Source organism: Periplaneta americana, chromosome 16 (assembly GCF_040183065.1).
Source record: "Periplaneta americana isolate PAMFEO1 chromosome 16, P.americana_PAMFEO1_priV1, whole genome shotgun sequence".
NCBI lineage: Eukaryota > Metazoa > Arthropoda > Insecta > Blattodea > Blattidae > Periplaneta > Periplaneta americana.
The window spans coordinates 154,793,179-154,937,357 of NC_091132.1; the positions used below are offsets into that span (position 1 = coordinate 154,793,179).

Consider the following 144,179-nt stretch of genomic DNA (forward strand, 5'->3'; position numbering starts at 1 on the left):
GTAGATATCACGATGTTAATTTTTCAAGAATTCATGGAATATTATAATCCCTTTGCAAAATATTCACTTCTAGAATAAATCCAGATTGTGTCGATAAATTTCTGATGTGTTTGTGTAGATTCATGTGGCAGACGTATTAAGTTCTCAAGAAATAAAAGAGCCTTTTTAAATTTAATATAAAAATCAATCTTTTCTGTAATAATTTGCATGACTTATTGGTGTTGATTTTACATTCCCAGTGATTATTTGAGCCGTTCGGAGCAGAAGTGGTGTAAGTCAAAATTATGTAATCAGGTTTAAAGTAAAAATTCTGTAAAATACAGCGCAAAGTAGCAATTAATATATCCTTCATGCTATTCACTGACTACTAATAGTTTAAATAAATTCAATATTAACTGCTACTTTACGCTGTATTTTACAGAATGGTTACTTCAACCTTTAATACCCATGTTTGACTTACACTACTTCTGCTCTGAAAATAAAATTAGGCCTACATTTTCTGAGTTAATTGAAGTTACAATTTTTTCAACAAAATTATGTGTTCATTTATGTGTTCTCACCTACGTCATATTAACAGTAAGTGCATATAAATTACGTATTATATAGGTAGGATAAGTTAAAATTAAGTGTATGTGTGAAAACTGGAAATGTAATGTGAAATGCGGTAAACTTGCCATAAAAATTTAAACCATAATATCAGCACTATTTGTGACTCAAAATAATAAAGGAAATACCGGTTCTTAAGAAATGGAAAAATAATTAACTTCATAAATCAATGTATTTCATATTAATGTTTAAATACTCCCATTTTTTTTTTATTTTCAAGTTTACCCGAATTTGCGGTATGGAAAATAGTCATTTTCTCAGGAAATAGGGAAAGGAGTTCACCACGCGATGTACCCTACGAGATATGCCCTATAATTTTGAAGCTACTAATTTTTACTCTTCTCACAGGAAATATAGAGTTCCAATGATTCACAAATATATTTAGGAATGAATTGAATTCACCGTCCACGTACGAACAATTATATTATTCAAATCAAGATTTTCAGGCATAACTCCCTGTAAAGTTGATTTGAATAATTTCGAGGGAAAAATTGTTCCGGAGCCGGGTATCGAACCCGGGACCTTTGGTTTAACGTACCAACGCTCTACCACTGAGCTACTCGGGAACTCTAACCGACACCGATCCAATTTTTCCCTCTACATCCACAGACCTCAATTATTCATTTATATTATTTCAAACTATGATACGTGATCAGGGCCATGATTCAGTTGTAAGGAGCAGAGAGCATTACGTTTATTTCCAGCTTCTGAAACTTGTAGATTAACTGCGTGTGAAATTCTTCCAGGATTCTAGAGTAGAATTAATAAGAACCATATACACCTACTGCATAGCATAAAAATATAAAATAAATTACGCAAAACCCGTTTTCTGATGTGTTATCGTATTTCGTGCACACTTTTAACTTGCCTGCCGCTAGAGGGCTACTGTCGCGCCAGCTGTCAAATGTTGGCATATTTTATACGTATGAGTTGCGTGACTGTATGTATTAGACTGTGGTTATATATTACAAATTCTTTGGTTGTAACCAACGAGTTTGTAATACTTACTAGAGACACATACCCGTGAGTGGCTGGCAAGAAAAATGTCACAAATTGAATCGGCTAGCATCCGCCAATAAAGGGAGTGTTTGCGGCGCGAAATTCGAAATAAAGTACCACAATACATTGGTGGAAGTAGGCCTAGTTTTGTGGTAATAGTAGGCCTAGTAGTAGTGGTAATAATAGACCTAGTAGTAGTGGTAATAATAGGCCTAGTAGTAGTCGTAATAGTAGGCCTAGTATTAGTGGTAGCAATACGCTTGGTTTTTGTGGTAATAGTAGGCTTAGTAGTAGTGGTAATAGTAGGCCTAGTTTTGGTGGTATTAGTAGGCCTAGTAGTAGTGAGACCTAGTCAAAGGTAGTGGTAATAATAGACCTACGGTAGTAGTAGTAGTAGTGGTAATAGTAGGCCTAGTAGTAGTGGTCATAGTAGACCTAGTAGCAGTGGTAATAATAGGCTTATCTAGGCCATCAGCTATATTTTCACTCATTTCTTTGCCAAAAACTAGAAGTACATGCTGTACAAAACGGAAATTACATGATTAATTCATTTATTGTGAAACAAAACAGTTTTAGACAGATATATTCTGCGGATTTTCTTACGCACTCTGCTATCATAATCCATTGTAAAGTGATGGCACCTAACCCTTACATACATTGTTGAAATCAACCTTATAAACCTGATTAATGTGTTTCTGGAAAAACTTTATCCGAGAAATATTCCGACATTCTGTAATTAGATTCAAAGGAGGAACTGCATTTGGAACATTCTTCCAAATATTAAGATATGCATGCTTTCCTAGGGATCCTACAATAGTAGCTATGTTCGAACAAATATTTGCGGCGCAGTATTTCACCATTTTCTTATTATTTCCCTTCAAGTTTACTTATATTTATTCGTACTCCTCAATAAGCATGAATTGCTTGCACTCCCGGAGAAGTATCAACTCCCTTTAATGGCGGCCGAACAGCGGTTCAATTTTGTACGCGAAACTTGGTGTCTCTAGTTATATCAGGGGGGTTTAACTCTAATGATAGATGTTGAATGCTCATAGATGTTCCATAGTTTGCCGCATGTGGTCAGGACAGCGCTGGCTGTATTTCGATCACAGAGTGTGTAAAATTAGCAGTACAAAACTCTTTGGTTTCGAGAGTTCTTTGGTTATAAGTTTTGCCAATATGACAGTTTTAAACAGATTTTATTAATATCCATTATTTACAGAATGTGTCAGTTTTATAATATTCGGATTATTATTACTATTACTATATAGCTAATTTGCATTTTCATTCGAGGACAAAGTAGCCATATTAGTGTACTGTGTATGACTTATTAACCTCATTTGTTCAGTTGATCAATTGTTGGATGTTGGCATTCCTATTCTGTTTAAATCTTGTATCAATTATGGGTAATTTCATAGACGACAGGCACTTGGTTGAATATAGTAAGTATTACCAACTTTTTAATTTCAGAGTTAAATATTAGTGATCTTTTAGCGACTTTTACATGTTAGTTCTAGGTTTTTTGTACTAGGTGTCGCCGTGATTTTCTTTTAATTTGATTGGTTATAGTTGTCATTTGTTCTAGAATTTTCGTTAATTTTGAATGGATAATGACGTTGTCAGTTGTTCTTGGTTGTTTGACGTGAGTGGTGTTATGTTGTGTCTGATGGCTAAAGCTATTGAAAGTTTCTCACTTTATGATTTTTGTGATTTTCTTTCGATTTGATTGGTTATAGTTGTAACTTATTCTAGAATTTTCATTAATTTTGAATGGATAATGACGTCAGTTGTTCTTGGTTGTTTGACGTGAGTGATGTTACATTGTAGATTTGTCTGCATTTGTGGAATGCGCATCATCATGCTTACGAAAAGGCACTTTTCAGTGCCAATAATTTATTTTGTGTGCACAAGGTTGGAATTTTGAAGTAAGAGGGAAAGGAAGGAAACCGTGTTCTGAAATTATTTATTAAATTTTGTGTCGATTTTGGTTTAGTTCTTTCGCTGGTGAATAAGGATTGTGTTGAATGTTGAGAAGAAAACTGTTTTTCTGTGGTTTAAAGGAATTATTTACTGAATTTTCTGTAGATGTAAGGTGTAATAAGTGTTCGAAGAGAATTTCATTTAGTGTCAAGACGTGGTTTATTTATGCAAAGTTGACTGTACGACAAAGTGTTGGTTTAGTTCTTTGTTGCTTGTATGTTTTAAGTTTAGATTGCCTTAAAGCCTGTGTCATTTATACTGGAAGTGAAGTCGTTGTCGATGAAGACGTCAATGAGAATTGAATTTTATTTGATAAGGTGATAAATTATTATGTTTTGTTTTGTGTTTTAGTGATTTTTGGGGGTAAAGTGCGGACGAAAACTGCCAGAAAAGTACTACCAACTATGAAGTTCGAATGCCACGAAACGCCAAAAAAATCTAATACGAAAAATTATATATATATATATATATATATATATATATATATATATATATATATATATATTTTTGAGGGCTTGTTCTTCTTCAAAAATATGAATATATATTTGATTTTTCATCTTTGATTTTGCGATGTGGGTTTACTTGATTATACGATATCGTTATTGTTTTTATGAGAATTTATGTTGGCTAGATTGGAGAATGGAGTGATGTTATGACGTCACTTGACGTAGGTTTTTGGATGGTAGTGGTAAGGTTGGTAGATGTGTGGATTTTTTTTCGTGGTTGGTATTCATGAGGTTTGAATGGCGTACCGGTTAAGGATGTGTTTGGATGGTGAGTAGATCATTTTATTTATTGTTCAATTCCTGAAATGGTGTTTCTAAATATTTGTATTATTTGATTTATTTGTGAGAGTTTTTGAGTTTTGTTAATTGTTGTGGAATGGAGTCTGATGCTGGTCCCAGTGGTTTGCAGCGAAAGGTGGATCATTTTATTTCTGAATCTTCTGATACCTCAGAATCTTCTAATGATGAGCAAACTGCCGTAGTGCCTCGTGTTGGGGATTTGGGGGGTGTTTTGAGATATTCTTTTTTGGTGCTCTTATTTAAGGATTTGGGGAAGGGTATTGCTTTTTTGAGGGAGAGGGGTTTGATTTCTAATGAGTACATCTGTCCCAAATGTCATAGGGGAATGGTTGAGCGTTGTGTTTCTGAGCGCCGAACCAAGGACCGTTTTATGTGGTACTGTCGAAAGGATAATGTTTGGCGGTCCATAAGAGAGGGTTCTTGGTTCAGCAAGAGTAAGCTGTCTCTTTTGAAGATAATGTGTTTAACTTTTATGTGGGCATGGAAACAACGGATAGATTTTGTAGTGACTGAATTGTGTGTGAATGCGAAAACTGTGATTAGTTTTGTATGTCCCTGATAATGAGGATGTGTGAGTTTTGTTTTATTTAGGAGTCATTTTTATTTTGTTTTTGTTCTAATTATTTTTTGTTTTCAACCATATTCTTTTGAAGAGATTATTTTTTATTTCGCTAGGGAGAGCGTTTTTTTTTATTATAATGATGAGTTTTTGTAGAAATATGTTTTTATAATTTTGTTGGTTTTGTATGTGTGTGTGTGTGTATCTGTTCGTTGTTTTTTTTATGTTTTTCTTTGGGGTTGAAATTTGTGAGCACTGCGGTAGGAAGTTTTTTTGGAAATGGTTTCAAGGTTAGTTTATTTAAATTCGAATATTTTATTATGTTGTTTTGTTGTATTTGAATTCTTTTTCTTAAAGCTGTGGTGTGTGAGAAGGTTAGTGGGCTCTTTGAGGTTATATTTTATTGTTATGAGATGTTCCATTATGTGATATCGTGTATTGTTTTGGTGATATCGTATTTTGGATATGAGCGGTTGGATTATATTCCAGAATGGGATATCGTGTATTGTTTTGGTGATATCGTATTTTGGATAAGAGTGATTGGGTTATATTCTATAATGGGATATCGTGAATTGTTTTGTCGATATCGTATTTTGGATAATAGCGGATGGGTTATATTGTAGAATGGGATATCGTTAATTTTTTTTTATTTTTTAGATAGTTTTATTGGTTTGCTGATATCGTATTTTGGATAAGAGCGGATGGGCTCTGTTCCAGTATGGGATATCGTGAATTGTTTTGGTGATATCGTATTTTGGATAAGAGCGGTTGGGTTATATTGTAGAATGCGATATCGTCAATTTGTTTTTTAAATTCTTTTAGATAATTTTATTTATTTATTGTTTTGGTTTACGTCGGCCATGTTGTGACGTTACTGCATTGTGACGTCACTGCCGCTATATTGTGACGTCATAGTTTGTGCAACTTGAAAATTAAGCGATATCGTATACTACATGAATCCCAGGTTTGTTTGGTGACATTTGGACTTCATAGTTGGCAGAACGTTTTTTGTAGTTCTCGTCAGCCATGTTGGATTTTGCCCGTCTTCTAGGAAATTACCCTTTCCTGCAACAAGAAATAATTCGCAACGTTAAAGGTAAGAAAGAAATATGTTTGAGATTACATCTACACGGTTCAACTTTTCTTTCAACTTCACACATTCAAGCAATGCCTGCAAGATTGGTATTTAATAATAACGGAAGTGCACACAATGTGCAGGATAATATAGTATTTTAGCTTTCGCTGCTGCAGAACTTGGTCAGTGAAACTATAATCTCTTTTTACACTCCATCACATGGTATTTTGGTATTTTAATATTAATATGGCGTACCTTGTAGATAGAAAATCTTAATGTATCTTAATTCAACCTGCGCTTTAAACTTGATTCTTTCAATATTCTTCCCAGACTGCTTGCGTACGAGCATGAAAAACTGAACCGTGTAGATGCAGCTTAACTGCACCTTCATGTTTTCTAATTTAAACTGAATTCTTCCATCATATCTTAAACGTTTATTAAACTGAGATCTGTAATTGTTTTCAGGGATAAACTTCAGAACGCGATTACCTTCCCTCTACCACTACCACATGATGAACTGACTTCTGTGTTGAATTACAACAGTGTATTAGGCCTAACTGCAATTACGCCAAGAGCTTTAAAGGTAAGCTAACAGAGTTAATATACACTTTGGGTATGAACGAACATCTTATTTTTGTATATAGCTAAGTTAAGTTGGTCAGATATCTTAAAATTCGTGGGACAGAATCTGATATGACTAAATATGTTGTTCCCGGTGTAATTCTTTACAGTTGCGTTACCAAAGGATGGCGGGGTACCTTAGCTTGGTAACGCAATAGTAAAGAAGTGTTCTTCCCGAAAAGATATATTTTAGATATTTGACTTTACAGTTAACAGTAGTTCCTTTACTGGAATAATTTTCATAAAATAAAAAGAGTTAAATTGCCGGAGATATTTATTATTTTTATAGACTCGTGGATAGAATTCTTCCAGGAATATTTCACAAACGTTGATTATACTGCAATCCTTCAATTGTGCTATGAAATGTAGTGTTATTAATGAATTATATGATGCTAGGCTACTGCTGGTTTGTTTCAGTTAATAGAAAGACAAATGGCGGAGTTTTACATTGTGAATGTGCTGCAGTGTACTGTCAGAAATCGGATAGTAATGAGAAGACCTGGTTATTCCTGTTTCCTGCGCCAAGTAATGCAGCACAGCTTAAAAGGTAAGCAGTGGCATTGGCATAAGCTCAATGCAAAGATATCCTTATATATCATCAGTAAATAGTCAGGGTTGGTAAACTGTAGTAATTTTTAAATTTAAGTGAGAATTATTTGTCAAATTCATATTTGTTTATTAAAATGAGTTTTTGCCTTCTTTTGTAATTCATTTAAACTTAATTTGTGCATTAGTTCCTACATAATTGTATATTTTGTTAATGTGTTATTTTAAGTAATTAACAACATGGCTTCAAAAATAATTTACTATGTTTACACATAGGCCTCATTATTAATACATGAAGAGTTACAGCACTAATAACCTGCACTTAATGATGATAATAATTAGCTTAGACTTAGGCAAGATATTATGCTCAGTTTGTTATTCATTAGAAAAGATTTCAACTATTTAGGGAGATTAATATTTACAAATAAATTTATCACAAGAGCTTAGCATTGTGTGTTTTCAGAATAAATACGTAGTCCATTTGGCATTGTGCAACTTTTACTTTGAATATTGTTATGAGCTACAACTATTCATTTCAATCCTCAGCATCATACTGTGCTTTAATTAGGTGGTGATTCCGAAAGTAGGCTCTGCTTGACTACCTGTACCATGTGTTCTGTTGCTCCTTAATTAGGAGTTGGGAAAAGACATATGAGAAGCAAACTTTCAAAACCTGTCCATTTCTTCAGAAAATGCTAGAATTATATGTCTGTAATAAACAAAGATTTTTCTGTGGTGAAATTTTATATGAATTCATAGGAAGAAAAATATATTTCACCATAGAAAATATTTTGTTCATTGCAGAGATGCAAGTTTGCTACTCATATATATTGCTAATAGTTTTAAGAAGCAGCAGAACAGTCATATGTAAAAACGTTTATATATATATATATATATATATATATATATATATATATATATATATATATATATATATTTTTTTTTTTTTTTTCAGGAAGGTGATTTCTCATCTTAATCATGTTAGGTGCATATAATTTTAATCTGTGATATAAGTAGTACCAATTATTTGATGTAAATAAAATGAAAATTATTTTATTTACATCATGATTAAATCATAAATTTAAATTAATACCAACCCTGTTTGGTGTATTTTTTTAAAGATGATAATAGAATTTTGATTGTAACAGGTACCACATGTGGGCAGCTGTGGCAGAAAATCCTCATCCTTACAGAAGGGCCTATATATGTGCAAGCCATTTTCGCAGTAATCAGTATAACGGTGACTTCAGATATAACTTACTAAGAGGGGCCATTCCATCAAGCGATGCTTGGTATCCCACTCAAGAACTACGACCCACTTCATCACCAGCCTACTTACATTAACCTTTTTCACCACCTAACATAATTACTTCATTCATTGCACTTCACTGTGGCATCAATTTGAACCTGTATTCTCTTTCCTTGAGAGATTCATTCATTGTCTTTATCTTTTAACAAAATTGTGTTTAATTTTGTTGACAAGTGTATGGTAATATACTGCATTCATTATTATTATTATTATTATTATTATTATTATTATTATTATTACTATTATTATTAAAGGTAAAAGGTAAAGGTATCCCCGTAACATGCCTAGAAGGCATTTGGGGGTCATGGAGGTAGAGCCCCATGCTTTCCATGACCTCGGTACTAGAATGAATTATTATTATTATTATTATTATTATTATTATTATTATTATCATTATCATTGTTATCTCATTTCGTTTAATGTGTTGATTTCTTCAGTTAATTGAAGGAAAATAAGGGGAAATCTTTCATTAATCTGAAAAAAAAAAGTTGAGTACTTGACTTCTACATTATGAGCAATATAATTTTTGTAATATATAGGGCAATGATAAATCTAACGATCTTTGAGACCCTAGGTTAACATTACATAGTAATATAAATACAAATAATAATTACTAGTACAATGAGCATTTCAGTTGTGTCATCTATAGGGCATAGGAGGGAGTCCAGTGGCAGCGATACGAATCTGCAGCTTCTGCAACTGGTGAGATTTGGGTGCATTATTTAGAATTTTTAGAGAGTAAATATGTTGTTGTTTTCTAATGTCAGGCGTTTGACAATAAAGTCATTTGACCTCTCGCACTCCAATATTTTTCAAAGATATTATCATGACCAGAGTAAATATGTTGATGTTTTCTAATGCCAGGCATTTGATAATAAAGTCATTTGACCTCTTGCACTCCAGTATTTTTCAAAATTATTGTCATGGTCAGCCACTGAAGCACAGATTTTGAGGTGTTCCGAATCCATTTCTTGGTTTGAGTAGCACAATGGACAGTTAGGAGACTGATATATTCCAATTCTATGCAGCAAAATAGTCCCCCAATCGGATTTCTGGGCGGGACTACTTTAATGGTACAGAAGCAACTAAATTTTTTATAATGGAATACTTGTATAACATCAGCTAAGAAGAGAGTAAATATGGTACAATATTTTCTCTCTTCTCACTTTATAAATCTCTTGGATATGGAACAACAAGTTTTGACGGAGAAATCATTGTAATAATGAAAGTCTCAGGAATCTTCTATTCCACATCAATAAATTTAAGAATGCAGTTATATTGTCAGACTCCAAAGCAGCTATTCTATCAATAGTCTCTAAATACATACTTTCATCTCAAACAGCAGAACTAACTAAAATGCTCTCTCAATTAATATCACTCAATAAAAGAATTGTATTCCAGTGGATACCATCCCATTGTGGAATCCTGGGAAACGAGAATGCTGATTCTTTAGCAAAGAAGGGCAGCACTGCTACTTACAGACCTGTTACTAAATCTACGTATTACTCTGTGAAAAGATTTATTAAATCTACATACTTAGACTTCAACAAACAAAATTTGATAACACAAATCTCAAGGGAAAAAATGGAACTCTCTGCATCATAATCCACAGTTAATTCCCGATTTACCACGAAAAATAGTCTGTAGCTGCATTTAGATTGGCAACAGGCCATGACTGTCTGGCCAAACAAACACCTGCATAGAATTGGAATATATCAGTCCCCTAACTACCCACTGTGCAACTCAAACCAAGAAATGGATTCGGAACACCTCAAAATCTGTGCTTCAGTGGCTGGCCATGATAATATCTTTGAAAAATATTGGAGTGCAAGAGGTCAAATGACTTTGTCAAACCCCTGCCATTAGAATACAACAACAACATATTTTGAGCAATGGGGCCACAACCAAATCAAACACTCAGTATCAAAGCTCAAAATTAGGAAATGTTGCGAAGTATTGACTTATCTCTAATAAATTGTATTGCACTTTTTCTAATATGTTCAGTGTTTTGAATCAACTATACATCAGAGAATGAAAAATAATTTTTTTACTTGTATTTCTTAATGGCGTTTTTATTAAAAATCTAAGTTAATTTTATGTCTGTTGTAGACAAATAGTTTTCTTTGTATTCTTTATCAGTGATGATTATTGATTACTTAGATTTTTAATATCCATATATTAAACTAATGGCAATTACTTTTAAAAATAGATGTTCAGCTCTGACGGTGTAAAACAAATAAAGTGGTGTTTTATAAATGTTTATGAACGTGCATTGTACTATGTCACAGCAAAACATCTTATGACTATTTTCAAGCTAATGTTTGACATAAAAAAATTAAGAGCGAATTTTAATTATATAACTGACCAATAATAACTTCGAAGTCAATATTCTAAAGTCAATCTTTGTTTTTATCTTCCAATACATGATACATAACATTATTTAAAAATAGTGCTTAAGGTGTTTTGGAGAGAAGTATCCTATCCTATTCGCATCCTGTATCTCAATTACATATTTGATCTAGAAGATGCAAAAACTTTTATTAGTCAAATTTGATAAATTAATTTAAGAAAAGGGTTAAATGACGGTGTTAAAAGAGGGAGTGTGTTAATGGTTTTCAGTTTCATGTTCAACCATTATATTTATATTCACATGTTAAAACAAAAATGTGATATAAATATTGTGGTTAAACATGTTATTTAAACTGATAAACCATTACACACTCCTTTGGCGATATCAAAAATACCAGTATGTGTTGGTATAATAGGTATCTGCAGGACCGATCGTGCTCTAATTTGGCATAACGGATACCTGTAATACCGATCGGGCCGTCTAACAAGGGATGTAGTTCCGCATTCTGCCGCTATGTGTAACGAGATGTAGATCCGATGTTTTGCCGCCAAGTGTCTCGACGTCGCGTCAATAGCGTGTCGAAGGTAATGCATTGAGTTGGGGGGTCTTTCTATTTATTTGTGTATGGTTATCGTTGCTTACGAGATTACACAAGCTGGCGCATAGCACGATCGAGAGTAGGTCTCCGTGAGTCATGACAATTTCTGCCGCTAGGTTCGCCTCCCTGCCCTATGAAATGATGAATAGTACCATTACAAAGCATTGTGCATCGTGAAAATAGTTCGATTAATTGTGCATTACTCATTGAGTACGAATATTACAAATATGCCAAGCATATTACAGTGTTATTTGAAGTTTGTTCGGCTAAGTTATATTCGAAAATTGTCCGTGTTTTGCTATGTGAAGAACTCTGTACCAACAGGTCGTATGTTTATAGGTTAAGGTAAATGTCAAAGTTCTCTCACACAACAAGCAATGCTATGTTAAAAGTGGCGAATTGCATTTTCCGACTCTCGAATGATGTGACCCGAAATGTAAAATAATTTCATACATTGTTTCACTTCCCAAGCATTAATGATATAGGCCTAATGAAAATGTGAACGACGTGATGTAGACATTGAAGATAATGTTGTTACTGTTTTCCCTTTCTCTTTTAGAAAATACCGACAAAAGTAATGAATTATCTTCATGCTGTACTTATTAGGTAATTAATGTGTATTTGTCTGTATTTTAGACCTGTGTATTACGTAATTATCAGTGAATTAGGTTAGAGAACTTAACAAGGTTAGTATGAGATTAGGTAATGCACCTCAAACTGGTAACTAATAATGGCTGCTGCGAAATAGGTTGAGGTGGTTATCGAGTGAATCAAATTATATCTAGAGTATCTAGTTTTATTATATACGGATACGTAAAGTTTTTTTTTTTTTTTAGCATGTGTTTGTAATTTTGCGAGGTTATGTCTAGCCTAATTTCTTTTTATTCTTGTATCATTACCAGTACATTAATTTATGTTATATTCATTTCAGGTGTTACGGAGGTGTTACATCAATGGTGGCAACTCTACTTATGTTAGAATATGAAGTAACAGTATATATTCAACTTCATCATTTGCTAAAAATTAAAGAAAACTGTATGTGTTCGACTCATTCCATCGTCATTTCTTCTTATGTATGTGAACCACGTTCATTCTAAAAGTGCTACATTAAATGAACACTATAGACAACGTGATGGAACAATTTACAAGTTACTGTTAAAGTGCTCAACATTTTCAAGTGGTGCTATACCCATTGTTTCAAAATGTACATACTTATTTTTACATTTCTATAAGAGGTGTCATAAATTATTTCAGCATATTTGTAAATTCTTCAAAATTAATTCTTCTAATTAAGACCATAAAGTAATACAATTTATAGCCTAGGCCTATATGTGATTTTATACTACCGGTATTGATGTTGATCTTGGTAAATTAATCCAATTTCACAGTGTTGTCTTTTGTATTGTGGTTCATAACAATTTTAACAGTATGTACGTGGAAATGTTTTTAAAATAATAAATTCTAGCTCATGATTTTAAGTGGTCGTTTCAATGGGAGGTTATATTGGAAAGATGATCACAAATGGATAATTTACTGCAAGATACAAGAACTGAATATAAGTGAGTGTTCCGTTGAAAGTGAAAGTGAAAATTTCGTTTTACAAGAGCTAAGTAGGCGTAATATTTATTTTAGAAATTATTTGAAAGCTACAGAATATGAAGAATAGACCTGTAACCATAGAAATCAACTGCGAATGGTGAGTGGCCAGGTTTCATTAATAATTGAAAGGAAGTAAAAATTACTTTCTTCTTATCATCCTGTTTTCAATATTTAAATTTAAGCACCTTTCTCTTCCTTGTTATTTCGTGAGAGATTACTTCATACTATCACATAAGCTATTTTTTTTCTGTACAGATAATAAAAATTACATACATAAGTAGGCTACTTGAATACTGACGATACAAACTTCATATACATACCTCATCAGGTATATTCAAGAAGACATCTAATGTACTGTAACCAGCACATGATTAAAATCTGATCAGATGTCCAACAGTTTCTTACTGCACTCTTCACTTCAAAAGTTTGGCACATAGTTAATGAAAATCTTGATCAGGAAATCATTCATAAAAAAGTTAAATGTACACGTTTAAAACTTTCCTATAACATAGGGCATCCTCATTGTTACTTTTAAGTTTTAGGAATGTACGCTTATAACTGTATCACAATCTGAAATAATCATAATATTTATAACACGAGGATCCTTGTAGATAGTCAGTTCCAGTGTTCTATATGTAATTAAGAAATGGCCCAGTTTATTGCACTTTCAGCACTTTTCTATTTAGGGGCTTCTGATTAAGTTTCCTAATCACTTCGTATTTACTGGAAATATCTTTGGCAATATTGTCCAGTAGTGGCTTCACAAGTTTACATGTGTCGCACTTCAGTTCTTGCGAAAATCTTGGCTTCAGAAAAGAATACTACAGCGTTTACTATTACTATGCTCAATAGATTAATCAGTAGGCCTATAGAAATGTTTTCACCACTGCAAGAAAAAATCGCGTAATAATTATACTTCTCAATTATTGTGACGTTCGTATTTTTTTTAAAAGAGAGGGAAAAGTTACGCCTTCTTGCAAATGCTTAATTATGAATTCAAGGAAATTAAAGATAATGCAGTACCTTAATTAGTTGCAATATCTTATTTAATAACAATATTAATAATATTAGGAGAAAAGGGTAGTCTATAGTGCGTATATGTAAGATGTCAAGTTAATTTATTTCCGGAAATGTTTGGTGTATGAACTGAAGTACAGAGCAGACAGTCCCTCAGTTTATATGTAATATGTTTTAATATCAAGAATGACAGCCTTTTATTGTAATATAATTGAGGAGTAGAAGTTTGCAAATTACGTCTATTGTCCATAAAATATTGTACGAAGCATTTAATAAGCAATGGTGAGTCCTTTAAATGTCCCAAATGTCAATGTCTTTTAAGTGTTCTGCTATGAATATATAGGGCAGAACAGCGCTCCGAGCGGCGGAATTGGCACTACGAGGGAACCCCTTCAGACTCGTTTTTCAAGCTCTATGCGCCAGCTTGTGTAATCTAGTAAGCAACGATGGTTATATATTACAAACTCTTTTGTTGTAACATTCTTCACAGTTTCATTTCGTTCCCCGATATTGGCATCCCTGCTTCAGCTGCACCTTGTAGTCTGCTTGGATATCGAGAGTCATCTAGTGGCAGTGAAGGGGAAGTGTGTGCATCGTCATGGCGGAAGAGACATTACAGCGACTATATTAATTATATTTGCTACGATTTATTGTGTAATTGTAGTGATAATTCCATTTATATTCTACAATAAATATTGAAATGTGTCGTGGCTGAGATAAAAGTGTTCTAAATTGATTTCCAGCGCCACAATCCCAGTGATAAACGTGTGAATATTCGTTAGGAGTCCGTTCGAAGTGGCTGTAGAGTAATAAAGATTGACCATAAGAATCAATTATTTTAGTTTTTTTACTGTGTAACACGGAGAATAAAAATTACATACTACACGCTTGAAAGGATATGGTGAATTTTTTTAGTTGGTTACCGTATTTTCATGACTGTACCAATTAGTGTTGCATTCTGACCTTATATTCAACAGCTGTTCATATAATAACCATGCAGCTTGAAGCTTCTGTCCGCATTCACAGCAAGTTTCCAAACCGATTCGAATGTGCATTAGAATATCAACTATTATCTATTGAGAAACATGATTGTGTGCTATGATGTCAAGCCAAAAACGTATTTAAGAGGAGTACGAGCGATGAGTGATCTAACGTATGTGCGAGCATCTTGTGGAAGAGGGAGAGTAATGTACCGCTCTTTTGAACGATCCCTGAAATGGAGCGAGAGTCAAAGAGATAGCTCGCATCAGTGAACGATTCCGACTCATCTAACGTTGTAACTGTTATTTGGAACCAACGAGCTAGAAGTAGAATATAGAGTGGCGATCGCGGCGCCATCTTTGAAACTTTTGAACCTATTACCGCCATGTTTTAACTGGTCAAGAAGTGGGCGTGGTTCCTATATCATAATACAGAAAGTGACTGTATAGAACATGTTGCAACACACGAATCTTATTTTATATCGCATTAACCTATCTATATTCAATTTTACTAATACTTCTTTATTTTAACAGCTGTCAGAAAACTCATGCAGCAACAATTTATTCCATTCACCTTACGTTAACATCGAAGCTTAAAGATGTGGATACAAGTGGGCGTGGTTCCTACAGGATGAGGCTGAAAGAGAATGTTTATAATATTGTATCTTGTTAATATTATTTTATATTGCAATAACTCACATATCCCATTTTTACCAGTGGGAAGGAAAAGCCACACAATATATTCTTCTACACATCTCACATTGACATTGAAGTTTTAAGATGTGGAACATGTACAGAAGTGGGCGTGGTTTCTATAGGATGTAACGGAAAGGGTAGTCCAGGATAGTTGCATCTTATGAATCTTATTTTATATCGCAATAACTCGTACATCTCATTTTTACTGACACTTTATTTTTAATAGTCATCAGTAAACCCATGCAGAAACATTTTATTCCATACATCTTAGCTTAACTAGATTAATATTAAAGCTTTTAGATGTGGAACTAGAGTTACACAATTTTTTGGCGAGATGAGATGAGGCCGAGGATTCGCCATAGATTACCTGGCATTTGCCATACGGTTATGGAAAACCTCTGAAATAACCCAACCAGATAAGCAGCCCAAGCACAGCTCCAGATCGCCAGACAAGTGAGTCTTCCGACTGAGCTATGTTGATGGCTCTACAAAAATATACAATACATAGTAAGCAGTTGAACTATACAAAAACATACAATGTACAGCAAGCAGATTAATTCAGTTTGAAAGCATAAACAATTCAATCAGTTGAGCTATACAAAAATATAGAATACACAGCAATCCGATTAATTAAATTTAAATCCTTAACAATTCAATCAACTAAGATATACAAAAATAGATAATATATATGAAGGAGATTATTATTCAGTTTACAAGCATAAAAAATCCATGAGGTAAACTAAAAAATAAATGCAATACACAGCAAGCTACAATTGAGGGGCCCAGTGGAAAACGAGTCCATGGCATATTCCTGTTGATTTTTACACGCTGTCAGTGGAAGACACGTAAGCTCCAGTTTCGTCGGACAGACATGGACTGCTTGAAGTCGTATTCATGTCGGTATGTTATACAAACCTGGATTCTCGTGGTGTTCTATTGAATTTTCCTCTGCCACAGAAGAGAAAGCTTCTTCGAAACTTCGCTTCTTTGGTGGAGGCCTGGAAGTCTCTTCTCTTTTCACATGAGCTGGATACTTGAAAATAGTTGGTATTGCATTGGGCAACAAACGCTTCCTCTCGTTCACAAAATACATGTATTTTGTATCGAAATGTGCAGAACACAAAACACTGTGTACGTTTGGAAACCATTTGTCTCTCTTCATTTGTGAAACCCACTGCTTAGTCAACAAATAATTTTTCAGTGGGAATCTGCAAAAACAATGAACATGTTACAGAATCTTTCTATCAATTTATGATAACAGTTATAACTGTTATTACATGAGTAGTAATACCAAATTATGGCAGACTACTTACCTGAAATATGAAATATTCTTTGTTTTGTCGCTTTGGTTGCTACAGTTGTAGGACGAGCACACAAGAGGCATCTTAATAGAGAATTTTAAAATCTCCACATGCTTATACGCCTACTTCTACTAAGGCGACATACTAGTTAAAATATGGCGGCCGGTAGTTCAAGCTAGTACCACAAAGAGCGCTGATACAGACATGAACGCCACTCTAATTTCTACTTCTAGCTCGTTGTTTGGAACATAGTTTTTGTCCGGAACCGGAACTGTTCCGGGAAAAGAATAACTTCGCCGATCACTAGTACGAAGTATATGTGCTGCGTATTTAACGCTGCTTTTTTTTTTTTTTTTTTTTTTTTTTTTTAAGGACTGAGCTCTAGAATATTGCCGCCACATTCACAGCAGCATAGATCTGGTGTTTTGTTCCTGAATCCAGGCCTGTGAGCTCCATATTGTTGTAGATTAGGGGTCAGTGGTCCATCTGAACTATATGAGTTTCAGCAAAATGCTCAATGCAGATATAAGCACATTTACCAGTACAAAATACATTTTTCCCGTTTTTCTTTATTAGAAGGTAAAGCAAATGTTGCCATGGGTTCTTCCTTCCTTGAGCGGTAATTAGACATATAACCTGGCACACTACACATTAGTTCCATTTTATAAATGATGGCCTATGCCACTTACAAAAATAAATACCGGTAACTGAATCGGGATATCTTATGCCAAGTTTTACCGTCAGATGGCAGGAGCGTTCCATGCGGCGCAACATGTTGTAGGGGTATGTTTTGTCATATGCTACAGTTGATTACGTTTCCCCGCTTGTTGGTTTTATGTGGGTGTCAAAATTATATTTACAGTTATTTTGTATAACCTAGTATAATTTAATATTATTCGATATTTTCTTACCTCATAATTTAAATTAATTTACAATAAATAATAACGTAAACCTGTATAATATTGAGCGATTTCCCGAGATGGGTGGGGAAATCTGCAGTATGCAGAACATAAGTGCGAGTAAATTGAATGTTCATGAACTTAAACGAGAACTTTGAGAACAATATGCACGAATAAAAAAATAGAAAATATGTCGAAAGTGAATATTGCCCTCCTTAGTAATTAATATTTAAGAACCGTACGCTAAAAATAGGATATGCAGCCACCAATGTGTTTTTTTGCTAGGGAAGAGACTATCGAGATTGAATTCCTTATATTTTTTCTGTAGTTGCAGAAAGATCAAATGCAATTTTTAATGGGATGATATAATATGATCGCAGTAGTATCACAATTGTTCGTGTGTTTTGTAGGTTAAGGACATGCAGTTTTGAATACTGTGTGGTATGATTTGGAAAATTTGAACTTAAAAGAAATGATTTATTAATTAGGGTACAGGACATTAAAATCTTATTCACGAAATGGATTTCACTAGGGATCGTCCTGGATAATAAACATTCCAGTTTATCGAGAGTTTACTGCAGGCGTAAAATTCGGAGACTCCTACAACTACTTCCTATAATATAAGCTCGCTGTCGAGGTTGCATATGTTTTTATTAATTTTTCTTTTTCCTCTTCCAAAATGGAACTATAGTCAACAATTCCTTACTTGAAGTAGTTACTTTTATTTAATAGCTAGCACTTTCGAGGCCTAATTTTATTACTTATATTTTTTGAGGTTTAAAACATATATTCAGAATATTTGGGGACCTGATTGAAGACAAAAACCTTTCCCTGGTTTTTACATATAGGAACATTACAAAAATTTGCCATTTTTAGTTGTTTTTAAGAGTATTTAATATACTAATACACTAGGTATATCCTCAATGTTTATATACCGAAAAACAAATGCACGCGCAAAGAGCATCCCTCATAGTACACGTGCGCTATCTGTTGTGCTAGTTCAGGATATCTCTATTGTATAATGGTTCAATCTTTTTTAATCTACAGCCACATCCAACGGACTATTAACGAATAATCACACGTTTATCACTGTGATTGTGGCGCTAGAAATCAATTTAGAACACTTTTATCACAGCCACGACACATTTCAATATTTATTGTAGAATATAAATGGAATTATCACAACAATGACACAATAATTCTTGCAGTTAACAGAGAAAGAACTCTGAAATGTAATTAACAGAATAGCAGTTGCACTTCACTTCCACTAGATGGCACTTGAGTTCCAGCAGACGCCAGGCTATAGCGTAGCTATAGGATGCCAATAACGGAAAACAATATAAAAATAACTACTTACTGGTGTTGAACGGCAAACTCGTACCGGTATGTCAAAAAAGTCTGTTTTACAGGAGAGTCAAAAAACATGTGAATATCTTGAAAAGTAATACAATATCCCACTTAAAAGGATATTAAAATTGAATCGGTCATTGCAGAAAGGGGATAAGTCATGAAAAATGCGAAAATGAGTTAAGAGTGCCATTGCTTTCTCCAGACCTAGACACACATTTCTATACAGAAATGGGACAAATTTACACATTCTCAACGCAGAGCAGAGTACCATACGCAGCGCAGTCATTGCAGAAAGGGGACAAGTCAGCGACTTATCTTCTTTCTGCACTGACTGACTGGACGTGACGCAACTGAGTGCCGCGCGCCTAGTAAGTTACGCGCCCATCAGCTGATAAGGAAAATGGCAGATAAGCTGGAAGTAGTGAGTGACCCAGGGGAAGAAAACTGTGTTATTAGTGGTAAACGTAAACGCAATGAAATCAACTACCGCAGAAATGTAATTAAGAAAAATAAACTGAAGGGAGTGGAACATGTCAATTGGATTGGGAAGACTGTAGCAGCTCGTACGACAGGAGAACAGTGTGGGTAAGAAGCAACTCATTGTTTATTAGACACTATGTATTAGCTAACTCTGAACACATTTGATTGAGTAGATGGTATTACCGTTTCTATCGTATTGTTAGTCAGATGTTCAGATAAAATGTGGAAAGAAGGCTACGATTTCGATTATTTCACTTTCAGTCAAAGATTTTTTTAGCTATTAGATATGATGTAATACTTCTCCTGTGTTATGCGATTTTTATTGTCCAAGAAGGATAAATTAAAATATTTATTTAGCCTATACATGGATTGAAATTACTTTATGACTCTGATGTGAAACGGCATACTGAAATAATCACATTAATCACAGTAATACATTACGTAGTTACGCACTATCATGTTTCTTTTTATGTAAATTACAGATGCAAGAAAAAATGTTTTGAGAATCTTAGCAAGGAAGATTTTAATCATGCGATTACAACAATGAACTCCTTCGATACCAAAGATGAACAAGATCTTCATTTACAAAGATTGATAGAACTTCAAAAAATAAAATCAAGGCGTCTTAGGTCTGAGAATGGAATTCTAAGGAAAGGTTCATACAAATACTATTTTATTAAGAGTGATAGTAGTAAGACGGAAGTGTGTAAGAAAGCCTTTGTTAGTTTGTAAGGCATTGGAAAGAAGCAGGTGGAGCGACTATGTAATTTGCTTTATGAAGGGAAGTCTCCAAAAGACAGAAGGGGTTCAAACGAAAAAGCAAACACCATACCAGGAGAAATATTACATCTAATTCAGGAACACATTGAGTCATTTCCAACTAAAGAAACACATTATTGTGGCAAAGGGGAGAAATATTTGGATGCTCGTCTCAATGACAAACTAATGTATGACCTGTTTATTACCAAACACCCTGACAGTGGGGTAAAATATAAATTTTACCTTCAATATTTTCATGAAAACTTTTCATTGCGCTTTGGGCGACCACAAGTAGACGTATGCAGTAAGTGTGAGGAGCTTGGAGTTAAGATAAAATCCTCAAACTTATGTGATTCTCTCAAGAGAGTAGCTGTTGTGGAAATGATGGTCCATAAACGACGTAGTAAGAAATTCTACAATAAAATCAAAGAAGTGAAGGAAATATGTAAAGAAAGAAATGATGTTCTTGGAATCTGCTTTGACTATATGCAGAACCTTCCTTTGCCCAACGTTCCGGTACAAGAAATGTTCTATTACAGACAACTTTGGGTCATCAATTTCAATATTCACAACTTGAAAGACCATACGGCGCACTTCTATTCCTATCATGAAGGTATAGGCCACAAATCTCCAAATGAAGTGTGTTCTCTTTTTCTGAACTACATTGAAAATTATGTCCCTTCTTCAGTCAAGGAATTTTATCTTTTCTCTGATAACTGTGGAGGGCAAAATAAAAACCATACCGTAATTCGATTGCTGCTTGCACTGACTCAAATGGGGAGATTCAACAAAATCATTCATTATTTTCCACAACGAGGCCATTCATTTCTTCCCTGTGACCGCGACTTTGGTGTAGTGAAGCGCAAACTAAGGAAGACAGACAGGGTATATGTGCCAGAACAGTACAATACCTTGATCCACCAGGAAAACACAAACAACAGATTTTCTGTAGAATCAGTTACTACTGATGATATTTTGAATTTTAAATGCTGGTGGCCAGAGCATTACAAGAAAACCACCTGCTCATTAGACACACTGGGGAAGAAAGGGAAAAATAAGAAAATGTTTTCTCCAACACAATTTAGTGAATTTGTTTACTCTAAAGATGATCCTGGATGTGTAACTGCCAGTGTGGTCATTGGTAGTGAAATGAGCAAACACAGATTCTGTATGACAAAAACAGGTACTGGACGCATGGTAATGCCTACACAAAAGGCATACAATGGGAAAATTCCCATTAATACGAAAAAACTTGGAGACATATCGAAAGTGAGGCAATACATTCCATTGGAACACTCTTTCTTTTACGAAGAGATCCTGAACTGGCCATCTTGTGACAAAGAATCTACAGAAGACGTGGCTTCCAACATCCAACAATACACTCTGTAAAAATTTAAACAAATGATTTTGTGTAGTAATTTGTTGTATTTTTAATTTGTGTATATATTATTGTGCTCTCCTATATGCAGTTTTTGAGTATTAGTTTAAAAGTACAGTTTTAATTTAAAAGTGTAATATAAAATCACGTATTGGTACATTTCTATAGTAGGATTAATGATTAAAATGCAAAAATAATTATTTAAATGGTGACAGTAATGTAGTAATTACACAAAAAAGCATTGTTATCATTGTAATTATTACCATTTAGTTTGTTTTCAAATATTACATTAGCCCAAATTTGCAAATTATTATTTTTTCCTTTATGTTGAACAATTCCTTGCAGAAAGGGGATAAGTCATGGTTCGATAAAACAATTTTAAACAAAAGTGTTTGAGATGTCAGATGTCTAACATGATGTATTATACTTCACTACTCATAAACAAGGTAAGAAAAAATATTTATGAGGATTGCTCCGGTATTGGAAGAGGAAAACAGTTTTTATTGATTATCTCAAAAGTAAGATTTTATGACTTATCCCCTTTCTGCAATGACCGATTCAATTGTTCTTAAAATGTGTTTGCAGAACGTTCAAGAAAATATCTGCGATACCAATCCATTGAAGTCTTATTTTGTTCACATTAATTATTGACGTACGAGGTTGCTGTTCAATGCCATCTATATGCTAAAAGACTTCAGTTAATTTCGTGAGCACTTAGGTTTAGACGTGAACGAATATCTTACGCAACTCTTTTTTCTCCTTTTTTTTTCTTTCTGCCTGTTTATGCAACAAGTGTTATAAATTCCATCTATAACATATATATATATATATATATATATATATATATATATATATATTCGACATATTAAATTAGTGCAAAATAAATATCTTTTCCCTAGTCATTTTAACCAGGTGCTACCCAAAGGTGTATTTAGACAAAATTCACATTACAGCAGATTGTTCAATTTTGTGTCTGAGACGGTACATGTAATGAATGCATCTCTGTACACAGTGTTGGTCATTATAACACTGTCACATATTCTGTGGCACAGTAGAAGCGGGTAGGTCACGAAAGAGGGAACGGAGAAGTAGAACTTAAACTGATAAGTATTTAATACTGCAGTGGAACTAGAATCCGGTGTGGCTTAGTGGATAAAACGTCAGCACGTAGAGCTGAAAATCCGGGTTCGAGTCCTGGTTCCGGAAAGAATCTTTCTCCGTTCTACCCTTTCTTCACCGTTTGTTACCGGGAATGCAGAATTTCTGCACGGGAATATCATATGTACTTCGGTAGATCACAATTGTAATCAGGCATTATTCACCGGATGGGATTTGTACTATGCCTATATGGATGATGGGATGGAACCAACAGCAAAAGAAACAATAATAAAGATCTTAACACCAGAGGCGATGTATTTAAATGCGATTATGTACAGATGCGGTCAATGAAAGAAATGGCTTCCGTGTCTTTCTTTTTATTTTACTGGATTAATGTTAATATAGGCATTAACTTAAAAATGTTAATACTGTTATGTTTAACATGGTGAATATGAATTGGTAACAATCAGTAGCTCGTATCTATCCTGTGTAAAATTGTAAATGACGGCGTGAATTATAATGTGGAAATTATATTACTCAACTTCTGAAAGTCTGAAAAATCTAGTTGGGAGGTCCATCCCCGGTCCACTCACTGGATAGGCCTACGAATCAAGTGAAATCTTATTTCATTCGCTTTAATATTTTACATACGAGGTTGCTGTTTTTATTTTCGAGCGTACATCAACAACGAAAACCACAGCTTCCTTAGTTCCTGCGCACGGCCAACTGGCTGTCTCATGATATGTGTCTAAGACGGATTTGTTAAATGAAGGTGGTTTGCTACAAGTATTATATCAGAAAACATACCTGAGGAATCTCCAGTTGTGTTCACTTTTCCTTTAGTAAGGTGCGAAGCTGAGGTGAGGTGCTCCTTCCACACGAGAGAGTGTGATAACACAAGTGTTTACTTTTATATCTATTTCTTTAGTATGCTGTGTCTTTTGGCAACTCTTACCGAAGAGCACCTATCCTTGTGGGATTTATATATAATATTTTAGTTTTCTGATGATGATGATAATAATAATAATAACAATAATAATAATAATAATAATAATAATAATAATAATAATAATAATAGTGTATTTTGTGTGGGTGAAACCTAGGATCTTCCCAGGCTTAAAAATTCCTCGCCCTCATTTGACTTTAATAAATCCCTGAACTAACCCACTAACTTTTTCACCTGCTTCCAGGTTATAAGGTTCATAACAAAATGTCCACAAGTACAAAAGGTCCACCTAAAAATGTCCACAAATTAAATAGTCCAACATTTATAGTCCTACATATAATTTGTCCAACAAGTGAAAATGCCCAACAACTACGTTGTCCACCATATCATAAAGCCCATCTTACGAAAGGTCCATACATAAAGGTCCAACATACAAAGTTGTTCAACAGAGATGAGTTACTAGCAGTAATAATCTGTTGGGAATAACAATAACTTAGTGTTTCGTTGCTGTAGCACCGATTACCCAGAAAAAAAAATTACAAATGAAGTTAATGCAATGCCGAAAATAATTCATAGCCAGAAAAGGAAACCCTCCCGGCTCTGTTGTCAGACAGAAGTTCATAACGAAGAAATTATTGTAAGTCTTCCACAAAGAAATGCAATAATCAGAATGGTTTCTTATCAGCAGAAGCTAAATCGTCCTCCACTTCCTCAATCAATAAGAGAAATTGACTTCGTTGAACCCTACGACAAACCATTGAGGGGTGAAAATTTTCTCTTCTTTTATTCAGGTGATAATGATGTAGGACGAGTTTTAATGTTTGCCACCGATAGAAATTTAGAACTTTTGGCTGCCAGTGACACGATTGTTAGTGACGGTACGTTCAAGACTGTACCAAATCACTTCTTTCAGCACTTTACAATGCATGGGATTGTTGGAGGTTTTGTATTTCCTTTATATATTGCCTAACTGCATATAAGACTGAAAATACTTACCGCACTATATATAATGAGATAAAACATTATTCAGCACATTTAAATTTCACTTGCAATCCTACCTACACAGTGTCTGATTTTGAAATCGCCAATATGAATGCTTGTCGACTGGCATTCCCTCAGCCAGTAGTGAATGGGTGTCTTTTCCACTTCAGTCAAGCAATATGGAGAAATGTAGTCAACGGGGGCCCGAGGGCATAATATTTGGATATTGAGAACCATGAAGTAAGAAACCAAATACAGAAAGTTATGGGACTGCCGTTTATTCCGCTAAATGACTTGCTATTTGTTTGGGATTTATTAAATGAAAAATTTGTGGACGATATCTTGGAATTAGCATCTTACATTGAAATTACTGGTCATCTGGCAAGAGAGCAAAGGTGAGCAGTTCCTCCTAGATTTTCTCCTGAGTAATGGAACGTCTATGAATTAGTAATTAATGGCAGACAGCGTACGAATAATGTGGTTGAAGGATTCCACTCTCAATTCCAATGACTTGTGGTGGCACATCACGTGAACATTTGGAGATTCATCAGCCATTTGGAACGACGGCAAGCGGAAACAGAACATTTAGTAACCCAGGTCCTTCCTTGGTGGGCACACAAATATTAAGCGGCCACTAAATAAATGGTATACCAATAATCAAACGAGAATTTTCAACATTGTCGGTAATTACCAAGATTATAAAGATAGGAATGAAATTTTTCGATATCTTACAGCGATATCATACCATATTAATTTACATAGTGATCTTCAAGAAGATCAATAGATGTATCTTTTGTAATTATATAATATATATAACATAATTGAAATGACAAATTTCTCGGCACTTTCCTTGCAGTTTTCCTTGTCGGACATTTTATGGAAATGGACGAATTTATTTGTGGACATTTTTAAGTGTAGGACATTTTCAAGAAGAGGACTTTCTGACAGTGAACCTTTTCAGGTAAGGACATTTTTATGGCATGGTCGAATTTTCTGTGTGGACATTTTCCTAGCGAGGACCTATTGCAATGTGGACTATATCTCACTTAACCTGTCACATACCTCGGATTAATTTAGTTAGCTATCCCCTCATTTAACCCATAAAGTAACTTAATCAGACCTCAGTCACTTGTGTGATGTGGTGCGATATCGAAGATTGGCATTTGTTTGCTGTACAACTAGATGTTAACTGTAATTTGTTTATTTTGTTTTGAAATGAGTTACCTATCAGTACGGTACTTCGTTCATATATATGTTGTGACGTCATCGTTTTCAAACTTGACGAAAATTAAGCGATGTCCTATAATAAAAGAATCCCACTTTGTTATGCCTTGCATTTTATATACAGAAAATTGTCTAAATATGTGCTCTTTTTGTTTTTCCTTTCTTTTTGCTGTCTTGCTTTCTTTGGTAACGCTATTGTAAAGATGAGCAAAAAAATGTCTGTAGCTTATATAATCGAAGTATTTTATGGTATGACAATAGTTGCCTTAGCTTAGAAGGCGTCAAGATGAAGACGACAGCGACTGAGTTCTGGATTTTCAAGCAGTCCGCTGGTGATTTTTATTAGTGACGTCAGTACTAGTGCATGGGATCTTACTGTAATGGGGAATATAGGAACAAAGTTACCTACTTTACAAAATGTGTGTATTTTTTTAAAATTAATTTAACTGTTTTGAGTGCTTATTCCATTGATACATGTTATGTGTTCTTCACATTACAGTACATCATGCATTTCTACCTCTAAGTCTTCCTTTTTGATTACAAACCGCAACATATTCATTTCCATTACGACGCACCACTCATTGCAAATGTAATTTACTACATTTTGTAACAGTTTTCTTTCTCCGTAGTATGTCGCTATAAAATCATTTGTTTTTCAACTCAGCTCCACTAAAACTACTTTACAAATTGAACGATTTTCAGTTCCAAAATCACCAAAAGTACTTGTGCGCTAATTTCTTTGTGATTTTTTCTGAAGCCGTTCTCATACCACGCTTTTCGATCATCACGGAAGGCAGAAAATATGCTAAACAGTTTATAATGAATAAATAAATAAATAAAATATGTGGGCCTATATACTTAATACATTAATGAAGTTAGGTTACTTTAGTCTTTAAGTATTCCGTGCATATGCGAATATTTGAGAGGTTCGTTTAGGTTAATTCAGGCTTTTGATATGCCTTGCATGTACTCAAAATATATATATATATATATATATATATATATATATATATATATATATATATATATTTGAACTAGTAATGGAAATTACGGGAAAATGGCTGAACGGATTTTAACAAATGACCCGTCATTTTGAAGCTTGGAACCCAAACGTTTTGAGAAAAATAGTAGTTTTCAGTGAAATATCAATTTTCCTACATTACTTTCCTATTTTAAAAAATCCATCTCTCTTCAGTTTTGAGAACTAATTGCATTTCAGGACGGCCGTGATTTCAGAATAAAACAAAACACACACTACAATAAACAATAGCTGTTACACGAAGGCAGGATTGCTGACATATTTAGAGTTCAAATTCAATTGGTTATTAAAAATTTCAACACTTACTAAAAGTAATTTGCAGGTCTGATTCTGCGGTGTGTAATTTTCTGGGTACAGCTATGTATTGGATATTGAAATCTACAAAACTTGAGGTGGTTTGATGATATTATTACCATTAGAATTAATATTTCATTACAGTTAATGCCATGATGTGACAATTTTTTTTTCTTTAATAATACATAACATATTAATGCAATACTGATGATATGAAAGTGAGACTTTTGGGGTTATATAAGCACATATAGAGAACAAGGTTTATATTCTAATATAACATAATGTAATAATTTTGTATTATTAGTTTTACCATAGTAATTAAAATTAAAGTAATTGTTAGATATATTTTGTGTAATAATAGGGTCAGCGGTAGCCCAAACCCTTTAACCAGTATACGCCCCTGATAGAGAATGTGTTAAATTAGGTCTTCATTTCTATAATTTACTGAGAAACGGCTATTATATATACATTTCTATAATTTACTGAGAAACGGCTATTATATATACCGGTATATAAACTATAAAACTTATGTAAGATAATATTGTTATTAGAAATCATATGTTTTTATAGTTGTTAATCAAGTGGAGTTGGGTCTTTTTCACATATTTAATGGCGGTGTGGTGTAGATATGTATATGCGTCATTCTCTTTAGTATTGGCTAGAAAGAGCGCAAAAATTTCAATTCCTGAGGAAAAACCAAAATGTGTTACTTACTGATAAAATAAGAGGCCTACAAAATTTTGTACTCTCCCGATCATTTCAGCAAGTTCTCCTAGCAGGATAAAATGATTTTACCCTCTACATTTCAAGCTTTACATGTAGCAGCTATACTAAGATGCTATGTCTACTGTTCGAAAGCATAGCAAACCTGACTTTTTTTAACTTTCACCTACAATCCACAATAACCTGAAATAGCTACTGCTTTACTCCCACATGAAAAACCCACTGATCGTCCTGACATTGATACTTGCGTTTACGTGTTGAAACTCAAAAACTAATGTGGATAGGTTCAAGATAAAGTATTTGGCATAAAAAAAAAACATTCAGAAGGAGTATGTTTCATTATTATGAAAGCAGATAACTTTCAAAATGCTGGTATTCTTCAATGAAAATAAATCTGGAAAATTTTTATTTGAACGTCTAACGAACATAGTTTGCAGCACAAGCCACTAGTTATTTAATAATTACACCATTTTTGCTGTCTGCCTTTGTTTGGTTACACTGATGTAAAGATAGAGTACAATCAAGATCTTCAAGGTAAGACCTTCATTATTATTAAGTTAGGTTAGGTTAGCTTAGCTTACAAGCAAACATTCTAATGGGAGCAGATAAAAACGTTATTATCTTTCATTCACCATGTTACTAATGTGAAAAGAAGTGCTTATACAAAGTTTGGTCACTTGACCACAATTACGAGGGCCATAATAAAATAAGTTCACCGGGGGCCGTTAACAGAAAGAAAACTCAGTTTCATTAAAAAATGATTGACACAGACACAGCAATTGTTGAGCTATCTTTCAACATATTCCCCACCGGAATTAAGACATTTATCATATCATATGATAGACAGAGATATGCAGACGGCTGTAAAATGCTGTTTCTGATCCCAGGCGGCTGACTTCTACACAGAAGGACACAAATTGATCCCATATTATGACAGATGTCTCAGTTACAGTGGAGAATATAGGTAAAAGTATCCCCGTAACATGTCATGAAGGCACTTGGGGGGCATGAAGGTAGAGCCCCATGCTTTCCATGACCATGGCACTAGAATGAGGTGGTGTGGTCGGCACCACGCCTTTTACCCCCGGGAAAGGCACGGTACTCAATTTTATAGGGGGCTGAGTGAACCTCAGGGCCATTTGAAAAGTTTGGCAAAGAGAAAAAAATCCTGTCACCGCCTGGGATCGAACCCCGGACCTACCAGTCCGTAGCCAGCTGCTCTACCAACTGAGCTACCCGGCCGCCACAGTGGGGAATATGTTGACAAATAGCGCAAAAATTGCTGTATCTGTTTCAATAAATCTTTCCATTAAATTGTTATTTTTTTTTCCTGTAAACGAAAATCACTTTCTAGACAGCCTCGTAATTGCGGTCGAGTGGCCGACATTTGGATAAACACTTCTTTTGACATTATTAAAGATGGAAGAAAAAGAAAAACTTTATCTCTCCCCATAAGAATGTTTGCTTGTTAGCTTAGAAGGTGTCAAGGGCCTTTATCATGGCGGTCTACCTGAAGATGAATATGACAGCGATTGAGTGCAAGATTTTCAAGGAGTGTGCTTGTAATTTTTTTTGTTAGCGACATTGTCAGTACTTGTGCATGGGAAGTTACTGTCACGGGCGAAGTATAAACGAAGTTACATTACGAAATGTGTACATTTTAAAATTATTGTTCTTTTTTTTTTTACTGTTTTTGAGTGCTTATACCATTAGCACAAGTTATGCGTTCTTCATATTATAGAGCATCATGTCTTTCATATCCATCGTTTCTTTTTCTGACTAGTCACCGCAACATATTCATCTCTATTACGACGCACCTCTCATTGCAATCGTAATTTGTTATATATGTTCTAGCAATTTTTCTACCTCCAAAATATATCGCTATAAAATCCTTTCAATTTCAACTCGAGTTCCACAAAAAGTCCGTTACAAATTCAATGTTTTTCACTTTGAAAATCACCAGAAGTATGTGTGCGCTAGTTTCTCCATTTTTTTTCTGAATCTATTTGCATAACATCCTGATGAAAGAAAAGAAACATTTGTTGACCATGCTTGAGGCCAGAAAATTTGGATGACAATTTATAATAAGTAAATAAATATTAATGTGTTCATGCACTTCATATACCAGTATTTATTCGATGGTGGAATGATATGCAGCCTACAATAAGAAATTTGATGTATCCAAGATGTTATACGAATAATTAATAATGTATTAGTTTTTAAAATGTCTTTCGCATTTTTACATGTTCTTTTCAATTGATACCTGTGAATATGATTCACAAGTCTACTGGGAATGAATTCTGACTAGTTTAATAAAACACTGTTCTTAAACTGAAGACGACATTTACAGTTACTGTACATCATATAGGTACATTGTGTTCTGCCCTTCTGTAGTAATTTTGGTCTTCCTGATACATTGTCAAAAAGTGCGTACCGTATCTGTTCTTTTTAAAAGGGGATAATATGTATTGTTTTCACGATAATTTTGTTTACGTAATTGTTATGTCGTGTTTACATAGGCCGTGTTTTAAAGTCATTGCGGCAATGTGACGTCATCGTTTTTTAACTTAAGGAAAATAAAAAGATATCCTAATGTAAATGTATCCCAGAGTGTTCAATTTTGATACCTTGTTTTACTGCAGGAACAGAATCTTTTGGACGAGCATATGACTGTTGTAGAGATGGAATATGTTGACCAGAGCCATGATCTCGCTTCTGAAGTGAAATGTGAGGATAATCCGGAGCCATTTTCTTTCCCTGTGGTGAAAGATGAACCTGAGGTGAGTGGAGCTCAAGGAATGCACTGTGTTCTTCTTCGAATGTTTATGGTATATTTTGATTGGCTTATACATTACTCTTTGGTCTAGAGACAGGAAAAGTATCATCACATTTTGTTATTAATGGTTATGTCTTGTTGCAGAGAAGTCTAATGTTGAACTGTTATCTCACTTTTTGTTTTAAATTTGAAAGCAAAATTGCTTGTTACACTTCCTCTTAATGGTTGCCAAGCTACACGTTCCATAGTGTGTTTGGTATTATGTGTACTTAAGGACACGACTTCTGTTTGCTGTGTCTGTGCCTTTGTCTAAAATTCTCAATACATTTACTGCTTCAAATAGGTAATTATGTTTTATTTGGAGGTCTACGTAGAGGTATTGGCGCCATTACTTCAAGAATTGGCCTATCTTTTAACATTTTCATAAATTACAGTACCTAATACAGCGACCATAATAGAATGTTCGGAATATTTCATAACATGTACATGTTCTAATTTGTGTGTGTGCTTCCGTATCTTTTTTTACTGGAATGTTGTATATGTGTTTGTGTGTATTGTCTGTGCATGTCTATCCACGCTAGCTATGTTCAGCTGCTGTTATGATAATTGTCGAATAATCAGAATGCATTATTATAAATTTAGCATCACCCACTTGACCATATAGCCTCTGTCCATATGACCGGATTCCCTTCAGAATTCTGACCATAAAATTCTAAATGAATTTCTGTATGGTCCGAGATCAAATTAGAGAATATCATGGCCATTTCATGGCAAAAATATCGACTGCAAGACCTTCAATCCCACTAACATCGATATTATAATGAAATGGATGACGCGAAGCTTATCTTATTAAGTCCTACTGTATGAAGAGCTTTTTAATTTACGAAATTAGAATTATAGCAACGTAATATGGAGAAAGAAATATGAGATGAAATTGGGAAAATGTTAAACTAATCAGGTATGTCCTTCATTATTTATTTAATTTACAGAGATATTCATTTTAATTTCAGGTTCAGTTCAGAACACTGCAATGAAATAATGCGCTTTAGCGGTAAATTACAATACAATTTGATGATTCATTCGGAAATTCGAAATTTTTATACTATAATAAAAATCCGAACACAGCGACCAAATTATTTCCTGTAAGTGAGCGCCTATCTTTATTGTCTGCTTCCCGTTAATTAAACATTGAATTTTTCTTACATAAGATATAAATGCTACAAGTAATAAACTGGATACTGACTGTATGGAAGCTGAGAGCAACCAGTGAAACTTCAAATCACATTCAAAACTGCAAATGGGTAAAAATATATTATTACGTGTTTGCGATTTCTACAAAGTTACTTTATTGGAACTACTCTTGAATGAGGTAAGGATGGAATACATTTTTTTTTCTAATCCTGCAATGCTCTCTATGATTTCCCTCTAAAATTTAGTTTTTTTTTTTTTTTTTTTTGGGAACTTCATTGAAGATTCTTCTCTTGTCTCCTGATACCATTATTTATGATACAACGTGGCCTTACATTTGAAAGTAAGTTCCATTGGAAGAGGAAATCGATCTCGGTTCATTTCACCCACTATTAACATTTTCTATGAACTAATTATATAAGAGAAGTGTGATGTGCGAGGAATTAAATATGCGAAACTGTTAATGTACACTCAAGGAAAACAAATATGACTGGCTTAGCAATGCAGTACAGCTTATACCAAAATTTTGGATTATACCATCTTCATGATTGTGCATACTATCTCTCTCACGCCTCTAAATGCAACATAACCCTTTAGTGACGTAATCTCTTTCTAATTTAGATAGTAGTACAATTCACGAATTCGACAGTGAATAATTTCCATGTCCCACATGCCTCCCACTCATAGTTGTCGAAAGGACATTGCCAAAAACTTCTTGTCGAACTATGTGGTAACTCAATGGTATAATGTTTGAATACTTGTCGATACGAATCAAAATACACCTAGTGCAACAACTCAGAATAAGTTAAACATAGAAAAGGAGGGTAGGGATATTTGGGAATGTTTCCATTTGTGCAGCAGTTCAATGGAACAAAAGTAGGCAGTGGTGGTTTTTCCACAGTTTCCCTTCATACACAACGAATTTCTACCCATTGAGTACAGCCATCCAAATAGTATTAAGTGCTGGCAATAGAGCAATCAAGTGTTTTGTTTTGTTTTGTTTTTTTTTTCTTTTTATACAAAACTATGCAAATATTGTTGTTAATCTAATTCCGTGTTGAAGATATGCTACAATATAATGCACAGCAGTATATTATGTATAGGGTAATGCACTGAATATTTAAAAACTGTGAACAGTTAGCTTTGCGTATTCATCATCACAGACTTGAATAACATGTATACCAAAGGTTTTTGCATGAAAATATGCATTTGCATATGAATCCTGTCCTTATTCATCATAATGTAATACACAAGTGTGGGTTATGATCAAGTTGTGACATATGGACACATAGAGAACATCTAGTAAAGTTAGAAGTCGTCTGTAACACCCTGTAATAAATTGCTCATTTTAGACGTCTCTTTGTACTGCAGGAACGGAATTTTTGGGATCAGCGTGTGACTAGTATAAAAGAGGAATATGAGGACCACAGCCAAGGTCTCACAACTGAGATAAAATTTGAGGAAGTTCCGGTGCCAATTTATTTTCCTGTGGTGAAACGTGAACCTGAGGTGAGTACAAAACAAAGAAATCATGTCCTGATTCATCTGGATAGATACAGAATACATCAAAGTATTATACAGTTTACTTCCATTTTTCTGTCAGTGAAGTGCATTCAGTTTTAATATAGGTAGGAAATGAATAGTGGGAAAGCAACAGGAGTTGATGGAGTCCCCATTGAATTAGTAAAATGCTTGGGTGAACACAAGAAGCAAATTCTATCATTATGCAAAGAAATATATGAGAAATGCGAGGGGCCTGAAGATTTTATGGAGACAGTGTTGATTCCAATACCAAAGAAAACAATGCCAACAAATGTAAGGAGTTAAAGACTACGAGTCTAATATCGCACTCGGCGAAAATTCTCTTGCAAATACTGAATAGACGTTTATATTATATTCTAACGTGGAAGAATAGTTAGAAAGAGAGCAGTTTGTCTTCGGGAAAGGATAAGGTAAGAGAGATACAATTGCACTGCTACGAACAATCAGTCAAAGATACCTGGAGAAGAATAAAGAAGTGTATATAGTATTTGTGGATCTAAAAAAGGCTTTTAACAGAATAAACTGATGGGGATCGTAAAGAAAATTGGTGTGGATTAGGAAGAGATCTCTAAGATATTGATAAATCGTTGAAAAATAACCTACTAAAAAAAAAAAAGCGAGAGAAGACTGTTCAATAATGTTTATATGAAACGAGTGAAAGTCAGGATAGGAGAAGAAATGTCAGAAGGAAGTGAAATAGGGATAGGAGTACATCAAAGATGACCTTTATCACCTGTCCTGTTCAACATCTACTTGGAGGTTTTAGTGAAGAACTGTTTTCAGATCATGAGAGGAGAGATAGTAGAGGGAAGAAGAATAAAGTGCGTAAAATTTGATGATGATATTGCGTTGCTAGATGAAGAGGAAATGATACTAAAGAATATGCTACTGAAGCTAAATGACAACTGTGAGCGATATGGGATGAAGTTAAATGCAAATAAGACGAAGAGCATGGTCATAGAAAGAAAAATAGAGACGATAAACTTGCGAATTCTAAATGTGGCAGTAGAGCAAGTGGACATCTTCAAATACTTGTTGTGTACTGTAAGCAGTAACATCAGCTGTTACCAGGAATTCAAAAGGAGCATAGCAATGACGAAGGAAACTTTATGGAAGAGACTAGTGAAGTGCTTTGTTTGGAGCGTGGCATTGTATGGGGCACAAACATTGACATTACAACGAAGTGAAAAGAAGCTACTAGAAGCATTTGAAATGAGGATACAGAGAAGAATGGAACATGTGAATTGGACAGACATAATAAGAAATGAAGCTGTGTTGGAAAGAGTGGGTGAAGAAAGAAAGATTCTTAAACTGATCAAGGAGAGGAAAAGAAATTGTTTGGGACACTGGCTGAGAAGAAACTGCCTACTGAAGGATGCACTGCAATGAATGGTGAACAGGAGAAGAGGTAGAAGAAGATACCAGATGATAGACGATATTAAGATATATGTATCATATGAGATAACAAAGAGGAAGCAGAAAATAGCAAAGACTGAAGAAAGCTGGGTTTGTAGTGAAAGACCTGCCCTTGGGCAGAACACTAAATGACGGAATAAATGATTGAATGAATGATCATAGCAAAGGAATCGTGTTGAAGCTTTAGTATTGTATACTTCATAATTTTGCCTGGCAGTAATTATGGAGTTACACTGGAATAAATTAGTGTGAGCACACAAGTACTCTCAAAAACAAACCGAAGGAGTTCATTTCATACATGGTAATGTAAAAATTTGAGTCCATTCAATGACATAGTATTAGAAATTTTCAAAACGTCTATGGTTCGTTGTTTGTTTTAATATATTTTTCATTTTAGATGTCCGCATAAAAATAAATTAGGTGATGTCAGGATGGGTGAGCGTGGTGCCCATAGACCTTTTCAAATGACGCGGTCGCCGAAAAAGGACCATTTTGGCCATGCTGGCGATTGATGTGTGGCATGTCGCACATTCTTCTTGGAAATTCCCATGCTGAGTTCCTAGTCGTCCAACTGATTTACAAATATATTGAATGTTTCAAGGTATTCATTTGTTGCAAAGGTTACATTGAAGGATATGAGACCAATTATTCGCCGCAGAGATATTGCACACCAAACACCAATCGTTTCTGACTGAAGAGGCTCCTCGTGTATCTTAGGGGGATTTTCAGTTGCCCAAATACGGAAATTTTGATTATGTATGAAACCACGTCTCGTCCGTGAACCAAGTGTAGTCCAGAATGGTCGGATTATTTTGAAGAAATGTTTGAAACATTTGACACTAACGTACTCGTTTCACTTGTCAATTTCTTTTAAATTCGTGCACCACAGTGAAACAGTAAGCGTGAAACTCTGCTCTTTTTTTTTTTGCAGCATGCTGACTAGTACTTCTGGACATTCCTGTTTCTTGCGAAAGTCGGTGGAGTGATTTAGAGGGAGATGCCAGTAGCCTATCCTTCACATTTCACATTCTCGATCGGTTCCTGTTTCATTTGTTCTCTACCTCCTTCATGTCTGTTCAGTAAAGTTCCTTGTGTTTCAAGTTTGTTCAATAAGGCCCAAATGGTGGACTAACTTAGTGAATGTCGGTTGTCTCCTAATCTCTTTACAAACCACTCTAGACATGCCTCTATTGAGTCTGTTTTCCAATACACTCTAATTACGAATAAACACAATCACCACTCAATGATTACACACGCAATGCAACAATCACAAATAAGCCAGTTTACAAGGGCATTGCTGCTACTCCAAGTTGCACCACACAACAGTGATCAATATCCACATTGGTATTGGAATTATTAAAAAGAAGAATCCCGGGTTCGATAGTGAATGCGACACACTGTACCATAATTGAATGCTAATATTTTTTACGAAATTGAGTTACATGCCATTTTGTATTCTACAAACCAAGACTCATCATTCAGAAGAGAGACCCTACATCTTCCATCATACCCTATGCCAGAATTCATTTTAACTTATTTCCAGTATGAAGAGAAACCACATCTATTCAGGACTTGTGAGGTTCCTCAATATTTTAGATTCTTAGATTGGTAGTACATACATAAGAGTTACTATCGATTAATTAAAATTAATTATTATTTATAGTTTTGTTACTTTGTATATTACATACAATTTTCCCTAGCACACGGGAGGTTTGAAACAATCACACAATACTTCCCCATAAGGGGCCATTCCTTCCTCCTCTGCGACCGTGATTTTGGCGTTATAAAAAGGAAATTGAAAAGGATATCTAGTTCAAAATATAACTGTGCCTCTACAGTTGCAGAAAGAACTGAAATATTGATTTTAAAGAATTGTGGTCTCACCATTATCCAAAGAATACATAGTCTCTGGAAACTCAAGTGAGAGGAACAGCCCACATTCTCAGTATGAACCATTTTCAGTATATGAATTTCACCTGTTTCATTACTGCAGTGAAAATCCCGGAGTTGTAAATGCAAAAGTACACATAGATAGAAAAATAATTAAACATACTTTTGTATTATCAGAACGTTCATTGATTCCTCAGAGCTTTATAACCATATCATATGAAGGAAGTTTGCCAATCAACAAGAAAAAGACGGATGATCTGAAAAAGTCCCACAGATTCCTGCCAGAAAACGAAGAGGTGCAGCAAGTTTACAGTCCTGATTACACATGAAAATGATTGAATATCATAATATGATATTGATGATCTATTAAGGATTTGCAGTATATACCCTTTGTTCTGAGGAATGCATGCTGGTTCGAGTCCTCACGTGGGAAGTAATTTTCTCTTGAAATTTCGGCTAGTGTATGGCACAGGTGTCCACCCAGCATTGTGATGCGCTTGAGGAGCTGAGATATCTAGCAAAAATCCTGTTTCGCAAACCAGCTATAAGGGCTGGGCACATCATCATGCTAACCACACGATACCTCCATTCTGGTTGGATGAACGTCTACCTCTCCTTCAACTTGTCAGTCTTGGCCCTTAATGGGGTGTAGCGCCACGGATTTACTTTTTACTTTTACCTTTTGTTCTGAATAAGAATGTAATCATATTGTTCTATTCTGATGTTTACTGTTTCCGTACTTATAAAAATTAATTAATATTGTATTATATTGATGATCTGTGAAGGTTTCGATATAAGTAGCAATTTTTCCCTGAATAAGGATATCATTTTAAGATTCTATTCTGAAGTTTAAAGTTTGACTAGAAATAAAAATGGATGAATATTTTATCGTTTCATAATCTGTGAAGGATTTGCAATCCTAAGTAACAATTTCTTCCCAATATAAATTTAATTTTATTGTTCTGTTTTGAAGTTTACAGTAATACTACACATGAAAATGATATACAGGGTGTGTTCGTAATTTCTATTACATAATTCTAGGGGTTGTACAGGGGTCTAAGTAGGTAAAGTTTCATTGGGAACTCATGTCCGAAAATGTATCGTTTCGATGCAAAATAAGTTTGAAGATTGATTTGAATCAATTTAAAATCTCCCACTTCACGGTAGGCAAACAAAAATGGGCTGAGGGCGACTTCTGCTGTCCCCTGATATCGTGTGTCTTCTGTTTACAAGCAGTTCTACGGAGTCAACTTTCACATCAGTTGTGATTCAGTCATTGAGCAGTACAGAACGAGAGAGACGATATCAGAGGACCGCAGAAATTATCCTCAGTCCATTTTGTTTGTGTACCTTGAAGCAGGAGATTTTAAAACGTATCGATCTTCAAACTTATTTTGCATCGAAATGATACATTTAAAAAAAAAACGGGGTTCCTAATCAAAACTTTATCTACTTAGTCCCGTCTACAACGCCTAGAAGTTTGTAATAGGAATTCTGAAACACTCTGTATTGATGATCTGTGACAGTTTTCCGAAGTAACCATTTGTTGTGAGTAAAGATGTAATATTTTATTGTATTCTGCTAATTAATATAGCCTATGTTCAGAATATTGAGAAACAATACATATCCAACGGCTGTTATATATTTTTTCTCATAGGGATGATATCTACTGAAAATCTGAGACTTGTTGTACTTAACCGCATATATTTTTTTTTTTTTTTACTGGTTCAAAGTATTAAGTAAGAGTAGCTGTGATTTTTTGTTGTTGCTGAAAATTTTACTTTTATGGACGTGTGGGTTTTCTCAATATTCCCATTCAGTTACACATTTACATTGCTGAGTAATTATTTCGTATCAATAAATTTTACATTTCTATCATAAAATTTAAATACAATTCTGTTACTTCAAATAGTCATTTGTTTCTGTTCTCAATCTTCTTGCAACATGCGCCATTTCACCATTCATCAAGTTGTCATTGCCCCATATTTTGACTAAAAATAATGCATATTTAATTGTAAATATTTTACTTGATATGTTAATGCATACACATTAATCTCACTTCTTTGTATTTTATAGTACTCATTCCGTCCTAAAAGTTCCCGTGCTGTTTGGGAACTACTCCATTAGATTATATGAGTGCAAGGCTGCCGACAAAATTTATGGGCCGCTATGCAATACTGTACTCAGACCCCCTTGAAAAAGTAACAATTACAAGTTACCAGTTATTCAAACCATAGTAATTATTTTCAAACTAAATAAAAGTAGTCTCATACACAGATACAAACCTAAAAATATCCACTTTTATTATATGAAATCTTTTAGCAGAACTTCACATTAGTACAATATAATATTAAATTCATGACATTATACCTAAACACTTGTAATTTCTAACTTGCAGTCCATCATCAACAAACAACTCTCTTGACTTCATTGATGCAAAATCACCAATTATATCATCAAAGTTTAAAGACCTAGCAAGATCGCTTCCCAGACTAAGGAAGCCAAGGTTACTCAGTCGTTCTTGATACATTGTTTATCTGAATACATTTTTTATTTTCTTCATTTTGCTGAAGGGTCTTTCAGCATCAGCAATTGTCACAGGAATTGTATAGAATATTCTAATGGCTAATCAAATATTTGGAAATAAACTGACCAGTTCTAATTCCCTCAGACTATTTAGGAGTTTCATATGTTTCAGTGGGGTTGGTCCTAAATAAAATGTATTAATTTTAAATATTTCGACTCATCACTGATCTCTTTTTTAATGTCTTTATAATATTTTTCAAGATTAAATGTTAAGCACAGAAACGCCATTTCGTAATTTCAATTAAGAAACACGCCAAACAAAGCCAGAAGTCTTGCCAAAGCACTATGAAATGGCGTTCCTGTGCTTATCGAATACATTTTCAAGCAGTCTACCACCCATATTAATATCTTATAATTTTTTCTGTCTCTCCTTGTGCTTCTCCTCTCCCTACTTAGGTCTGTACTTGTCCATTGTGCAGTTAAACTGTAATTGGTAACACTAATGAACAGAATTTACTACACAAACTACAACGAAAAAACCAAAGTTTCGACACGAAACATACAATGTACTGAAAAAGAAACGTGATCCTGTGACTTCGGTTTGGAAGAGTCGACTAGCATATTGTGGTGGCTAGCCAATAAATAATAATTATTGAACGTGTTCGGTATTAGTGACGGGAACATAGTTCAGGCAAAAGCCTTCAAGTGTTGTATAGTTGAACGTTAATGCGGGAAACCGATATTCTATTATATAAAAGTCAAATATTTACATATGAATTGGTAATTTGTATTAATTCTACTGTTGTTGAGTCAATATGTCAAATTTATGTAACAAATATTATTACAAAATTTTATAGTACCTGTATGTATCTACAAATAATTATTTATGATAATAAAAAGTAATCAGACTCACTTAATCTGACGGGCCCTTATTGCTCACGGGCCCATATGCACTCGCCCCATTTGCCCCCTCCCTTCTCTGCGGCACTGTATGAGTGTGTCGCAGTATTTTAAATTACACCTTTATTTTGCCACATGTTGAAAAAAGTTGAAAAATGCTGTTCTACAAGGAAAGAATTACCCCATGAAATATCTGCCCCAAGAATAGTCATGTGTTAACTAAACTAATACTGGCCTAATACGACTTATATGCACTTTCGGTGGCATATGGAATCGTTGCACTCTTGTTAATGTACATTGTGCTATCTTTCTGTTTTAGGAAGACCAGAGTGACTTGGCCACAGTGAATGAGGAGCCAAGGGTGAAAGGAACAGCAGAGGACAACGAGATTTTCACGGAATGGTGAGTGTGATATGCGAGTTTATGTAAACATTTAATTGCGTTTTAAAATTTCTTTTCGTTAACTGACTAGAAGCACCTTCAGAAAGGCTGTATCTCTGAACTAGACCTACAGATTGCGTGCGTGTATGTATAGGAAAGCGCTTTGCGTGTGCATTTGTTTTCCAGTATATCATCATTGAGGATTTACGTAGTGTATTGATATTTTAAATGCTCTTAAAAATAGCTTTATATGACAAATTATTGTTGTATTCCACTGTGTAGGCTTATTAAACAGGGAATGCTTTTTACCTTGAATGAGTTTCCGAAAGATACTTACAGCTAGGTCAAACCTGGTGAAGTGTCTGTGCATTGTTGTGTAGAGCAAGGTCTTTAGTTGTCACTGTCGAACAGCTGTTTTTGACGGACCTTGGTGTAGTGTTCTGACAAAGTGATTGGTATTAATAATTAGGACATTCGTGTCACATGTTCTTTAGTTTATTATTCTCTGCTATTTAAAAAAGTTAATCAAAATATTTAAACCATATTAATTAGAGCAGTATGGAAATGTATCAATTAAAGTGTATATGTATTCGAATTACTTTAGGCCCGTAACACGCTTGAAGAGGTTTCGCTAGCGAGAAATGTGTTGCGATAAAGAGGCGAAGAGCCTTCTTCCACACACTTGACGAGTTCTCGCTATCACAGATCACACCTCGCTATGATAATCTATGCACTGCCTTCATGCAGAAAGCATTTTTCTAATAATAGTAAACACTCGTTGGGGTAAATATTATAGGTTATGTATTTACATATATTGTCGTACTTAAATATATAACCAGTAAGTATATTGCCGTACTTTACAAATTACGTAGAAACGCTATGTTGAATCTGAGTATTCAGGTGATGACGAAAAGGAGTTATATTAACATATTTTGTTAATTAAAAGAAAAAGTAGGCCTAAAATTAAAGCCAGATATATCGGAAAATCACATTATATCTTACGGAAATAAGGGCGAGTTTTGAACACTGGTTTCGACTTAAATGATACGTTTAGGTGTTATTTCAGGTTGAATGGACCTCAGTTTTTTTGCCATTCATGATATGATGGAGGATTCTTTGCTATGCTGTGATTGAAATAAAAATATGTAAACTGTTAAGACATATAGATACATTTTTTTCAAAATTTTAATTAATACCATTAAACCTCATCAAAATAAAATATAGCCCTATTCATTTTCAGATAATCTGATATTTGTCTCCAGATTTCTACTTTAAGTTTCGTGTTTTTATAATTTTCATCCAGCGCATCATATAAATAGGCCTACGGTGACATCGTACAAGTTCGATAAGTTTCTGACTGCAATTATCAGCCATCTTTCCTCATTTTCAAATATAAACAATAAAATTCATAGCCACATGTGATATCTTTTTCTACATTCAATCGTCATAAAGAGGATAAATGTCAAACATCATGGATAAATGTGTCAAGAAAATTCGCTGAGCTACCGATTCCAGCTAAAAACTCGCGCGAGGTATTTGCCTCGAGTCATATTCACTTCCAGTGTGTGGACGTCCATTTGAATTCATTTCATCAATTTTTTTAATTTTCTCGCAGCACATTTCTCGCTTGCGAAAACTCTGCAAATGTGTTACGGGCCTTATGCTCGTATTTCGTGTGTTATTGTGGACTAAAAACTGCCGACGTTTCCAACTTCCAATCTATTTGTAGCAGTCTGTAATTTAATTCTTAAGTAATGATGAATTTCTTTGTGCAATGCAGCGATGTACATTCACAGTTCATGAGTGTTGTACAGTTTTTATTTGCTTCACGGCATAGTCGTGTATCAGGTTGTGTTGGTATCAGTGGATTGTATTTTCTTTGTTTCGGGACATTTCCATATTTACAATGAATGAAAAAAGAGAATTAAGTGAGGCAAGGTTCTTAAAAAAGAAAATCAGCCTGTTGAAAGAAAAAAAGAGAAATTTGCAAAAGTACCAAACATTAGGACATATTTTCATTGTCACTCTCAAAAACAGCAAAATATTTTCAAGAACCGTCGTCCATAACATCCCAAACTATTCGAAAGTATTGTTTCGTCAAAGCAATCTAGTAAAGGAATTATCGAAGAGCAGGATAATATAAAATCTAAATGTCAAAACGAAGAGACAAAGATATATAAAGGCACATTCACAGACGATGAGTGTCGCGAGGATGGCTTGTGTATTCCGAAATCAGGGGTGGGGTGACTGAGTGCTTGTGGTCTACTTGGTGAAAACAAGCCTCACTTTGAAATTCCGGGTACATTGAATGGAAGTCTGCAAATGTGCGTGTTAATCAGCACGAAAACTCATCTCAACATAGAACTGACCTAATTCCCCTTATATCTAAAGCTAGTCCACACCTATCGAGTAATGGTTAGCACATCTAGCCGCGAAACTAGGTTGCCCGGGTTCCATTCCTGTTCGGAGCAAGTTACCTGGTTGAGTTTTATTTTGAGATTTCCACTTAACCTAATATGAGGAAATGCTCGTTAAGGCTGGTTCACAAAGGGAGAACGGAAACGACAACGAGAACGGGAATGGAAATATTGTTAATGCTTACATTTAAATACATTTATTTTAATATCATTCTTTTCTCGTTCTCGTTTCCGTTTCCGGTTTATTGTGAACCAGCCTTAACTTTCGGTGCTGGACCTCATACTCATTTCACCGGCATTATCACTTTCATCTCATTCAGACGCTAAATAACCTATGATGTTGATAAAGCGTCGTAAAATAATTTACAAAAAGAATTAGAGTGCCAACTGTAGAAAAGGAGGAGAGAAAACTGCTTAAATATTTTCAGTCACGTAAAAATATTGGCGGAATATTCTTGAAAGAAAGTCGCCATAATGCAATGTCGCGCAGTTCAGATACACATGTACTGCTTGGCAACAATGGAAAAATTTACCTAATTTGAAAGTGAGAAAATAAACTATATATTAACGTTTTATATAGCATAAGAATGAACTACAACAGAAGTTATACATCATTGAAATCCGAATTGGGAAGCATTTGTAGGATACTTTCGATTAATGGCAATACTCATAATATACATACAAGTCACTGGCGTAGCTCAGTCGTTTAAGGCACTTGCCTGGTGGTCTGTAGTTGCGATCGGGCGCGGATTGGATCCCCGCTTGGGCTGATTAACTGGTTGGTTTTTTGCGAGGTAATCAATCACCGTAAGGTGATTGCCAGAAAATCTATGGCGAATCTTTGGCCTCATCTCGCCAAATACCAACTCGCTATCATCAGTTTCATCGCTGCTAAATAACCTTGTAGCTGATACAGCGTCGTTGAATAAACAACTAATATATACATACAATTGTTTCAGTTTAGAAGGTAACTGTAACATGAAAACATAATTCCACTTTCTTTTAAGGACATGGAAACATGAATTTTTTACGTTTAATTATATACATAAAAATAGTGTTTTTACTCGTAAAACAATAATTGTGTCCAAAGTAACTGCAACCGGCAGGCGACTCTAGACAGTGGGACTGCTCAACAGAAAGTCCAACCAACTAAGAGTCGGCAAACATGGTATTTTCCACATAAAATTTGTTGTATATGTTAAGATAGGAATGTTGAGACAATTTTGATATTTCCAACAAAACGCACAATTCATATATGGCATTGTATCTGTAATGGTAACGTTCCTTCTGGTGAAATAGGTTCCTTTAAGTTTGAAGTTCATTGCTTTAATGTATATTTGTTGCGACTATTCTGTTGACTGATAGTATATTTTCGACAGGATTGCAGCTACCGTAGAGAGGTCTGTATCATCGGAATTCGACGGTATTACGCAGGAAGAGAACGAGAATGGATGTGAGATTCCCAGGAATTCACATTCCTCAGAAAAACGAACCCGAACTCGTGAAGACAAGAAGCAACTGCAATTGGAAATGTCTAAAGAATGGTTCTCCAATCCGGGAAAATCGACGACGCATTTACGTGAGCGAGTAGTCAAGAATGCTTACAAATGCGATATTTGTGGTAGAAGTTTTTCAACGTCGTGTAATGTAAAAAAGCATGAACTCTTGCACGCAGGAGAGAAACTTTTCAGGTGTGATGTTTGTGGTAAGCGTTACGCGAATTCGCGTTGTCTAAAGAAACATGAAGACAGACACAAAGGCGAGAAAGCTTTTAAGTGTGATATTTGTGGGAAGTGCTTCAGGGAGTTGTCTGCTCTAGGTCGCCATGAACGCGTCCACACGCGTGACAAACCTTTCAAATGCGATGTTTGTGGCAAGTGTTTTTCGCAGTGTTGTAATCTAAGAACGCATGAACGTCTTCACACAGGCGAGAAACCTTTCAAATGTGATGTTTGTGGTAAGTGTTTTTCCCAGTTGAGTAGTCTAAAAGCTCATGAACGCCAGCACACAGGCGAGAAACCTTTCAAATGCCATATTTGTGGAAAGAATTTTTCACAGTTGTCTATTATAAAATGTCATGAACGCGTGCACACTGGCGAGAAACCTTTCAAATGCGATGTTTGTGGTAAGTGTTTTTCCAGGTCCCATAGTCTAAAAATACATGAACGCCTGCACACAGGCGAGAAACCTTTCAAATGTGAGTTTTGTAATAAATGTTTCTCTTCAACGTCTGATCTTAGAAGGCATGAACGCGTGCACATCGGTGAGAAACCTTTATAATGTGATGTTTGTGGCAAGTGTTTTTCGCAGTCTATTGGATTAAGAAGCCATGATTTATTTCACACAGGCGAGAAAACTTTCATATGTAATGTCTGTGCTATGAGTTTCTCGGTTTCGAATAGTCTTACAAGGTATGGACGCGTGCACATTGGTGAGGAACCTTTCAGATGTGATGTCTGTGGTAAATGTTTCTCGGTGACGAGTAGTCTTAGAATGCATAAACTCGTGCTCATTATTGGAAACTTTCCAAAGCGAAAAACGTTTGAATTGCGGTGTTTGTTGTGTTTCACTCAATCGAGTGTCCTAAAACGGCATGAATACCCGGACACTGGCAAGAAACCTTTCAAATGGTGTGTATGTGGCAAACTATCTCATGTTCCAGATCCCTAAAATGTCTGGAATTCTTCACACATGCGAAAATGCGATGTTTGTTCGATTTGTTTTTGGCATTCGAATGATGTATGAGGACAAGAACTCGTTTACAGAGAAGAGAAACTTTTCAAATCCGATGTTTCTTGGAGTCTACTCTAAAAGGCGATGCACGCATGCACAGAGATGAGAAAGCTGTCAAACTGTGGCTCAGCAGAAGAGGGTAAGTCAGCAAAGGGGGAACAGAGAAGTAGAACTTAAACTGATATGTATTCAATACTGCAGTGGAACTAGAATCCGGTGTGGCTTAGTGTCCACACCTGTGGAGTAATGGTCAGCGCGTCTGGCCGCGAAACTAGGTGGCCCGGGTTCGATTCCCGGTCGGGAAAATTTACCTGGTTGAGGTTTTTTCCGGGGTTTTCCCTCAACCCAATTGAGCAAATGCTGTTTAACTTTCGGTGCTGGACCCCGGATTCATTTCACCAGCATTATCACCATCTCATTCAGACGCTAAATATCCAAAGATGTTGATAAAGCGTCGTAAAATAACCTACTAAAAAAAAAGGTTTGGCTTAGTGGATAATACGTAGAGCTGCAAACCCTGGTTGGAATCCTGGTGTCGGAAAGAATTTTTCTCTGTTCTACCCATTCTTCACAGTTTGTCACCGGTAATGCAGAATTTATGCACTGGAACATCACATGTACTTCGGTAGATCACAGTAATACTGTGAAATAGACTAAGCTTACTATTGTATAAGTGTGGGCGCTATTGAAATCAGGCATTATTCTCCGGATGAGATTTGTGCTATGGCTATATGGATGATGGGATGGAACCAACAGCAAAAGAAACAATAATAAAGATCTTAACACCAGAGGCGGTGTATTTAAATAGGAATATGTACAGATTCGGTGAATTAAAAAAATAGCTACCGTTTTTCTTTTTTCTTTTTGTTGTGTTTTAAATATTACTGGATTAATGTTAATATAGGCATTAACTTAAAAATGTTAATACTGTTATGTTTAACATACTGAATATGAGTTGGTAACTATCAATGCCACGTAACTATACTTGTGTGTAAAATTGTCAAAGCCGGCGTCAATTATAATCTGTAAATTATATTACTCAACATCTGAAAGTCTGAAAAATCTGGTTGGAAGATCCATCCCCGGTCTACTCACTGGATAGGCCTACTAAACAGTTGAAGTCTTATTTCGTTCATTTTACTTTTTTACATGCTAGGTTAAAAGTTTTATATTCGAGCGTACCTTTAGCAGTAAAAATACCACGGCTTCCTTAGTTCCTGCGCACGCAGGGTAGCCATACGTCCGACTATTGGCTCCCTAAGTCTGACGTCAGAGGCTGCCGTTGCCATGGTGATCGCCATCTTGCTTTCTAAACAACTCACAAGTCGTGTATTATGTTATACACTTATAATTTGATAGCGAGTTTATGGTGTTAAAGTAAAGTAGAAAAATATTTTAAGTAGCTTATATGCATTTTTTATAAGTTTTGTTAATTTTTGTGTGCGTGTCTGTGTATATTCAATATACTTGTGGTCTAGTTATTTCATTATATTGGTACAAAGTGATGGTTATGTGTTTCTACTGTCTACAAGCACTACAATAGTGACAAAAATTCTTAGAGGCTTTTCTCATTTCCTAAAGAAAAGAATAAAGCTATGAAATGGATAACTGCTTCATGTTATTATAATGGACGTAACTTACTACACAAATATCAAAGTTATAATTAAGAAAATGTATGGCAATGCTTCCATTGTACACCATTTGCAGAAGAGTTGACATAGAACCTTCAAAATACTGCCTAGTTTGCAGTTGTACGGTAAATTTAAAAATGTTATTAAGGAAAACTGTCCCTCACTGTGCCTCAGGAATTTAAAAAAAATGTATGGACTGGCTCCCTCCAGAATTTAACACGAAGAAACAAAAAAAGATTAGTAAGTCTATAGCCTAGCTCTGTATTTCTAATAGAAGAGAACATTCCCTAACCAAAAGCCTTGTACATTGATTAATGGTTCAATACATAGTTATCTTCTTAAATTAAATTATCGTATTTTTATTACAGTTTAGTCTTTTGTGAGAACGCAGCAGAGGGGGAAAATTATTATGTTGCTGAGTAATTGGAAGTATTCATAGACAGAGAAATGTCGAATGTACTGCTTGTAACATCAACAGCATTGGAAGATGAAAATTATTTTTAAAAACATAAAATAGAAAAATTGAAGACTGAAGTGACTATAATGAAAGAAAAGTTGTTTTTGAGATCAATAGGAGGCGATGATAAATTAATACTTTTATATAATGGATTAACAAATAAGGAAGTTTTTAAACTTGTGTACAGTTTTGTGAAACATTTGAAATACTGGTAGGCCTATCTTACTACAGTGGGTGGAATGTTGATTGTGTTTCGAAAGAAGATCAACTCTTCATTACATTAAGATAGAATGGTTTTCATGAAAACCTTGCAGTTATGTTCGATGTGAGGACTACCACTGTCTCTAACATAATAATTATAATAATAATAATAATAATAATAATAATAATAATAATAATAATAACGATATGGTTTACATGAATTTATGTATGAGGGTCTTATGGCAAGTGTTTCTTAAAATTCAGTCTTGTCTTCCAAATTTTACGTCCCATAGAGTAATAATTTATATCGTAAGTTCTGGACACTTTGAAAAATGTTATTCAACTAACAGAAGTCTGTAAGTAGAGTTTATAAATATTTCATATTAATGTGGACATGAAAATTAATTTCAATCTAGAAACTTCACTAGGCCTATATAAAAAGAGTGTAGGCCTAATTGGATCTGTAGCAGCTAAAAGGCATTATGTCCGTTTTTTTTTTTTTTAACTTTTCAGGAGAGAGAATAACATTTATAGCCATCTCCAATAGATCTTTATATATAATATACAAATTATATAGGCCTACGCATTCAGTGTCATAGAGAATTAACAGATAATGCATTTGCAATAGTGGCGAAAACATAGAATTATCTACATATTTATAAATAAGTTTATAAATATTTTATAAAAATGTGATTATTACTTTTAGCTCCGAAATTAATATTTAGTGGTTAAAGAATTTGAAATTCATCATGATATTGTCTTTATTAACTGCAACATGTTCTGCAAAAATGAATTAGTTTCAGAAGAAAGTCATTTTTATTATTTAGTAATATAGTAAAATTTAATATTCAAGCACAAAATAATTTTTAATTATTAACATTAATAGTTGACAATAATGGCTTTGCATTTATAAAATATCTTTGGTGCGAGATAGAAGGGTGTAAGTCAGAAATTGATGGTTTTGAGTTATGACCTTCACGCGAATACAGCAAATGTAACTTCTTCAGATGGTATGATGGGCATATGTCTATCTTCTACCCTAATGATGTAGACTTGTAGAGCGTAGTATTTCCAGCTCATCATAATTACATTGGTGCTCATTTCACACTTTGCTTTTGCTCTACTGAACACTTGAAATTTATGAATTACCCCCATTTTTACCGCGCACCGTAGATATCCTTAAAAAATATTACGAAAATAATATTAAAATCTGTCTGCAGCATGTATTTTCATATGTGTATAGTGAATGTGGGCCTAGTGACAGGGTTGTATTTGTATTCGAGGCAGAACGTGTTGATATTGCGTATGTTTTCTTCTTACACTCTGTAATTAATTACTAGTTTATAATAATGATTTTAATCATATTTTGTCATACGCATTATCAGTTTCTTATCTTATAACATATAGACCTATTGAGATATGTTACAAGTAGGCCTAGGCCTATGTTTTATAACATGAAAATCATATTATATTTATGTTTCAATTATAAAGTAACACTACTTCAGCGTAAGATTAGGCCTATATTTGTTTATTTTATGCTATTTTAAATCTTGTGGGGATTTTTTGGTAGGTCTACCGCCTACCATTTTTAAACGTTCAATGATTGAATTCAAATAAATGTATGAAGTATGGCCTACGTATTTATGAATAAATTGCAAGTCTTTAAACGCAGTTCGCGCGCGTGTCGCGGAGAGTTAATTATTAATCTACGCTTTAAAAAGCAAAAATAACGTACAAAATAACGTAATAATATAACACACTAATGATACAACATATAAATACACCCGACAAACTCCTTAGCAAGGAGTTGTTTAGAAAGGAAGATGGCTTCCTAGCAACGAGTGACGTCACGACTTATGGAGTCAATTGAACGCATGGCTACCCTGTTCTCGTTAGGTTCGTTCCAACAAGCGGTTCATGGATCAGTTCATGTACGGTTCCTGTACCATCTTATGCGCATGCGCTAGTTGAGCATCTGCTATGGCAGGACCTCCTCTATTACCGGACCTGACACTGGCATCCAAGATGGCGGCCGGAAGAGGGCGTTCGTAGATTGCAATGAGTTAAAAAATACGGCATCGATAAGATTATTTTAACAAAATTCTCGATGAAACAATAAATAATAACGTTCCTTACCTACATAAATGAACATAGTACATTCAGTAACATAAAAATATGCCAATAATAAAAGAAAACAAGTGATTAAAAGCTTCAATATGTTATTATATTAGCCCTAGGCCTATATGTTTTTATATATGAATATTGGCAATTGCCCAATTAACTCTTGTAAAATTCAGATTTGTGAGGAAATAGAAGGCAGTAATACAATACTGAATAGCTGCTACTTCAGGATTTAGGAAATCTTACCTGGATTATACAAATAGATTTCATCAGCAACTGGAAATTATATAAGTAAATATGGAGTCCTGTCTTCCTAGTCACTAAACTTTGTCACTGTATTCACTGAAATTGGTTGAAAATAAAACTAGCTATTCACTACGTACAGTTTAACACTGTGCCCACTGATGTTGATTTAGAATGAAATGGCACTAGGTATTCACTGTAGTCTCTCACTGTATCCACTGGTGTTGATTCATAATGAAATGACACTATTCACTGTAGGCCTAGTTTCTCACTGTATCCACTGGTATTGATTCATAATGAAATGACCTATTCACTGATGTTGATTCAGAATGAAATGACACTATTCACTGTAGTTTCTCACTATATCCACTGATGTTGATTCAGAATGAAATGACACTATTCACTGTAGTTTCTCACTATATCCACTGATGTTGACTCAGAATGAAGTGACACTGTTCACTGTAGTTTCTCACTATATCCACTGATGTTGATTCAGAATGAAATGACACTATTCACTGTAGTTTCTCACTGTATCCACTGGTGTTGATTCAGAATGAAATGACGCTATTCACTGTAGTTTCTCACTATCCACTGATGTTGATTCAGAATGAAATGACACTATTCACCGTAGTTTCTCACTATATCCACTGATGTTGATTCAGAATGAAATGACACTATTCACTGTAGTTTCTCACTGTATCCACTGGTGTTGATTCAGAATGAAATGGCACTATTCACTATAGTTTCTCACTATTCACTGATGTTGATTCAGAATGAAATGACACTATTCACTGTAGTTTCTCACTATATCTACTAATGTTGATTCAGAATGAAATGACACTATTCACTGTAGTTTCTCACTATATCCACTGATGTTGATTCACAATGAAATGACACTATTCACTATAGCTTATCGCTGTAATATCCACTTATACATAGGCCTACACAAGGGATTAGATAGGCTGTACAACTAAAAATGATGAAGAATTCACAGCTTGGAGAGCACAGCACTGTAATTTCCCACTGTAATATCCACTTATACATACACAAGGGATTAGATAGGCTGTACAACTAAAAACGATGAAGAATTCACAGTTTGGAGAGCACAGCGGCCTGTTTTTGAACTTGAAACAGTTTCGGTGGGTTTCATTTTTGTCTTTCAATGCCTGCTTTTCATTTTGGACCATGCGGTAATTATTAATAAATATGTTGGCCAATACCTTGCTGCACTTTACTGCTAGTTTTCTTATCACTGAGTTGTTTGTTGGGGTAAAATGTTCACGATGAATGCTTCTTGTCCACTTATCCCTTAAATCTTTATCTTTTAGAAACAAAAATACATGTACAAACGGACTTTCTTTATTGTAATTCGATTTGCAACCTGGGACACTACACGTGCGAGACATTTTAAGATTAACAACACTTTCAAGCTTTATTCTCTACGAAAACAATTTACATTAATTGTCACAATTCTATTAATATATAGTACTAACTTATAAACCCTTCAACGATTACACTAGAGGCAAATGATACAAGAAACACAAACATTCACATGAAGTACGTATACTTTCACAGTTGCGTTAACCACTCTATTGTCCATCATGTTTGTTTACTTCCGCTTACAGTGTCAGGTCCGGTAATATAGGAGGTCCTGGCTATGGGATTGAAACTGTGCTGGACGCTGTTGGAACGCTTTCGCGGATCTTTATGTACGAAATCCAGATATGCTACAACTGTGATCATCTTTGCTAAGAATGGGATGCTTATTATTATCGTTTAGGAGCTAATTCTAATTGCAGAAAATAGAATTTCGATCATTTTCTATAAAAATGATGACAAAAAATATGCAAGGCAAGAATTCCGCTAATTCAGTGTCGTGTACTGGAGGACTCTCATCTAAAAATAGTTTGTTTATTTTTTTGTAATTATTAATGTATGTACGTTATTTATTATGCTTTTAATCAAATCTGCATGTTGAAATTGTAATTAACTACTTCAATACCCAAATAATTTCCATTCTCTTTCTTTTTGGCGAAAATTTAAATTAAATCTCTAGTTTTATTATTCGTCTGCACTATCACTTTTCATCTTAACCTCATTGATGTGAACAGTCGATCATGCAGTGTTGCCAACACATAAATTATATCCCCGTCAGTTTAACACCTGGAGATCCGTCAGAATCCGTCAAAATTTAAAAAAAAGTAAATAATATATATATAATATATAAATACAAAGACAATTTTAACACAACTTGCTTACCGATCTTGATTAAAATAATAATTCTTCAACCTCTGACTTGATTACAAGGATATCTGAAACAAGGTTTCCTTTAACATCGTACGGCACGGGCAGGCATGTTCAAAGAAAAAGTAAAATCCCTAAAAAAAATTAAACAATTTAAAACGACAGCAGTTAAAAAAGTAAAAAGGCGATGTAAATCGTAATTTCCGCCACAAAATCCGTGACCCGTCGAAGCCCTTCTTTTCCCGTCCGCTACGTTGAAATTCCGTCACTTTTGATGGAATTTCCGTCCAGTTGGTAACACTGCGATCATGTCTTTCTTCGGTATCCAGGAGACGTTGGTGAGTTTATGCGCATGCGCGTCTCGCGTACTCTTCCGTACATGCCTCAATCCGCGGACTATTTCTGACCGTTCTGAACCCGTGTCAAAAGCTTGTTGGAACACCCGACTGCAGTACATGTTTCTGGTTCAGGACTGGTTCGGATTGTGTTGGAACGCTTTTTATGTACTGCGCATGCTCACGATGGTTACGGACGGTTCCTGACTGCTGTTGGAACGAACCTGTTATGTATGTTGTGCTTGGAACAATTTGGAACTTGGAACTCTCACGTGGATGGATGAGGACGCATGGAAATTGAAATCCTTGTAGTGTGATCATAAGTATTGACACAGGGTGTGGTGATGCGAAGTTTAAATTACTACAGACTGGTACAGATGTGTTTCTAACATTTTACTAAGCCAGTGTGGGGTTTCAGATTTCAATACTGCGAATATGTAAATATATAGGCCTACAGTAGTTATATATTTTTATAATTTATGAATGGGATGCTTATTATTATCGTTTAGGAGCTAATTCTAATTGCAGAAAATAGAATTTCGATTATTATTATTATTATTATAAGTAATAATGATGAGTCCGATATCGCCGTCTTACAAAACGATCTTAACGTTATTGAAACCTGGACGACAGAAAATAAAATGAAAATCAGTGTCAGTAAAAGTAAGTCAATATCCTTCTGTAGAACGCATAAAGAAATTTGTCTCGGATATCAGCTGAATGGTACATCGGTGCCACAAGTGAACACTTGTAAATACCTAGGTATATATTTAACTAACAAACTGAGTTGGGAGGAACAAGTCACTAATACCACAAGGAAAGCCTGGAAAGCACTACATTTCTCTATGCGTATTCTGAAGAAATCTAACCGAAAGTCAAAAGAATTAGCGTACAAAACCCTTGTTCGCCCAATTATGGAATATGGAGCAGTAGGTTGGGATCCGTACAGAAAAAACCAAATCGATTCAATAGAAAAGGTCCAACGCAATGCAGCAAAATACGTCAAAATGGGGAAGGGACATGGTAATGAGATAATAAAAGATTTAGGGTGAGAACTTCTCAAGTCAAGGCGACGAAAAACCAGACTCACCGCATTGTTCAAGGCGCAAATGGGACACAAAGCATGGACCAATATCAATGCTAGATTAGCAACACCATCATACTTAGGAAGGACTGATCATATTAGGAAGTTTAAATGTAGAAAACAAAGAACGGACGTGGCAAAATTCTCCTTTGTTAACCGCACAATAGTAGACTGGAACAGCTTACCTGCGGCAATCTTTCAGGGTTGTCCTCTTAAAATCAATACATTTAAGGAAAGGTTGAGTAGATTAGACTGAAAATTTAATTGGAGGTGCAGTGTAATTATTTAAGTTGTGTGATGTAATTAATTGAGTTCATATATAATTAAGTTTACATGTAATTAAGTTGATATGTAAATAAATTAAGGTGATATGTAATTAATAAAGATGATATGTAATTAAGTTTGTATGTAATTAATTAAGGTGATATGTTATTACTTAAATTGGGTGAAATAGAAATACTTATAAGTTAGATTTACTTTTGCTTAGGCCTATCGTAGGCATTATTATAGAATAGTTTTTATTTATAGTCCTAGGTTTATTGCATCTACTATTTATAGATTTACGTTTATTTTATTTTATTTCATTTACGTTTATTTTATTTTATGTAATTGTAACTATTGTATATTATATATCACTACCACCGGGTGTATACCCAATTGTAGTGTTAATAAATACATACATACATAAGTATAACTAAACAATAAAGAAAATAAAAATAAAAATCATGAATCTTTACTACTATTCAGGCAGTATAGGAAATTAAAAACAGGCACTGAAAATACCTTAGTTTTGTAGTGTGGAGTAGTAGAAACTCGATGTGATCACTGGGAGAGCTGTGGTGCCACCCAACCCGCCTTAAATAGGTTCCTTACTTATATAGGAAATTCGTCGTACTTTAAGGAAGAAGGCGGCCATATACCAGAGTTGTGACGTTATTTGAGGTGGAGTGGGAGAATGATAGCAGTGTCGCCAACTGTGGTAACCATTCATATTATCTTACACACCAAACAAAACCTAATCTAATCTAACCTAAGGTGCTACACACCTATTGTAACATCCTAACGTTTAGCACACCTGTTGTAACCAAAGATTTTGTAATACTTACTAGAGACACATACCCGTGAGTGGCAGGCAAGAAAAATGTCACAAATTGAATCGGCTAGCATCCGCCATTAAAGGGAGTGTTTGCGGCGCGAAATTCGAAAACAGTACCACAATGCATTGATGTAGCCTGGTGATAGACACTGTTTCAAACATCTTTTACAAAGGATGAGTCGCGATGAAATAAACATGAATGGCAGAGGAGCACTATATTTATTAGAGTATTATAATGATTGATCTTTGGCGATATTCTAAAAAATAAATTAAATCACCCATATACACTCGGGATAAGTATGTGAAATATTGAATAATGGCAATGTCAACATTAATTTTCAGTATTACTAGTATTGTTTTAAGGACATAGTAATGGATATTTACTGTAATATTTAAAATGATCTAAATTTCAGTCCTTTCATGCAAAGGAAGAGGAAGGTATATTAGGCTTAGAAAATATTCAGTGGTGAAATACGAGATCATAAAAATTCTGGAAACTGATTTTAAATATAATGAGAATAAATTTTATCACAAAACAATCTATTGTGTAGTTGATGACCACCAAGTTAGAAGTCAGTACCGACTTTTTAATACAATTATTAGCGGTAATAGCAGGCCTAGTAGTAGTGGTGGTAATAGTAGACCTAGTAGTAGTGGTAATAGTAGGCCTAGTAGTAGTGGTAATAGCAGGTCTAGTAGTAGTGGTAATAGTAGGTCTAGTAGTAGTGGTAGTAGGCTTAGTTTTGTGGTAATAGTAGGCAAAGTAGTAGTGGTAATAGTAGACCTAGTAGTAGTGGTAATAGTAGGTGTAGTAGTACTGGTAGTAGTAGGTCTAGTTTTTGGGCAATATTAGGCCTACTAGTAGTGGCAATAGTATGTCTAGTAGTAGTGGTAATAGTAGACCTAGTAGTAGTGGTAATAGTAGGCCTAGTATTAGTGGTAGTAGGCCTCTTTTGTGGTAGTAGGCCTAGTTTTTGTGGTAATAATAGGTCTAGTAGTGGTGGTAATAATAAGCCTAATAGTAGTGGTAATAGTAGGTCTAGTTTTGGTGGTATTAGTAGGTCTAGTAGTAGTGAGACATAGTTTGTAGTAGTGATAATAATAAACGTAGTAGTAGTGGTAATAGTAGGCCTAGTAGTAGTGGTCATAGACCTAGTAGTAGTGGTAATAATAGGCCTAGCTAGGCCATCAGCTATATTTTCGTTAATTTCTTTGCATTTAATACAACCAAAAACTAGAAGTACATACTGTACAAAACGAAAATTATATGATTAATTCATTTATTGTGAAACAAAATAGTTTTAGACAGATATATTATGAGCATTTTCTTACGTACTCTGCTATTATAATCCACTGTATTGTGATGGCACCTAACCCTTACATACATTGTTGAAATCAACCTTATAAACCTGATTAATGTGTTTCTGGAAAAACTTTATCCAAAAAATATTCCAACATTCTGTAAACACATTCAAAGGAGGATCTGCATTTGGAACATTCTTCCAAATATTAGGATATGCATGCTTTCCTAGGCATCCTACAATAGTAGCTATGTTCGAACAATTATTTGCGGCGCAGTATTTCACTATTTTCTTATTATTTCCCTTCAAGTGTACTTATATTTATTCGTACTCTTCAATAAGCATGAACTGCATGCACTCCTGGCGAAGCATCAACTCCCTTCAATGGCGGCCGAACAGTGGTTCAATCACAGTCTAATAGATACAGTCACGCAACTCATACGTATAAAATATGGCAACATTTGACAGCTGGCGCGACAGTAGCCCTCTAGCGGCAGGCAAGTTAAAAGTGTGCACACGACATATGATAACACATCAGAAAACTGGTTTTGCGTAATTTATTTTATATTTATATGCTATACAATAAGTGTATAGGTTCTTATTAATTCTACTTTAGAATCCTGGAAGAATTTCACACGCAGTTAATCTACAAGTTTCAGAAGCTGGGAATAAACGTAATTCTTTCTGCTCCTTACAACTGAATCATGGCCCTGATCACGTATCATGGTTTGAAATAATATAATTGAGGAGCGTTTTTGCAAAAGTCGATAGATGCAGAAATCTAGATTTTACAGAAATTACACTTTTTAATTTAAACATACGAATATTTATTTTATAACAACAATTTTCACAGGAAGCATTCTTTGTTTTGAGACAATGAATGTAGGTTTGAAAAATATAAGCACTTTTTTTATTACTTGTCAGTTTTAGGTGCAAAAAATAAGAATTTTTGCAAAAGTCGATATATGTAGTCTGTCTTCATATGAATCTCATTACAACACAATAAAATTGAGGAAAACTATTAGTGTCAACACAAAATTACAATTTTATCACAAAAGTCTGATGGGACACATCTGATAGAACTGTTGTATACAAGTTCTTTGCCTCGCCTGTTACTTCGAAATACTGCAGGAGTTTCTTAACGTCATTCTTTTTTTTACTTTTGACACCATGTTGACTTCTGGAAGAACAGGGGAGTTTAACACACTACCGCATGTTTTAATTCTTGGTTTTAGCAACCATACTGCCACTGGACACGCTGTATATGTGTTCTGCACTGTAACAGAAACATTGTGATGTTTTCCCAAAGTTTTACTGTAAGTGATCACTCGCTGCGGAGCCATGTTAAATGTCAGTGTCAATCTTAACACCTTTTGAGCTCTCGATTTTAAGTCCGTGATTTTCCAGTCCTTGTTGAGATTCTGGACTGTGCCATGATTTTCTAGCATCTTGTGGTAGTCAATGGGGTCAATATGTCTTCCATTCTCCAATAGTCTTTTCCTATTCTTTCGAAAACACGATCTGCAGCCATATAGCTATGACGGCGTATCGAAAAGAAAGAAGAATCCGAGTAAAAATATTGCTTTGCTCCAAAAAAGTCATGAGACTTGCCACATAATGCTATTCTTGTTCTGACTGGCACAAGAATAAGAAAACAGATGAATGGTGGAAGGAGCATTAATTGCGGATTTTTTTCTAGATTAAATAAAAAACCTAGCAATGCAGACGCGACTTAGTTACATCCCCTAGATGACTGGTTCTCCAACCAAGTGTAGAATGAATTATCCTTAATTTCTTGTGTTTCTGAATGTATCACAACACAAAAGTTGTAGAGCCGTACTTGTCTTGCGTAGAACACTTCGCCCACCGATAATTTCGGTAGAGGTTGATTTTGTTGTAAGTCGAAACTAGTCTTTATTACTTCTGGATTATCATCTTTTTATAATTTTGTAAAACTTGTCTGCACGGAGTTTTTATAGCCTATATTTGGTCCTGAGTTCATTTTTTTACCAAGTCTGTATCTGCCTTTATTTGGAATAGACCTATCTTACAAGCTGAGCAGGAATCAGTAGGGGGAGTTTTAAATGACAGGTTGAAATAACTGTGAAATATACGTTTATACTTCGAGAGTAAGTCTCAAGCAGTCCCAAGTATTTTTCTTTTTTCACGGAAATTTGTCCACATTTTTTTAATAGAGAGATCTGGAGGCAGATATTTCATACTAGATTTTCCCCCAGTATAGTGGCTCTCTCTGCATTTATACATCTCTATGTCATTTTAACTCTCATTGTAAGATTCTCATGTTTCTTACTTGCAATATTTCCTCCTCTATTTTCCCTTGGTGACTGTCCTGTAGAGTAGAATCTATTTTGCCAGAAGAGACGATCGGTTCTTTAAGAAACTATTTATGCCTTGGAAACTTGACGCACAAATAGGGATTATCTTTCAGTCTGTTTTCCAGATACTGTATTTAATTGACACACTTTGTTTTCTTTTCGAAGACCCCGTATCCACCACCCTACGCTTTGGTCATGTAATGGTCGTGAACTTAATAAGTAATTTGTCTTGATGTATTTTGCATAAAATCTTAAATTTATTGTGAAATACACTGTCATCAAAGGTTAACTCTACCACTTTACACTACTTACTTCCTTTAGCTTTTATATTGGAGGAAGACTTTGCAAGTCCATGAGAGCGTTTTATATTCGATTCATGCTCCTTTGTTTTACGCTTCCCTGTACGAGGACTCTTTAGTTCTGGATTTCCTACCACCCACTACTTTTTGAATTATGATCATTTCATCTCATGGATTCATTATTCACACACTATCTAGAATATCACAACATTGGAAAACGCTCTTAAAACTTGCCTGAAGTCACTCGTGAATGAATATTGTTTTGAAAAGTATTTCACTTCATATTCGCCACTTCACTGTCAAGTTGAGTGGGAGAAATCCTAAACAGTGAAGCTTTAGTATGGGGAGGGAGGGAGGGAGGGATGGAGATCAAATAGCTTCCGTCTCAGCGATTTACCGCTAGGTGACAAAATAATAGCATTTCACTTCTGCCGGCAACCCTAATAAAATTAAATTGTCTGAAATACTATGATGAAAACTATCTTATTTGACCCTGCATATATTTCAAATAAGGACTCGAGCATCTATCGAGTTTTGCTTTAACTAAGTGACAGCATCTATCGAGTTTTGAAAAAACCTGGAAGGTTTGGTAGTCTCTACACGCGGTATAAATCAAGTTTTGCTAAATCTGAGTTCATAGATCGATTCCGGAGCTAGATAACATACGATATCCATATATAACTCATTTTCGAAAATTTATGCATCTATCGACTTTTGCAAAAACGCTCCTCAATTGTTCGTTGCGTGGTCGGTTAATTCAATTCATTCCTAAATATATTTATGAATCATTGGAACTTTGTATTTCCTGTGAGAAGAGTAAAAATTAGTAGCTTCAAAATTGTAGGGAATATCTCGTAGGGTACATCGCGTGGTGAACTCCTCTCCCTATTTCCTGAGAAATTAACGATTTTGCATACCGCAAATTGGGGTAAACTCGGCCGCTGAGGTAAACCTGAAAATGTAGAAAAGGGGAGGATTTAAACATTAATATGAAGTTCATTATTTTTCCATTTCTTAAGAACCGGTATTTCCTTTATTATTTTGAGTCACAAATAGTGCTGATGTTATGGTTTACATTTTTATGGCAAGTTTACCGCATTTTACATTACATTTCCAGTTTTCACATATAATGCCTAATTTTAATATATCCTACCTACAGTAAATAATACGTAATTTACATGCACTTACTGTTAATATGACATAGGTGAGAACAAATAAATGAACACACAGTTTTGTTGAAAAAATTGTAACTTCAATATTAACTCCGAAAATTTAAGCCTAATTTTATTTTCAGAGCAGAAGTGGTGTAAGTCAAAAATGGGTAATGAGGGGTTAAAGTAAACATTCTGTAAAATACAGTGCAAAGCGGCAGTTAATATTGAATGTATTTAAACTATTAATAGTCAGTGAATAGCACGAAGGATATATTAATTGCTACTTTGCGCTGTATTTTACAGAATTTTTACTTTAAACCTCGTTACCTGATTTTGACTTACACACTTCTGCACTGATTGGCTCAAATAATCACTGGGAATGTAAAATCAACACCATTAACAGTCATGCAAATTATTACAGAAAAGATTGCTTTTTATATTACATTTAAAAAGGCTCTTTTATTTCTTGAGAACTTAATACGTCTGCCATATGAATCTACACCAACACATCAGAAATTTATCGACACAGTCTGGATTTATTCCAGAAGTAAATATTTTGCAAAAGGATTTCTATACTCCATGAATTCTTGCAAAATTAACACCATGATACCTACTTGAATGCTATATAACATTCAACTTTTGAAAAATATATAGAAAAAAACACGAATAAAAAAATTATGGAATTACTTGCATTAAAAACTGTAGATATATTATCCAAAATAGGAATGGTTACACATTTACACATATGATCGCTGCAAAAAAAAATAATACACTGTAACGGGTATTTACTTTGTTCTATTTAAACTGTCCTTCCTGACATACAAATAGGTAACAGATATCTAATAAAATAATGTTTTATAGAACACAATACGTAGGCTACCTACAACGTGGATTATTGGTTATGACTGAGTTATGGTTTTCTCTTGGTCTTTAGGGAATCTGAAGAACGACAAATTCGGAGATTTAAACTTGTTGTTACTGCAATTTTCATCATTGCACACATTGCCTTTATTCCGACGCATGATTAAAACATTATTATAACATATCGCATCCCTTTAAAGCACGTTTTGGTGTACCAACCCTATGACCAGTGCCTTGCCTGCCGCTTGGGCGCTAGTGTCGCGAATGTTGGCAAAAAAAAAGTGTTGAAGTTGCGCGACTGTATATATTAGACTGTGGGTTCAATTTTGTACGTGAAACTAGCGCCGTTAGTGTCTCTTAGTTATATCACAGTCTAATAGATACAGTCACGCAACTCATACGTATAAAATATGCCAACATTTGACAGCTGGCGCGACAGTAGCCCTCTAGCGGCAGGCAAGTTAAAAGTGTGCACACGACATATGATAACACATCAGAAAACGGATTTTGCGTAATTTATTTTATATTTTTATGCTATACAATAAGTGTATATGGTTCTTATTAATTCTACTTTAGAATCCTGGAAGAATTTCACACGCAGTTAATCTACAAGTTTCAGAAGCTGGGAATAAACGTAATTCTTTCTGCTCCTTACAACTGAATCATGGCCCTGATCACGTATCATGGTTTGAAATAATATAATTGTTTGTACGTGGTCGGTTAATTCAATTCATTCCTAAATATATTTATGAATCACTGGAACTTTGTATTTCCTGTGAGAAGAGTAAAAATTACGTAGCAGCTTCGAAATTGTAAGGAATATCTCGTAGGGTACATCGCATGGTGAACTCCTCTCCTTATTTCCTGAGAAATTAACGATTTTGCATACCGCAAATTGGGGTAAACTCGGCCGCTGAGGTAAACTTGAAAATAAAGAAAAGGGGAGGATTTAAACATTAATATGAAATTCATTATTTTTCCATTTCTTAACAACCGATATTTCCTTTATTATTTTGAGTCACAAATAGTGCTGATGTTATGGTTTAAATTTTTTATGGCAAGTTTACCGCATTTTACATTACATTTTTTCCAGTTTTCACACATAATGCCTAATTTGAACATATCATACCCATAAATACGTAATTTACATGCACTTACTGTTAATATGACGTAGGTGAGAACAAATAAATGAACACACAATTTTGTTGAAAAAATTGTAACTTCAATTAACTCAGAAAATGTAGGCCTAATTTTATTTTCAGAGCAGAAGTGGTGTAAGTCAAAAATGGGTAATGAGGGGTTAAAGTAAACATTCTGTAAAATACAGCGCAAAGCGGCAGTTAATATTGAATGTATTTAAACTATTAATAGTCAGTGAATAGCACGAAAGATATATTAATTGCTACTTTGCGCTGTATTTTACAGAATTTTTACTTTAAACCTCATTACCTGATTTTGACTTACACCACTTCTGCACTGAATGGCTCAAATAATCACTGGGAATGTAAAATCAACACCAATAACAGTCATGCAAATTATTGCAGAAAATATTGCTTTTTATATTAAATTTAAAAAGGCTCTTTTATTTCTTGAGAACTCAATACGTCTGCCACATGAATCTACACGAAGACATCAGAAATTTATCGACATAGTTTGGATTTATTCAAGAAGTGAATATTTTGCAAAAGGATTACTATACTCCATGAATTCTTGCAAAATTAACACCATGATACCTACTTGAATGCTATATAACATTCAACTTTTGAAAAATATAAAGAAAAAAACACGAATACAAAAATTATGGAATTATTTGCATTAAAAACTGTAGATACATTATCCAAAATCGTAATGGTTACACATTTACACATGATCTCTGCAAAACAATAATATACTGTAACAGGTATTTACTTTGTTTTTATTTAAACTCTCCTTCCTGACATACAAATAGGTAACTGATAAGTAATAAAATAGTGTTTTATAGAACACAATACGTAGGCTACCTACAACGTGGATTATTGGTTTTGACTGAGTTATGGTTTTCTCTTGGTCTTTAGGGAATCTGAAAAACGACAAATTCGGAGATTTAAACTTGTTGTTACTGCAATTTTCATCATTGCACACATTGCCTTTATTCCGACGCACGATTAAAACGTTATTATAACATATCGCATCCCTTTAAAGCATGTGCTGGCTGTATCAACCCTATAACCAGTGCCTTGCCTGCCGCTTGGGCGCTAGTGTCGCGAATGTTGGCAAAAATAGTTGCGCGACTGTATCTATTAGACTGTGGTTATATATTACAAATTCTTTGGTTGTAACATTCATCACTGTTTCATTTCGTTTGCCGATATTGGCATTCCTGCTTCAGCTGTACCTTGTAGTCTGCTTTACAGTGTCTTTATCAACGAGTTAGAAAAAGAAAGATATAGAGTGGTCATTGCGCCGCCATGTTTGAAGAAAATTGAACGACTGTCGGCAATGAACTTATGCGCCCAAAACAAAGTGGGCGTGGTGATAACTGACATTAGAATCGTCAGCTGTCTTAATTTCGTTTGCATAAATCAGTTAAACTGAAGTGGAAAAACCTAATATTTCGTCAAATACGTGCTAGGAACTTAATCTAAACTTATGTACGCTAAATTTAAAACACTTGAGCTATTCCTAGAAGGAATGCTTAAAAGAATAACCTAAGCAAAATTGTCATGTAGTATGACAAGAAGTCCTAGCAAATATACCGAAGAAAATGTTAATATTCCTAGGTCCTTTTAAATGCGACCTGCAAGATTGCCTATAAAATGAACGAGTATGATTCGGATGATTTTATTAAATTGTTTTCCCAATCTCTACACGTTGCAAAACTATTTACTATACCATAAGATATAGAATGAAAGTAGGCCCTGTCTGTAGTAAACAACCTTTACCTCCAAGCTTGTAACGTGGGTGAAACGTGACAAAACACGCTTTCAGTTTTTTTTTGTTACAGTAAAGTATAATTATTATTGAAATGTGAACATGAGGCCAACAGCCGGCTGGTCTGTCTGAGCCTTTCAAGGGCTGTGGCACCACAGATAATTATTAGTGTATAAATGAGCACCCACGTACAATAATGGGGTAAGTAGTTACGAAATATATTCATACTTACCCCATTATTGCACGTGGGTGCTCAATTATGTTCTTTCATGTCCTTCCAGTCAAAATACTAACAACAATATGACCTACCCCAGAGTTTTGCGTTATTTTGGATGCGAGTGTCGAAATACAATTTTAATATTTGATTGCTATTACTAGATTTGAAACGGAATTGTAGCGGTTTTATCCGTATTTAGTTTAACTTTATTACTAGTGAACCATTTATTTGATTAATCGTTTGTCTTCGAAATAGGCCTACTTCTTATAAGCTACAGCTCATCGTCTTCTTGTATAAGCAGTAAGGACAGAAGGAGCAGAAATAAAGGATGCCGGTGTCGAAATACAGTTTTAATATTGTATTGCTATTTGTTTTTCACTGGGTCTGAAACGGAATTGTATTGGTTTTATCCGTATTTAGTTTAAGTACATTACCAGTGAACCATTTATTTTGTTTATGCCGGGCGTTGTTACACATTTATGCATGAAAAAAAAAATGCTGCTAATTAACAAAACTATGGACTTAACTTCAAAAAATGTATATGAAATATGATATCAGTTGTCTTTTTCCTTTTGACATTGCAGTTATATGCAGCACACACAACAGGCATGTTATTTCTTCGTTTTTTTTTGTACTTCTTACCTCCGTTATACAACATTGTAAGCAGACTAATTTTTACAAAGGTGGGCGCTTAGCTTAGATCTGCCGTGTTTCGCGGTGGCACCGCAAAGAGCGCTATACAGGACAACATGGCCACTCTATAGTCTTTCTAACTCGTTGGTCTTTATCAACGAGTTAGATACAAGTATCTAGCTCGTTGATCTTTATACCAACGAGTTTCGTTGCTTAAGTCCCTATTTACACTAGGTTAATGTCGTTCGACTTATAGCGCGGGCGCATGCCCAGTACGGATTTCTTTCCTTCCCTTTCGACATATGCTGGGTAGAAGCTGTTTCTATGTCTGTGCGACATTTCCGTAGGTGGGCCAGCCGAATTCACGCGACAGGACCCGAACATGGTTCGGAAAAGCAGTAGCAGACAACTTTTAATCAGCTGTTTCTCTGTTTCCGCGCGCTTTGTAGCATCATGTCAGAGTGGAACAAAAACCAAGTAATGAAATTAATCGAGCTTTACAAGGAATGTCCATGCTTATATGACATCAGAAATAAGGACTATCACAATAGGATTCGGAGGGAAAATGCACTGGAGTTTATTTGTAAAAATTTGGAGTCTGTTTGTCCCAATACTATTCCCTCCGACATCAAAACAAAAATAAAGAACATCAGGAGTCAATATGCAAGAAAAAAATTAAACTTTCAATTCATTTTAACACAATAAATATCTATTGGACAATTTTGTTCCAGTTTGAAATCTTTACTGAGAACATGGAATAATCAGAGCCTTGAATAACCCTTTCTCCTGCCTTCTGGATATCCATTTCCTTTCCCAGTCTCTCTTTGTTTTTTGTTTCCCCCCCCCCCTCAAATTAGTGCAAGCTAACGAAACACTTGAAGCTGCAGAAGCTAAAACAGCTACATTCTTAAATTGTTAAAATCCATTCTGTTCATTTAAAATGCTCACCACATCACTCACACGTTGCTCGAGCTCAACAACTAGCCTCGAGTAGCAGAAGAGAAATCTGCCAAGAGTGAACGGTGATACTACATTTAGCCGACAGAAGCGCTTGATATAGGGCGTTGCTCGACAACTTGCGTCGACTTGTGGACTAAAAATCTGCCAAGTGTAAACGGTGATGCTACATATAGCCGACAGAAAGCGCTTGATGTTGCGCGACAAATAACAAGTGTAAATAGGGACTTATGCTGACACCAACGAGTTAGATACTATAGAGAGGCTGAAGACCTCTGATAAGCGCTCCCTGCGGAGGCCAACCGTACTATGAATCGTTCCCTAAAAAACATGGCGGTCTATAGTACCGCCAGCCTCCGCAAGGAGTGCTTATCAAAGGTACACTGCAACGAGTTGGTACATGTATTATATTTTTTCAGATACATCAATATTTAATTTAAACATTTCGCTATAGGTTTTGTAAAAAGCTGATTTATAAATGAAAAAGTAATAATTAAGACTTTAAAATTTCCAAAAAAAAGTCTCATTCCCTCGGATTTAAATGATATGTACCGTAAATCATAATATTCGTTGCTGGATAATTAAACTCTCAATACAGGTACCATTGCCGCAGAGAATTATAAGATAAGACGGACTGAGCATAAGCGAAGTATCTGCATTAATAAGTTTGTACCATCAAGAGTTTAGTATTTATTGTGTTTATAGGGTCTACTCCAATTTTCTTTTTATTAATGCGTACGGTTCTTTTTGTTAACAAAGAGGAAAGTTAGCACTTGCATCACACACAATTTGTCATTATTATTCAAAATAATGTAAGAACAGTTTTATTCTGCAAAAAGCCTCTGCTTAATTGCGAGACACGTGTGAGATCAATGTTTGTTTGAAATTATATTAGACTACACGATGTCTCCATCACGCGACAATATTTGTTTCAAACTATATTAGACTACAAATGATGTCTCCATCACGCGAAAAGAAGTGTACCTAGCTGTGGCTCCTGTTGTTTCTGATAACAATGTTAATCGTAAGTATCAATAAATGTGATGAGTTATGATCAGGGAAAGGATTTATATGTAAATACATATTTACTTATAAAGCTAATATAATTTATATTTTGCATTATCTTTATGTTTCACAATGTGTAGGGTTGAAAAATCCTACTTTTATTTTCCATATTTTTCCATATTTTAGAGTTTAGTACATATTTTCGTTAATTTCCATATATTTTCCATATTTCATATAAAACAGTCCATATTATATTAGGTTTAACAATAAAACAAAACAAAATTCCATTAACTTTTAAAAATACATTTCAACAATAGAGATTTAAACACATGTTCAGTAATCCCTTTAACATCAGAGTTATTTGAAAATTAGCAGTCCTATCAACAATGGGAAAGTAAGTTACAAAACTGTATTAATTTAATTTAAAATTTTTAACAGACTTCAGTTGTGCAGCTCAACAGTTAAATGCCAGTCAGAGTACACATAGGTTCAGTTTTGTAAATCATACTATAAAGACGGTAAATATGCCAAAAGTACGTCATTCAGTCAATTTAAAATCAAAACTAACAAGTTACATTTCAGAATTTAAAGAAGATGGTTTATCAACTGACAATAAAATATTATTTTGTAATTTGTGTCAGTGTGCAGTATCATCTACACAAAAGTTCCTGGTGCAACAACACATTACAACTAGTAAACATCAGGCCAACAAACAACTAAATTCCAAGCAGAGACAATTGTTTTTAACACAACCAACAACATCGAATGTAAGATCTGAGTTTAACATCGACCTGTGCCGTTCTCTCATCTCTGCTGATATTCCTCTCTACAAACTAAAGAATAAGGTCTTCAGGGAATTCCTTGAAAAATATACTCAACATACAATCCCGGATGAGTCAACACTTAGGAAGACGTATGCTCCATCCATCTACGATGAGACAATACAGAAGATAAGAGATGAAATTAAAGATAGTTCAATTTGGGTTTCCATTGATGAGACTCCCGACAAAGAAGGTAGACTTGTTGGTAATGTAGTTATCGGTTTGTTAAGTGAACAATATTCTGAACGAATTCTTTTACATTGTGATGTTCTAGAAAAGTGCAATAACAAAACTATAGTTAAACTGTTCAACGAAGCTATGGGTATCCTGTGGCCAAAGGGTATTATGTACGATAATGTGTTATTCTTTATTAGCGATGCTGCCCCTTATATGGTCAAAGCTGGACAAGCATTATCTGTTGTATATCCTAAATTGACTCATTTTACTTGTGTGGCGCATGCATTTCATCGTGTGGCAGAAGTGGTCAGAGACAATTTCCCTAAAGTAGATTTGTTGATTTCATCAGTGAAAAAAGTATTTCTCAAAGCTCCCAGTAGAGTTAACGTGTTGAAAGAAATGTACCCTGAAATTCCATTGCCATCAAAGCCAATTTTAACTAGATGGGGTACATGGCTAGAAGCAGTTGAATATTATGCCGAACATATAGACTCTATTAACAATGTTCTCCTTGCATTGGACTCTGAAGATGCAGTCTCAATTGATACTGCGAAAACAGTTACCTGTGACATAAGTGTGAAGAATGACTTAGCTCACATTCAGCATACATTTTCATGCATCATAAAAACGCTCAAAAGTCTCCAAAATAGGCACCTTTCACTATCTGAAAGTTTTGAAATTATAAATAGTACTGTGGAACAACTGAATCGTGGTAGAGGTAAAGTTGCAGATGCAGTAAGAGCTAAGGTGGACACTGTACTTTCAAAAAACCCTGGATATGAAGAACTACAAAAGGTTGTTGCTGTGATGAGTGGTGAATCAACAGTGAAGATTAACTTGGACTTATCCCCAGCAGACATTGTGAAATTGAATTATGTACCAGTTACTTCTTGTGACGTCGAACGCTCTTTTAGTCAGTATAAATCTATCCTCAGAGACAATAGAAGAAGATTCACTTTTCAGCACTTGAAAGAAATGTTTGTAACCTATTGTTATGGTAACAGACAATAAAAATTGTGTTTTGTTGAAACTACATTGGAAGATAAGGTACGTCCATTATATTTTTTGTTTAGTTTGATTAAAATGTACCAATATTTAACGTACATAGTCATTTTTTTATAATTTTAAGTCCATATTTAATTCCATATTTTGGTAAAAATCCATATTTAATTCCATATTTTGGTAAAAATAACTACATATATATTTACATATTTCACATATTTTTAGTCCATATAAATCCGTTCCCTGGTTATGATCATGAGTAACTTTCTATTAGTGTCATTCTTTAATTATTATGTTGCATGCTAAGAGGTTATTTGTAGTTTTAATAATTTCAGTTTTCAAAAGTTCTCTGTGTTAATTCCAATTTCAAATGAATTTTTCTCAATAACTTAATTACTGGATATTTTTTTTTAATTTTCGCCACTACCTTTCCTATATTTTACTCCTATTAGTTACATACGTCGTCTCTCTTGATATCACCTGGTGAGCACTGAATTACATAATTTCATATTAGGTTAGATTAGCTGTAAGGTAATTAAATTTGTGACGAAGTCAAAAAATTATTTATTTTTCTTCTGCCGATTAAATTCATCCGTCTTTAGGTGCTTTGCTTTGGTTGCATCGAGTATAGCTTGTCATTTAATATCTGGGCTATATTTAGTGAAGCTAATAAAACATAGGCCTACAGCTGTTATAAAACGCAAAGTTTTGTGTGTATTTTACTTTTTACTTATTAACATAGTCTTAATATGTAACTCAATTCACAATAATACTAACTTCATCACAGTCATTTCCTACAACATCCGAGCCACGCCCCTTTGTTTTGACTAACCCAAACATGGCGGACCAATGTTCAATTGTCTTCAACTTTCTGAGGTCTTTGTCCTCTCTATAGTATCTAACTCGTTGTCTGACACTGTAGCCTGCTTGGATATCGAGAGTCATCTAGTGGCAGTTGAAGTGTGCAGTGGGGGATCCAGCAAGGATTTGATGAGTTTTTTTTATATTTTTAATTGGTGGCACTTTATATGCCTGTTTCAATAAGTTCCAGGTCTCTTATGGACCCTTGCCTTTCGCAGTCGTGTAGGGAAATATGATTATGTTACATTGACGTTTTCATCTTCCTTTTATCTTCATCAATGATGGAGATAGGTGAGCTGAGTGTAGCAGGTGGAGGGTGATCACTGAGTTAATTCTTGCATGAGAGGGTTGATGTGACAATGTAGCTTTTCCAGATAATTTTTCCGTAACGTTCGAACGTAGTCACTAAATAAACTGATGTTGAGGTCTCTGTACAATTGGGTATTCCGGATGTGGTAATCTGCTCCAGTGATGGTTCTGCATACTGCACGTTGGATACCGTCGAGTCTTCGAAGATGGCGGGGGTGGGCGTGAGACCATGCTTCACATGCATACATCATGAGTGATCTGATGACGGATATGTACAGTTGTAATTTGGTTTTTGTTGGTATTGAGCTCTTGAAGATGGGATATAGGAACATGAATCGTTGAAAAGCTCTATTTCTCACGGAATGAATATGGTGTTTGAACGTTAGTCTCTTGTCAAGGAGGACTCCAAGATATTTTGCTGTTGAACTAAAGGGGATAGCTTGGTTTTGAATATGAAGTGGCTCATTTATACGGGGGAAACTTCTTGTGAATATGACTACCTCTGATTTGGTGTTATTTATTTTAAGCCGCCATCTCGTTGACCATTGCGTTATTTTATCTAGAGCTTCTTGCATATGTTTGCGGGCATACTGTATATTGAAGTGCTTCGTATATATAACTGTATCATCTGCATAGAGAGCATGTTGACATTTTGAGTGCGAGGGGATATCTTGAACGGAAGCTAAATATAGAATTGGACTTAATATGGAACCTTGAGGTACTCCTGCATGAATTGGTTTGGAAGTGGAAGTTTGTTTGAGATAACGGACTTGAAATGTTCTTCCTTCCAGAAAGTTTGCTATTAGGTGAATGTATACATCAGGGATTGAGAGTTTTTGTAACTTATACAGAAGTCCATCATGCCAGATAGTATCGAATGCCTGCTCTATATCTAAAAATGTAGCAACGGTATGTTGTTGAGATAAGAATCCTGTCTGTATGAAGTGCGTTAGCCTGACCAATGGTTCCCGAGTGCTATGTTCAGATTTGAATCCAAATTGTTCGTTTTGAATAACATCTGGAGCAGTTAATATTGGACGTAGTCGTGATAGCAGAAGTTTTTCCAGTATCTTTCCTAGGAAGTCAAGTAAAGTGATAGGTCCGTAGCTTGTAGGATGTGTGGGGTCCTTTCATAGCTTGTGGATTGCAATAATTATGGCTGCTTTCCATGCTTGTGGGAAGTAAATGAATTTGAAACAGGCATTGTAGATCTTATTTAGGTGTATTATGGAGCGTCGGGGTAATTTCTTCAATGCTTGTGGAGGAATGTTGTCCGGACCGGCTGTTTTCTGAAGTGGGATTTTGCGGATTATGTTATGTACTTCTCGTGGGGTCGTGACTGGTATAGTGTGTCTTGTAGGCTGTTGTAGTATGCTCTTCACAATTTGCGTGACTTGCTCTGTGAATTTAGGTTGGGATGGCTCTTCATGTGGTTCAAAACGATGTTGGAACGAATCTGCAAGAATTTCGGCTTGTTTTCGAGGATCATATATCATTTGGTGATTGGTATTTTGTATAGGTGTGTTATGTGAGGTATTTGTTTTACCTAATAGTCTTTTTGTTAATTTCCAGAAATCTTTTTTAGTTGGTGGAGAATTTTCAATTTTTGTGGCGAAGGCGTTTATTTTGTATGTTTGATGTTTTCTTCGTATGGCCCTTTGGTATCTGTAAAATGCTCTCTTGGCTTGTGGATCCCGGAATTCCTGCCATCTTTTCCTTGCTTTAGCTTTGGCTGTAAGGAGTGGTTTCAGGTCTGGAAATTCGTTGAGGGATGAAGGTATTGGTGATGTAGTAGTGACAGAGTTGTAGGTTTCAATAATAGTCAGTAAATAGTTGTAGTGTTGTATCTATATCCGATGGTTCAGAAATACGGAGATTTACTGGTATTGACTCGTGGAGTTGCTTTGTATATTTGTCCCAATTTGTCGTCTTTGCTATTATATTTTTCATTTCATATTTTGTGATCGGTTTGTTTATTGTAATTAGGATTGGAATATGATCGGAATCCAACGCTGTGAGACATTGCTGATTGGTTGGGATAGTGTTGGTTTTATATAAACAGATGTCTAGAACATCTGGTTTATGTATTTGTGACCAAGGATATCGGGTTGGCATTAATGGGCCTGCAATCGCATAATGATATTTTATAGAATGGTCCAATAGAAATTGACTTTTTGGCGTAGTGATACGGGAATTCCAGGCTGTGTTCTTTGCGTTAAAATCACCACAGGAGACGAAATTGTTATGGACAGAAACTAATGAGGTCATATCAGGTTCGTTCATTTGCAGATACGGTGGATGGTAAACAGATGTCACTAATAATTCAGTATTATCGAAATTGATGTAAACTCCAGTGGCTTCTAATATGTTGAATTGTGGTAATATTGCTCGTCTATGAGGTATATTGGATTTTATAATTATAGCGGTTCCTCCACCATTTCTCTGAAGTCTGTCTGTACGATGGATTTTATAGTTGCAGATTTTAAATTTCGTATTTGGTTGTAAGTGTGTTTCAGTGATGCATGCTATATCTATGTCATATTTGTTTAATAGTTGTTGTAGTTCGTAGATTTGGTTTTTGACTCCATTTGCATTAAAATTTAGTAATAACAGGTTTTTGTGTCCTACCATTGGTTTAAGGTCCATCGACAGTAGAGTTCATATTTGTGAAAAGAGTAAATCCATCTAGTAGAGCCATTATTTTAGACAAAGGGTCTGGTGTCGTTTTAAGGCGTTGTATTATTATATTAATTGTACGAATAATTCCCTTTATGTTTATTCCTCGGAGAAGAGCAATAATTTCTTTTAATGAATCAGCAAGAGATTCAGGAACAGGTTGTGAATGTGCTGAAGATGAACCGAAAGTGTTTTCGAAAGCTGATAAATTTCTCGGTCTTGGTTGTCGCAATGTAGGAAAATCGTCTTGTGTTGGTATTGGTAGATGTTTGTTTGCTGTGGAGTTTATGGTTTGTTTGTTTCTCAGTTTCTGTCGAAGCAAGTCTCGTTGTTCTTGTTGAATTGGGCACTGTCCGTAACTGGCAGTATGTGTTCCTTGGCAGTTGGCGCATTTAGCTGGGTATTGGATTCCTTTCGAGGGGCAGTCTACAAATAAATGATCGTTTCCACATTTTACGCAATGAGTTTGTAAATTGCAACGTTTTGATGTGTGTCCAAACCCCTGACATTTGTGACATTGTGTTACGTGAGGAGTTGGTCGGTAGGCTTCAATAGTTACTAAGTGGTTGTTGATGTCGTGTAATTGATAAATGCTTCTAGAAAATTCAGTGTTTGGGAGTGTTATCACCCAGATTGGAATTGGGCGTCGCTGAGTGGATCCGTCTGGTGTATGATATGGCATCGTCATTTGTCGCACATGTTCTATTGCATAGCCTAGTTTTTCTAATTCTTCCTTTACAACAGCTGATTCAACAGATGCGGGGAGTCGTTTTAGTACTACTTGTAGGAGTTTGTTTTCCCGTGGTTCATGGGAATAGAATTGAAGTTTTTCATTTTGTAAGATATTATAGAGTTTGTCATAGTCAGCTCTGCACGAAGTGTAGTATTTTATGCCGTCAGATGTGTAACTAATTTTTATGGGTTGACTCAGCCTACTTTGTATTGTCCTGTTTTGTTCAAAGAAATTTCCATCTGGTAATTTTTTTACAACTATTGGTGGCATTCTAATTCTTTTAGTCGTATTATCTGGGGTAGTGGATTGCTTATTGTTGTCATCCATAGGTTCATAAGTATGTTCTTGGTCCATTTCTTGTTCGAGAGGAGAAAATGAATTACTTAATGGTATACTTGGGTGTATATTTGACTGCCAGTGTTCGTTTCCCTCTTGGTTTAATTTTTGTTTCTTTGTGGTTTCCGTTTGTTTAGGTTCTCTCTTTGAAGAGGAAGCTGAAGAATTGTTTATTGTCGGTGTCACTGTTGATGTGATATTTGTACTTACAGTTTTGGTGCTGTTTGTTACTGTTGTTGTTGGTGATGTTTTACTCGCAGTCACGATAGTGAATACTCCTGGTTGACTTTCAATGATGCTCAGGTTTTCCTTTGGTCGTCTGTAGACTCGTACGGGTGTAGAGGCTGTGCCGTCGACAGAATCAGATGATTGTGTAGTAGATTCGTGTTCCATGTTGACACGTTGAGTCGAATTGGCCATGTTGTGAGAACCCGCTATCGGGTTTCCACTTGTGGTAATGTTGTGCTGATATTCTGCCAACACAAGTTTTATGTTTTATAATCACTAGTAGTTTAATTCTATATATATATATATATATTACACACAACAGTAGAACTAAATAACACAACACGAAAATAATTCTAATTCACTAAGTTTTCTTCAGTGACTTGCTCGTAAGAATTAGCGTCAAAAAACACGTCCTTTCACCAGCAGTGTCTATCGAAGAGTGATTTGATGAGTTACAACTTGAAAATGAGAGACATCTACCGAGGTTTGTAAGCAATAAGTCCTCGTTCCTTCAATAATTCCTCAATAGATGGCAAACAAATCGACAAATCGAATTCTGCGTCGATGTTTTGTGTATGTGTTTTCATTACTATTGTAAATTTTATTAGTAACAACAATGTAATTTATTCGTCACAACAATAATTCCTTTCTACAATTCACCTTAAACGCTCTCGTCAACAATTGGATCTTCACTCACACAGTATTCGTTATAGCACTCCACCGACGACAATGACAATTGACTTGGACTATTACGCACAACAATGAACTGTTAATCTTAACTAATATTTACAAAGCACTATTTACAAATCAGAACTACCAGTTCCCAGTTCACAGTTCTTCTATCTCAGTCACTCGAGTTCACAGTATCTCGAACCACAGACCTTCAGAGACAGTTCACTGTACTCGAACTCGGGTCCCTCCAACTGCGGTCCACTGCACTCGAACTCAGGCCTTCGGCTGCTGACGCAGTTGCGGACGCACACTCGAGTCGAACTCCGGTACACAAGACTGGCTTGCTTGCTCTGGCTTTCTCACTGACTGGCTGACTAATCAACTGAAAACTCAAAAACTGCTGTCGTTCCTTCGCGACCGTAATTTATAACTACAGCGACGTAGCCTCGAAAGTTCGAATTCGCGAGTCTTCCATTTCGACGGATTTCTCGGCCTCTCTAGGCAAGCAGAAGATGCGCGCGCAAACTCTCTCCACTCTCTCGCCGCGTTTGCCCTCTCCCCTCTCAGCCGCGCGCCATTCCAAAGTGCTCCGCGCGATCTTCTCTCTTGCGGGACGCTGGTCGTGAGTTCGAATCTCACGTCGCTGTCACATTGCTCCCTCCTTCGGACTGCTCGTCTCGGGCAGTCCCTTGGTAGGCTGCTAGTCGGTCCAACGTTTGGGGTCCTCCGGCTGCTCCCTCCTTATGGTGGCGCCACCCTATCCTTGGCTTGGCTGGGCAGCGATACTCGTACTGCGTGGGCGTCATCTTGCTTTTCCCCTTGGCCCTCCAAGGAGAGCTCGCTGGCCACGGGTTGGTCTTCGGCGTCCATCAGGAACACTTCATCCCGACCAAGACGGAGTATACGGCACCGGACGTCCACCGTCGCATCGAGTAACCGCATGGCGTCGAGTCCCAGGACGACGTCCTCGGTGATGTTGGCGACGAACACCCACATCTCCAGTTTCCTCTTCCCCAAGGTCAGGTCCAGGAAGACCTCTCTCTGGATGGGCAAGCTCTCGCCTGAAGCAGTCCGTAGCTCGTATTGGCGCAGCGGCGTCCTCCCAGGTAGGTCCCGCACGACGTCTGGTCTGGCGATAGTGAGCATCGCCCCGGTGTCCACCAGTACTCTGCATGGACGGCCTCTTATCCGTCCTTCAGCAATCAGCCCATCGTCGCATCTTCTGTCGACCGGTTTCAGGACGAGCCGAGGGGACGGTGATGATGGCGCCGACGTGCTCCTCCTAGCATCGGCCCCCTCTCTCTCCTGACTGTTGCCAGGTCGGTCGCAACTCCTCCGCAGGTGCCCAGGTTCACCGCAGGACCAGCAGGTGGGCACCCGTCATCTCCGTTGCTCAGGCGACTGTTGGTTTCTCTCGGTGTCAGCCACCTCTCTCTCCTGCCGGTGGCCGGAGCGGTTGCAGTCCCTCCTTAGGTGTCCCGGTCTCCCGCAGGACCAGCAGTTGGGCGTCCGTCGTCTCCGCCGCTCCGTTGACTGTTGGCGCTCCTCGACGTCGGCCACCTCTCTCTCCTGCCTGTGACCGGATCGGTCACAGTCCCTTCTCAGGTGTCCCGGTCTGCCGGAGGACCAGTAGGTGGGCGCCCGTCGTCTCCGCCGCCCCGTTGACTGCTGGCGCTCCTCGACGTCGGCCACCTCTCCTGCCTGTGGCCGGATTGGTCACAGTCCCTTCTCAAGTGTCCCGGTTTGCCACAGGACCAGCAGGTGGGCGCCCGTCGTCTCCGCCGCTCCGTTGACTGCCGCTCGGGTGGCTTCGGTTGGCGCCCCCCAGCATCCGTCGCCGTGACGCTCATGATCCAGTGCGGTGTTGAGACTCCAGCCGCCGACTTGGCCGCCTCCATCCTGAGGGCCGCCGCCAGAGCTGCGTTGATGGTGCGATGCTCTGCCAAGAGTAGCTGTTGCTTTATTTCCGGGTCTCGAACTCCGCTGGCGAAGGTGTAGGCCGCCTCTCCAGCGATGAAGTCATTAGGTAGGCCCCTGAGGGCCTTATGGGCCAGTTGTTCCACCGCCATCGCGAATTCTTGTAGGGACTCGCCTGACTGTTGGACCCTCGTTTTTAGTTGGGTCCTAAATGCTGCAGCAAGTTGATGGTCACCGTAACGTCCCTCCAGGGCCGCCATTATCTCAGCGGCTGTCCCATCTTCTGGAACGCTGTGAAGAATCTCCGACGCCTGTCCCTGAAGCGCGGCCAGCAGCTGAGTGGTTTTGTCTGCTGGCGTCCACCCATTGTGCTCTGCGATGGCCTCGAACTGGAGACGGAATATCGCCCAAGACGTCGTACCGTCGAATTTTGGCGTCTTGACGTTGTGATGTCTGGCTGAAGCCGATGGTTCCGCAGGGGCACTATGTGAGGTCCTCAATGCTGACGTCGATCTTTCCATGGCCCGTTGAACTTCCTCGGCAATTATCTGTTTCTGTTCTCTAGCCTGGCGATCCACCAACGCGAGGATGTGTTTGTTTTCTACAGCGTGTTGGTCCATTAACGCGAGTATGTGCTTGTTTTCCTCAGCGTGTTTGTCCATCACCTCACTCGTCTGCTCTTGACGACGCTCGAGATCGCGGATTTTGCCGTCGAAATGGTCTACATCCTGTCTCAACTCGGCTACTGTCTCGTTTATAATTGTAAAATTCTGGTTTAGTTTATCCAAATCGGCCTTAAGTTCGTCTTTTACGATGGCGACAATTCCATCTACGTGGGCCGAAACGCTTTCAATTTGCGTAGTGACGTCATTTTTCACTCCGCTTATGTCGCCTTTCACTTCACTTATGTCACTTTTCATCTCTGTTTTCACATCACTTATGTCGTTCTTAACCTCACTGATGTGCCTGTTCATGTCGTCTTTCATTTCTGCTTTTACGTCACTTATGTCTTTTTTTCATTTCAGCTTTCATTTCCGCGATGGCTTGCAGGATCTGCTGTAGGTTCTCCATTGTCGATAATGTCCCGATTCTGACACCAGTGTGAATTTTATTAGTAACAACAATGTAATTTATTCGTCACAACAATAATTCCTTTCTACAATTCACCTTAAACGCTCTCGTCAACAATTGGATCTTCACTCACACAGTATTCGTTATAGCACTCCACCGACGACAATGACAATTGACTTGGACTATTACGCACAACAATGAACTGTTAATCTTAACTAATATTTACAAAGCACTATTTACAAATCAGAACTACCAGTTCTCAGTTCACAGTTCTTCTATCTCAGTCACTCGAGTTCACAGTATCTCGAACCACAGACCTTCAGAGACAGTTCACTGTACTCGAACTCGGGTCCCTCCAACTGCGGTCCACTGCACTCGAACTCAGGCCTTCGGCTGCTGACGCAGTTGCGGACGCACACTCGAGTCGAACTCCGGTACACAAGACTGGCTTGCTTGCTCTGGCTTTCTCACTGACTGGCTGACTAATCAACTGAAAACTCAAAAACTGCTGTCGTTCCTTCGCGACCGTAATTTATAACTACAGCGACGTAGCCTCGAAAGTTCGAATTCGCGAGTCTTCCATTTCGACGGATTTCTCGGCCTCTCTAGGCAAGCAGAAGATGCGCGCGCAAACTCTCTCCACTCTCTCGCCGCGTTGGCCCTCTCCCCTCTCAGCCGCGCGCCATTCCAAAGTGCTCCGCGCGATCTTCTCTCTTGCGGGACGCTGGTCGTGAGTTCGAATCTCACGTCGTTGTCACACTATTTCAACGTGGTTTGGGTAATATTACTCAGAAGTTTTGTGCTACACGTGTTTTCTTCTATTGAGGTAAGATGATATTTACGCACTTATTTTGCAAATGGAAATGTATTATCTGAGATTATAAATGAAACATAATGAGCACTTATTGTGTTTTTTGTTTTTTTTATGTATTTATGTATTCGTGTCTTTTGTTAACGTGTATTACATGTGTTCACCTATGCTATTCTGGGAAGGAGGTGATATTTATTTACTTATTATTTTACAAATGATGATTTATTTGGTGAAATTATAAATATAAGTGAATAATAATTATTATTATTGTGATGTAGTTTTAACACATTGTGATTGAAGTTAGTGTGAAGTGACAAGATTGATACCTTTCAAGCAAACAATGCAAGAATTAAATACATAATATGTTTAATTAATTGATTAACATACTATGCATTTAATATTTAATTACTTATTAGGGATGTAAGTAAAATCACTGTAGTGTTGTTTATGATTCCAGCATGTCCCAGAAAACCAGGGTAAAAACTTGCTGTGTGCCTGGTTGTCTGGGGTCAAGTAGAAGGGATCCGGACTTATCATTTTTCCACTTCCCGAAAAATGTTGAGAGGTAAGTAATATTGTTTACTTAATCTATATATGTACCTACAGAGAGTAATACAACAATGTTTTTTTTTTTAGGCGAGTCCTTTTTTATATGCTAAAACCTAACCTAACATTTAAGCACGTGATTAGCTGTGCAATATTGCAATAGCCAAACATATTTTATGATAATAATAATAATATTAATAGTAGTTGCCCAGATCAGCTACACCAAATAAAGTGCAATCTTCTATTACTTCACAGGTTTCTGTGAGATTTATACAGTATAATGTAAAACACGTGGTTTTAGTTTGCAGCCACAAATACTTTCAGCATAAAAATTGTTTAATGCTTACCTGTACGGTATATTCTAATGCATTGTTATAGCCCGTCTCTCCACTTCTTACAAGTATAACACTAGAGAGTTTAAGGACGCAATACTAGAGAAATAGAGAATGTCCCTAGTAACATAATTAAGTCTGGGCTCTCACATGTTATGTTGGTAATACATTAGTAACATTGTAACAAATACGGGAGGAGTTACAACAATACATAAGTATAAAGAGATGTCATAGGATTTTTATTTTGAAATTATTTGTGAGTGGAAAGTAAAATCACATGTTTATGACTATATAAATCATACAGAATCCAGTGAAACAAGAGGAAACTGTGTCTCTTTTGGTGTAGCTTTTTAGGAAAAATACCATATTTAATATAGGCCTAAAAAAGAATCAAAAGAAAAGGTTCTTATTTAGTACTGTCACTAGACAACCCTACTTGAAATGAAAGTATCTGAGAATGCGCAACAGTCATTTTGCATTTGCATGTACAAACTTGGACTACTCCCGTTTCACAAATTGTTGTTGAAAACAAAACCAGTATTGTCAAAAATGCCTAGAAATTCTACAAAGTAACTTCCTAATTGCATATTTTGCTAGTAACACAATCATAGACCTAGAAAGAGAGTCGATCTGTATGATATACGAACTTAGAGTTTCGAACAGTATCATAAAATTCGTAGTTCTTAAATGCCCCAGAATATATATATATATATATAGAGAGAGAGAGAGAGAGAGAGAGAGAGAGAGACCCAAGATTGTATGATACTAGAGTAGGCCTATTCTATTTACTGGTAATTCTAATTAATAGTTCTACATTTTACAGGGCTGTACATTGGGCAGAAAGTATAGGTGTACCCTATACCGAACATACTGCTAGGACACTGTTCAACAGAGTAGTATGCAGTCGTCACTTTTTTAGAGACTGATTTTAAAACAAAAGAGAGAAAAGGTCTCAACTGGTCGGCAGTTCCATCTTTGGATGAATCAATCACAAGCACACATTCAGACTCACAACCGAATTACCCTTCATCCGCACAACTTTCTTATCCTTCATCCATTCTGTCAACTATACGACTTTTATCAGAAAATGAACCTACCCAATTGTCTCCTCAAAAAGACTTCAAATTCCTACAACCCTCAAAAACCTATCAAAGAAAATCCACAGGCCTGTGGCCCTCCTCCTTTGCCAAGGAACACATTCCAGTCCCACCAACAGCAGACAACACATTTTCAATGACAGAACACTCTTCTCCCATTGGCTCTGTTAATGAAAATGCTTGTGGTGGAGAACATGAGAGCTTCAGCGTTCCATGCTCTACCCCAAAACGCAGAGTGAGACGCTCTGTTATAAAAGGTATTAATTTGGCAAAGGTTAAAGATTTGACACCGAGGAAAAGTAATTATATACTAAAATTCGGAACAGTGAGAGCTAGCTTTGCAGGTTGCGAAGGAAGTTGAAACAAACAAAGGTGAAAGAGGCTTCTGATCACTCCGATCTCTCTGATCTGAGTCGATTGGTGAAGTCTCTTTCATCTTTAACTCAGGATGCTAGGAGATTATTAGCCGGCATCATTCGCAACTCAAAATACAAAGCCGTGGGCAGAAGATGGACTCGAGATGAGAAGGTGGTATCTCTGTCCCTTTATGAAAGGAGTCCAAAGTCCTATGCCTTCCTTCGCTCCCTCTACCCTCTCCCATCCAAACGATCCTTGCAGTATGTCCTCAATGCTATTCACTTTGGGACTGGTATTAATGCGTATGTGTTTAAAGCCCTCAAAGACACTGTGCAGAAAATGTCTGATGAAGATCGCGTATGTTCTCTCTTGTTTGACGAAATGTCAATCAGGGAGAACTTGCATTATAATCAGAAATTGGACCGCATCGATGGCTTTGAGGATCATGGATCCGGGGTAAGGACTGACTTGCGTGCTAACCATGCTCTTGTTTTCATGGTCCGGGGTCTACGAGAAAAGTGGAAGCAACCAGTAGCTTACTACTTGAATCGTGGAAGCACTAGCTCAGAGTTCCTTAGGAAATTCTTGTTCGAAGTTCTTGGTGCCTGTCAGGATGCTGGCCTGAAGGTTGTTGCTACTGTGTGTGGCATGGGATCCAACAATACCAAGACAATGAGAATGCTGGGTTTTCTGAAGAGAAACCATTCTTCATTTTCAACGAACAAGAAATTGCAGTATTGTACGATCCTCCCCACCTCCTGAAATGCACCCGAAACCTCTTCAGAAAGTACCATGTGAAGAATGTGTGCTGTGTTATTGATGACAATGGTGAAATGGGTGTTGGTACAGCTAAGTGGGATGATGTAGTGAAGCTGTATGAACATGACAGAAGATGTGTATACCGCCTGCTTCCCCGAGTAACAGACAGCCATATGAACACTGCGGGGCAGAGTTCTATGAAGGTCAACTTGGCTGCTCAACTCATGAGCAGCTCTGTAGCAGCAGGCATTAATATGCTTATGGTTGCTGGTAAGTAAAAGTATATATGTGTGGTTTGCATACTCTTATTCTGTACTACTATAATAATTGTTTACGGCTATATTAGTATTAGGGGTGGATTATTATGCTGCTCCTTTAACAAAAAGGCGAATACCATATTACTGTTTTCATTTAGCATGTCATTGTTTCAGTTTGTTTTCTAGTGAAATTACAGAAGTAGCACATAAATAAACATTCTTCGACATAAATAACTCATTACCTCACAATAAACATTGTACTTTGCTGAGAAAAATGTGTTTAAAAATAGTTTATAATCTTGAACACTTGCATAGTATACGAATTTAAACTATTTTTACTTACAAATTGCTTTTAAGGAACCTGCTGGTTCATTGCCGCTCTCACATAAGCCCAAGATTAATCCAGTCTCTATCATCATATCCCACCTCCCTCAAATCCATTTTAATATTATCCTCCCATCCACATCTTGGCCTCCGCAGAGGTCTTTTTCCCTTCGGCCTCCCAACTAACACTATATGCATTTCTGGATTTGCTCATACATGCTACATGCCCTGCCCATCTCAAACGTCTGGATTTAATGTTCCTAATTATGTCAGGTGAAGAATACAATGCGTGCAGGTCTACGTTGTGTAACTTTCTCCATTTTCCTGTAACTTCATCCCTCTTAGCCCCATATATTTTCCTAAGTACACAATTATTACATTGCTAAATATTCACCAAAATGATTCTAGAATTTCATATAGGTTTGAACCTATTTCATGAGTGATAAAATTTGGAAACATTGGTACCAGTAGTGTTTCAGCAAGGCCTTGGAAAATTGATCAGTTTAAAAGAATTTCTAACACCAAACTAGTAATGTAAATGTAATGAAGTGCCATTAATTAGAATCCATAAGATTTTGACTTCACTTCAATATTATGGTAGTTAGTGATAAAAAATGTTAGTTGTAGATTCCACATCATTTTGCTGCATGCTCATGACTGCCCTTAAACAGTGTGGAGAAATGTTGCAACTTGCTTTGTCTTTGATTTTGAACTATGGCTACCATATTAATAGTTTTCGTTGTTCTCTGTTATGACCAGTTGCATAAAGTGTGGTTATATGAGAGTAAATTAATTTGAATAGAAAGAGAAGAAATTTGCTGCTTTAGGTTATGGCCCTTGTTGGCTATTTTTAAATCCACCCTTGATTGGCATATACTTACAGTATAACCCAACTTTACAATTTATGCTCTTGATGTTTAATGTTTCAGGACTCCTGGAAGATAGGTCGATATAGGCTACACATCTGCTTTTGTCACTGAGGTTGATACCCTGTTCGACAGTTTCAATGGTGTCAACATGGTAAGGATCTGCGCTGTAGACTTAGCAGTACCAGCAAACATTTAGAATATTGGAAAAAGGCTGCTCCTATGGTCAGAAACTGGGAATTTTTCAACGAGGAAACCAAACGCCGCATCTCTCCACCACCTTCTCAAGATGGCTGGATCACTAGCATAAATGGTATCCAGCATGTTTGGAAGAGGGTGAGTGAGAATGAGAAGTTTGAGTATCTCGAGACTCTAAGTCTGAATCAGGATCCTCTAGAAAACACATTTGGGGCTATTCGCTTGCACTGCAGTGCCAATGATAACCCAACTGTGGGGCAGTTTGTAAATGCCCTAAAGACTGTTATCATCAATGGACTTGCATTTAGAGGCCTTCATGGCAGTAATTGTGAGCAGGATGATGATCGCACTCTTTTGGACAATTTAAAGTCCTTTCTGAGTGAACCTGATGCTTCAGTCCCTGATCCATCTAGAAGTCAGGACATTGAGACAGCCACCTTCGAAATTCCAGATTATGTCATTCACAATATACAGCAGGAGGTAGATGCTGTTGTAGAGAATAATAATGTGGGAATTTTTCCGGTGTCGTATGTCAGTGGCTTCATTGCCAAGAAGCTCCTTGGTTGGGAATGTGATGCATGCAAGCATTGTCTTGTATCTGAGGAGTTGTTACCATGTCATACATCCATATTTTTTAAAGAACACAGAGCTGGACAACAGTCTTTCGTCTACCCTTCTGTTAAGTTGGTAAAGACTGTTGGATTTTGTGCAGTTCTTTTAAAGAATTGGATGAAAGATCATGCTTACTCAGATAGGATTGAAAGATGTATCACATCTGTTATCAGGGAGGCTACTGATTTTGAATGGATCAGGACCACTGGTTGTTCTCTTCACTACGAACAAATAGTCAATGACATTGTGACAGGAGTCACAAAAATATCTATTCGTTGGTTGTGCAAGAAAACAAACCAGTCTATGGCTAAAGTAGGGCAGATGTCGAAGAAAAAAGTCCAGAATCTGCAGCATAGGTAGATATGAAAGTAATACCACTTCATTTGTCATGTCAGGAGTTGCCTAGACTTTAAACGAACAGCATGCCCATTAACCGTGTAATCAGCTGCAGGTCCTTAGTGCCAAAGTGGCTGGTGGCTAGGTTTCTTCAGGGTTGTTCGATTTCCTTGTCATCATTCCACTATTGCTTATCATCGTTAGTTAATTGGATGTAAGTGAATGTGAAGATTAGTTTGTGGATAAGTTCTGATTAACCTGTGCAGTTGAGTCTGTGAGAAACTAAAGTCAACAATGAATTGAGTCATAAGAGATGGCCATAAGTAATAGTTGTGAGTATAAATGCAAATGCTTGATGGCACCAGTGTTACAACAGTCAACATGGGGCCTAGGAATCCATTGTGGTGTGAATGAAGGTTTACACTTACTTCGGCCCTAAGAGGCATGGTCACTGGTCCTGCACGAGTGAAGGTTCGTACTAACTTCGGGCGCCAGGTGGCCTTTGGCCCAACGTGAGAACCTTGCTGCCAATCTTTCTCTACCACTCCACCACCAATATCTTTCGACTATGCTATATGGCCATCCATATGACATCTTATACAATTGGGCAAAAAGAGCAGTGTTGCTTCTCTGAGAGAAGTCTTCAAAGATTGAATTTACAACTTTTGCTTTATAGTATCACGTCCACACCGAACTCCTTACTTTTGCAAAACTTGAAAGTTTAGATAAGTGGTATTATTTTCGTACAGGCCTTCATTCCAGTTGAGATCAGTTCGCACAGCTCTGAATTGTGTTAGAATTGAATAGTCGCCCAAAATTAGGTTGTAATCAGGACATATGAAATTCTTAAAATTATGAAGAAAACCCCATTGTACTGTACATACTTTTAATTTTTGAAAGCAAGGTTGACATTCAGACTTGTGTGCTGATTTTAATACAAGTACAAGCATTACACATAGCACATCATTAACAACCATTATTCGCGAAAAAGTCAACTTATGAGAAATGAGGGTTACAACGTTATTCTGGGTGACTATTTAATTTACTGACATACTGTTAGCAGTATTTTTTGTATGAATCTTGGTATGGGACATTTACTTTCTGCCTGTAAGTTAAATAACTTACCTCAAAACTTATTTGTATGTTGAAAATCACATATATTTAACTTTATTAAAAACCCATTGAGTGATTAAATATGTAAATAGATTTGATACCTTTCTTTATATGTTAAAAAAAAATAGCGCACTAGATTTTACAATTTCATTAAACAGCACTTCTATGCTATTACTGCTGTATATATAGTATCTGTGTTACTTCACTGCTTTTACTGTAGAACTTCTGTTATGTATAATTTTCATCATATTTCTAGTTTTCTTCATTTAATCTACATATATTTTGTGAAGTAATAAGTATAACAGTATGTGTATGTATTTTGTCTTAATTGTACAACATGCCATATCATTTTCCTTAATATAAGGGTGGATTGGAAAGTAACTCACAATAATTAAAGAAAAAAGTTTAATAGGTAAACGAAAATAAAAAATGCACAAATGAACTACATCTTTTAGCTACTTTTCTACATAAGCGCCAATTTTCTCAACATATTTCTCCCATCGTGGTACCAGTTTCAGTATACTCTGTTCATATAAGTCCATTCTATTGGAGTATAGCCATCTGCGGACAGTTAATTGCACTTCTGCATCGGTTGCAAAGCGATGTCCAGCCAGGAATTTCTTCATGGGACGAAACAGATGAAAGTCCGGTGGTACAAAGCCTGAACTGTATGGTGGATGCTGGAGCATCTCCCAACCAAATATGTTGATTTTCTCAAGAACAGAAGCCACAACATGGGGGCAAGCATTGTCATGAAGTTTTACATCGTCAGCATTAATATTACAGCGTTTTCCATGAAGGGAATGACGCTACTTTACAGCATTTGTATGTAGCCAGCATTCACAGTGGTCCTGTGTTTAGCAACACCATGCATATCCCAGAACATTGTCACAAGCACTTTCTTAGCAGATTGCGTACTTTGAATTTTTTCATTACTGGGGAAGCAGCATGTTTCCACTCCATAGAGGCCTGCTTTGTTTCAGGCGTATAATGGTATGCCCACCAGTGACAGTTCCTTTCAGAAAGTCATGCCCTTCTGAAGCGTAACACGTTACGTAGTCCAAGCATGTCATCATTCGCTGGCCCTTGTTCTTTGGCACCCAGCGGGCACTAACTTTATGAAATTTCAATGTGTCATGCACAACATCATACACAGCACCACATGAAATGTTGAACTGCTGAGAAAAGGTTGCAGTTGGATCTGCTGGTCGTTCAAAATTGACGCCTCAATGCCTGTGACATTTCACTGGGTTGCAGCTGTTCCCGGCCACCCAGAATGTGGCGAATCACACAGGTTCTCGCAGCCGTCTATGAAGAATGAGCACTACCTGGAGATGTTGCTAAGGTCCATACAGTCTTCCCTGTACATGCCACACATGTCCCTTTGAATTTCACTCCTTTAGCCAATAGAAATCGCACAACACTTTGCTGCTCTTCACAAGTTGACGACAGTAACAAGCGCGCCATCTTTGTTGCGTAGTTCATGCTTCTCTTGCTAGAGCTGCACATGCAAAGAAATTGTGTCTGTAGCGAAAACTTCAAACAATATCTCGGTGAAATGTGAACATCCCAGCTGGAATACCAATGCAGAAAAAAATTATTGTGTTTTTTACTTTCCACTCTACCTCGTATATATAATACCAATTCATACATAGGTAAATCAATTATCTAGCAATGTAATCCCTAATTGATCTGTGTAATCGACAATGCACTGTGTATTTCTGATATTAATAGAAGTATGTAAATGTAAAAGAATCACTACGGAGACTCACAGAGTGTGCCCTGTCAGTGCATGAATAAAGTGGCTTTTAAAAGCCAGACGAATGCATAATAATAGTAATAATGATCACTGAGAGTTGTTCCTTATTATTTTGATAATTTAGTAATAATACCTGTACAATATATTTTGTGTTCTTTGTGCTTCTTCCACATTCTTTTATGTTACTTTACAAATAAATATTTCTGGAACACTATTGTGTCTATTGTGTTCATTTGTAACTACGCTTGCTCTGCTCGATCCAAATTGTTCTGTAGAGGAGGAGGCGGCTGTGTGAAATATGAGGGTAGTATGGATGTGTCGAGGGAGATGAGTGAAATTTTGGTTAGATTTCGAGAAAAATGCAATTTGCAGAATTAAAATTATCCGTGACTTTTCATTTTTATGTGGGGCAAGTTTATAACCACCATCTTTCTCAAAATTCATGGTTTAGTTTAGTTTCACAATTACAAACAGATTTTTGTGATGGTAGTCATTCTCGCATTTTACCTTTACTCCATTTCCTGATTCAAATAATATAAGCTTCAACAGATTTCATGCTAAAAAGTTGACATTTTTACAGCATATTCTGACAAGTATGGTTAACAAAACTGCTGAGACTTTTTTTTGGGTAAAGTAAATATTTTCAAAATTAATATGTGAAATATTTAGTCAGACACAAAAATTGAATTAAGATTTTTAACTCTCTGGATTCAAAATTCAAATTATGGATCTGCTGTTAAATTATATGCATGTTCATTTTTTGTCAGACCAGTAACATATTTTGTGGGAATAGATATGTTTTAAAATAGGTGAAAATAAAATAATAATAAACTCTAAAGTTTTCACCTGGTACTGCTGGAACTTACGGACATTAATACTAATAACAAGAGGTTCCTGAATACAGAAATTAAGTCGCTAGCTTAAAAAATGTAGAAGGAAATTTAAATCCCTAAAAGTTCCCTTTCCATTCCTTCCCAAACTGAAATACCAAGCTGAGAACTATTGATTGTTGTTACAGGCAGGTGGGCTGGGAAAGGAGGATAAAATTATAATCAAAATGCAATATAAATAGTTCTGTACATTGTAGTGATTTTTTTTTTCAAATAGACCTTCGCCTTTTACAAGATATATATGCAATATTGTATATTATACAATAAAAAAAAAATAAAATTTGCATTCAAACATTTCCACCAAAAGTGAAATGTTTTAAAAGAAATAATTCATTCTGTACTAGTAAATAGAATGGCTTGGTATAGTAGTGAACGTAGTTACCGACTCAGCAAATAGAGGTGGGTGGTAAAAATGCTGTTACCGTTTTGTTTACAAAAGACTACAGGTGGCTCTACGGTCGTCCTGGCAGCCTATGTTGGCATTGTTTTAGCATTGAGCTGCATATCTATCTGTTATTTGTCTATGGAAGTGTGTGCATCGTCATGGCGGAAGAGACATTATAGCGACTATATTAATTATATTTCCTACGATTTATTGTGTAGTTGTAGTGATAATTCCATTTATATTCTGCAATAAATATTGAAATGTGTCGTGGCTGAGATAAAAGTGTTGATTTCCAGCGCCACAATCCCAGTGATAAACGTGTGAATATTCGTTAGGAGTCCGTTCGAAGTGGCTGTAGAGAAATAAAGATTGACCATAAGAATAAATGAGTTTAGTTTTTTTACTACGTAACACGGAGAACAAAAATTACATGCTACACGTTTTAAATGACATGGTGAATTTTTTTAGTTGGTTACCTTATTTTCATGACTATGTACTAATTAGTGTTGCATTCTGATCTTGTATTCAACAGCTGTTTGTAATAATCATGAAGCTTGAAGCTTCTGTCCTCATACACAGCAAGTTTCCAAACCGATTCGATTGTGCATTAGATTATCATCTATTATCTATTGAGAAACATGATTGTGTGCTATGATGTCATGCCAAAAACGTATTTTAAGAGGAGTACGAGCGATGAGTGATCTAACATATGTGCGAGCATCTTGTGGAAGAGGGAGAGTAATGTACTGCTCTTTTGAACGACCCCTCAAATGGAGCGAGAGTCAAAGAGATAGCTCGCATCAGTGAACTTTTTTGTAAGGAGTGAGCTCTAGAATATTGTCGCATAAATCTGGTTTTTCGTTCCTGAATCCAGGCCATTGAGCTCCATATTGTTGTGGAATAGAGGTCAGTGGTCCATCCGAACCATATGAGTTTCAGCAAAATACTCAATGCAGATATAAGCACATTTACCGGTACAAATACATTTTTCTCGTTTTTCTTTATTAGAAAGAAAAGCAAATGTTGTAATGGGTCCTTCCTTACTTGAGCGGTAATTAGATATATAACCTGGCACACTACACATTAGTCCCATTTTATAAATGATGGCCTATTCCACTTAGAAAAATAAATACCGGTAACTGAATTGTATAATGGTTCAATCTTTATTAATCTACAGCCACATCCAACGGACTCCTAACGAATATTCACACGTTTATCACTGGGATTGTGATGCTGGAAATCAATTTACAACAATTTTATCTCAGCCACGACACATTTCAATTTTTATTGTACAATATAAATGCATTTATCACTACAATGACACAATAATTCTTGTAGTTAACACAGAAACAACTCGGAAATGTAATTAACAGAATAGCAGTTTCACTTCACTTCCACTAGATGACTCTTGAGTTCCAGCAGACGCCAGGCTATAGCGTAGCAGGGATGCCAATATCGGCAAACGAAATGAAACTGTGAGGAATATTACAACAGGTGTGCTAAACGTTAGGAATGTTACCATAGATGTGTAGCACGTTAGGTTAGGTTAGATTAGGTTTTTATATGCGTGTAAGATAATATGAATGGTTACCACAGTTAGCGGCACTGCAATCATTCTCCCACTCCATCTCAAATAACGTCACAAGGACGGAATATGGCCGCCTTCTTCCTTCAAGTACGACGATTTTATATAAGGAATCTATTTAGGGCGGGTTGGGTGGGACCAGAGCTCTCCCGGTGATCACATCGAGTTTCTACTACTCCACACTACAAAACTAAGGTATTTTGAGTGTTTGTTTTTAATTTCCTATACTGGCAGTACAGTAGTAAAAATTCACCATAAAAATTAATGATTTTACTTTTTTTTTTTTTTGCTACATACCACGGAGAACAAAAATTACATACCTATACGTTTTAAATGACATGGTAATTTTTTTTTAGTTGTTTACCGTATTTTCATGACTACCAATTTGCATTCTGAGCTTGTATTCAGCAGCTGTTTATATAATAACCACGAAACTTGAAGCTTCTATCACAGTCTACTATATACAGTCGCGAAGCTTGAGGTGTTTTTTTGCAAATCTCGTGATAAAGCGCTCCAAGCGGTTAGCAACTAGAAACAATAGACTGTCCATGGTCGACTTTGGACTGTGTCGTATTTCTATCGAGTGCTAGCTCGTTGTGTATTTCACATTGATGCTTGTGAAATGTTCGTTATTGGTTGTAATGAAAATGTTAATGGCTAAAATATAATAATTGGAATAATAATATGGGACAAGGAGGAGACGTTTGTAGTGATATAGATTGTAGCAACAGCAAGAGAAAGAGGCCAGAGTTATCCTTTTTCCGATTTCCGAAAGATTCAGAAGGTTCCTAGGTTTCCACAAGAATGCTGTGCAGAAAAAAAAACTCTTAATTTTGAAGTTCTTTGTGACTGTTGGAATACATTATATCCTTAAATTTCACAATGAAATGTTTCAGTCTAACCGAAAGGACATTAGATACCAGTTAAAGTTCTGTCACTTAGGCTGCTAAATTTCCCGAGAAATAAAGGTTAGTTCTACTTTTTTTTTCAGAGGATATATTTTTAATTGTAGCTATTAATTTTGTTATCATTTTTAAGTGTTATTTTACTAAAGACGTAGAAAAAAATTAAGTTTGTTTTAATGAAATTTATTGATCACGTTTTATTTTCAATTCTGGTGGGATTATTATTGCTTAGGCCTACTTTTTTTTTCAAAGGATATGTTTTTAATTATAGCTGTTAATTTTGTTGTTATTTTTATTTGTTGCTTTACTAGAGACGTAGAAAAAGTCTGTTACAATAACATTTATTGATCACGTTTTCTTTCCAATTCTAGTGTGATTATTATTGCTTAACCTCATCCCACTTCGTATACTACGTAAGCATACACTACAAGTACCGGTACACGTAAGTTACTCCATTAATTCATATTTCCATTATTATTGTTGTAAAGGGAAATGCAAATTAATATTTATTGGTTTCGTAGTTAATTATCGCTATAATCTTGAATGAGTGAAGCTATTATAATAAATTTCAGTTCGTTTTGCACAAACAAAAATTATATTAACTTATTTCTTGCAGGTATCTTCGAGTTTATGGTGGAATTTAATATACTTCATTAAAATAATAAATTAACTTTATGCATTTAATATTTCCATAATGGAAGGAAGGTGTTAATTTTTCCAAAAGAACACGACAACAAAAGTGTAACGTATTTTGTCGTCTGCTAGGAGAGATCTGCGATGATGAGGCGATAGTAGCGATCCTAGTGGTGGGCAACTACCCATGTTTGCATTTTTACTACATATTGAGCTTCGCGACTGTATATAATAGACTGTACTTCTATCCGCATACATAGCAACTTTCCAAACCGATTCGAATGTTCATTGGAATATCATCTATTATCTATTGAGAAGCATGATTGTGTGCTATGATGTCATGCCAAAAACGTATTTTAAGAGGAGTCCGAGCGATGAGTGCTCCAACGTATGTGCGAGCATCTTGTAGAAGAGGAAGAGTAATGTACCGCTCTTTTGAACGACCCCTCAAATGGAGCAAGAGTCAAAGGGATAGCTCGCATCAGTGAACGATTCCGACTCATCTAAAGTTGTAACTGTTGTTTGGAACATAGTATTTTTCCGGAACCGGAACTGTTCCGGGAAAAGAATAACTTTGCCACTGCCATCGTGATCTAATACAGGCCGTAAGGCAGACCACGTGACTCGCTTAACAGCTGATCGCGAAAGGCGGTCTTTCAACCATATGACTTAGTTGCAGTGCATGAAGAATAACATATATTTCTCTGAAATGCAGTGTAATTGCGTCAGTAAAATTTTAAACAGTGATTGTGAGACACTTGAGACACAATTTACTTGCAATTTAAGGTATAATATTATTTTTGGTGTGAAAATTACGTGGTTGCAGGCAAAGTTCGTATGTGTAATACCTGCCTTTATTTCGATTAAATATTGCGCCCTTATGTGGTTTAAGTGAAATTTTGGTCTTATAAACAGTAGGCTAAATATGTGTAATAATATATACCTGAAAGTGAAACATTGACTGGCATGTAAAGTAAGTTGTGATTAGGCCTAAGTGCAGCGTTACCGATGTTACTCTTGTCTAATCCATTATTGTTAGTTTACCGTATTTGTCTTATTAAATTTAAAATATTGCGCCCTTTTTATTTGTGAATAACCTACATTATACGAGTAAATAATACGACGTTTGATAATATACACAATTTGAACTAAAATCGAGATACATATAGTATATTACGAAAAATTATACCCTATAGTTTTCATTACTGTTACAGTATCTAGAATTGTAATTAGTTGGAATAAAGCACTCATGCTTCATTACGAAATTCTTGCACATTCATTTATGCACGTTTCAACAATTTTCAGTTGCATCGCACGTATATTTTAATGTGTTGAAGTTATAGGTTGTGTTTATTCTATCAGTACTTGCCTTATTTCCATATTCGCAATTATGCATTATAATTAAGCATAACGCTACGTATAACTCATAAATGCAATTTGTCTACACTTCAATTGTATTTATTCGTTTCAGACGGTACTCCAGTCTGAAGTCTGATTAGTTTAATATGTTACTAGGGCTAAACTAGCGCTGAGGTAGTTCCCTTTGTATTCATACATCTTGCATATACAAATTAGTTCGGTTCGTTCAGGATTTTAATATGCCTTGCTTATAGGATCAAATGCATCTCCACAAAAAATAAATTCAACTGTTTTCAGTTCAGAAATTACCGGAACTATACCTCAGCGCTACTAAGTAATATGACGTATGTACATTTCATAGGAGGGACTGTGGTGAATTGTCTACCTATAAGTAAGGACGGTAACCGTGTTCTGAAGTTTATCCTAAAAATATATTCTTCTTTATTAAATCTCAAAACCGTTTTCGTTCTCAACTTAAGCCTAAAATGTTGACGCAGATAGGTTATATTAACATGGTAAATTCCCTTCACATAAAAATAACACAGTTTTTATTTATTATTCCTGCCACATTATGCAACACATTAATGGAACTTATGCACATATTACATTGAATAAAAATTTAATTGTATTATTTATTTGTTCCCTACTATACTGGGTTGTAATGAATTGTAATTATCTAACCTACCAGATTAACACACAACTGTACATACACTAATTTCATAGGAGGGACTGTGGTAAATTTTGTACAAGTAAGGAAGGTAGATGTGCTAAATTAAAATCACAATATAAATAATTCTTCTTTATTAAATCTCAAAATAGCTTCCATTCCAAACTTAAAATGTTGATGCAACCAGGTTATGTTACCATGTAAAACTCCGTTCACATTAAAATAACACAGTTTTGTAATTATTTCTGCAACATATTATGCAATAAGAAGTGTGAAGGGGTCTTATACACACATTACATTAAATAAAATTGAGCGCCGACACGCATTAAAGTAATATATTTCACTCAGCTCCGTATACTCAAATAGAAAAGCCCGACTCATCGAGTGACGTCACACAACCTGCATTACGGCCTGGTCTAGATCACGATGGCAGTGACTTTGCCCATCACTAGTACGAAGTAAATGTGCTACATATTTAAGGTTTTTTTTTGTAAGGAGCGTGCTCTAAAATATTGCCGCCACATTCACAGCAGCATAGATCTGGTGTTTCGTTCCTGAATCCAGGCCATTGAGCTCCATATTGTTGTAGAATAGAGGTCAGTGGTCCATCCGAACTATATGAGTTTCAGCAAAATACGCAATGCACATCACACAAGCGGAATGTCTACGGAACGGCAGTCGCGCGTTGGCCGTACCATTTTGAGGCCACACGAGCGGATGAAGGACGGACGGAAGGTTTTGAGGTATACAGTCGCCATAGACGCTAATCGAGCAGTACTAGTGTACTTCGAAATGCAATTATTGATAAGAAAAGTAAAGATGAAGACATTGAGTACATCCAACAGTCAACATTTCTTTATTACAAGGAACTTTTCCATGTGTTGTTTAACTAGTTGCGCAAGGAGGAATCAGTTTATTTTAATTAACTTCAAAATGACATTTCCCAGCTTAGATGAATTTTATTGTATCATATTCTGAAAAATGCCTTCAGAAGGAATATATTAACGTAAGACTGGCTATACCTACAATAGAATATATATATAATTTTAATGTACCGAAGTACATATGATGTTTCCATGCAGATATTCTGCGTCATCATACGATGTAAGAGTAATGGAATGGAGAAAAATTCTCTCCGGAGCCGGGATTTGAACCCGGGTTTTCAGCTCTACGTGCTGATGCTTTATCCACTAAGCCACACTGGATACCACCCCGCCGTCAGACAGAATCGTCTCAGATTAAGCTCCAACTCTTGGGTTCCCTCTAGTGGCCGTCGGATCCCGGCCAACTAGTCACTCAAAATGAGTGCACCTCAGCACATGTGTGGACTTCGGTCCTACGTTCATAGACATCTATGACGTAGTGCAGAGGGCGGCCACTAAAGGGAACCCAAGAGTTGGAGCTTAATCTGAGACGATTCTGTCCGACGCCGGCGTGGTATCCGGTGTGGCTTAGTGGATAAAGCATCAGCACGTAGAGCTGAAAATCCGGGTTCAAATCCCGGCGCCGGAGAGAATTTTTCTCCATTCCATTACTCTTACAACCTACAATAGAATGCTTTCTATAACATATATGACAAATTAATGTCAATAGTTGTATGCATGTAATTGTTGAAATGAATAAGTAACAAGTGTATTTAATTTCATATTCACTTTGGAGAAAATATATTTCTGTACATATATTACCATACTTTAGTAGAAGGGTATAGTTCATGTATTTAGTTAGTAAAAGTTTTGTGTTCAATTGTATCGTTTTTGTGCGTTTAGTTTAGATAGTTTGTGTGTTTAGGCTGTACAATTTATGTGTGCAATTTGAATAGGTTTTTGTGTAGTTAGTTTGTGTGTGAGTTAAGACTATGTATGTGTTCAGTTTGTGTAATTTTTTTCTTTTCTTTTTATCGTGTGTTTAGTGTGGATATTTATGTGTTCAGATTATAATTTGTGTGTTTAGTTTGCATAGTTTTTTTGTGGATGTGTAGTTTGCATAATTTATGTGTTTAGTATGTATAGTTTTTCGTGTTTAGTTGGTATAATTGTTTATGTGTTTAGTTTGTAAGTGTATAGTGTAAGCTCTCTTGGACTGGCTCCCCAAGTGTAGTAGACCTTCAGCTCACCCTACACTCCTGTAGGAGGCCGTTGCCCTTATGAGATTTCAGGCTTTTCGTATTTCGTAGTAGAAGGGGATTAGAAGGAATTATCAATAATAAATAGAGTACTGGAATGAACTATGTTAAGGTTACCGTTTGTTTTATTTTCAGAAACTGAAATGTTATCAGTGTTATCACTTTTTATTAAAAACTACATAGAGAAATTAATGAAGTAAAAGGTAATGTCATAAATTAAAATAATTTATGTATTATTGTATAGGCTTATGCGAGAAATATTTGACAAGGACTGTTTATTAACACATTTCCTTTCTGCGTCAGAATGTTTCCTGAAAGTGAGAAACAGTACAGAACAAATTTCATACCATGCTGAACATTTTTTGTTTCTGTCGTTGTACTCTTCATTTTGAATGTCCTAAATATATAGCCTTTTCTCATTCTCGATCACCTCAACGTCAACTTTCTCTACATCACAATGTGCACTGTACCACTACAAATTAAAAAAAATTGCAACAGCCAGTACTACAATACAGGTGTGATATGTCGACTGTCACTCAAGCAGACGTTACAGAGGGTTTTCTTGGGGTACTCCCGTTTCTCTCTATCATTCCACCAACACTCTCCACTTTCCCCTCATCTATCATCTGCAATAGTAAAAGGGCTTACGGATTTCCGATGCTGATATAGGAAGGGTTTGGGGCTCAGATAGGATGCCTATCTGTCAGCCGACAATGACAGGAAGGGCTTGGGACTCCGGCCCCTGAGACTTATCAGGCTACTTGTCTGTGAAATGGGACCTAGCTCTATTAGGGGCTGATGCAGAATGACCCACCTGTCAGCATCAGATTCACGAATGTCACTCAGGTCAGGTGTCAGATTTGGACGATCGTCGCATATAGGCCTATAGACACAAAAAGGGCCAAAGCATACCTAAGGTATCGAGTCCTGCTCTCGTAAAAGCCAAGATATGTCGTCTGGACACTCGCCGCCAAACTGCCGCGTCCGCTCGTGTGATTGATACTATATAATTCAACAGCCCAAAGCGAACTTGCGGCCATCGTGCGGTGTCCGTTCCGCTATGGGCGATGCAGCTGGCATGCGGAGACGTTCCGCTGCCGCAGACTGTCCGTCCTGTGTGAACTGCTACATTTAAATTAGTGTGCCATAGAATATGGTGCGACCGCCGCGCGGCTGCCGTTCCGCATACATTCCGCTCGTGTGAACCGGGACATAAGCACATTTACCGGGTTCAAAATCCATTTTTCTCGTTTTTCTTTATTAGAAGGAAAAGCAAATGTTGTAATGTGTCCTTCCTTATTTGAGCGGTAATTAAACATATAACTTGGCACACTACACATTAGTCCCATTTTATAAATGATGGCCTATACCACTTACAAAAATAAATACCGGTAACTGAATTGCATAATGTTACAGAAGTTCAAATTGTTCACACAACCTAAAAATCCTTGAAAGCCATAACTTCTCAAACTACAATGCAATGATAGTACAAACGTTGCAATACAAAAATATAATGCTCTAATAACGGTTAACGTTAATTACATTTTTTTTAATCATTGATGAACACGCTTAATGCATACTTATAAATTACAATATTACGCTGTCGTAATAGAGATTTCCATAGTTTATGTGTTTACCAAAAGCACGCGTTGTGTGATGATCTGTCAACAGAATCAGGTCGGAACTTTTTTTTTTCGTTTCTAAGTTTTTTTCTGTTTATCTTATTTCTGTTATCTGATTTCCTTAAATTAGTACGTACACAACACCTATACCCGAGGCGGGACTCGAACCCACAACCCTTCAGACCAAGCGATAAAGCCATGCTGTGCCTCTACCGCTTGCGCCATCCAGGCTGGCACTTCAAGACAACTGCGATAAGGCCCAGTTGTATTACACTAGCCTGCGAATTTCAACTTTGTGTTTGTTGCCTAACTACGTAATGTGATTTTATATAATGTCGATGTGCTGAATCCGAATTTTTAATCCGTTGGCTTCTATCATGTCAGGTTTGTGTGCAAAATCACTTTAAATGTATTTTATAATTAGGTCAATTTCATTACAAACTTTTTCATTTCACTTTTTTATTTAAAATTCAAAAACCATATTGAAAAGACACAACTTACTGAAATTATGCGTATGTTTGTTCATACATTTCACTAGAGTGTTTTTGCTTTGTTTTGTCTTATTTACTTCACTATTGGATGTATAAATTAGCACAATATATGACAAAAAATTACACCACTTGCTTCTTAGTTGAGAAAGTCCTCCTATTCCTCTTACTTTTATGTTTCTCTTCAGGTATTTCACGCTTTAACGTCCAACCATAATCATCAAGCATACTGATGCTCCCAAGTCCCTGGTACCTTCTTTCGAACTCCTGCAGATCCTTGTGAAACCGTTCATCTTACTCTTAGCTGAAAAATCCTAGATTTTCGGCGAAATAATCTAGCTGAGAAAACAAAATTTTGATACTCATGTTACAACCAAATTCCTTGTATGCTTCAAGCATGTTAACCACAATGTTTCGGTAATTAGGATCCTTGTTGCCAAGAAATTTTAAAACAACTTCACAAAACACCATCCATGCTGATTTCTCCTTTTCATCCATACTGTTTTTAAATGCTGCACCAGACATGTTTTCTTATGTCAGGACCATTAAATATATATATCTTATTTGAATTTGCTTCAGATAGTAGTTGAAATTTTTCACATATGTACTTAAAACAGCCTCCTTCCTTATTTAAAGCTTTTACAAGCTGTTTCATTAAAGCCAAGCTTGATGTGGAGAGATGGCAGCACAACTTTAGAAGAACTCATAAGCCTTTGGCGCACAACATTCTTACAACCGACTTCCAAATTTTGTCATGGCTAGTCTTTCATAGTCCAGTGATCAACTCGTGCCCTACTATCCCACAGGCAAAGAATGCATGGACATGTGGTAAAACCAGATTGTTGACCCAGCAACACCGTAAAAACTTTGAAATCATCACAAACTTGCCAGTTGTGTTCCTATAGTCTAGTCGCAATAACAGCAGTTGCAAATTTGTGTATGATTTTTTGAGGATCACTGAATAGGCAACGGGCACTGAACCAGAAATGTTTCCGTTATGAAGGAGGAAATCCTTTAAACTTCGCTTGGAAGCATCAATGGACAGTCTCCATTCACTTAGGTCATAGTTTGGAAGTCCAAGTTTTAGCATAAATTCTTTCACATTACTGCAATATACAAGATTATCATCTTCAGAGAAAAAGTACTTAAACCTATTTCACGTTTTCATTACCAATAGAATGATAATTGTTTAAGATTTTCTGGTCGCACAGGGATTGGTACATTAGGCACAGGTAAAATGGCTGACCGAACAACTGAATACACGATTTGATTTTTATGTTTAGAATCGTACCCCTTCACATCACACAAACAGAAGCAGCAGTCATTACTATGGTTCTACTGCTCTCTCCAAACCATAGGTACTCCAAAAGATAGCAACGGTCTTCTCCAATTGATCAAATGACGAAGTTCTTCAGTGCATACTCTGCATACTTTGTGTAGTGCCCAAACTTTACTTTGGTCTCCAAGTTTGATTCCAAAATAGGCATGGTATGACTTTTTCACAAAATCTGTAATATTACACCTCTGCTTAGGCAATGTGTATGTCCTACATAAGTTATATAACAAAAGTGGTCTGAATTATTTAGACATTCTGGATGCAACATGATAAATACTTTCTTACTGAACTAAAAACTTTCAACTTTTTACTTCACAATAAAGCTTCAAACTGATTTCGTTTCGTTTCCAGATGAAACGCAGACTAATGAAATGTGAGAGAAACTAGACGAGTTGAGTTTAGTCTCTCACCAAGGAGTGGCTGACATTTCTATCTTTCACAAATAAAAATAATGACAAGGCTGCACGTTATTTCGCCCTAACTTCCTTATGTGCTTGCACCCCCTATCTGCTAAGAAACATCCAGTGTCCTTGGTTTTCAATATAAACACCATAAAATATGTTGAATACATTTGCTTTCATATCCTAACATACCAAACCGACATATGTTAAAGTATTACATTTTAAATAATTACGCTATAAATTGTCGTAATATATTATAAGAAAATTAAAATAACAAAAAAATGATACGTGATAGGAACTTTTTGGCTTTGAATTTGATTTCAGCATGCTAAAAATACTCTAAAAACATTAAAACTTTAGAGGCAGGAATTTCATCGCAGACTAGTCCTATCGGTACTTTGTGCGGCACACTATCGGATGGTATAGAGAATCTCTGTTATTCTGCTACTTTTGGTAATAAAAATAACCAAACTATGACGTTGCTGTGTATCAGTTGTATTGTTATACCCGATGCATGTATTGATTATTAGTCAGGAATTTACACACGACTTACAAACGAGCTATTCATGGTGTAAGTATAAGACAGTTAAATGTCTGTATAAGAGTTTTTATTAGTAAGACCGTAAGTATATATTTCAAGGCAGTTTGGTGGGACCAATTCGATTTTGCATATCAGTCATTACAACCTTACTGAAAAATGAGATTGGATTCTCGGGTTCATAAGTTAGGTCTCTGACATAGGAGACTAATGACCGAGATAGTCATCTCTTCATTATTTACTCACTTTTCCAGGAAGACATTTTCGATCTGAACAGAGTTCAGCAGGAACAGAAAGTGGAAGATCTTCAGAGGAGGAGGAACAGTTTGCCAGTGTTTCAGAGGTGAGTGTAGTGTGCAGTACCATCCATTGCGTCATTTCGCATCTGAATCAAGTATTGTTAGGATCACTAATATTTTCCTCATTTGACCTTATATTCAGTATGCGAACGTGGCTCCAGTTTCCTTAATTTCAGTACCACATCCTCCCACACATCTAGGACTGGTGAGTAATATTTTAACAAATTTATGGTGCAGAAATCATGATTGGAAACTGCTACAAGGAAGAAGTCTTTTACAGCTGTTAAAACATATAACCACCAAAACCCAATTTAACTATGTAATAGAAATGTGGATTTCAATTCTTAAGAAAGACTGGAGATATAACAGTCCTCCCGGCAGACATAGATAATGCTGCGGTTGTTCTTAACACCAAGGCCCAGTTTCTTCAACCTTTGTTAAATTATAACAGTGTGTTATTCCATTTTAACTGTAAACTTAACAATTGAAGCATTTCTTCAACTACTGTTAGTACTAACAGGCCGTTAAAAACCTATATCTTAATTTAACTAACCAAGTCCACACCTGTGGAGTAACGGTCAGCTCGTCTGGCTGCGAAACCAGGTGGCCCGGGTTCGAATCCCGGTCGGGGCAAGTTACCTGGTTGAGGTTTTTTCCGGGGTTTTCCCTCAACCCAATACGAGCAAATGTTGGGTAACTTTCGGTGCTGGACCCCGGACTCATTTCACCGGCATTATCACCTTCATATCATTCAGACGCTAAATAACCTAGATGTTGATACAGCGTCGTAAGATAACCCAATAAAAAAATAATAAATTAACTAACCAATTTCATGCAGTTAAATCATTTAACTCTCTGTTAGCATAGAAGTACCGGTATCCAATATGGCTAGTGCGGTAGATGCTGAACTTCTATATGTTGATTATTTAGGAAATGATATCCATAAATACATAAACAGAGGAGATGATTTCTATTATTTGACAGACCATAAGTTCATACAAAGGTATAGGCTATTTTCTGCCAAGCCTCATTTTTCGCTTTCAACTGAGATCCGTTTGTTTGTTTATTCTCATTAATTGGTTTATACTACGAAATAATTTCCAGCAGAAGGTTTCTTTCGAACGAAGAGATATTAGTCCCATGATTTCTTTTTGTTCCAGTGTTTTCCATTTCATAACAGCAATACCAATATGCCGCTCCAGGCTATTGTGAAACAGACGAGGAAAGCAGCAGAAATCTAACCTGAGAGAATAGAAAGACTTCTATCCTCTCTGAATCAAATAATGGAAACAAGCGAGAATCGCAATTGTCAGAGTTCAGAAAACAGAAGTGAGCCTTTACTTGGTCATAGATTATGGTTAAACTCTAGATCCTCTGGTCCTAACATAGAGTTAACAAACAATATGTTAAAATGTGAAATGTAAAGTTGAAGAAACGTAATATTTTAACAGCAATTCATACTTTTAACTTACAGTTAATTAACGCTATGTTAGGTGGATTTTAACAAAGGTTGAAGAAACCGGGCCCAAGTGTAGGTAATGTCGAAAAAGTACCTAATATTTTAACAAACCCCACTTACAAACAAATATACAAAGATCTTATCAAAAAGTAGAAAGAAAAACCATCTTTCTGATACAAGAGTTCAAGGTACCAGATGACACTACTAAAGAAATGAGACAGATTAGGCGCAAATAGGTCTATAAGGATTGTTCAATTAGTAAACTTAAATATGGAAGATTCATTAGGCAGCATTTATAATAAAGTCATCTAACAGGAGCGTTTGAATGAAGTAATATTATTTCTACCTACATTAACATTGTTATATATACAGTATTTCGCGTGTTATATATTACAGTACCTGGTTAACTAGTTTCAGCCTGCTATTGCCCATCTTCAGAACTGGTTGGTGTTGATCTTGGCGCCTTCTGTTTGTGCTTTCTGTGGGGGGGGGGTGTTTGTGTAGTGTAGTGTGGAGTCAAATAGTTTCTTGAATGAGGTTGCAGTCTTGTGTGTGATTTTGTATGTTAGTGTGATGTATTTTTTGTGTTCTTATGTTTGTGTTGTATTCTTATGCTTTTTTAGTTTTGTGTTTTGTCTTTCTTATTATGTTGTCTATTATGTTAGGGTTGTATCCATTTTCTTGTGCTATGTATTTGACTGTGTTTAGCTCTTCCTTGTAGTCTTCTTGGCTCATAAGTATGTTGAGTAATCTGTTTGTGTTGTTTTGGGTGATTGGATGTGTTGTGTATGTGTGTTGTTGTTGTTGTGGGTTTTCTGTAGATTTTGAATATGTGTTTGTTGTCGACTTTTGTTATTGTGATGTCTAGAAAATTTATGGATTTGTTGCTTTCAATTTCTAATGTGTATTGTAGCTTTGCGTCATGTATTGTGGGTCCCTATCACCACGGCATGGCGCGTCCTCAGGTTGCGGAAGGAGACAGCCTTCAGATATGGAGGGTAGCTGCGAATATATTCAATAAGCAGTCGTGGTCAGCCGATAAGGGGTGGTCCTCCAGCTTGGGCGTTGAGCGAAGTGCTAACAACCTATCACCGTAAAAATCAGCTTGTTACCAATCCATACAAAAGGCTCGGAATGGGATTGATTCTCTGGCACGACCACAGCAAAGGATTAAGATTATGAGATTTGGTACATGGAACTAACTAGTCTTTATAGAACACAATATATAGAATAGACTTCGTGGGAGTAAAAGAGGTTAGGTTAGACGGGAATGGGATATCACAAATAGGAGATTACTTGTTTTATGGGGAAGGAAACAATAATCACCAATTAGAAACAGGATTCTTTGTTCACAAAAGAATAAAATCAGCAGTAAAAAAGGTGGAATTGATCAGTGACAGGTTATCATATTTAGTACTTCAGGATAAATGGTGTGATATCATAGTTATAAATGCTCACGCCCCTACAGAAGAGAAAGACGACCATGCAAATGACAGCTTCTATGAGGAATTGGAACATACTTTTATGTAGATATCACATAACAATTTTATTGGGATATTTCAACGCTAAAGTAGGACGGGAGGATATTTTTAAACCAACTATTGTAAAAGAGAGCCTACACGTAACTAGTAGTGAGAATGGAGTTAGGTTAGTCAACTTTGCGACATCAAAAAATTTAATTGTCAAAAGTACAACATTCCCCCATAAGGATATACTTAAATATACTGTTCTCCAACCAAGAGATTAGCCGTGAAAGGAATGTGCTTACTATTGCATCATCTATTGGAGCGAAGTAGATAAATAATATTACCGTTATAATGTCAGTTTAAAAAACATGCGCGTTCATGCATATGTTATTTCCTGTATGGAGGGATTAAAAGACCAGGAGATTAACCGTGATCTAGTTTTGTAACTAGGGTAGTATACGTATGTGTGTATCAGTGGTATCGTTTGTGCTTTGAGAATTAGCCAATGGAGATGCGTGTACCCAAGTGTGTGACCTTATGACAATATTCATTCACAACATTACCCCGCTGCCTCTCATTCCCCTGAGACTTTCTCCTGGTTGGAGTACATTACTTGGACTTCTCCTGATGAATTGACACACAACCAAATAGATCACATCTTGATAGATAAACGGAGACATACTAGTATAGTGGACATTCGAACTTTCAGGGAGACAGACTGTAATTCTGACCATTACTTGGTAATTGGAGAATTAAGAGAAAGACTATCAGTAGCCAAGCGAGTAGAGCAACAAGTTAATATTAGTAAATTCAATATTCTGAAATTAAAGACGAGGAAACTAAGCAACGTTATCAGGTCGAAATTTCAAATAGTTCGCTCCTTCAGCAACTTCCAACGAAGTTGAGAAAGAGTTAGATGTTAATAGCATGTGGGAAAATATCAGAGATAGTATCCAAATTGCTGCTGAGCAGAATCAAAATAAGAAAATAAGAAATAAGAAAAAGAAACCGTGGTTTGATGAAGATTGTTGCATGGTAATAGAAAGAAGGAAACAGGCAAAATTGAATTTGTTACAGGATCCAGTCGAGGAGAATAGAGATAATTATTTCAATGAAAGACGGGAAGCAAGTCGTTCACTTATAAATAAAAAGAGAGGCTACTTGAAGGAAAAACTGAATGAGGTAGAAAAAAATAGTAAAAATAAAAATATTTGAGATTTATATAAGGGTATGAAGGAATTTAAGAACGGATATCATGCAAGGATGAACGTGATCAACGATGAGAATGGTGACTTCCTTGCAGACTCTCATTCAATCCTGAACAGATGGGAAAACTATTTTGGACAGCTACTAAATGTACATAGACCAGATAGAAATGATCGGGACGAAATACAAATAAAACTGCTGAGCCATTTATACCAGAACCCACACTATCAGAAGTCGAAATTGCGATAGAAAATCTGAAAAAAGTACAAGTCTCCAGATATCGATCAAATTCCAACAGAATTAATACAAGAGGGTGGAAGCGCATTATCTAGCGAACTTTTTACTTGTACTTGCTATTTGGCAAAAGGAAATTGTACCAGATCAATGGAAGGAGTCCATAATTGTACCTATTTTTAGGAAGAGGGACAAGACTGTGGTAACTTTCGAGGAATATCACTTTTGTTGACGTCGTACAAAATTTTGTCCAATATTCTTTTGAGAAGATAAACTTCATAAGTAGGTGAAATTATTGGGAATCACCAGTATAGTTTTAGGCGTAATAGATCGACTATTGATCAGATTTTTTATATTCGACAGATATTTGAAAAAAAAAAAAAGGAGTATAAGGGTACAGTACATCAATTATTCATGGATTTCAAACAGGCATACGAGTCGATTAAAAGAGAAGTTTTACATGATATTCTTATTGAATTTGGTATTCCCAACAAACTGGTAAGATTAATTAAAATATGTCTCAGTGAAACTTACAGCAGAGTCCGTATAGGCCAATTTCTATCTTATGCTTTTCCAATTCACTGCGGGCTAAAGCAAGAAGATGCACTATCACCTTTACTTTTTAACTTCTCTCTAGAATATTCCATTAGGAAAGTTCAGGATAACAGACAGGATTTGGAATTGAACGGGTTACATCAGCTTCATGTCTATGCAGATGACGTGAATATATTAGCAGAAAATTCACAAACGATTAGGAAAAACACGGGAATTAAACTTGAAGCAAGTAAACCGTTAGGTTTGGATGTAAATCCCGAACAGACAAAGTGTATGATTACGTCTCGTGACCAGAATATTGTAAAAAAATGGAAATACAACAATTGGAGATTTATTCTTCGAAAAGGCTGAAAAATTCAAATATCTTGGAGCATCAGTAACAAATATAAATGACACACGGCAGGAAATTAAACGCAGAATAAATTTGGGAAATGCCTGTTATTATTCGGTTGAGAAGCATTTGTCATATAGTCTGCTGTCAAAAAATCTGAAAGTAAGAATTTATAAAACAGTTATATTACCAGTTGTTCTGTATGGTTATGAAACTTGGACTCTTACTTTGAGAGAGGAACAGAGATTAAGGGTATTTAAGAATAAGGTTCTTCGGAAAATATATGGGGCTAAGAGGGATGAAGTAACTGGAGAATGGAGAAAGTTACACAATGCTGAACTGCACGCATTGTCGAACCAGAAATGTATATAGAGTGTTAGTTGAGAGATCGGAGAGAAAAAGACTTTTGGGGAGGCCGAGAGTGGATGAGAGGATAATTAAAATGGATTTGAGGGAGGTAGGATATGATGATAGAGACTGAATTAATCTTGCACAGCATAGGGACAGATGGCTGGCTTATGTGAGGGCGGGAATGAACCTACGGGTTCCTTAAAAGCCTTTTGTAAGTGAGGGTAGCTTTGGGTGTATTTTGTTTATGTGTCGATGTAGATTTTGAATTTGTCTTTTGTTTCGTTTGTATGGTATTAGCAAAGTCTAATACATACAGTCAAGCTCAATACGTAGGGAATATGCATCCATAGATAGTTGCTAACCCCTAGGATCGCTCGCTACTATTGCCTCTTCACAGACATTGCGAAATAGTACCGGCACAGTCTATTGTTCCTAGTACCCTCACAACTCAAACTTCGTGACTGTATATACTAGAATGTGGTGTTAGTAAGCGGTCTACGTATCTGTGTCAATATATGATGTTGTGTGCGTATTTGTTGTCTTTGTTTAGTGTATTATCTCTTCTATGTTGTTTAGGAGGAATATTTCTGCTAGTATGCTGAAAATGGGTGATCCCATGGTAGGCCTTCGGTTTGAGTGAAATATTTGTTATTGTACGTGAAGTAGTTTTATTTTTTGATGTCAGTAATGTGGAAGATTTCATCAATGTGTTCTTGTTGTGTGTTGTTGTTTTTGAGCACCTGTTCCAGTATCTGTAGTATATCTTTTATGGGTATGTTTGTGTATAGATTGGTTATGTCAAAAGTTGCTAATGTTGTGCTGTGTGGGATATGTTTGTCTTTTACATATTCCGAAGTCATATAGTGTTAAAGTTGTTTAATCAAGATGTATAAGTTAACGTTGTACTAAATTTAACGGTCTTAATATCATTTTTCCTTTATTTATAAACTTCATAGCTAATAAGGTTAAACTACTAAAATAAACAATATAATTCATGAAGCAAAACATGAAATCAACACCGGTACATAATATTCAAGATATACGGAACTGTTACAATATCACTTATTACATACTTGTCTTAAAATCAGCATAGTCTTGGTCTTCTTTAGTCTCATCACCCTCTCCATAGATTTCGCCAGATTTATTGGCCGGAGATATTAGCAATTAAGACCTACGGAGAACGCCGGAGGAACTAGTAGTCCTGCAAGTAAATAGGAGGAAATGGAATTGAATACTGGTAGGACATAGCCTGAGGAAAGGGAATGCATAGTGCTGGATATTCTCAAATGTAACCCACAAAGGAGTCGTCACAGAGGCAGACCTAGGAAGATTTAGAGGAGAAGAATAGCAGAGTGAGAGGCTAGGAAATTCCAGACAGACCTAAACTTACTGGACAAAAATAGTGGAAAGTGGAGAAGACTTGTCGCGGTCCTAAATTCTTGTGGGACACAGGAATTGATTGAATTTGTAAGTAAATTTGTTGCATATATGTAATATTTTAGCTATCATAAAGCAAGTGTTCGCATTTTAAATTCTGAAGAGTAGGGCGTATGGAGTAAACGTGCTAGATTTAACTCAGTTTTTCTCATCGTCTCTCTTAAAAGCTTCATGGCCGACACGAAAGCGTATCTCTGGAGCAGTGAACTCTGAGAAGTCTCCACATTCACGGCATCATTGATCTGTTTTGTTTGTTTGAGTCCAAGATGAGGCAATAATGATTTCACTTTAGGTGGCGGACAGTTCCATAATTGTTTCGTAGGATTGCAATAATATTGTTGGAGAGGTAAGTTGTAATTTTTATACCTTATTTTATTTCAAGAAGTGCAGTTCGGTGGCTCCTTTGAACACCCACTTACAGATTTATGACTTCCTACACAAACACCTCTGAAATTCCATCCTGTCCCCTAGTCCCAACATTGCACAGTTGTCACAATCCTGATCACCTTCGAAATTATGCAGTGAAACTGACGGGATTCTTGGAATTCGGAAAAGATGCGGCAACTCTGCCTCCACGTGGATTTGACGGGCACCTGTCAATTCTTCTGAACGAGGGTTGTGATTGGTTACTAACAAGAGAAGACAAGATTTCCGTCACAGTAAGGAAGACATTTATTTATGACAACCAATTAAGTAGGGGGCAGTAGAAGGTGTGTCGGCAAAGTCCTTTCTATGAAACTGCACTCCATGAAAAAAAATAGAGTACACCTCTAACGTGCATAAAAAAAACATAAACTTCATACTGCAATATAATATTAGTATAATATTATTGAAGAAAATATTGGACATAATACTGCCGACATTAACACACACACACACACACACACACACACACACACACACACATATATATATATATATATATATATATATGTATGAGCGGCCGGGTAGCTCAGTTGCTAGAGCAGCAGGCTACGGACTGGAAGGTCCGGGGTTCGATCCCAGGTGGTGGCAGGATTTTTTCTCGTCGCCAAACTTTCAGAATGACCCTGAGGTTCACTCAGCCACCGGGTCTTTCCCGGGGGTAAAAGGCGGCCAGAGCGTGGTGCCGACCACACCACCTCATTCTACTGTGTGTTCATTTCAAAGTGTGTCATGACGTCACTGTTGTTGGGTCACCGATTTGAAGCGAGTTTCAGTTTATATGTTAGAGAAGTTGCCTATTATTTAAGGCGTTCTTCAATCTGAAGTTGAGAATGTGTACGGTATTACTTGAACGTCGTAGCAACAGATGGCGGTCTGTACGGTCTGTGTGCTACCATAACCTCTTTCGAACTGTGTTTTGCGCCGGCAAGTCGTACGCAGGGTATTTGTTATCATCGGTTGCGTATGGTAACATTCCACAACACAAATCAAATGCTCCGTGTCCATGTTGACCGTCGAAGTTAATGTCAACAAATACGTAAGTAATCGTCTTAACCCTCTCCCCATATCTCGACAGTACGTATTTCCAAACAGTTCACATTCCTGCCACTACCGGCGTTACCGTACGTATCGGCACGTACTCTTCAGAATGAACGCCGTACTTGCTAGCCAACTTCTCTGCCTCTTAGATTATACACCTGAGCTGCGGAAGTGTAGGAAGATTGAATTCTCTAGGCTCATCAGCTAGCCACATGACAGCATGCAGCGAGCCAAGACACATTTTGAACTGAACACCCAGTAGTTGACACGGACATTCTATTATGTACATTAAGACTTCTGAATCTTTCTGAAAGTTCTGTTACTTGGTTTGAATCCTACCTTCGTGAACGTCAACAATGCGTTATTTTATGCGATTATTCTTCAAAATGGTGTGTCGTGAAACCTGGAATTCAACAAGGATCAGTTCTCGGACCTTTACTCTTCATGATCTATATTAATGACGTGACTAATATGATAAAACACTGCATATACCATATGTATGCTGACGACTTGCAAATTTATTTGCATTTCCACCCTGACGAGACTAGTGACGCAGTAAACAAAATAAACGAAGACTTGAATTCGATTTCACTGTGGGCACACAAATTTGGATTAAGGTAAAATTCAGGGAAATCGCAAGCAATCGTAATGGGACATAATCGTCTACGAAGCACTCTTGATAGTAGTACTATACCACATATAATATTGAATGGGATTATTGTTAAATACACTGAAACAGTTAATAATCTTGGCATTTGTATGGATAGCGATCTATATTGGAACACTCAAGTAACACACATTTGCAAAAAAATATTTCTCAACTTCACTCTTTGTTCCATATGAAAGAATTTCTACCACTTAGTCTAAAAAGGAATTTTATTCAGACGCTTTTAATGCCCCATTTTGATTATTGCGATTCCTTGCTGAGAGACTACAACGTGTTCATAATGTGTGCATACGATTCATCTGCAATACTCGTAAATTTGACCATATAACACCTTCCCTCCAGTTACGTTCATGGGTGCGTCTGAAGGAACGAATAACAATACATTCACTGTCTCTTCTGTTTAGAATCATGCATACTTCTACTCCGAATTAACTGTTATCGCGCTTTCAATTTCTTACAACTCTTCGAAACCGACATCAAGCACTTCTTTCTATCCCTCATCATAGAACGTCTTTATATTCATCTTCCTGTACAGTAGAAATACTTCGCCTCTGGAATTCGTTACCTAATGACGTCAGGGACTGCCGGACTTCATCACAATTCAAAATTAAATTGGAAAATTTTGTCTTAGTTATTGTTTTTAGGTATTGCTAGAAGTATTGATTTGTGTTTTTCTTTTCTTTTTCTTTTTTAATTTAGATTAAAATTCCAAGTTTCTTGTTTATGTTAGTTAATTAGTTAGGATACAATTAATTATGATACGTAATCTCTCATCTAAAGTTTGTATGACTGCAGCCTGTGTATATTTTATGTGGCTTTACTTTGCTTATTGTGTTTTTGTCTCTCTCCCTTTATTTCTTGTGTAGCTTTATTTTGTATATAGTGTATTTTTTCTGTTTATTTCTATTATTGTATTTGTATTCCTGGTGTTGTGGAAAAGAAGGCCTGATGGCCTTGACTACACGAGAATAAATAAATAAGTGTTGTTTTGTTTCCGTTACATCTCTTTGCCATTACTGCTGTTTCGTGATACGTTTTAGTTTGTGGAACTATAATATTAAAGATAAGAAAAGAAACTAACCACCTATCCCGTTATCTCCATGCTTAGTTGCCTCATGAGTGATGAAATTCCAACCTGTCTTCGGACAGTTGACTATTTTGTGATCAAAACTACTTCCGACTTGACAGCTTACAGGGGGAGCAATGTTATCATGTTCTCCAATTTACTTGTAAGCAAGCGCGCTGGCAATAGAGTGCAGTAACGAACAGCTGATATGAACGACTACATTGCTAACCAATTTATTGAATACTATGCATTAAAATTAGTGTATATTATTATTTTATTACATTATTATTATTATTATTATTATTATTATTATTATATGTAGCAGCAGTAGTAGTAGTACTGGTGGTAATATTCTTTAATGTAAAGTAATATTGTTAGGAAATAATTAAAAGAACTATAAACTATAAAACAAGTTTAAATTTAATACGATACCTTTACTTTAATGAGTGTCAGTAATATAGTTAGAAAAGCATCTTGCTGCAAAACAATTATATTTGTTACACTTTTCTCCACTTTTCCCCGGAGTTTCAAGTCTTGACTACCCTGCGTCATCAACATCTACACAGCCTTTTCTTTTCCAATGTCGATAACTGTGCTCATATTAATTTTAATTTTAACATACGACTTGCACCAAAGGTAAAGGAGGCTCGCCGTTATCTTTATCCCTCTCAAAATATTCTCTTACGATACACACCATCTCTCGCAATTGACTCTTTAAAGGGAGATCTTGTACAATATTCTTTGTTCCTCGCCTGCCTTTTCTTCCTTCTGACATAACAAGTCACCTGTTTAGAACTCTCGCAGAAACTAGAAAATACACAGTAGTCGCACACTCCATCAATGACAACACATGTAATATAATTTAAACACTATAATTATCGATACACTAAAACAATAATAAAACCAAAGAATATTTCTAATTCACACAACGCACGCGGTAACCAGCCAACTCAGTCATCCTGAGCAACTTGTTAACATAGACACGGCAACACCGTCCATTTACCATGGTTATGCGTCTCTCTTCACTGGTTGATTTAAATGATTGCCATGGTAACTTGCTAAAGTCACCATTTGTCAGAAAGTAGTTTTGGACATTTTACTGCGGAATCCCAGCCAAACAGTCACTCAGCTGAGTGCGTCCCTTGTATAATGGCAGTTTACTTGAACATAAACGTCAACATATATGCCTAACTTGGAGTCAGGCCACAAAGGGAAACATTGAATGACGAGGATTCGATCCGGTGCTGTGGATTGAATTCGGCGTAGCTCAGTGGTCAGAGCACTTGATATGTAGAACTAAGGACACGGGTTCGATCCCCGGCGCCGGAGCGAATTTTTCTCCTCAAATATTAATTGTCAACATTACAGATACTATTCTGTAGAACAAAAAAAACTTTAATAAAACCTATTAACAAGAAGCTAAATCTGAATGATTCTCAGTTACTGACCAAGTACTAGTAAATTTTCTTGTTAATTTAATTTTATGTCGACATTCCCTAATACTAGCAGGTATCGAATTCCAGGGTCTTGGCAGGGCTGTTGTGAAATAAGATGAGTATGGGGAAGTGTCCTTTGAATCAGATTGTAGAACTTGTAATGAAAATTTCTCAATAACTCAGTTTTTTATAAATTACTGTCAGTTACATAACCTCTTCTTTCAGTTGCGATGGATTTAATTAAGGTGGAACCTGAGCTTGATCCGTTGGACTTACAAGCACATGATAACACATACGAAACAGAAGAGAATAAGGCTTCATCAGAGGTAAAGTGAAAAGTCTCCATGTTTCAGTTGTTTTTACCACTCCACTGCCAATGTCCTTAAGGTCTTCTTCCCCTTATGCTTTCAGTTTTCTTATTCAATTTATTGCCATGCAGAAGAAGATTGATGGCTATAACAAAAGAAATCAATTTTAAAACAGCTAAATAAAATCGTTCATTATGTCTTTATGTTCTGTAGCAAAGGAATTTATCGCATCTGAAAATAACGGGCATGAAGACAGAATGCGTGGACCACAGTTATGATATAAAAACGGAGATAAAAGTTGAAGAAGAGACTCCACTGCCTACTATCTTTTCAGTCGTGAAATCTGAAGTTTATGTAAGTTGTTCACTATCAGTATAGAGATATACACATAGTACATTTTTAATTGTCAGAACCATTAACAGGGTGCAGTATTCTTGTCTCCAATAATTTCTGAACTTGGACACCTTTCATTTTTAGTTCTTAAATGGAATAATAATTCGCAAATATGTATTTCTGGTAGTTAACAGAGAATTTTCTGGAATGTGTGGAGAAAGTTCTTGTACCTAGAAACAGGTTTTATTTTAACTTTACAAAATTTTTCTTTTTTTGTATTGGTCTAGCAATTACTATTTCTATTTGTATAGAAGTCCATACAAACTTACTGAAAAACCAGATTGTGGTAGCCATTAGGTTTGAAAAGTTATATCTCACACATAGCAAACTGATGACACAGATGGTAATCTCTTCTTTATTTACTCACTTTTTCAGGATGATTCTTTCGACCTGGGCACTGTTCAGCAGGAACAGAAAGTGCAAGTATCTTCAGAGGAGGATGAAGTGTTTCGTGACTGGTGAGTGTAGTGTGCTGTGTATATTCAAATGTACCACCCAATGCATCAATACACTTTTTTTTCTCCCATCTGAATCGCGTATTGTTAGGATAAATAATATTTAGGTGAGGGGTTTGGACTTTTTCCATTGCTGGTTGTCACAATCAAAAATTAAGACACGACGTTTCGAAAGGTGGTTCTCCCTTCGTCTTCAGGTGGAAGGAAGGAGAGAAAGGAAAAAAACCTACTGTTGGGATCGTTACGTACAGCTATTCTGTATGACTGATCGTTGATTCCTGGCTTCGGTGGAGATTCTAATTATGAAAAACCCGAAGTCATTAGCAGTATGTTGGCACTAAACCAAACGGAATAAAGAAGGTTGGCGTGAAGTGGCTAAAAAAATTGATGAAAGACACAGAAAAGGAGGGGGTGGGGAACTAAAAAATGAACAAGTGTAAGATACCGTGATAGAAAATAAAAGAAAGATAATAAAGGGAAAAAAACTAGTAACAAAGGACATGATAAAAAAACTACTACTGCCACCTAGCGGTAGCAAACATTACTACTAACTACTAACTCCTTCCACCTGAATACGAAGGGAGAACCACCCTTCAAAACGTTGTGTCTTAATTTTTGATTGCGACAACCAGCAATGGAAAAAGTCCACACCCCTCACCTAAGCATTAATGATCCACTATTGCTTTCCAACCCCTCATTTAGATCAACACAGGATAAATAATATTTCCATCTTATTGTCCTAGACCTTATATGTACGTGCATGGATTCTGTTTCCTTAATTTCAATACCATACCTTCCCACTCAGTTATGACTACTGAGCAATATTTTGTCAAATTCATAGTGCAGGAAAGAGAACTTGAGACTACTAGAAAGGAGAAGTCTTTTATAACAATTAAAACATGTCAAACATGTACCTGGTCATCTTATAATTTCGAGGCACACATCGATTATTTTGTTGTAATAAAATCTTACAAACTGTACATACTCGAATGAATTTTTGCTAATAATACAGTATAAATCTAATGAAACTGCCTCACCTGTACACCATGTCCCTACACACTATTCCTATACGGTTAGACACCTAAAAATACAATTTAACGCACCTAAAAATACTGATGTATGGACCTAATCTGTGTTTATATCCATTTAAACAGCTTCCAAACGTCTAGATTTAATGTTCCTAATTATGTCAGGTGAAGAATACAATGCATGCAGTTCTGCATTGTGTAACTTTCACCGAGAGTAAAGAAATAATTAACAGATAGTTTACACATGTTTAACATAACATTTTCACACGAAAACATTAACATGGGAGCTAACTCACATCCCTGGCTCCGCCTGCGAAACCATTAAATATATATGTAAGTGGATTTGACATTGGTTGAAGTATTCTATATAAACATAGATCTGTGATCTTTATTTGTAATATAATAATATAACTGATTTGGAATAGTGCCGGAAATGGGAATGTGTATAGTGGCTTATCTCAAGTAAACTTCTAATTTATTATGGGAAAATATATCTGTTTTAATCCATATTCTGTTGTGATATATTCTCCAGACCTTCCTATTGCGTTAAGAATCTTTAGTCTATCTGCCACCCAAATCCTATACTAGGTAGATCTACCCTAATAGAGTGTAAGGAACATAAATCGATTGTCCATTTCCATCTCTTTGTAATAGTAATGCACCATTTTACAATCTCCTTGTTATGTTATCCCAGTTCATTGGAAAAAGTTCATTATCGACCCCACCTCCAATTCAAGTTTTTCTTGTCATGCATAATCAATTTTTTAAGAGCTTCATATATATTATTTCCTTCTCGCTCTTAGAAAAACACTAAATTCGCTACTAAGGCTTCTAATATATATAACAGATGTGCTTGCAGACTAGAATGGTCGGATTCTGGACGCCATTTAAAGTTCAGTCTAGTATATAGTCACGAAGCTCAATACGTAGTAAATATGCATCCATAGATAGTTGCTAACCACTAGGATCGCTACTATCGCCTCATTACGGACAATGCAAAATAGTACCAGCACAGTCTATTGTTCCTAGCACCCTCACAACTTAAGCTTCGTGACTGTATATACTAGATAGTGGTTTTATCCTGCACCAGATATGAAGGGCTTCAGATGTGCATTTGTTTCCTGAATAGAATGATGTTTAGATTGTGTGAAATAACAGTTGGCAGTTGCACTGTCTCATGACATGCCATATTTATATATATAACTTTAATGGCCAGTTTGTCCAAGAAATGTTTAATGTGGCTTAACTAGTGTTAAATTAACAGCATGTTTATTTCTAACGTTTTGTTAATGTATTTTCTATTTCTTCAACATCATTTTGTTTAAAACAACCAACATTTAACTACAACAATCGTTAACACTATTTTAAACACTCACTAGCAGTTGGTAATGATTTTGCATATGTAAGACAATTTTTTATTGGCCGATATTATTCTTTAAATTCTATATTGTAGAGTAAGTCATGAAAAATGTATAAAATCATAATCTGGTACAGTAGGTCATGGTCGATAAAGAAGAAGACAAATGAAAGTTGTAGGTGACTACTATTGAATAATAATATTATTACAAACTAAGGTTTTAGTACTAATGCTAACATGACTTCTCAAAGAATAAATTTTTGTTGAAACCTTTTTAATATAATAACTCGCTGTGTATTTTGAAATCACTATTAACATTGACTATCTTTAGTTGTAAAGAATCAAGAGTAATTAGTAGATGCTGAATTGAAGTGGTCTATTTCTGTTCGTGGTATATTCAAGTCTGATTTAAATTTCTTGTAAAATTTTGAGGCCTATTTGTTTTGAAAATCTATATTGTCACGAACTGAGTATCATGCATAGTATATAAATCGTTATTCCTAATCACCTTAATGTTGAGATCCCCCATTTTCCATATATTCAATAACACCTCAGTATCACAACAAGCAGCCAATATGATAATCAGTTCGCTTTTGAAGATTACCTTCTCTATATTAGCTTTCCAAAGTGTCTTTTAAATGTTATCAGTCATTCATGAAATATTCCCTAAAGAGGGACGTAAAATAGGCTAATATTTTCACAACTTCTGTTTGAACAGCTGTGCTGTCATCTGCCATATTTAACTATCTGTCAAATGAATTAACTGCCTAAAATCCTACATTTAAAATTAACAAACACTTAACAATCTGTTAAACCAAACTAGTGTTGAAGACATGAAAAAACTATATTTAACAAACTGTTTAGAGTTTAACATTCGTTAATTACTCTAACATTACTTGGAGTAACCGACCATAAGTGGTAGTAAGTAGTGGAGCTGAAGGTTTCTTATATACACCATGCTTACTGGAATGCGTCTGTGAAGAGTTGCCCACTATTCTATACACACACACCAAATATTCTGCTTTTACACTGGCTGGGTTAATAATTTTGAATGATGTCAAGGTTGAATCAATCCAGTACAGTATTCAAGTTGTTCAAAGTACGGTAATCTTAAATAAAACAAGAGTGGTGTAAGATACAGTGCGTGTATTCGTGACGAAACAATGAAATATAACGAATGTAAACTACTCGAATTAACGTGGATGACGAAATTACGTATATGCTGTAGTTTTCCGATACTTACTTATTCTTGGTAACACTGCCTGAGCTGCTGTGCTCGGAAATGAGAGATTTCATTTGCCAGTCTAATACAGTCCAGGATAGGGTTACCACATGTCCTCGTTTCTCGGGGACTGTCCCCGAATTTTTCTTTCTGTCCCCAGCAAGAAATTCATCCTGAATATCCCAGGATTTATCACTTTTTTCCAGAATCACCGGATTTTCAGTATTAATTATTCATATGGTATATTGGTCCTTGCATATAGCTGTAATAGAGTTTGCGAATATAAATTTTAAATTTGAAATTTATTTATTCTATACACTAGGTTTAGACTACATTAGGCATTGCGGCCCGTAAGAACAGAAGCTCGTAGTCGGGCGCAGTTCAGTCTACTTATGTAAAATTGAAGAGTGTTAATTCGGCACAATATTTTTAATATATAGTAAAATACAGACCATGTAATGTCATGTACAAATATAGAAAATACAAAGTACACGAGGATTAGATTACAATTTAAGCCCAATTAGCTTAAAAGAAACACAAACCAATTAAATAATTAATCTAATTTCTTTCCTAAATCTATGTGTGTTCAGTGTACTCAGTTCAGGGTAAGCTGTAGCTAACACATATATTCTGGGTCCACAATTTCTGCAGTGTTTTAATCCAGCAGTTGTAAATTTGTTCTAGATTTGATACACCAAATTCCTGAAAAATTAATTTCGCTGGGTAATCAAAAGAATTATATAACAAATTTTGATAATTCTTTTTTGAAGCAAATTTAAAGGATGGAGAGTCGATTTTGCTGCATTTTCATAATGCCGTAATCTAAACTCAAATAGAGGACATAACTGCAGTCGAGTTTTCCTACAAGTTCTATATATGTTCATCTTCAAGTTTGACATCGAAGTAAATATTGATATTCAGTATTGACAAACTGGGAAATAGGTTTCCTACTTGGTTTTAGTGTGTACTGGTCACAAATATAGCTAAATTCGTCACGATAATTCAGGCACGACTGGCGCGAAGTAGCCCTTCCATAGTAGCATAGCAAAATGCTTTATCTGCAACCATGAAACGATATGAGTGGGAATATAATTATACAGATCTCCTGTACGTTTGTAACTATGATATAATTAAGAACTTACATTTCAGTATCCAATGTTTCGAATGTAAAATTATTATTATACGTTGAAAGCATGTAAACACTCACAATACTTACTAACTTGTTCGCATGCAAAAACAGAATCTAGGTAACAGGACAGCACTTTTCAATGAGTAACTGCTTATAAAGATGAATCCAAATTTTATGTGGTCTACCGAACCTTCATAACCACCTATGATGTAATAGGTTAATGTAACGAATTCAACATTCCAATGCCATTCTTTGAATCACCGTCCCAAGTAACTGCAACGGATCTGAAAAGCATGGCAACGTGAAAAAAAATATATGCACCTTTATTTTTATCTGAAGAGAATATTTTGTAGTATTTCCAGGGTGACTCTAGCACAGGCTTCTATGATACGGTTCTTCAAATGTTCCACATTCTCAATTTTCTCTTCATATACCAAGGTCTTTATCTAACGCTAAAAGAAAAAATCAAGGGGTGTTAAATTTGGAGACCTGGTCAGTTATTTTACTGGCCCACGCCAACCAATCCAGTGTCCAAGAAACTGTTCGTCCAATCTGCTGCAACTTTTCTGTGGCTTAACCCAGCAGAATGAAGAATGATACCAATTCTTGTCTCTTTCGATAATGCCATCACGAAAATCAGGAAATTTGTTGTAAGAAAGCTTCAAATAATCACAACACTGCATAGAAACTGTCACATGTTAACCAAACAGTAAATCAGGAAAAGTTAATTATCATAATTGCATAAATATACCTTTTCCAAAGCCTCCTTAGTACTGTACCTTGTTACAAAATATCTGTAGATGCAGTAACTAACGTTTGTGTCATTATGATAGTTATCTTTAAATAACTTGAAAACGATTAGATCTATCTCAAGACGAATTGCACATTTTTTTTTTTTTTTTTTTCACAAAATTTCACATGATTTTGAGTACCTACATAACCCCCATTCTATTTAAAATTTCAAAGTTGCATCCAAAATGACGGCTTTTGGTCTTACAAATACTGGTAACACCTATAGTAATTGAAAACGAAGCATATGGAAGATATTTACATGGTTCCAGACTTTTGATTCACCTGTGTATGAGTGTGTGTTTGAATGTTTGTGTGTATAATGTAATGATTGATGTATTTTGATGTCCCACTTTGATAATAGTTGAGTAATGAGTATATATTCATTTCAGCATTTTGGATAGTGTTGAGAAGACTGTGTCACAAGAACGTGCCTGCATTGATCGTGAAGAAAGCAAATTGACACAGTGTGGTAGCAAGAGAGCAGACTGTTCGAACATTGGCAGCATAAGCCATAATTCTATAATGTGTAATATATGCAATGAGGTTTTTTCAACTCAGCAATCCCTGAAAGTTCATTTTCGTATACACGCAATGAAGATATCGTTGACATGCGATATCTGTGGAAAGTGTTTCTCAGACTCGGAAAATTTAAGCAAACATGAACGCATTCACAGAGGCAAAAAGTCATTCAAATGCGAGGTCTGTGGAAAGTGTTTCTCAGCAACGTCAAATTTAAACACCCATGCTCGCATACACACTGGCGAAAAGCCATTCAAATGCGAAGTGTGCGGAAAGTGTTTTACAGAATCTGGCCACTTACGGGGACATTTGCGTATTCACACATTCGAAAAACCATTTAAATGCGAGGTGTGTGGAAAGTGTTTCTCCGAATTGGGACATTTAAAGCGGCATGCACGCATTCACACGGGTGAAAAACCGTTCAAATGCGATGTGTGTGGAAACTGTTTTTCAGATTCTGCTGTATTAAGTAGACATGTGCGCACACACACGGGGGAAAAGCCATTCAATTGCGAGGTGTGTGGAAAATGTTTCGCTGCGTCGGGAGATTTAAACAAACATGCACGCATACACACTGGCGAAAGGCCATTCAAATGCAATGAGTGTGGAAAATGTTTCTCACAATTGCGATATTTAAAGAAACATATATTACTTCACACAGGCGAAAGGCCATTCAAATGCGAGATCTGTGGAAAGTGTTCTTCAGATTTGGCAAATTTCAACAAACATGCTCGGATTCACACAGGGGAACGGCCATTTCATTGCTTGGTGTGTGGTAAGAATTTCTCAGCGTCGTCATCTTTAAGCAGACATTCACGCATACACACAGGCGAAAGGCCATATAATTGCGAAGTGTGTGGAAAGTGTTTTTCAGCATCGGCAGCTTTAAGCAGACATGTACGCATTCACACATGCTAAACACATTGAAATCCTATGTTTGTGGAAATTTTTTCTGACGTGATGTATCTCGACAATGAGGCGAGAAATAATTTGAATGCGATGTGTGTGAATAGAGATCCGACATCTTTATGCGTAAAAAATCTCAGTTCCTTCACACAGGCAAAATGCCTTTCAAATGTGATATTTGCGCAGTATTATTCAAGTATAAGATTAGGCTAAAGAGACTTATGTGTTGTGTTTAGCCTTACATAAGGTTTAATGGATATTTATTTTCTATGACAATCTATACGGGAAACATATGAAGGGTTCAGAGGCAAAGTGGGCCAAGTGCCATTAATTAAAAATGGAGAAAGCAAGAGTTAAAGTTAAGGTGAATACTATAGTTTAATGAAGATTGACATATCGTTTAGCTTTATTGTGTATACTTTATATTACTTGCTATATCTTTCAATTCAATTATGATAATAACTTCATTTTAACCCTTATTATCTACGGTTTTAGTAAATGGCGCTTGGCCCACTATGATTGTGAACCCTTGATATTTGACATACCGGTTGTCTGATCGCGGATGCTGATTGGGGAACAATGGAGATTGAGTCCCTTCGCGTAAACATAGAATTTTTGTTCAGTATTCATAATTTTGCTGAAAAGATAAACTGTCAATCTATTTAAAACTGACAATAGTATATGAACTTTAAAATTGATGCGCTTCTGTGGCTATATATCTTTGGCATAGGAATACGAAATTTCTTGTTAACGCTGATTTTCTCCTCAGGTGAGAGTTTCCTTTTGTGATATTTTGTTTTAAACTAAGAAAAGGAAAAATTCGCACAGAATTTACAGAAGGAACGCATCTAGTAACACACGAATGCACAGCCACATGCTGACAAAGCATTTCCAAACTAACAAGAAGCTCTTTACACTTGCAATATATCCCCTTGACCACTGTGTTCTTTCGGTACGCCCTCAGTCGGACCCTTACTCGACCTAACTATACAGATGGAAGTGAAATAACCTTGCAGGTTTTCAGAAAGAATTGATCATGTGGAGTATAACAAGAGAGGCTAATATCATATAGATGGAAAGTTTAGAGTTTTTGAAAATAAAGTTCTTTCTGAATAACGTCGTTGTGGATAATTACTATGTAGGCCTATAGGATCTTGATTTCTGTCAAAACTAATACAGAATGTAATAAAGAACATATGAGTACCTTAATATCAAAGACGGACATCTGACCTCAATCGAAATTTAGATAACTGTGGTTTTTTATACAACATATCATGCTCTTTCCAGTTATAGTGAAACCATATGCAAATTCTAACACTACATTTATAAAATAAATTGTGTTAAATATTACAATGAACACTGTGAATTAAAAAATTGCCTCTAAATCAAAACTGTGGAGACGACAGATGTCCGTCTTTGATATTAAACTACTCATATTTTTCCTTTGTCGTATTTCGATACAATAGACGTTTTCTTCTAAATTATATAAAAAGTATTGCAAATATGTTGCCTCAATAACAGTACTGTCCACACCTATGCAGTAGCGGTTAGCGCGTTTGGCCGCGAAAGCAGGTGTCCCGGGTTCGATTCCAGGTTGGGACAAGTTACCTAATATGAGAAAATACTGGGTAACTATCGGTGCTGGACCCCGGACTCATTTCACCCGCATTATCATCTTCATCTCATTTTTTTAGTAGGTTATTATACGACGCTTTATCAACATCTTCGGTTATTTAGCGTCTGAATGAGATGAAGTTGATAATGCCGGTGAAATGAGTCCGGGGTCCAGCACCGAAAGATGCCCAGCATTTGCTCATATTGGGTCCAGGGAAAACCCCGGAAAAAACCTCAACCAGGTAACTTGTCCGGACCGGGAATTGAACCTGGGCCACCTGGTTTCGTGGCCAGACGCGGTGAACGTTACTCCACAGGAGTGGACATCTTCATCTCATTCAGGCGCTAAATAACTTGAGATGTTGATAAAGCATCATAAAATAAGCTACTAACAGTACTAAACGTTGTAACACTTATCAGCTGTTCTTGACTTTCTTTTGGTATGGGTAGGGGATAATTATTGGTAGTCAACGTCGCCTTGTCCCAGTATTACGTGAATATCCAGTGGAAGTGGGAGTTTGAGTCTTCCAATCTTAAGTGAAATTTATAATTCCAGTCAACTTAGTGTATCGGAATGCCGAAATGTTCTAATTCAGTATGTCTGGTCGTGATTTTAAGTTATGGAGAGACAACAATGCAACTCGCGTGACGTTCAGCTCTTGTATATAGAAAGATTTTCGGTAGGATATTAAATATTGTAAATACAAAGGTTGGATAAAAAGTAATGACAACAGTTCGATATTTCTCACATGGCTTTATTCACAGGAGTACAACATTTTACGTACTTTAAATATAGTCGCCCCCTTATTTATCACCTTTTGGCAAATGTTTGGAAGGCGTCGTTCACCATCAGCACGTCCATCTTTGTTGATGTTCCATATTGACCGCCCTATAGCACAGATAAGTTCATCTCTGGTCTTCTATCGGGTCCCTCGCAGTGATTCTTTCACTTTGGCAAAGAGATTGTAATCACATGGACTCATATCGGGTGAGTACGGTGGATGTTCCAGAATCTGCCATTGCCAACGGCGCAAGAGGACCTTGACAGCAGCAGCAGTGTGACACCTTGCATTGTCATGAAGAATGATGGGGTTCTGTACCACCAAGTGTCGTTTTCTGTTGAGCGCTGGACGAAGCTGGTGCTGCGGGAATCTCCAGTACTAGTCCACGTTTACTGTCTGCCTTGGAGGTGCATTGTGGTGCTGTTACACCATCAGTGTCATACGCCACAATGAACATCACGTTCACAGCACTTTGTGTAGGGCGCACTTTCTTTGGACGAGGAGAACCGGGATGCTGCAATCCATTTGATTGGCATTTCAAGTTTGGTTCGTACGAGCGAGCCCAGGTTTCTCCCAAGAAAATAGTCACCTTCCCTTTGGTACCAATCCAACAAGGTTTATGCGACTGCATAGCGGTGCCATTGTTGCACCTCGGAAAATTTCATGGGGTTTCCAATGCGCTGCACTTTTGCGGTAACCCAGAATGTCGTGCAGAATGTTTAGCATAGTTTTGTGACATACTCCGACTCCAACCATAAGGTGAATGCCAGGTAATCTATGGTGAATCCTCGGCCTCATCTCACCAAATACCATCGCTCTGTCACCAATCTCATCGACGCTAAATAACCTCGTAGGTGATACAGCGTCGTTGAATAAGCAACTAAGAAAGAAACATACTGAGAAACTTCAAGTCTCGTGATCCGAAATAGCTATGTTCTATTGTTCTGTGAGCAAAATTGCCTTTTCTTTTATGTTCGAGAGATGAAATAAACAATCGTGGATTCACCAGCATTTTAGGAATCTCTCCATCTTAGTCTTTTAGGCCTACTCATAATCATGACTCATGTACACAATCATACAAGAGCTTCTCTATTTGCCGGATCATTTACAGACTACAGTCATCTTGTACGTTTTCAGAATTTCAAACTTAAATTCGTTACAGTAATTTGGGGCTTAAGTGAATTGCTTGACCTATCAAAAGTCATATTTACCCTAGGACATTTGAGCTCATACCAATCCTTTTCAGGCAATACTTTAAGCAATTCATTGCAAGCAGCCTAATAAAATTGTAAATGAAATTTCCTTAAATAATTTCAGATTAGTAGAAATTTGACACTATTATCTTCAAGAATATCTAAAAATGAGTTATCAAATTCAAGCGAGCATAATGTGTCAAAGGATACCGGTACCAAAGTCTTCAAACTACAATGTTTACAATTTAGATCTGTTTCAATGAACCGTTTAAACATGGAATATTCAATATGGAATTATTACTTGTTTAACTGTGCTAGAGCCCTCAAATTTTCTTGTTTAGTCAACTATCCAAAGGCAGGTCTGAGCCTTATAAGTGACACCATGAGACATCACTCGAGGCAATTAAGCCAGGAGATAATATACGATAGCCAGTTCCCTTCCCCCTCCACTGCATACATCATTGACTAGTAACATATTACGCTAACCAGGAATTCAGATGTAGGTAGCCTATGCAAACAATAATTATTGTTCTTCCTCTGACATATAACGTCAAGTGAGATGTAGACCTAGTGCCTGATGATAGACTTCAATTGTGTTAGGCGTAATTAAATTTTGTTCTAGGATTAAGCATTTCATTTGCTCCCATAATTAACAATTTTAAACAAAAAAAAATAAATTCTGAAATGATAGGGCTACTTAATGAATGGGCACTTTTGCCAATTGTTTCTTAACTAAAAAAAACGACATAGACCTATTTAAAATAGCCAGTTCTCGAATTTTGTGAAAAAAATTGGATGCCAATATCTCAACTCTAAATTCATGGCTCAAAATATAGATCTCGAAAATTGTCAAAATAGTTCTTTCTCCGCCGCACTCTAATCTTTCGTGTAACACATATTTTCTAGAGTGTCTGACATTAAATCAATGAGTAAATTCTTGACAGACCATGCTTCGGCACTTGTGTGTAAACTGGACTTGCACAACACGAAAAAGGTGTGCTTGTGCCGTGAGTATCCTGTAACACAAGAAATGATTATGTCCCTAAATTGTTAAAGGAAAGCAAGCTTAAACAGGAGAAAAGACACGACGAAATTATTGAACTTGTATTGGCTGAAGAAGATGAGAATGGTAACTTGCTTGCAGACTTTCATTCAATCCTGAACAGATGGAAAAACGATTTTGCTCAACTACTAAATATACAGAGGCCAAATAGAAATGATCGGGACAAAATTGAAATACAAACTGCTGAAGTGTTTATACCCGAACCCACACTTCCTGAAGTCGAAATTGCTATAGAAAATCTGAAAAATTATAAGTCTCCAGGTATCGATCAATTTCGAGCAGAATTAATAGGGCCTACATGAGGGTGGAAGCACATTATCTGACGAAATATATAAGCTTGTATTCGCTATTTGGGAAAAGGAAATTGTACCAGAACAATGGAAGGAGCCCATAATCGTACCTCTCTTTAAGAAGGGGGACAAGATTAACTGTAGTAACTTTCGAGAAGTATCACTTTTGTTGATGTCGTACAAAATTTTGTCCAATGTTCTTTTGAGAAGATTAACTCCATACGTAGATGAAATTAATGGGGATCATCAGTGTGGATTTAGGCGTAATAGATCAACTATTGACCAGATATTTTGTATTCGACAGATAATGGAGAAAAAATGGGAGAATAAGGGTACAGTGCATCAGTTATTCATAGATTTCAAAAAGGCATATGACTCGGTTAAGAGAGAAGTTTTATATGATATTCTTATTAAATTTAGTATTCCCTATGAACTAGTTCGATTAATTAAAATGTGTCTCAGTAAAGCGTACCGCAGAGGCGATATAGGTTAGTTTCTATCAGATGTGTTTCCAATTCACTGTGGGCTAAAGCAAGAAGATGCACTATCACCTTTACTCTTTAACTTTGCTCTAGAGCAATAGTGTCAGAGTTGTAAGCTCCAGTACAGGTTGTGGTGCTATATCGTAGCTTCAACTTGCTTATGTCTGTGGAAACACCGGAGCATGAAACCAGTCTAGTGGAGCACTCCGCTCCATTTAGTCCCTGTCTGACATCACTGCTCTAGAGTATGCCATTAGGAAAGTCCAGGATAACAAAGAAGGTTTGGAATTGAACGGCTTACATCAGCTGCTTGCCTATGCAGATGACAAACGATTAGGGAAAACACGGGAATTTTACTTGAAGCAAGTAAAGAGATAGGTTTGGAAGTAAATCCCGAAAAGACAAAGTATATGATTAGGTCTCGTGACCGGAATATTGTACTAAATGGACATACAAAACTTGGAAATTTATCTTTTGAAGAGGTGGGAAAATTCAAATACCTGGGAGCAACAGTAACAAATATAAATGATACTCGGGAGGAAATTAAACATAGAATAAATATGGGAAATGCCTGTTATTATTCGGTTGAGAAGCATTTATCATCCAGTCTGCTGTCAAAAAATCTGAAAGAATTTATAAAACAGTTATATTACCGGTTGTCCTTTATGGTTGTGAAACTTGAACTCTCATTGTGAGAGAGGAACATAGGTTAAGGGTGTTTGAGAATAAGGTGATTAGGAAAATATTTGGGGGTAAGAGGGATGAAGTTACAGGAGAATGGAGAAAGTTACACAACTCAGAACTGCACGCATTGTATTCTTCACCTTATATAATTAGGAACATTAAATCCAGACGTTTGAGATGGGCAGGGCACGTAGCACGTATGGGCGAATCTAGAAATGCATATAGAGTTTTAGTTGGAAGGTCGGAGAGAAAAAGACATCTGGGGGGCCGATACGTAGATGGGAAGATAATATTAAAATGGATTTGAGGGAGGTGGGATATGATGATAGACACTGGATTAAGCTTGCTCAGGATAGGGACCAATGGGAGGCCTATGTGAGGGCGGCAATGAACCACCGGGTTCCTTAAAAGCCAGTAAGTAAGTAAGTATTGGCTGAAGAAGAGGTGTCAGATAATGAGAAAATCCTATTTCAATTATAACCTGTAACTAGAATCCTTTTCAATTTACCACCATCTCATTTAGGCCTAATTAATACATGGATACAAAATGGGAACGTTGATTTTTTATTAACGTAGGGATTTTTTTTTTTTTTTTTTGCTGATTGTGGGGATTTTCGTTTGAAAATATTTGTCATCTCTGTCCACGGCAGTATTGATCTCTACGTTTGGTGTGATACCAAATATTTCACGGTTTTCACCAACGAGCACAGAATGCATAGAGTCGATATAAACAGCTTGGAGGTGAAGCCGCTTTTGTGGACAGTCGCCATTATGATGCTACCAAAACATTGCGCTCCCGGTTAGCACATGGGCAGTTGATGGTGATGTTGCATCGTTGTTTTAATTAATAAATTAACTAATTTCAATATGCCTACATGTTCTGAGTATGGCTGCACAAACAGGTTTCCAAAAAAAAATTCCTGGAATAACTTTTCACGGGTAAATATGCATGTGTGAAATGTACTTATTACCGGTAGGCTAGATACGGTAATGAATGATTTAGCCTAAGTTAATCGGTTAGATTCGTATTGTTCACGTATTTGTTTGATTAAGAGAAAGGATTAGTGTATTGATATTATTGTAATTAATTTTTATAATCACGAAATCAGACATGCTTTGCAGACTTAGCATTTACGAGCGAAGCTAACCTAACAACCCATGTTGGAAGTTTGTGTCGAGTGCTATAGAAAACTGGTGTACCGAGGTTTCTCTTAAACCGAATGCACGTATTCGTTTGATGAAGAAAAAGAAATAGTGTATTAATATTATTGTAATTAATTTTTATAATCACGAAATCAGACTTATGCTTTACAGACTTAGTAGCTTCATTAACTCGGTCGTGAACTGACTTTACCCACTTGGTAATAAAACTTCACTTTTGTTCGCCGTTATAATCTAATTATATACTATAAACGAAGAGCCTATCAAATATTATATGGTTAAGAGCATTCCATTTTTTCTCTAAACAAAATCGGGACATCTATACGAAATACTGGCAAAAGGAAGAGAATGATAATTTGCGTTAAGAAGCAAGTTTCATTATTAAATCGAAGCAAATGGATCAACCTATAAAAGTAATTATTATAGGGTAGCATTTTTATTGGACTAGTAGCAAAATAAGGTCAAACTGTTATTTTCCTTTTTTATCATTATTGTTTGTTTAACCTTCCAGATTATCTATTAAATACCATACTGCAATTTGAAGAGCTGCCAATTTAAATAACCTGTATATATGTGATTTATCGATGACAGTTTCGTAATTTTTGCTAAAAATACGTGCATAGCGATTCTGTATTACGAAACAAACAAGAAAGTGTGAGTCCTACAAGAAATGAGGGACATATGGAATTCTTATTATCATAAGATCTTCTATAACGTAATAGCTATTTTGCAATGTTTTGGTAGCAACAAGATGGCGTCAGGTCCATCAAACCGGCTTCACTCCGTCCAATGGTATTAAGATGCTAGTGTCTACTCTATTGTATTCTGTGCTCGTTGGTTTTCACCACAAACTGTGCAGATCAGAGTACCACGAACCTTCCCCCGAATGCGTGTGCAAACTGTGCAACGAAGTGTGTCCAAAATATCATTTTAGCAAATGTGTGAATAGAACGAAGTCACTGGTGGTGTGGTACCAGGGCTGGTCCAGGTAAATAAAGTTTCACTTTAGGGTGATAAATACCGGTACCTACGAGTATTTGATATAATTGTCCTTTTATCTTTATTATATTCCTTGCACACTAATATTACCACTATTTCGTAATAAGTTTTAGTTTGCGGAGTTGTAATCCCCAACGGGATTTAAACATATCTTATATTCATTTTATTCTGTTAGTGTGTACACTAGCGCGCCATTCCGCGTCACCATTCATGTGGAGGGATTGTCTTTCAAGTGGTCATAATTGCCTTAGACTACTGCATATTTTACTTTATTTGGAAAGAATATTACATGGGAATTAAACAATGTTAGAATTAAAAGAATCCCTTGTTACTTGCCACGTTAAAGTTCAAATGTATATATGTACATTCTTGGTACTAGTCTTTTTATCTTCTCAGGTACTAGTCGAGTAATACACATCTTAAAAAAAAAAGTTAAATCACTTGACGATATGTGTCAGAGGAAGAACAATTGTTTGTATGCATCTTAAGTCTGATTAGTGTAATATGTAGCTAATCGGCGATGTATGCAATATAGGGGAAAGGAACTGGCCACCATACTCATCTCCTGGCATAGTTGCCTCATGAGTGGTGCGTTTTGGTATCACTTGTGGGTAATTTGCTAGGAGACGTCGTTGGATATAGACCACTTTTACACTAAACCTAAAATTTGTTTTGCAAGCTATACTAAAACCCTAAACTGACCTGACCTAACCTTTTCTTTAATCTGTGACAGGTTAGTTTAGTGTTTTAGTACATATTGCATACACTAATGTTAGGTTTACTGTAAAAGTAGTCTATATGCAACGACGTCTCATAGCAAATTATCCACTTGTGTTGTTCAGACCTGTCATCAGACAGTTGACTAAACAACAACAATAACAAATCAGAAAGAACCGAACAGAGAAGATCTGCCCACTATCCACTCCACTATGAAGTAGGGGTTTAGGGCTGGATGATTCCTAGCGGAGCTGAAAACGTGATCTAAGAAGCAAAAATAGAACCACAGTCTAGTCTATACAGTCACGAAGCTCAATACTTAATAAATATTCATCCATAGATAGTTCTAACCACCAGGATCGCTACTATCACCTCATTACAGACCTTTACTCTAGCAGACGGTAAAATGTATTGTACTTTCGATCTCGTGTTCTTTTGAAAAAATTAACACCTTCCTTCCAATATTGAAATATGAAATATACAGTATAAGGTTTATATATTATATTTTATAAACTCACCTTCCTGGATCTTTCGGAAGAAGGCTAACTCTGACCTCTTTTTCTTGCAATTTATAGTACAAAAAATGTCTCCTTGTTTCCATATTATTATTCAAATTATTATTTTTTAGCCATTTACAGTTATTACGACCGATAACGAACATTTCACAGTTTACACAACTTTTCACAACAATGCGAAATATTGCATAATCAATGTCTTTTCGATCTAGACTAGGCCATAATGCATGTTCGGGTTTTCTATTTCAGTGTATGAAGCTCAGTGAAATATTATATTATAACTTTATTGCGTATCATTGCTAAGTTTTATTTAGTGTAATGTGTCCATAAATTCCGTTTACTTCTTGTTGCATAGTATGTTGCAGAAATAATTACAAAACTGTGCTATTTTAATGTGAAAAGAATTTTACATGTTAACATAGTCTGTTCGCATCAACTTTTTAAGCTTAGAAAGGAAGCTATTTTGAGGTTTATTAAAAAAGATTTTATATTGTGATTTTAATGTAGCACATCTACGTTCCTTAATTTTAGTCAGAAAATTTACCATAACACTCCTATGAAATTAATGTACGTACGATTGTGTTACTTCGTCTCTTAGGTAGTAGATAAATACAATAATTCAGTCAATTGTAGTGTTAAAATACGACAGATTGAATGTGCGGGGTATCATACATGACATTGTGCTTAATTATAAAGTATAATTGTCAATATAGGAATATAAGTTAAATATACTGGTAGTAAACATAACCTATAATTTCCATTTGACATAACCACCGCCGTCTGGATTGTAATATACTGCCTGCTCTATGGTACAATTTAACATGGGAAACGCCGTATAGCAATGTTTCTAGAATTTTCCGCTAGAGCGCGACTGTGACTGCACCATACCGCATCATTTCTAGTCTGCAGGTGTTAAAGTGTTGAGACGATTGTTAGTGATTGTATGATTAATTATTACATCTGACTAAGCTAAATACTCGTTTAAGTCAGTAATGATAAAAATATTGATTGTCTGTGCTCTAATTTGTGTATATAAAGTTTGTGCAAAGTCATAAATTATTGCGAAACGTGATATTAATTTTCGACATGAATTAGACGCTGTGTTCATATTTAAAATGGTGAATTGTTGTGTTCCCCTTTGTAAATCTAGACAAGGAATTTCACATTCAAAAGGAATAAAATATCATGAAATTCCCTCAGCAAAAGAACTTAGAGAAAAGTGGCTGGCGTCTATATCCAGACAAGGTGCCTGTAAAGGTAGCAGGTGGGTTCCAACCGATTACTCACGTGTGTGTAGTCTCCATTTTTCGTTCAGAAGACTATAGAGAGAACTGCAAGAAAAACATTTTAAAGCCTGGTGTTATACCAAGCATTTTCCCAGCTTACCCCAGTTATCTGCAATCTCGGAAGATTACACCTCGTAAGGAAAGAACTACTTCAGTGAATAAGAAAAGTGAAGTAGAACTTTGCGGGAATTCTGGTAAGTACCTAATTAAGAACAAATTTTTAATATTTACTTGAATTTTTTATCTTAGTATTGTTGCTAGCAGAAAGTTTTTTTTTTTTTTTTTTTTTTTTTTTTCAGATGGGTCAAATAAATTCCACACAGAAACTTGTGATGAAATTGAATACAAGTGTGAGATAGGAGTTCAAGTTAATCTGAAAGATGATAACAGTTCTGCATGCTCAAGAAGGGAAATAAATAGACTCCGATCTAAAATTTATAGACTAGAGAAAAACATGGCAGCTATGAAAATAGAATTGAAAAAAATGCAGGAAAAATTAATTAATCATCTGGAATTAGATCAACTAACGGTTATAAAAGAATTAGCTGAAGAAAAAAATCAAAAAGCTGTATATTTACTTGACCAAATAAATAATTTTGGCAAGAAAAAGCCTGAATGGTCAGAATTAAGTATCCGTTACTGTCTAGCATGGAGACTAGTGTCACCCAAGGGTTATGACCATGCGCGCGTGTCCAAATTAATATCAGCCCCTTCCCGAAGCACATTGGACAGATATATAGGGAATGTTGATTGTGATGTTGGGATTTCTCCATTGGTAAAGAGCAGACTGCAAATAGAATGTGAAAACCTGGAACCCATGGAAAAGATTGTTTCAATTATCGCCGACGAAATGGCAATAAAGGAACGGCTTCTTTACGATAGAACAAGTGACAAGTTCTTCGGAATAGTTAATGCAGAGGGTATATATGATGAATGCGTAGGAAAATATCCAACGTTGGCAAACAAATTACTTTGTTTTGTGGTGAATGGCCTCTCAAAAAGATTCACAATACCAGCAGCTTATTATCTTGTTAAAGGTTTACAGGGTCAAGAGTTGTATCAATTGTTTAACAAAGTATTCAAAGCAGTAGAAGACTGTGGATTCTATGTACTGAGAATTGTGACAGACAACCATAAAACAAATGTCTCAATGTTTCGACAGTTTGGAAATGGAGATCTGAAATTCAGTGTTCCACACCCTTGTGATCCTCAACGTCTACTGTTTCTAAGTTTTGATTACTGTCATTTGATTAAGAACATTAGGTCTCAATTCCTAGACAGGGATATGGCTGACGGTGATGGACTAATAAGTTCCAAATATTTGAAGGAAATATATCGTCTGCAAGCGAAGTTGACAGTGAAGCCCGTTCGATACTTAACCAAAAAACACATTGAACCTACAAACTTCGAAAAAATGAATGTATTAACGGCTGTACAAGTTTTCTCTCCTGCAGTCACTGCCACAGTTGAATTCATGAAGAATAACAATGCCCGTATCAATACCAGTGTAGACTTCTCAGAAGCTGGCCCATCTGTACATTTCATGAAGTGTATATATAAATTTTTCACTGTGCATGACGTAAGTGACAGAACACAGCATATGAGGCAATGCAACCCGAATTCCATGCAGTTTTATTCTGTAGCTGATGAAAGGCTGCAGTGGCTACAGGAATACTTCGTTGGATATATAACAAGGATTCAGGCTGAATCGAAACGGGCTAAATTGAAAGGGCTAACCAAAGAGACGACAGAGGCACTTCTGTTCACTGTGAACTCTACAGTTCATTGTATTATACATCTTTTGAAAAATGGATTTTTCTACGTCCTCACAAGAAGATTTTCTGGAGATCCAGTAGAGGCTCTTTTTAGCGCCGTTAGAATGGGAGGTGGCAGTAACGATGTAACAGATGCACGTACAGCGGCATATGCTATCAAAATAATATTGAAGTCTGGTCTCATGATAGCTTCCAAAGCAGCCATTGTCATTGGAGATAATGCATATTGTGGAGAAACCTTTCCAACTGGTGGGAATAGTATCACTGATACCGGTACCGAAAATGACCTTGTTCTTCCTGACCATGTTTTGATTCTTTTGGACAAACTTACAGTACCAAATGACAGAGTAGACATTAATTTAGAAACTGTCTCCCAAGCTTTGATTTGCGGATATTTAATACGCGTAATTGAGGAGAAAGTAAGTTGTGATTGTTGTATTAGGAATATATCTATGCCTAAAACTTCGACGCCATTGAATGAAATTATCCATCACCAAGACAGAGGAGGGCTTAGATATCCAAAATCGACTTTTGTTGCCTTAATAAAACATTTGCAGGAGTTCGTTGAAGCCGCAGTACCATATTGTACTAAGTCTTCTCAATTAACAAAAACGATTCGCACATTTGCGCATTCTCCTCTTTCAGAATGCGTATTATTGAATTGCAGTATGCCAAATCATCAACAGATGGTTAGCCACATTATAATAACAAAGTTTGTACGGCCAATACTAGCAAATATGGGAAGGAAAGAAACACAGCGTGCATTTCGACCGGTGTGCTATTCAAAGCCTCAATCCAGAAAAATTCTGAAGTTGTGACTTCAAGGGATGGACATCATTTTTGCCAGGTAAGCTTTTATCTCTGGTATACATTTACACATATTATCTAGTTTAAATAAAGGAAAACTTGAGAATAATTGTGTTTATTAAGCAGAGTGCGTTTACATTTCCATTATAACTAATGTTGTGTATGGTGTTGTATGACCTGCCATCTAGCGGAGATTTTTCAGCAGACTGTATACGCAAAATGGACGTCATAGAGCAGGCAGTATATTACAATCCAGACGGCGGTGGACATAACATACGGGCTATTCCATATGAAATCGATCAGTAAAAAACCTCGCATTTTTTTATACTCTAATTTTTTCCCTACTTATACAAGGTGCTGAGGGGAGTGCATTTTCAAAAATATACTATCGTAAGTCAAACGGTTTTCGTATTATTGAGCGACAAATTTAGCGTATTTTATAAAAACAAGCCTCTTTCAGCGCTCTTAACTCTGGAACCATTTACTGCAGAACATTGAACGAGAGCTTATTTTGAAGCTGATATTTGATAGGTTATGTTAAGAAGTAATCCTTATTTTTATTGTACACAGAGAGACAGATAATCTGATGTTACTTGTTTTTAGGCATTTTGATCATTTGTAAAAATGTAAAAAAATATTGAGAAAAAACCTTGCAGAATTAAGAAGGATTCGGCATTATTTGCTTAGTGGTACGGCAATAAGTTTCGACAGTATTAAATAGATTATTTTCACACGCCTAGACTTGAACGGCGCAATGGCCGAGAGCTGTAGATAAGCGAGCATTGGGCGTCATTTTTCTCCTGTGTTTATGAAAACTTGTGATAAAGCTAGCCCAGCCACGACTGCTAGAGGAAACATCACGTGTTTATGTCTCCTGGCCTTGCTTGTCTCGACTACCTCTCGCATGACAGTCAGCTGGTCAGTTCATGCGCGTAATATTTATTTTCTTTATTTGATATTTTCAATACTTTCTTATCAACGTACCACCAGTAAAAATATGTGTTTATTTGTACTTTCAATGCGGAATCTAACCATATATTTTAAAAATATTTTTTCGTTGCCAAAGGCGTCGTAATGAAGAAAAATCTCAATTTCTCCATTTCCATAAAAAGTAAGAAAAACTGTTTACACGTCAATATAAACTTTAACTTCTCAGCATCAAAATAAACCATGATTTTGATGATTGGGTGAAAGGGTTTCGGAGCCACAACAGTTTAAAGTTGCTAATTTTATGAAAATACGATAAATTTAAATATTATTAATTTAAAGACTATTAAGTTCTGATGCCTCAAACTTTGCACAAAGCATTATATCACAGTTGTCTACGGACAGAAAAAGTTTCATTTTATTTAAAAATTGCAAGGTCAATTTTCTCTATATTTCGGTCGATTTGAGATGGAATAGCCCATACGTATAAGTAATGGCAGGGCATTGGAGACCACCAAAATTAGACAGAAAGGGGAAACTGGTACAGTAAACATAACCTATAATTTCTACATATTTAAATATCCGTGCGGTGCAACTGAAAATTATTGAATCGTGCTTAAATGAATGTACAAGAATTTCGCAATACTTAATCGAAATAAAGGCAGGTATTACACATACGAATAACGTAATTTTCACACCAAAAATAATATTACACCTTAACTCGCAAGTGATTTATGTCTGAAGTGTCTCATAATCATTGTTTTAAATTTTATTAATGCAATTACACTACATTTTAGGGAAATGTGTTACTCTTTATGCATTCCAACTAATTTATATGGTATTAGATCACGATGGCAGTGGCACAGTCTATTGTTCCTAGTACTCACAGCGCTCCAAGCGGCTAGCAACTATCGCGAGAAATGCAGAAAATTATCCCAAGCTTCGTGACTATATATACTAGACTGTGATAGAACTCTCTCTCTCTTTCTCCCCCCCTCCCTCCCTACATTCTCAATTTTTTCTTATATCCTTGCTTACTGTAATTACGGTGGGATTCGATCCGTCCAAGTTGCCTACCGAACACTCGCTATGACTAACTAGCAGTGGCGTAGCATGAAATTTTGAGCAGGGGAAGCTAACTAAAGTTGTCTTTCATGCAATATGAGAAAACGTATTACAAAAATACAGTCTTAAATAAATAGTAGTCAATTTCAAGTCAGCAGTCGAAGATTGGTTGGAACATCGTAAGTTTTTAACACCAATAAGGCATGACCTGAAATGAGACGTAATAAAATATGATTTCACGGTTTACACATATCTCTAACAAATAGACACGTATACGTATAACATTAGCTCACTCCCTGTCATACTTAGAGAAATCACAATATTAGTATCATTACGTAAGTATGCTTCTGTCTTTTGGTTGTGCCTTTCATTGACAGCAAGGGAGTCGGTCATTTGTTTTTTAAATCACACTTTTGTTCGTAAGCCAGTCTTGATAATACAATTGTCCTAAAAAATTCAAGTAAATTAGTGTCAGGAACTGTTATTTCGCTCATTATTTATTATATCAGCCACAATGCACACTAACACTTCAACTGAACACAACTGACGAAAAGGGATAACTCGGAAACTACTTATTTTAAATGTTAAAGCTAGCTTTTTGGAAGCCTTGCGACTAGGGTACCGGTAGTTTAGTTAGCAAGGGATGGAAAATCTGCGGGGTGGATTACACAGAAGAAACCGGTCTGCTTGGAAGCTGGTGTGTGCAGGCTTCTTGTTTACTGCTGCATCACAAATCATCCTGAGCTGCCGCATCACAACATTTAAAGCGTAAATATAAATTGTATTAAAATTGATAAATAATTTTCTCCATAAACTGCAGGTTTATTATGAAATCATTATTAACTGGGGAAGCTAAGCTTTTTAGCTTACATTGACGCTACGCCACTGCTAACTAGTAATGTTTTACACTGCACGACCACGACGGGACATGCTGAAAAGGTTGAAAATGGATGTACTTATGTTCAGTGGGGAGCAAGTGAGTGTTGTGTTATGCTAAGTATGATCATTTTTATTTTATTAGTGTATCACATGAGGACTGTTGAATGCACACTCATTTTTGCGGAAGTGAGCTAGTAAATAGTCTAATTTTTGCTATGTGAGTGTCGAATACACATTTAATTTTGGCGGACTTGAGCTAGTGAATAGGTTAATTTTTACCACGTGAGTGTCGAATGCACATCGAATTTTGGCGAGTGTAGGGAGTGAGCCACCGTGGCGAGGGAAGAGAGACACATCACACTGTAGATACAGAGCGACTACCGTGCTATAGTCCCGTCGCTCTTATTTCCGGCAGCCAATCACGTTGCAGATCGGCTACATTTAAACGTGTGCGTCTTGTCATTCGCTGCTGATGACGTTATGCACTTCCTAGGGGTCGATAAATACTTAATATAATCGCCTGCCATTTTGGCTCTTTCGTTGACGTTCGCAGAATGCACACAAGGACGTTATTTGCCTCTTAATTATTTGCTCAATAACAACGCGTTTGATTTTTATCATAGGAGCTACGACATGATGATGTTCACAGAAAACGTGTCATCCATAACTTGATGAGTGTTTGACGTCTTAGATTATAATGCTTCATACCAGCATCGATAATATAAATTGTTTCGTATTGTTACTTTAATTTAAAAAATACTGATATTGTGTAGATGCGGCCTGTTTTTCATACATGCCACTTTTAAACTGATTCCAAATCGTTAGCACTAATACTGGAACTGGAGTGTGGGCGTTGAGTAACTAGGTATTATCACAGTCTAGTATATACAGTCACGAAGCTTGAGTTGTTGAGGTTGCTAGGAACAATAGACTGTGCCGCTACTATTTCGCATTGTCTGTAATGAGGCGATAGTAGCGATCCTAGTGGTTAGCAACTATCTATGGATGCATATTTATTACATATTGAGCTTCGTGACTATATGCTAGACTGTGGTATTATTAAATGGCTGTAGAATTTTTAACATCGATGGACTCGTGATGAAATTAGTGTTTATATACAGGTCATTAAATAGGATTTAAACTTTCGCCTGTCGGTAGTATAGAGGTGGCCGTGTGACAGGAAGTACGCGGAACAATAGCAAAGATGGTTGATCACCTGTCTGTTCGCGAGCGAGCGCAGATTACTGCACGCTATGAGGTGTAGAATTCCGTTGTTCTTGTACGGAGATGGTGACATATGGAGAAGGAATGCATACACACGCTCTGAAACAATGTAGGGCAATATCTTGAGATGCATAATAAATGTAACGATATTAACTTTAAAAGCACATTCGAATTTCTTCCTACAACCGCTTTTTTAACATTACGTATTAGTCATAGTGACATAAAAGAAATCGAAGTCTTGAAAAAATGTTGAACTCGATAAATTATTCAGACGTCACATACAATTATTAGTTACCATGGCTACCTGGCGTTCGGAATTTCTCTATCTCTGGTTTATACAATAAATAAATCGCATCTAGATACTCAGATCCAATTAAAGTTTTAAATTAAATGAAAAAATATAAATTTCAGCACAAACTTAAAACTAAACACATTATGAGTGCTTGCTTTACGAACCTCTACAAATTACAATCAATGATTGTAAATATTTTAAGTGTTTCAAATGAAAACATTTCCATATTTCTGATAAAATACATTTTCTTCTTTCCTAATGAGTAGGCCTACTCGCTACCAAATACTTCTATTGGAGCACTCATTTTCAACCGCCTAGCTTTGTTTTGTTTCCGTATGTTCATGAACAGCAGACCTGAACAAAGTAGCGTTGGATGACTAGCTATACTTCATACATACCTACACTGTTGCAGGTTGTTTAGAGGTTAGGTAACCAAATGCAGGAATCTCCTCATAAGTGACGCCAATGAGGAATCACTCATGAGACAAACAACCCAGGAAATAATGGGTTAGGGTGGCCAGTTCTTCTCTTCCTCGATTCTATACATCGCTGACTAGTTACATATTACACTAATCAGACTTAAGATGTGTACAAACATTTATTGTTCTTCCTCTGACACATATCGTCAAGTGAGATGTACTCTCTAATAATAGATCACATATCAGCCAAAACTCAATCTGAAATTAGATACAATATTAAAATAAAATAATTACAGGCATAAAGAAGAGAGAGAGAGAGAGAGAGAACATTTTCACACATTCGTAATTATTTATGTCATCTATAACGAAAGTAGTTCCTCCTATCATCTCTCTTTTCTCACGAGCATAATTTTTTTGGTAATTCCCTAGAAGACTGGCAAAATTCAACATGACTGACGAAAACTGCCAAAAATGTTCTGCCAACTATGAAGTTCAAATGTCACCAAACATCACAAAATCAAAGATAAAAAATAAAATATGTATTCATATTTTTAAAGAAGAACAAGCCCTCCAAAAAAAATTAAAATATATTTAATTTTTCACCTTTGAGTTTTTTGGCGTTTGGTGGCATTCGAACTTCATAGTTGACAGTACTTTACTGGCAGCTTTCGTCCGTACTTTACCCGCAAAAATCACTAAAAGACAAAACTAAACATGATAATTTATCACCTTAGCAAATAAAATTCAATTCTCATCGACGTCTTCAACGACAACCACTTCACTTCCAGTATATGACACAGGCTTTAAGGCAATCTAAACTTAAACCATTCAAGCAACAAAGAACTAAACCAACACTTTGTCGTACAGTTGACTTTGGATAAATAATCCATGTGTTTACACTAAATGAAATTCTCTTCGAACACTTATTACACCTAAACGTATTCAGTAAATAATTCCTTTAAACCACAGAAAAATTTTTTCTCCTCAACATTCAACACAATTCTAATTCACCAGCGAAAGAACTAAACCAAAATCGACACAAAATTTAATAACTAAATTTCAGAACACGGATTCCTTACTTTCCCTCTTACTTCAAAATTCGAACCTTGTGCACACAAAATAAATTATTGGCATTGAAAAGTGCCTTTTCGTAAGCATGATGATGCACATTCGACAAATGCAGACAAATCTGCAATATAACACCACTCACATCAAACAACCAAGAACAACTGACAACGTCACGAACCATTCAAAATTAATAAAAATTCTAGAACAAATGACAACTATAACCAATCAAATTAAGAGAAAATCACGGCGACACCTAGTATAAAAAAACCTAGAACCCCTAGAACTAACATATAAAAGTTACTAAAAATCACTAACATTTAACTCTGAAATAAAAACGTTGGTAATACTGCATTCAACCAAGTGCCCCTCTTCTACGAAATTACCTTTTTTGGTAATTGGTTCTTTTACTACTTTTATGATATGCTCTGGCAGCGAAACCAGGTGGCCCGGGTTCGATTCCCGGTCGGGGCAAGTTACTTGGTTGAGGTTTTTTCCGGGGTTTTCCCTCAACCTAATATGAGCAAATGCTGGGTAACTTTAGGTGCTGGACCCCGGACTCATTTCACCGGCATTATCACCATCTCATTTAGACGCTAAATAACCTAAGATGTTGATAAAGCGTCGTAAAATACCTACTAAAAATTATGAAATGCTGTGGTTATCTAGCATGAGAAGAAAGTGATAATGCCAATGAAATGAGTCCAGGGTCCAATGCTAAAAGTTACCCACCATTTGCTGTTACTGGGTTGAGGGAAAATACCGAAAAAACCTGACGTAGGTAACTTGTCTCAAAGAGCAATTGAACCCGAGCCCGCTCGTTTCAGAGTCAGACATGCTAACCCTTATTCCACAGCAGTGAACTAATATCATTATCGTCTAGGAAATTAGTGCATAAAAAGTGCATAAAAATAAGTGCATAAAAATAAAAAATCATATTAATCTCCATGTAATATCTGCATTCTTCAGCAAAGCCATTTTATAATACGTGTTCCAGCATGTAAATAACTTGTAATGTGCATAACATATGAAGGAATAATACAGTTATTTTCAAATATATATTTAGCTACAATAGTTATTAAATTCCTAATTTCTTTGCTTTATGTATATTGTCTGCAGAGAAAATATATGTAGTAAATTTTTCGTCATAATTTTGGTACTAATTAATATGTACCGAAATTTTGTGTAAGATATTAGTAGTGTTCAACATGTTTAGAAATTTGAGATAAAATAATTCATACCAACGTGTAGTAAGTGTGTAGTTCTGTTTCTTGAAATCACTTTTAATTACAGAACATTTGGTTTCAGTTGTGATGAACGTGTTCAAAACGGAACCTGCGGTTGACCCTTTCAGCTTAACACCACGTGATACCACATATAAAACAGAAGAGAATGAGACTTTACCAAAGGTAAATTCAAGAGTATTACTGTGTATTTTGTTTTTGTAAGAGTGATAGAAAACATTCATTTCCCACCTCATATTGAGTAGACTAAATTATAGTTCCAGGCAATAGTAGCTGTGTGGTGTAATGTAATTATCATGGTTTGCACTGGCAATATGAATTTGGCCTGGACTTGAGTCTGTATATAGGAAGTAATTTTCACAAGAACTGCCACCAACTAGTCTGTTGACCTTCAAGATCGGTAAGGGAAGGGAAGGGAAGGGAAGGGAAGGGAAGGGAAGGGAAGGGAAGGGAAGGGAAAAGGGCAAAGGGAAAGGGGAAAGGAAAAGTGAAGGGAAGGGAGGGGAAGGGAACGGAAGGGAAGGGAAGGGAGGGGAAGGGGAGGGAAGGGAAGACTCCTACCTCTCCCAAGTGACGTCACAAGTTTAATCTACAAATCTACGAAGGGAATAGGCCTATAGGTACATAGTAGGGAGGCCTATATTTTATATCCTCCTGCGCTATTTTCTAACACACCCCTATCCAACCATGTAGAGGCTCGACGAAAACCAATCAGTAATGTATAGGAGTAGACAGAGAGACCATAAAAAATAAGCAGTGTTGCGATAGGCAGCGTCGCAACAATGCAGGGATAAATAGGATACTTTTTACCTTCTTTGTGACAAAAATTGCAAGATTATGATGTATTTGAATGAGATGAAACAAATTCAAATTCGCTTCACTACTCGTATAATACCAAAAATAAAATTCGAACTATTGCGTTAATTACACTAAACAAATGATTTTTCTGAATAATTTCAAGGGAAAAATTGTTCCGGGGCCGGGTATCGATAACGGGACCTCTGGTTGAACGTACTAGCGCTCTGCCAACTGAGCTACCCGGGAACTCCACCCGACACCGTCTCAACTTTTCCCTTTATATCCACACAACTCGCGTGGGCTGACGAAACACCAGAAACCCACATCGAGTGCACACAAACTCTGTGTGACTTGGAATTGTGGTTTTCTGAAAACCTTGATGTTATGGATAGCGATGAAGAACTCGTTATTATCCGCGTCCATACAGCTCCTTTTAGACGGAGGTATTTCCGTACAAATGTTGGCGGGGGGAAATGTAAAATTCTTGACGATTATTGGGTGGATATGAACTTTTCTCGGGGATCGGAATTTTGTGAATTTCTTTGCCTGGAGTGCGTTTATATTGCTCGCTGCTGTGAAGTAACAGTATGTGTGACAATGAAACTAGCAAGCACGAGTTCAAATGCAGGATGGGACAAGTTCTCTGGCTGAGGTTCTTTCCGGCGTTTTTCTTCAATCCGCTATGAGCAAACCATCGTTGATTTTATGAACTTTCCTATGTGACAGTACAGAAAATAATTTTTCAGGAGGAAGAAAAAATTAACAGGCCTAGACTGATCCTTTATGATGTCATATATGTTCACCATATTCACCAACGTTTTCTACCAAATTATTTCATATTCTTATGAAGGCCCATTGATGTTTAATTAATATTTTCTTCCTCCTGAAAAATTATGTTGTGTCCTGTCACTTAGCAGGTTTGATAAAATCAACGACGAAATGCTGGGTAACGTTCGGCGTTCATCTGGCTGGCATTATCATATTCATCTCATTCAGACGCTAGGTAACCATAGCAGTTGTAAACCGCCGTAAATTAAACCAATTAATATAGTCAACTACTGTTTTATAGCCGTTTTTAATAAGCCACATGTGTATTTTTTTGTTAATACAATTTTTACCTTAGCCTAAACGCGATTTCTTCAAACTTTTTTTTTTGAAATCAGTTTCCTCAACACATTATGCACATCTGCGTGATATGTTTACCACATAATTCAAATAACACTTTTACGTTTCAAATAACACTTTTACGTTGTAGATTCACCTTCGTTCAGTTTTCTTAAGTCCTAAAATGTTAATCTTTATTTAAAGGAAGAGTTTGAAATTTTGTAAAAAAAAAAAAAAAAAAAAAAACATATTTTTCTAGTCAATATTTACAGAATATTGATGATCAATGTGCTTACCTTAACAACTTTGCACTTATGAACTGCAATCCTCTAGAGAATTGTTTCCGTTCATGATCTGAGACTTTGGTTAAGTTTAGATTTAAACTTCTCCTGGCTCTGCATAATCTTCCTGATCACCCTACCCCACTATGTCCTAGCTTAGTTTACTCATGAGTGATGCCTTATTGCTGTCACTCATGAGGTTCCAAATTCTCTTTTAACTCCTGACTAAACATACATAGACCTGAACTAACGTAACTCCGTCTTGCAAGGCTGCATCCTGTCTTCACTTGTGTAAGATGGGTTATCTAAATTTAGGCGCTGTGATGAGCTGACTAAGAAACGAAGAGGTCCAAGTCTAGGCGAAACAGCAGGGAATTGCTGTGGGAGAGTTTGTGCCGGTTTGGATTGATTTAAAGAGAGGGGAAATCGAAGGAGAAAATTAGGAGGTGCGCAAAAGGGAGGCCGTAATTTTTCACTTCCAGATTCATTCTCTTGTAATGTAGGGTCACATCGATTGAGGGGAACATGAAAACAAAATGTAGAGTGAGAAATTAACGTCAGTACCACATACTGACGTTGGCACTGGAGTTGAATGGAAAGAATAACTCAGGCTCATTTATGACTGACGTTAATTATGTAGGCTATGTAGAGTCACTGAATGGCGAAAAAATCTCAGGGGTGTCCAATGCTCTCTGTATTATTTGTAATTGATTCCGTAGACAAGGGTGTAGCCTAAAGGCCAATGCCTATTTTCTATAGGGCTGTGTTTACTTCTATTTAATTTCACACTTAATTTTTTTTCTATATGGCGATCACAGCATAGATGACTGTAAAGCCTACTTCAGTTATTCAAGTTATCAGTGTCGTACTTTATCAACGTAATTAAGACAAGTTAGGCATGAATGTCGAATTCGTACAGGAACAGTGATGCCAACGGAAATGGTTTTCTCATATTGTGAATAAATATAGGTTAAATGGCCGTAGTATTAGTGAGTATGTGAACAGCAGAAATATTAGCGGCAGTCAGTGGCGTATCAAGGTCATCGGAAAGTGTGATGTGACATACTTACTGTGCTCGAAATAGTCCAGATGAGATGATGAAGGATCAGTGGCATACCACAATCACACAATAACAACAATCCTGTAGGTTTTGCAGGGACATTGACACCAACATAAATAATTTTGCAATATTTTTATTTGAATATTTCTACAGTAAGTAATTTAAATAGGCCTAATAATTATACAGTTAATTCAATAATAATAAT

At 36.1% G+C, this 144,179-nt stretch overlaps 3 protein-coding genes and 2 long non-coding RNA genes across 11 annotated transcripts in view; 3 read left to right on the plus strand and 2 right to left on the minus strand.

The window, feature by feature from the left end:
* The first annotated feature begins 5,914 nt into the window (after nucleotides 1-5,914).
* Nucleotides 5,915-10,796, plus strand: LOC138691487 (uncharacterized). 2 transcript variants are annotated; one of them, XR_011329882.1, is made up of 4 exons: nucleotides 5,915-6,046; nucleotides 6,491-6,608; nucleotides 7,064-7,193; nucleotides 8,341-10,796. It is a non-coding gene; the product is annotated as an uncharacterized lncRNA (long non-coding RNA). The 2 variants fall into 2 exon arrangements; XR_011329881.1 differs by having other exon boundaries at nucleotides 6,013-6,608.
* A 12,775-nt stretch (nucleotides 10,797-23,571) lies between these two features.
* LOC138691484 (zinc finger protein 235-like) lies at nucleotides 23,572-87,451 on the plus strand. The gene is made up of 8 exons (XM_069813451.1): nucleotides 23,572-23,866; nucleotides 30,856-30,993; nucleotides 33,549-33,686; nucleotides 40,771-40,853; nucleotides 44,629-46,121; nucleotides 79,139-79,246; nucleotides 80,383-82,042; nucleotides 83,283-87,451. Exons 2-5 carry the CDS (start codon nucleotides 30,880-30,882, stop codon nucleotides 45,527-45,529), a joined length of 1,236 nt encoding a protein of 411 aa, XP_069669552.1. The 5' UTR covers nucleotides 23,572-23,866; nucleotides 30,856-30,879; the 3' UTR covers nucleotides 45,530-46,121; nucleotides 79,139-79,246; nucleotides 80,383-82,042; nucleotides 83,283-87,451.
* Nucleotides 86,920-107,661, minus strand: LOC138691488 (uncharacterized). The gene is made up of 3 exons (XR_011329883.1): nucleotides 107,460-107,661; nucleotides 107,143-107,270; nucleotides 86,920-87,051 (listed from the first exon to the last, which is right to left on the minus strand). It is a non-coding gene; the product is annotated as an uncharacterized lncRNA (long non-coding RNA).
* LOC138691482 (zinc finger protein 678-like) lies at nucleotides 93,757-121,364 on the plus strand. Of its 4 annotated transcripts, none has more exons than XM_069813446.1 (5): nucleotides 93,757-94,667; nucleotides 112,365-112,465; nucleotides 112,661-112,801; nucleotides 113,216-113,298; nucleotides 119,213-121,364. In XM_069813446.1, exons 2-5 carry the CDS (start codon nucleotides 112,370-112,372, stop codon nucleotides 120,258-120,260), a joined length of 1,368 nt encoding a protein of 455 aa, XP_069669547.1. In that variant the 5' UTR covers nucleotides 93,757-94,667; nucleotides 112,365-112,369; the 3' UTR covers nucleotides 120,261-121,364. The 4 variants fall into 4 exon arrangements, with proteins under 4 accessions (XP_069669547.1, XP_069669546.1, XP_069669544.1 ...); XM_069813445.1 differs by lacking the exon at nucleotides 93,757-94,667 and adding an exon at nucleotides 100,421-100,511; XM_069813443.1 differs by lacking the exon at nucleotides 93,757-94,667 and adding an exon at nucleotides 107,742-107,852.
* A 22,727-nt stretch (nucleotides 121,365-144,091) lies between these two features.
* Nucleotides 144,092-144,179, minus strand: part of LOC138691489 (26S proteasome non-ATPase regulatory subunit 10-like) — a 24,933-nt gene continuing 24,845 nt past the window's right edge. For all 3 annotated transcript variants that reach the window (XM_069813462.1, XM_069813460.1, XM_069813459.1), the window contains one exon: nucleotides 144,092-144,179. This exon is cut by the window's right edge and continues 752 nt beyond it. The gene's annotated coding sequence lies outside the window, so the exon portion shown is untranslated.

Bases quoted from the DNA above. Each gene is read 5' to 3' on its own strand.
- LOC138691484 (XM_069813451.1), top strand. From the start codon at position 30,880: ATGACTGTTGTAGAGATGGAATATGTTGACCAGAGCCATGATCTCGCT. The intron at 33,687-40,770 runs GTGAGTACAAAA...TTTCTGTTTTAG, and splicing joins TGGTGAAACGTGAACCTGAG to GAAGACCAGAGTGACTTGGC. The intron at 40,854-44,628 runs GTGAGTGTGATA...TATTTTCGACAG, and splicing joins AACGAGATTTTCACGGAATG to GATTGCAGCTACCGTAGAGA.
- LOC138691482 (XM_069813446.1), top strand. From the start codon at position 112,370: ATGGATTTAATTAAGGTGGAACCTGAGCTTGATCCGTTGGACTTACAA. The intron at 112,802-113,215 runs GTAAGTTGTTCA...TCACTTTTTCAG, and splicing joins TCGTGAAATCTGAAGTTTAT to GATGATTCTTTCGACCTGGG. The intron at 113,299-119,212 runs GTGAGTGTAGTG...TATTCATTTCAG, and splicing joins GATGAAGTGTTTCGTGACTG to CATTTTGGATAGTGTTGAGA.